Below are 121,896 nucleotides of genomic sequence, written 5' to 3'. Positions count from 1 at the left end.
TACATCTGTAAAGATCTTAAGCAGACATTGTATCTTCAATAATGTATTCTTGCTATTGCACATATGCTCATATGACAGTAATACTCAGGTCCATATTCAATTTCAACTATTTACACATGCTAAAATAATGTATCTGCTTATAATTTTGGAAAAGAAAAAATGCAGCCTTTTTTGACCAACACGCATCGCTCCAAAATTTATACCAAAAAAATTAATGAAATCACAGAGTATCAGGATGGAAGGAACCTCAAGGGCTATCTGTGGACACAAAGCTGTGCGGTGCCGTTGATAGCAGAGGGAAGGAAAGCCATCCAGAAGGACCTGGACAGGCTTGTGAGATGCATGATGTGCAAAGCGAGATGTGCAAAGCAAGGGCAAGGTATTATACCTGGGTCATTGCAATCCCAGGCACAGCTTACACATTGGGCATGACCAGCCCCAGAGCAGCCCTGCCCAGAAGGGCTTGGGGGTGCTGTGGGTGAGAGGCTGCACATGGCCCAGCCATGGCACTCACAGCCCAGAGAGCCAAACGTGCCCTGGGCTGCATCCAGAGCCTGTGGGCAGCAGGGCAGGGAGGGGATTCTGCCCCTCTGCTCTGCTCTGCTGAGACCCACCTGGAGCACTGCATCCAGCCCTGGGCTCCCAGCACAGGAGGGACAGGGACCTGCTGGAGTCACCGCAGAGGGGACCACCAGGTTGGTGAGAGGACTAGAGCACCTCCCTCAATGAAGATCAGCTGAAAAAGTTGGGGCTTTTCAGCCTGGTGAAGAGAACGTTGTGTGGAGACCTCACAGGAAAAACCCTCCACGGTCTGAAGGTGCCTAAAGGGAAGCTGGAGAGGGACTCTATATCAGGAAGTGTGGTGACAGGACAAGGGGAAATGGCTGAAAATTTGAAGAAGACAGATTTAGATGAGATATCTAAAGAAACTCTTTACTGTATGGGTGGTGAGGCACTGGCACAGGTTGCCACACAGAACTTGTGGATGCCCTATCCCTGGGTGTGTTCAAGGCCAGGCTGGATGGAGGGCTGAGCAACACTAGAAGGTCCCTGCCCATGGCAGAGGCGCTTGAAATTAGATGATCTTTAAGGTTCCTTCCAACCCAAACCATTCTGTGACTATGATTTTACAGTCCAACCTTTCTCAGCAAAAGCACAGTTGATATAACTGCACTTTGGATACATCAATATGCTCTCACAGCATTGGTTAAAATACAAAATAAAAAATTCCAGAAAATCTCTTCCCCAAACTTAGACTGTTACAGTTCAAGTTGAGCCCTAGGTATATTTGTGAGTTTATCATCTATTAACTTTAAATAGTTTTCTCCTTTTGGTCATGACACAAAAGCCCACACTGATGCACAACATGATCTACAACAGCAGAAGCATATTCCTATCACTAGTGGTGAAGTTATCATACACGTGCATTCCCAAAAGAGTTGTTCCTTCATGTTTTTTTTAAAGAGTCTTTGATGGTTCAGTGATATATTGCAAATAGAGTATTTTCCAAGCAATGAGTAGGAGCTAGATTTCCACTGAATTTTCTTTAGCTTTGATGAGCTTAGACATCATCAAATATTTTGCTTCGAGACATTGACAGGTATCTTCCACCAGGCTGGTACCTGCAGAATCAATTTTAGAAGTGAAAAAGTGTCACAGGAAATAGAAAAATAAAGAACCATTAAATCATCTAACTCTCACTGCAATCTTTCTCCTTAACTCTAGTGGATGATGAATTTGATGTTCTACTGAATTAGTTTTCATGAGAATGTGAAAGACAGCCATTAAATTAAACCTCATGTGACCAAGAGAAACAGTTATATGAATACTGGGAGTCTTAAAGAACTGTTTCCTAAAACAAAGGAAAGGGAAGAAGTTGGATGTTTTGGTTGAACAGGACTTTTTTTAAAAATCCCAACGACACCAACAACTAAACAAACAAACAAAAATCCAAAGCACAATAAACCCAAACAAACAAGGGCACCCATAAAGTAGCTGCGAGTGCTTAACAGTACATCTCATGAGGTATTAGAAAAAAAACAGTATCAAAGATAATGCCTGCATCAAACAAATGCTTGCATGCTTACTGGTAAAACAGAAACTTCACAAATTGTTGATCAAATATATTTTAAAAACACTTTAAAAGCACAAAGACCAACACAGGCACAATGAAGCTACTTGCTGCAGTATTTAGTAAAATCTGAATGAACACAAAGCCAGAACCTGGTATCCTAACTGCCCTTACAGTCCAAAAGCGGTCTATTTATTGCAGGAGCTCTAGATTTGAAAACTAATGTTACATAAGCTACTTCTAAATTAACTGAAATTCCATATGCAATTACTCTTTACTTACTACCTCCATGAAATGAAACGAAGGTTACTAGGCAAAGCCCAACTAAGCTTTGAAGCTCCTGATTTTCTTTTTAAAGAAGAAGTTTAGAATGTTCCACTTTGCAAAGCATGTATAGATTCCTGGAGACTTGTGACACTGTGCTTGAAAAGTATTTGCTCCAGAATAATTACATATGCATACTCCTGTTTATAGCAGACAATCCCTTTGACACTGCAGGGAAGCCAACCGCTGACAGAAATTCCAGGGTAGCTCCTCTTTTAAACTCTTGTGTTTAGAAAGCCCCAAGTGCTCAAATGTGGTGACATGAGACTAAACCAGTTGTCTGAATCAACCTGTGAAACCTGGCAGTGCCATTTCACAGCATTCTTTACATGTTTCTGAGCTGGCATTTGTTAATAACATTATAGATAGAAGTCCACTGAAACAATGACTTTCTGTGACTCTTTGTGATGGGGTAAAATAGTTTTAGCTGAAAAACAATGAATTATAAGTTTTTATATGTGAATTTTGTATTATTTGTCATTTCTACACTATATCCACCCCCCTCCCAAAAGAAAAAAGCACCCATACAATGTATTGCTTGTTTCTTAAATAAAGCAGAGCTTAGCAGTTACATAAGGTACTCTGAGGAAATTTGGTGTTGCAGTCACAACCACAGAATCACAAAATTGTCTACTACAGACAGAGCTACACAGTGCAGTCTGGTACTCTCTGTTCAGGAAGTTCAGATTTTAATTTACTTTAGTAGCTCAGCTGTATTCCTGCAGCGGATCCTGTAACATTCAGTTTTATTTCCTGCAGCCTTTTCATAATGGATTTTTTACTGGGAAATCAAGTGAGCTTTCTCCAGCTGAGCTTTGTAGGAAATCAGGGAAAACCTTACACTGTACCTCTGCCTGTTGAGGCATACACCAAGACCTGATAGCTCAGTGTGCAGCTGCAGGTTGTGCCCCGGATGTCAGGAAATGGGAGCCCCAGGCAAGGTGCCAAGAACAACTAACAAAGGGCACAGGGACCTTTGGCCCACTCAGTGGACTGGACACTGAGACCATGCAGGAGCCAAGAGTACAGCTGGAAGAGCCTGGAATACAGTGCACATGGGCTGTGAGGGTGTAAAAGCTAAGGGATTCTTTTGTTTGGGGTTCCTCCCTAGAGGCACCAATTCAAGCTGTTATGCTGTCACTGCACCATGATTAAAGGAACCAGGCATCTGGGACTCTGCTATGGGAAACCTACGGTTGAGCTGGAAAGCGAAAATTTTCTGACTGTGAGAGTGGGGTGAGTAGGGACGGAAAGGGGGACTTGGTCTGCCTGGTCCTTGGGTCACTGGAGCTGCCTGTGGTGAAGGGGCTTCAGTCCCAGCAGTGAAAGTCTGGGGTGGCACAACTGTGATCCCCAGACTGCACCAGGAATGGCCACAGATGGTCACACCAAGAATGTTTCCTTAACATGCACATCATTCACGAGTTTTACATGCAGTGGTTTTCAAATTATTCCATATGTAACGTTATATCCAGCTCAAATCTTATTCTGACATTTCTAAAAAACCTGGAACACCTTCAGGTTTTAATAGGTTTTAAAATTATTTCCTAATTATAGGGGAAAAGGAAGAAAGGAAAAAAGTTAGATGAAATTATAAACTTCATTTACAAAACTGTTATTATGAAACATTTAATACAGCTGTCATAGGTCAGAAAACAGAAGACAATAGAAACTTTTAACTGGAAATTACAGAATATTCCTCACCTTCCTGAGTCCGATTCAAGGGGGTCGTCATTAACAGAGTCTGCATTAAAATCCAAAGGTTCTGCATCCTGGAGGAGTTCTATTCTATCTCTTTCAGTCCTACCATTTGAACGGGTATACTTTGATAGTGCTGAATAAGTAAAAGGAGTGAAAGACACTTATTTGCTTTGTAAACAGCCTGAAGGGTATGAAGACATTAAATTTAAAAAAACACTAAGAATAACAAAGCAACCTCATCCAAAGCAAAAGTGCAATGATTTGGGAGTAGATTTAATATTAAACCAAACTTGCTCAGACTTCTAGTATTTCCATTTTGTATCTCCACAGAAACGCAACTACAACTTTTGCCCCTCCAATAGGTTGAGATCTACCTTGCAAAGAATCATGGAAAATAAGAACCTACTGGCAAGCATTACTTTTAAATCATCCATTCATCCTCCCAGCTCCATGCTTTAACTAAGCTGCTCAGACCGGTTTTTTGTTTGCTTTTGTTTATTTTTAAAAAAATCAATCTCATGAGTTGTTTTGCAGTTCATTCTGCGACCTTCACTAGGTCAGTACCTTTGTCTTGTTTTAGAGCTGGAATGCTACATAGTCACATGATGAACATTAGAATGCAATTTCAGTTACTCTACCACTAAAAATCTGGGTTTGCAACTTTGTACAGAGGAGAGGGAAATCTATCAGTATTTTCTTAAAAGCATATTCAAAGCTTCCCTCCTCCTCCTCCCCTCTTTCCTCCTTTTTCTTCATTTCATTTCCTCCTTTTTTTCATTTGACTTATTGTTAGCTTACAAGTGCACAAAAATACAGAAAAAAACATTCACATTCTGACAAACTTTTCTGGAAGTTTAAAGCATCCACAAAAAAAAGTATTTTGTGAATACACATAATTAAATGAAGGTATATACACTTATGTGATGTCACATTTGTTGGTCATCTGATTGCTCCATTATTCCAGTCTGAGACAGCACACTTGCAAGCAGAAGAGGTGAATTTTAAGATTTACAACACCCTACTTCAAGATGCATCATGAAGTTTCTTTGTTGGCAACTGCTAATCTAATGGCAATCATTATATATCCCATAAGACCAAGGAATTGGTCTGAAGAATAGTAAGAACGTCCAATCCCAACTAGTTGGAGATGGAAAGAAATACAGTACTCTTTTGAGTGCCTTAAATGGCAAGGTGATACCGAGCTGCAGAAGTGAACATTATCAGCACAGCATCTAAGACAAAAAGAAGAATATTTGAAACTATTTTCACAGCCAGTGTTGTGAAGAAAATGTACTGAAACAAAACAAAACTAACGTCCCCTCCAACCCACAGAGCTTACGTCTATTGGCATTGGTCTCTGAGAAGCTGGATTCTTTCTGGTCTGTGTGGACAGCTCTGCTTCTGGTGGAATCTTCTCTATTTCCATACCGCTCCTTCCATTCCTGGAAAAAAGACCACCAAGAAAAATCTAAGTTGGGAGGAAAAAGTAACACAATAACTAACAGTTCAGTATCTAAATACGGGAAGAATTTGTTTCATTTTAAACTAAAAATGTGTTCCTTCACTGAACCAGTTATCATAATTGTTCTTAAGAAAAAGACTTCTATAAAAGAAATTGCATCTCGAATCTGCTCTCGAAGTTCAGCCAACTGGTCTAAGTTATGGTGGGAACTGCTGCTTTTATTGATCACTATTTCCACCTAGTGGCAGAATGGAAAAATAACCAGATGCACATAGCACAGAAAAATTCGCAGCTTAGTGTCAGGTCATTTCACTGTATATTAAACATATCATGTATTTGCTCTTTTGCTTCCCAACAAGTTCAAGTTTTAAAACTACAAGATGGAGGGAAAGGATCTATCTTAGAGTGACATTATGATACTTGTATCCCAGTCATATGTTCTGTTTATGCTGGATATTATATTCTGTGCCTTCAAGACTGGTTCTGAGTGAACGTAGGAAGTGAAAAAGAAGCATGGAGTTTGTTATCAGGGACTGCACTCACTGCTCCACATTGGATGGATCAGAACAGAGCCCTCCTTTGCTTTTTAGTTAGTTTAGCTAGCTGAGGCAGAGAAGTTTTCTCCGGACTAGTTTTCTTTCCTTTTTCTTGGAACTGTTCGAGCCTGCTCTGGACTGGGACCTGGGGAAACACTGAGAGCTCACACTTTGTGGCCACCTGGGCCTGCTCTGGGCAGCAGCCTTTCCCAGTGCCGGAGAGATTGGTTACAGAGCGAGCACCCACAGGAGAGATTTTCTGAATTTGTCATCTGTTCAGAGCTGCGAGTGAGTTTTGTCATCTGGTATTGTTCATTTTGTGTGCTGGGGAGTGCTTTGCCTGTTAAATAAACAGGTTCTTTCCAATTTCCTCTGAGGAAATTTTTCCTGATCCAGCTGGGGGAGGGGCCATGTGGATTTGCTTGCAGGGGGGGTCCCTGTTGGAGATTTTCTCCCAAATTTGCCCTAAACCAGGACAGGATCAAAAGAAAGGTCTATGCAGTACTGGCTGTCATCAGGGATTAAACTATACCTAATCTTGGAAAGCCAAGAGATTTTAGTCCCAGTACTGTCTTGCATGCATCCTTTCTCTCATCTACCTTTTATTGTGACTTTCTATACTATATTTTGTTATAAACTAGTGAAAAACTAAAGCTTCACAAATCTTTCAATACAATATGCGCAGAAAACATGACTTGAATCACATTCTGTTTGTTATTCAGCAGAAATTATTAATTCTGTCTTAAATGCAATTCCCTCCTCTGGCAAAAAATAAAATAGAACCTGTGCCTATGACTTTCTGATGAGCACACAAACCAATAAATTTGGGGGGAGTCCACATTTCAGTATGACAACTCTACAACTGCAGTTATTTCAAGCAGAGCAGTATCAGTATAAGAGACTGGTAATATGCCATTTTAGATTATTCTGTATCCTAGTAATCAGGACCCTTTTTAATGCTTGTTGTACCTACTGGCATACACCACAGCACAATGAGTAACAACAGTGTCCAAGTAGTGTCATTAAAATTGTCCTCTAACCTCCTATAAATAACCCCCAGTCAAGACTATTCAGCAAGATTAAACTAATTCCATCAATTATTTGGGACTCTTATTTTTGTGAAATATATAATTCTGAACTAAATATCCATGATAAATCTTATCAGATATTGCAGTATAATGTTATAATTAGCCAAACAAATCTCATACCCTTCTTCTGTTTTCACCTTCTTCCTGCCTCTGTCGTTTTCTTTTCTCTAAAAATAAAAAAAAAAAACTTTGTCTGAGCTCCATATATGGAAAATCATTAGCATTTTTTGAAAACAAAAATGAAAATCTGAAGTTAACTAATGAAGATTCTTACTGAAATACATTACTTTAACAATTAAACAAAAACAAAACAAAAAGCTGCTTGTCTATCATTATGGGATTTCCCATCAAAATTATTTTGTCATGATGGTATTTGGATCACAGCATAACATTTGGATACCAGCTAGCAAAGAAAAAAAAATGTCAAACAAACCCTTAGAAATAACTGGGAAAGTAAGGTATTAAGAAATGAAGAAAAAACTTCAGCATTTTAGAATCAAGATGCATATTATAACATTACAGTATCAATGTCATCATCACCTTTTATTTAAGCGAATGAAATTTTGGTCTTTTACCAAAAAAACCCATACTACTACTCTAAGTAAACCCAGGTTTTTCATCAACTGTTGGAATAAAGGTATTCCATAATATAACACTGTCTCCAGAAATTTTAATTTCTAAACATTTACTCAAAAATTACAATGGCTTTTTGCAACTTTTAAGAAATACTTTCAATAAAAATTAATGCAAAATAAAAAGCTTTCCATACCAGCAGATAATTCCAGTTCTACACAAAAACCATGCTTTCTCTAATTAAACACAGCTAGATGACATAACAAAAAAGACTCAAGAAATGACTGAATTTGTGCAGCTCAATCAACACACACAAAAAAAGAACAGCTTGTTGATGATAAAGATAGTGTAAATGTTAACCATCCTTTATGAAAGATTACACAAGCACCTGCTAAGGTATTATTTGTTCAGTAACACACTGGCAAATATTTAGAAATATCTAAAATTCAGATACTGGATGAGTAAAACTGGTACTTCACTTAAGATGTCAATGAAGTCCATCAGTGGACTCTACACAGTGACCACAGTGCTCCTGCAGTTTGTGCAAGTTTACTGCAGTTTGTGCTGTGCCCTTCCTCAGTACAGCTTTCAAAATACTGACAGATGGTATGCTTTTTTTTTTCTGCAACATTTCAGACAAATGTAAACCAAAAACATACTATATGATGAGGAAAAGACTGAGGTACTTAATGCATTCTTTGCCTCAGTCTTTAAGACTGAGACCAGTTGTTGTCTGAGTACCAGGTTCCCTGAGCTGGAAGGCAGGGATGAGGAACAGAATAAAGTCCTCAGAATCCAAGGGGATATGATCAGTGACCTGCTACACTGCATGGACAGACACAGATCTGTGGGGCCAGATGGGATCAACCCAAAAGGACAGAGGAGCTGCTCAAAATGCTCACCAAACCACTCTCCTTAAAATTTTCAATTGGGTCACAACAACCCCACACAATGCTAAAGGATTGGGGCAGAGCAGTTGGAAAGCAGCTTCTTGGAAAAGGACTTGGGAGTGCTGGCTGAGAGTGGCTGAGCATGAGCCACGGTGTGCCCAGGTGGCTAAGAAAGCCAAAGGCACCTGGCCTGGATCAGCAATGGTGTGGCCAGCAGGGCCAGGGCAGGGACTGTCCCTCTGTGCTGGGTACTGGAGAGGCCACATTTCAAATCCTGTGTCCAGTTCTGGGCCTGGGTCCAGTTCTCAGCCCAGAGAAGGGCAATGGAGCTGGGGAAGTGTCTGAAGCATGAGTTTGATGAGGAGCAGCTGAAGGAGGTGGGGGTGTTGAGCCTGGAAAAGAGCAGGCTCAGGGGAGACCTTATCACTTAACAACTCCCTGACAAGAGGGTGTAGTGAGGTAGGGGTTGGTCTCCTAAGTAACAAACAACAAGACAAGAGGAAATGGCCTGAAGTTGTGCTATGGAAGTTTGGATATTAGGAAAAATTCTTCACTGAAAGGGTTGTCAGACATTGGAATAGGCTTCTCAGGGAAGTCTGGAGTCACCATCCCTGGAGATATTTGAAAGATGTGCACGTGTGGCATTTGCAGACATGGTTCAGTGGTAAACTTGTCAGGGCTGGATTAAGGGCTGGACTCTATCTTAGAGGTCTTTTCCAGCCGTGATGATTCTACAGTAGTATGATTTTACAGCGAGACTATGACAGAAGACCTAGTTTACCTCTTCTGATTAGCTCTTTTCCTTCATCAATCAAGTCAGAGGTCATTTCACTATCACCCATGAACTGCTGGAACCCCAAAAGATTCAAACAACGAGTTCCTAAACTGGTAAAAGAAGAAGCAATTTCCTTTGTTAATTTACAATTAGTAATTTAGATACATTACAGAACAAAATGTAAAACAATCTATTCAGAACTGTATGAACAATCCATGTAAAAAGGAAAAACAAAGAAGAAAAGATGGACTATAACACCAGCTGAGAAAACAGAAAATTCAGAACTCAGAACAATAAGCAGTGACCCAGAACAGTAGGGTGACCTAGGTGACCCAGAACAGTAACACATTCCTAAATATAACTAGAAGTGATAGAATAACCCTACTCAAACAGAGATTAAAATGCATATAATCTGAGAGTAGTGCAAATGACACTGGCTTTAAAGACGTCTAACATGAGACATTCGCTTTAAATGTTCTGATATAACAGAATTTGTACCTATAATATGTCATCAACTTTTCTTTGCCAGAAGACAATTACTATAAAAATTCTCCTTATTCTAATTTCTCTATTTTTGAAACAGTAACAACATAGGAAATCCACTGTCACCCCAGGGTTTCACTCAGGAGAATATGAACTGCATACTTTTAAGCTGTAGGGATGCTGGCTGCCCATTCAGATAGCCATTGGCAGCAGTCAGGTAGCAAGCTTGCTCCACCTTTTTTAAGCCAGTCCTGGAGCTACATAGCATGAAATCACTTTCATCTTTTCAACTTCACACCAGAAAACAAAACTGCTGGTTTTGTGCTGTTTTCCTTCCTCCAAACTGGAGTATTGATATATTTTTTCCTGATACTACCTTAAGACGGCTAGATTAAGCACTGGAAAATCAGCTTTCCTCAACAGATTTTAATTCAACCTTAGTTTTTGCATGTATCTTTATTAGCAGAGGTCATTAAAGCAACCCTCTCTCCTTTAATTTTTATTCTTCCTTTTCATTTCGGCATTCAAGGCCCAGGATGATCATCATGGACAAGAGTCCAAAGTTCTCTTTCCTTGTCATTTGCTTTCCTGTTTGTTTGTTTTGTTTTGTTTGTTTTTTTAGCTCCACCACCACTTCTGTCACTTAACTTTAAGGTAAGCAGGGAAAACTCACAACTAGATACTTGTTACTTACTAACTATAGATACACATACAATATTAATGGATATCCAAGGCATTTCACTACAATGTACTTGACTAAGATTGCTTCTGACTGAATGGTAATGCAGAATTGAAGATATTAACATAAATTTGTATTTCAGCAAGATCAGACTAAAAGTAACGAATCCCTTACAGTGATTAAAAGCAGATATTTTGAAATTATAAAGCAAGAATGTAACAATGTTTTCTGCAGTTACCCTTCCAGCCTCCAACAAACTGTGCTTTAGGGAAACAAGATCAAATTACTTAATCCAGCATGTGTTACCAGAAGTTTAGTAACACATCAGAAACTTGATATGAAACTTTACAAAGTTCAATACCTAAAATTGCTGCTAGTGGTCCTTAATTTATTAGAAAACTTTGCTGAAAACAGCTTTTTCATGATAATTTTAATCTCTAAAGCACAATCTAAATGTCCCCAGGCTCCAAAGTTTGAACAGATCACCCCTTAAAACCTAGGAATGAAGTTTAAATAAACTCAGTTATGAGTTAATACAATCTGTATTTTTAAAATGTACACATTTCCCCTATACAAATAGCAATATATGCATTTAGGTTTTGCATTTTTATTAGAATGACACAACTCAACTGCTGGAAAAGGAGTACTGAATCTCTTCCTGAATTAGATGAAATTAGTTTTATTAATGTAAAGAAGCATGGAGGATCTATATTGCAAATCACTCACCTGAAGTACGTAGCAATACAAAGAATGACAACAAGCATTGGGTAGTAGATATAGAATCCATCTGCAATGAAGGACAGCACTCTCATGGATCCCATTATCTAGGAAAAAAAATTCCCAAGAACAAGCTCTAATTAGCTATATTCTAAACAAACCCATGAAGATCGTGCCTTCTCATAAATACAGAATCCTTTACAGTAACTGAAACAAAGGCAATATTATCACAGGTCTGCTTGAGAATAAGCAGATGTAAAGGTCACCTCCAGCACTCTGAGATTTCTAAAATGCTAGATTTTGTAGTCTCACTCACTCTAGAACAAGGGCAAATCTGGTGGATTGTTTTCATCTGCTGTGAAAAGAGTCTCTAAACAAAACAAATAATCTAGTTACTAACAACAAAGACATGAGATATAATCTGCCACAGAAACCAGGTCTTCAACAAAACCAAACTCACTAGTTTTCAGTAGGAAGTTAGGATTGCTCCTGATCTATAGGGATGGTCTACGTGCTAAAGCCACTGAAAGCTAAAACTAACACGAATTGGTACTAGGAAAGGAAGAACACCCTGCACTCTAAAGTACAATACTTTACTTTCTTAAGATAAAGAGGGGGGGAAAAAAAGCTATTGATGACTTCTAGAAATCATTACCAACCTTCTCGCCTATAACCAAGTATTTTTTACCATGTTGGAAAGATTGAAAAGATTTGAATAGCTGTATTTTACAATAAGATGTATTTAAAAATACTGCATCTATTCTCCGAACCATATTGAAAACTCAAACCCCTATTTTCTTACTTACAGATGTATAAGCAGTTGGCTGAGTGTTTTTGTGAGAGATTGTTGCATCCATATGGGTCAAGCCCAGAAAGTTCAAGCACAGTGGTGGAGTAAGACGGCAAAATAACCTGCACAAATGCAAGAGGTGACAGCATTTAAAAGAGTTTCTTACATAACCTACAGAATCATAAGTGTATCTATCATAGAACAACAGTGTAGAGCTCATTAGGAATTATACCCATAAATTACAAATTGAAGAATGTAAATGGAAGTTTCATGGACATTTTCAATTCAGTATTTGATAGAACACCTGTAAAACATATACCAAATACTCACATGCCACTGAAAAGGAGACTGTATGCATCTGTCTGATGATGTGAAGCTAAGTAATAATAGTTAAATACACGGATCCTGAAGACAGTAGAGTAAACACAGATACTTAAGAAAAAGATGGTAAGAAAACAGGCCATCTAGGGGGAAAAAAAAGTGTTGTTAAGTTGCTTAAATGTAGGTTTTAATGTGTTTAGCAGATAGCCTGTCACATGCAGAGAACGTCTCCAGCCTTTAATTTTCATTTTGAGATTTGAGAACACCACCAGCTCTGAGAAGAGTTTTGGGAGTTTTTCAGAGCAATTTAAACTGGAAATTATAACATTTTACACATAAGCTAACATAGCTGACCCTAGAAACATTCTACTAGTTCTTGTTAATGTAAATAAAATTGCTGCAATTGCCTCAATAATTACCATGACTAATCTGGCATTTATTCCCACAAAAAAAGGCATAAACCAAGTGTTTTCGTATCACCATTTGCTAAGTATACTGGATTTTTTCAGCTCGGTATTTTACTGATAAATTTGTGCACACATATGTTAGCCACACCTTTGATTGGATTCCTAGTCATTCACAAATTCCTGTTTAGGAAACTGAGGTCACACACATGACTGTTTAGACAGAAAGTCTAATTCACAGCTATGTTCCAACCTACTGTTTCAGAAATTACTCTACACATGATATTCAGGCCAGCTAGGTCATGCCTTCACCAGGTATTTCAGAGTTTTAACAAGTTGCAAAAGGCAGACTTCCTCCACACAAAGAAAGTTTAGTACCATATATTTAGAGACCTTCTGAAAGTTGACAGATTATTTACAGATTTATTTAAAAATCTATTTTATCTACTGCTGTTATCATAACCATTGATGCGAAAATATTTTTTTCCAAGTGACTAATCTCCAACTTACCTCTATGTATATATAATTGTATGTCTTTTCTGCCAGCTGTATGAAAACCGCAAATAGCGACAGAACTGGTTTTGTGCTGAAGAATGTGCACTCCGACCACACAACAATTACAGAGAATGTGGCCAGCACAACTGCAAGCACTCTGTAAAACCATGGTCGGAGAAGGCACTCCCAGTACCACTCTGGAAAAACAAACACACAGATATATCCGAAACAGGTTAATGAAAATTACACAACCAGAAACAGAACTCGCTCTCAAAAGGTTTCAAAGTTTGCTGTTCCTTTATTGCTTTATAACATAACTGCTACCAAATTTGTAAATAAAATTGAGGCTTGTGGCCAAGAGCATAAATTAGTATCTGATAGCTCTTCCATTACATAAATACATTAATATTCCAGACATGCTTCCCTCTGCTGCAGCTGAACTTTTTACATAAAACAACTGGTTCTTGTTACAGAATGGTATCAGTTATGCTTTAACATACCTAAAACCTGCATGACAGCACTTACCAACCGTTGGTGTGTAGAAGTACTGAATTATTTTGTTTTCTGGTTCCTGGGAATGAAAGGTATGAACAAACTGTCGAGTTGCACTGCTTTCATTTTTTGCCACATCTTCCAGGTAAAATGCTTGCTCTAAAAGAATTTGCCACTGGACCTGTGTACGACGATGTCTCTGCACTGAATAGATGACCTACAATAAATTGCAAGAAATTAGGGTTTCAGGGCACTTGTTTCAAAAATGGCAGAAAATCCTTGCAAAATCCCTTGAAAATGCATGCATTGCAGAACTGCAAAGACTGTGTCTTCAAAAAAGCAGGTAGGCAATTCTCTAAAACACATAAATCATGGAAGTACTATATACAGGATTACTGAGTTTTGCAGCTCTTTCATCACAAACCACCCGTAGCAAACCACCTACTTTTCCCAACCTACCACTTTATTTTTGCATCTCAGTAAATATCAAGCTTTTACTATAATTTCTTTTTCAGAATGCACTGTCAGTCAACCATTATAAGGCTTATTCACAGATAGCTATAACACTATCAAGATACAACACAAGAACACCTTTTACACATCCAGAACTTTATCACTTGGCATACTAATTGTCTGTGCATTCTCTCACCAAGAAAAGTTTCTGTTAAGTAAATTAAACCCACTGTACTCAACAGTCCAGATGAAGTGCATTCAAAATCTTTGACTAGCATTTACTCTCACTACAACAGCCTAAATGAGGCATTCTCCCATCTATTAATATACCTGCTTGTGAAGTTTGGCCAAACTTTTTTCACTGGGATAACTGTTCTGTCTTTCATCAAAATCTTCATAATCATCCATATTTCTACCCATTCTTTCCTGGTACTCAGTAGGGCACTGGAAGGAAAAGGGAAAATTAACTGGGAGACAAATGAGTAGCAAGCAGCTTTGGCTAATTATTTGTAAAAGTTTCATGCAACTGAAAAGCTCACTCTAAGCATACATTTTTCTCTCTTTCTAGAACGCTATGTCAAAATACATCTGATAATTCCATATGTCATAAGAAAATACTTCACAAAGAATTTCAACTCAGTCTCAACAGAAACTCAGAAGAAGTCAACTAGAGATTTTATATTAAGAGCAAAAGAAAGTAATGTACAAGTATTCTGTATGTGCAGGAAATACCTCCTCCCAACTGAATAATTATGGTTGAAGATGAGCAATTGGTTACCTTTTTCAGTATAGTATCAACACATTTCCTCAAGGGGTGGTTATATTTGATACTCTCACTTACTTTACGGACTTCCTGTTGAGAGAAAAAAATAACAGAGTAGTTTACCTATGCTATATTAAAACATCAATTAAAAAAAAATTTCATTAACTATAAATTTTTACTGGTCAATTAGAGTTGCAGCCCTCCCAACAGTCAGCCATCAAAGCTTAAAAAAATACAGCTTCCTAAAAGCCACAGTTTTACTAAATATCTCATAAAAGGTAAGTGAAGTATTTGTAAAAAACACAACGTATTTTTTTTTTAAAAGAACAGCAGTGTACAAATATGCAACTATATAAATACATGGAGGATTGGTTTCTATGCATGAAGGCTGAAATGGAAAAGACTTTCTTGTTTAAGTTACAGATAAAAAGGACATAAAGAATAAGTCCCACTGACTGACTCAGGGCACTGACCACCACTTTAGGAAGCCAGTTCCAGTGTGAGACCAACCACCACCCCTGTGGTAAGGAACTGCTTCCTAATGTCCAGTCTGGACCTCTCTGGACACAGCTCTGAACCACCCCCATGCATCCTGTCACTGGCTGCCAGGGAAAAGAGATCGGCATCTCCCTCTCCAGGCATCTGAACAATGTTCTTAGTAATTTGCTTCAACTTTTGGTCAGCTCTGAAGTGCTCAGACAGCTGCATCAGATGACTGTTGTTGGTGCCCTCCAGTGGAAATATTCTATCTGTTTTAAGTGCTATCCTGGTAAAAAAGGGTTGTCATTGTTCATTTTCCAGTAAGTTTTGTAGTTATGTCCCACTTAAGATGTTTTACCTGTTTGAGCAGTTTCTTCAAAATGCTGTTACGGATGAATGAAGATTCTATTACTGTTATGTGATTAAAAGTCTATTTGTGTTATGTGTCAGTACAAGCAACACATAACATGAATTTCCACCCTATCCTACAACAGTTCACACATTTTATTCCAAGCCATGGTATCTCAGCAGAAGACCCAGGAATAGCTAATTCAAAGGGCTACATTTCCATTCTGTTCTTGAACTACATTAGAGCCTATTGCTCACTGATACTCTATTAACAATAGAGTCTCAAAACAAACTTTGAAAGATACAATTATCTCTAAGTTCTCTTCTTAAAGAGCATGTAATTGTGGCCCCACAATTTGGAAACTCTTCTTGAGATTCCAGAAATACACTGTGAGCAAAGCATAGAAGAAGTACACAATTTTAACACTAGTGAAACATCTATACGCTGCCTATTCCAGCTCACTCTGAAATGTTATTTGTTAGTGACCAGTATTTCTCCAAAACTGTCAATAAAAGAATAGACTCATCAAATAATGGTTATCAAGTTGCTATTACTTTTAAGTTTCTCACAGCAAGGACTATTTCTGTTTCACCTTTTGCATAGGACTGAGTGCTATCAAGGGGTACACTATGATAATTTTCTTAGTTTGCAGATATTTTACAGTAAGCTCACACTACAAGTGTCCAACACCAATGAATTCAGACACAACTAACAGCAGCCTTCACTTTTTTCCACAGAGAAAGCTAGTTACTTACCTCCATAATATCCTCTAAATTCTCCTCTGCATCTGCTTTTTCAGTCATCAGTTTGGCAGCTTTGAAGTAAGTCTTCATGAGTAGATAACCCCTCTTGGCCCCATTCCAGTGAGAACGAGGGATTTCCACCAAACCATAACCCAAAAGCAACACAAGAAGGAACAGACCCCATGTGTTTGCAGCAGCTATTCCAATAGTCTGAAGCTGGTTCCTAAAGAAACAAAGCAGTATAAAAAACCCAAACAAACAACATCCTTCTATCCTGGCTGCAAGAAACCAGCCTTGAGGTATCAATATGTACCAATAGGGCTTTCAAGTTTACAGGAACAGACTCTGGTATCACCTAGATTTTTGCCTGGAGCCAGTCTGCTGTCTGGCCATATTTAAAGCTGCCACAATTTTCCTGTATCTCCTGTTCTGCCGACTATGGATGACAGATAAGAATTGGTTTGTTTGTTCTCAAAGAAACTGTTCTCCTAAAGGAATACGTTCACTTAGGAAACAACATGAACTTACCAAACCTACTGACAGTGAGGTCAAAATAGCATAATGGCAGTCACTGTAAGAAACAAATTCAGAACCCAAGATTTGTATTCAGAATATTGTGCTCAGGAATTTTATTCACATGGAATTTCTATTCCATCTGGTATGAAAGACTATAAGCAATTTATCGATGTCAATTATTTTAACTTTCCTTTTCACCTTTAAAGTCTACAGTATTTAGAAGCACTACATAGGAAATACTGATTTTTTGAAATATGTTGTTCTGAAAAGACTGGAAGTTTCTGCACTAACTTTGCAAATGTGTTTGCATGGAGAAAAAAGCACCACTGTAAATACAAGAGGACTCCTCTGCTGTACATACCAAAATCAGAGTAACAAACTCCAAATTTCTACAAATATTCAAAAAAGCCCCTTTCATACAAAAAGTTAACAAAATTTTCTAACTGACTAGCAAAATATTATGACTAAAACTAGTTTTTTCAGAAAGACCAATTTCATGAACACAAGAAATTATCCATGACAATTGTGTAAGAACTCATGGGAGAGTTTACAGCCTTATTCTTACCATTGTAAATTGAAGTTTGGGTTTACAGCCACATATATTAGAAATGCTCCAAAAATTAGCAAGTAAGTGCCATAATAGATGGCATTCTCAATCAGAGCAGTTTTAATCTTTCCAGTGATGGAGAACCCTCCTGATCTAGCATATGACTGCATAAAAGGTAGCAGAATCCTAGGAGAAAATGAAACAAAACAAAACCACATCAGCCAATTAAAAAAAAAACAAATAAACAAAATAAAAAACCCACCAACCCCCACCAAAAAAATCTCCCAAACACCCAAACCACCAACCTCCCCAAAAAAGAACTTTAGCAGTGTCAGGTTACCGAGGCAGGGGTGTTAAGATTTTTAAGACTCCCAAGCTTCTAAGAAATTAGCTACTTAGATGTTTTTATTCTAGATGTACCTGTCTGATGGCAAACCTTACACAAGCTGCAGATAAAAACAATACAGTTAGCTTTGCTATTAAAAATCTGTGATAAGTAAGAATGAACTACCAACCCTGATATCCCTTGAAACTATTGAAAAATAATTATCTGATAACAGGTGGATCAGAAACTGCACAAAGCACAGACAACCCAAAACCCCATACACAGATCTTTTTTCTGTAGTTCTATCTAAAGCTTTGTGCAATATATCTGATAAAACCAATTAATTTACAATATTACTTTAAAATCACCCAAGTTATTAATAGAATTATTTTGGTATCTGGCTGCCTAAAACCCCTTTTATTTCAGACAATCTATCCATAAAGACCTACACATGTAAATTGCTTAGTTTTAACTACAAAAGGGAACCAAGGATAAATGGCTGCCACCTGAAAGTTGCTTCCATAGAAGCAAGAAAAAAAAAGTATGACTAAATTAGTATAGTAATTATTATCAAAATTTCACTACTAGCAAATACTAGGCAATTTAAAAGTTCTTTTCCATACTGATATACATTTTAAAAGAATGCTAAGACTGTTAAGATGGTCCGTTTAAGAACTGTATCATACTCCTTGCCGTATTCTTTTGCCTTACTTACCATGTTAAAAACTGAGATGTCCAATACACAACACGCCAGAAAATTGGCATAATTCCATCAGGAATATAACTCCAGGGTTTGAAACATTTTTGCTTGCTGCTACAATGTAAAGAGGACTATTGTTAGTTGTAGAGCCCTGAGTATAAAAAGCAACTTCTATAAATTCCTATCTAGGAAGTTCTTTGAAAAGAACATAGAAGTAGTACAATATTATTCAAGCACACAGTCAACAATCAACTGTCTCCCAAATAAATAAACTGAATAATCACTAGAAATATTTATCATTTTCCTAACCACAAATAATGTATTTGGACATGACATCATTCTTAGAGAAAAAAAACCCAGAAGCTCCAAGACTGAAGAGGACTATTCAATAAAGCATTTTAAGGTTACAGTTCTTGGTTTTCAGTAGTAATTATTTCATGCACAGAAAGAACACTTGTTTAAACAGAGAAGCATTAAATTTTAGTCAGTGCAGGTTTTTAAAAAATATCTAGGCACATCATCATCATCATCTAGAGCACTGAGTCATATAAAGAACATAATAGTTGTTTCTTCTGCCACCCAGCTGGATCAAGTCAGTCGTATATAAATTTTGATTCAATAAGCCAATACTCTTCTGACAGGTAGTGTTCACTACAGAAGACAGAAAAGTCCTATGAGCCCTTTTAAGAAAAAGAAAAGATAAAAAAAAGAACAAAGGAAAAGGTGTCCATCTAAACTAAGGCAGTTTATTTTTTTTCCACACACTTGGCTGGGTAATGAAGCAAGGGTGAGTCAAGGGGCAATAAAGTCAACTTAGATGAGATTACCTAATGAGAAATAATTGGTATTTTCCAGGGTCAAACTAGTTAAGCCTGAGTTGTAAGTTTTTATGCGTACAGCCTAAATATTTTCAAAATTATCAACTTAAGATAGAATGACAGACAGTATGACTAAAGGTTTCAGCACCTCTCCTATGAGAGCTGCTGAAACCTCTATGACAGGCTGAGAGAGCAGGGGTTGCTCAGCTTGGAGAAGAGAAGGTGCCAGGAGACCTCACAGCACCTTCCAGTACCTGAAGGGGGATTATAAAAAGGCAGAAAAGGGACTTTTTATATAGGCAAAGTGACAGGACAAGGGGCAATGGTTTTCAACTGACAGAGGGCAGGTTTAAATCAGAGACTTGGAAGAAATTCTTTACTGTGATGGTGGTGAGGCACTGGCACAGGTTGCCAGAGAAGTTGTGGATGCCCCATCCCTGACAGTGTTCAAGGCCAGGTTGGATGAAGCAACCTGGCCTAGTGGAAGGTGTCTCTGTTCCTGGAAGATGATAGGAACTGGGTGACATTTAAGGTTCCTTCCAGCCCAAACCATTCTGTGATTCTAAGAAAAAAGTTTGTCTGAAGCTGTAGATAAATTGAAAGGTTACTGAATAGTTTTCAAATTGTGTTTATAATTAAATAGGTTTAATTAACATCCACTGGGTGGTCTTAAGTATAGGGTGCAATATTGCGTGACTGTCATTTCACCATTGTTCCAGGCCCCTCTTTGGGGCAGCAAGACTGGCAAGACTTCGCACAGACATATCAGCGGATATCTTAAAGGCTCAGATCATCTTACAGATAACTACACTGCCCACATCAGTAACACAGGGAAAAAGCCAGTGCAGGCTAACGGGTGAGCAGCCACGGAAAGACCACACATTAGTCCACTTCTCCGTGGTTAGGGATTACTTTCTTCCTGCCAGGACACCCCTGGCAGGCTACCATTACTTTGGTGGAATACAGCACATTTCAGATAACTGCAATTACCATACATATGTAATCATAAGAAGCAATTAGATATGTCCCTGACATATAAGACAAGCAGCTGATTTCATTCATATGGTATAAATTAAAGGTATAAAATTAGATTTTCAGGTTTAGCGTCTTTAAAATTGTAAAGGATAAGCATTCATCAAAGCCCCTCCTCATAACCAGGATTGCTCAAAAAGCTTAGTCCTATTGCTTTAACAAAAAAAGGAAATCTAGTGACGTTAAAAAAGAATAGTTGAGTAACCACCTAGAACTACTAAATAATTACTATGTAATTACTCTCAGCAGATAAAGATCCACCTTTCATCACCTTTTCCCTGACTGTCCTGTGTATTTACAAACTTCAAAATTTGCATCACACAGATAATACTTATTCATCAGTGTTAAAAACACAATATGCTATCAATTAAAAAAAGAAAATCATAAAATACAGTCTAAGGAAAAAAACATGTAGTTCATACCTTGGAGCAAGAGTAACGTAAGAGCCATTACTTTCTGCAGGACTAGAGTTAACCGCAAGCTTGCATCGATTATAAATAGTCTAAAAGACAATTTATTTTATATCAGTGACCAAAGAGGTATAATACTTATTTAAAAGTAATAAGTCTTATTATAAAGACATTTCCTGTACTCCAGGTTTACGTTTGGAATTAATGACACCAATAAACATTCAAATCAACATTCAATCACCATCAATAAGTAAAACACTGGAAGTGTCCTTATGTTGCCTAAACAGATGAAAAAATTGTTACAAACAAATGATGAAATTTTAAAATGTTTGAAATAGATTTGTTATCTCATAAGACCAACAAAAAGTAAAATTAATTATGAACACAAGGCATTCCCATGTTTAATTTGTTAAAATACTACATGGAAGACTTCTTCGGTATTTCTAAGAGATGGTCTCCTGCAGCCACTAGTTCAGAGAAATACCATAAACATTTACTGCAATTAAGCAGGAAGTCCTGCACATTTCTTACCGTACTGACATCCAAAGGCAGTATGAATACAATCAGGAAGCAGAGATACCAAGCCAATAATGTTGCTATGATCACCAGCCTGTGCTGTTTCTTGAAGTCTCCATACCGGTGAAGTAGGAATAAGGCCAAGAAAAAGACAAACACTATCTCGAGGCCCAGGGCTGCACCACTCATTGTTAAATGCTGGCCCCAGCCACACCACAAGCACTTGGGAAAGCAGATCAAAACTGCAAGACAAAAAGACATTTAGTTACATTAAAATCTCTGCAAGATATTTACACAGAAGAGTTGTTCAATGGACACTTTGAACATACTAACAAACTTTTCATACTTCACATGATCAGGATTCTTATCAGACAAAACCAAAGACTTTCAGCAAGGTGCCCTGAAGTCCTCTGAAGAAATCAAAACACGTCATTCCAATGCTGTAGTTTCCAGCAACGTATTAGGAAAACTCCTGTTCATCATCTTGATACAATCCAGGAGGCAAATCTCTGTCCTTAATTAGACTACTAGCCCAACTTTAGGTCCAGGACAAATTTCAAGATGAAAATCTAGTCTGCTCTTTTTCTCTCCTTTTAGAAGCAATCAACTAATTTATACAAAGGGTTAAATATTTAAATCAACTATTTCTGGATAGCTAATGAACAACATTTTAATGGAGTGTACCTCAAATACATATTTAAAATCTATACATAATAGTTAATAGAGCATAAAAACGCAGCAAAGAATGTGTTAGTCTACTTGTAATGCACCTCTTGGAGGTTTGAAATTTCAAGAATTTCAATTCACCTTCCTACTCCTCTGGTGCTATTCAGGGAAACAAGGGTCTCAATTAATTTGGTATAGTTTGCCATGATGTATTTTTCCTCTGCTTGTCCTTCTGTGTTTAATTACTCTGTTACAGTCAGGACTACTCTAAGAAAGTTCATATAGCTTCATACAGACAAGCTATGATACAAAGGGACAGTGAGCTGCACAAATCCACTACAGAAAATTTCACTGACTTGCTACATTTTTATTTAAACTTCTTCAGACCTTTTGAATAAGCACCATTTTACCACAGGCATTTTATGCATTATTAAAAAAAAAAAGTTTATTACTCTGGCCAGTCTGACTTGTCTCTCCACCAAGATTAACATTTCACTGATTTGATTTAAGTGAAATAGTTTTTGCTACAGCTTTGCTGTTAAGACTTCCAGTACTTTCACTTTCCTGGAGATTTAAAAGAAATGCTATTACTGAAATTCCCCTCTACTTACTTTTAAATCTCTTTAGAACTTGGTAAAGTGAACCATTTCTTTTACTAATTTCTCAGTAAACTGCTTAAGCACATCTATTAAGCTTCAGGGCACTATGCAGGGAAAACTCTCTTATTTACATTAAAAAACTTCTAAAGTTTGTGATGCCATTACTACCTTGAGAACAAAAAGGAACAATTATTCTGTGACTCTTTTTTTCTCCCCAGCGAGTTACCCTCCTGCTTCTAGTCAAAGATTCACACACTTTTTCTTTTCTGCCTTTCATCAAACATGTTTATCAAACACTTCCATTAGGACAAATCACCATCTTACTATCTTTCTGTACTCTACTTTAGCTGAATAATTTGTACATTAAAACCTCAGGATATCTCACCTATTTCTCAATCACTTACTCAAAGCAAGTCCTTGACTGTTCAATTGTACCATTATTGCTTCCTCAGAAAAGCCTTTTCAATTTACAGTATAGCAGCCAATTCCAGAGAAGCAAAAGTAACAAAACAATTACAAATCAGCTTCATTAAGGCACTGCTATCTGGCATGCAGCTTTTTGGGCCCATTACAGCCACACCTCTTGCTACATAAACAAAAAAATTATACAGCATACACTTAATTAGTCACAAAGTTTTATTACAGTCACACCCAAAAAGCTTCTACAAAAACACAAGGTAAAAAGTTTTTGTGCAAGATGCTGCACTCAGCTACTAGCATAAGGGTACTTGCAGAAGTAGTATAAAAACGTACTGAATATGCTAAAATAAAGAGGGAATTGATTCCGACCACAACTTAATTCACTTTCAAAGACAGAAGTGACTTTGCAGTTATCAGTAAATTACATCTTTATGCTCTTCTCTGGTTCCTATTTTAATCTCAAAACACAAAAAGAAAGGCCTGTTTTTTCAAAAGACTGAGACTAATAACAGAGTTGTTTCGAATTATTGTATACACATTTTCAAAATAACAGTTTAAAATTTTTAGATATAAACCGTTTAAAACCAGCTCTCCACATAGAAAGATACACGGAAGAAAATCCACAAAGTGAGAAATGCAGTGCTTGAGAGAAGCTCTTCTGATGAACTAAGTCCAACCCAACAGTGCAGACATATCTAGGACCTGTGCTACTAGAATCAGGCCTTAAAACACATTACTGCAGGCTATAAAGCCATGCCTTCTTGTGGAAAGCAGCACTTGCCACTGAACCTGGTTGTTAGCTCAAAGAAAGGTAAGCTTCTTACCTATCATCCTGTTTCATCACTTTATTTAGACAGCCATCTCACTACTGGCATACAGCTACCTAGTATCAGCTGACTGAAATTCCAGAATCACTAAAAAAATGTTGTCCTGAAATAACCACTTCAGGAGGGTTCTCTAGTACTGTACAACCGTCAATGGCTTAGAGGATGCTCCTATTGAAGCAACGACAAAGTAACAAGAGCCCTCACCGTGAATGGAGAAGTATTTATGGGCATATTCAGTTTCTGAACAACCAGGCAACTACAGATTAATACAAATAAGATTAAAAGCTGAAACACTGGCACAAGAAGTACAACTTAACCAATAAAACATAAGGACGTGCTCTTGTGTAGGCTTAGGATTTTCCTGCTTCTTTTCAGACACAGACAAAATCAGCTAAGGTTTTAATTTTACCCAGCTACTAACACTACATGCATCATAAAGGGCTCAGTTCAGGCTTAATTCCCTTTATATGACAGACTCCCTACTATCAAAAGTATTAAATTACCCTGCCAACCTAAGAGTAACTGCACTCACGATATCTACATTACAAATGAACTACTCTGCCTGGTACAGAAATCTCAAGTTACTAAATGAAACAACAGAGAATGAAAAACCCCATACTTTCCTAGAGCTTTAATGCAGCACCAAATTTAACAAAGACATCCCAGTACTATATTCCTAAAGAAGGGCTAGGAAGAGTAAAGCATATCTGTGAAGGATTCTGCCAGTCTCCCAGCAAATGCCTGAGGTCTGAAGAGATGTTAAACACTGCTTCACATGCCTTACTAAAAAGTATAAATAGGAATAGTATAAATAGGAAATTTCCTTCACAAAAAGTATAAATAGGAAATTTCCTTCACAAATTCAGCTTTCTTAAGGCCTCCAAATTCTTTCCCCCCAGGAAACATAGCACTGCTTCTCTGTCCTGTGTTTCTGTGGTTGATGGCTCCTGCTTAACACAGGAACAAAACTCCGCTCAGCTGTACCTGTTTCCCCCCCTTGGAAGTTTCCAAATCTTTAAGGTATTTTGATTTACACTACCACTTTCAGAAAGACCTGAAATCTCCAGTAGTTTTGTGCCTTCTATAGTTTTAATTACCATACTCTTTCATTAGGGGAACTCTGAAAACCATTAAAAGTATTTGACAAGGGAATGGCCTCCTCAGCCACAACAGTGGCTCTTCCCAGCTTTCCTTCCCAAGAAAAAACATCCTAAGGAACAATCAAAGTCCTACTAAGCAATATATAAGATTATAAACCGATCCTCTTGTATACAGTAGGTCTATCAGTCATTACTTAAATAGATTAGATTACTTCAACTATTTGTCCTTGACAAACTGATGCTGTCTTTTACTCACCTATTATATTCTATGTACTTACAAATAGCTTTAGCACCAGAATTTTTTTCAGGAATTCAAGAAGAGGAATCTGCCAATCTGTAGCTCTGCCTGTCCTTCAGATATTACTAATAAAGCCACCATGCTTCTGGTTTTCCTGTCTGGTACCCCAGACATTTCTAGATTACTAAAGACTTTTTTTTTATTGTTCTTCAAGCATTCTCAGGTAGATATCAAATTAATTTGAAAAAGCTGCATTTCTAGACATTTTGGATATTTCAGCTGAAACACCTGAAAAACCAAACACTTACTTTGTATTTTTAAAGATCATAACTACATCTGTCTGAAGAAAACCTCTCACAAAAAGCTGCCAAACTATGAAAGGGATTATCAGAGACAGTCAGCAACAGAACTGAGAGCCTTAACATAGAAAAATTATATATCTGGGCAACAGCATCTGCCATCTCAAGCTGAATTCCCAGCTCACCTGCAAGTACAAAAGCTGCCATCTCCAGCAATATATCAATGGCCAGCTAAATGATGACTTTCTGCCTTTCTGTCAGAGAATAACCTGCTAGTTCTTATTATATATTCTTATTACCAGCACACTTCACTTGGCAAAAAACCCAGTGTTTGGTTTCTGAAGCCTGCCCTGTTCAGCAGAATTATGCTGCTAAGAGTCATAAAGAAAGACTTCACTCTACAGACATGCAGTAATAGACTACAGCCTTTAGTACTGATAGAACTGGCTCACACTTGATCCTTGATACTTCCTTCTTAAAATAACAAAATGGGCTAACTTACATTTCAGAACTGATAATGAGAGAACAACAAGAGGCAAAGAAACAACACAAGTAGACCCTTCAGCTATTTCAGTACTCAGGTCTGCATAGTGTGTTGTAGGGATTTCCTTTAGGTTGGTTTCAGGTTTAGGGGAGGGGCAGCATCGTGGGTTTTGTTTGGTTTTTTTTCTTTGGTTGGTTTGGGTTTTTCTGTTTACTTTATTACTACACACTGGCCCTTGCAGCTTGGGGGAAATAGTAAGTATTTATAAAAAGACAACAAAGAGCTGCTTTATCTCTGTACAGCTATCTAAAGAAATAAAATAGCCACAAACTGCCCAAGAAAACCAGAGAAATTATCTGATTGCATTATTTGAGAGAAACAACCTCTGAGATTAATGAAGAAAGCAATTTGCACGGCCTTCCTCTTCGAGGACACACTAGCCAGTCTATGTACTGACAGATACTTTATTAGTACCTGTCAGTACAACGATTTTGTAATGAAGAAAAATTTTAAACTGGCTAAATATTTAATTGATACAGAACGATCTATATTTAATTAATAATAGTTCAATGTTTAGGGAAACAAGTTTTCTATCTTCTAACTGAAAAAAAATTAAATGCTGTGCTGATACCACCCAGAATAGCAGTACTCTCTGATTTTGCAGGAGACTAGGTTCTACACAGTAGTACTAAATGCAAGACAAATGCTTGACCAAGGAACATTAAGATTTTTGCGTTCAAATGCAAGCAAGCTCATTTGCTTTACATGGTGCTGCCTTGTCCTCTATTAAAGGATCACAGAATCTTTAAGGTTGCAAAAGATCTCCAAGATCATCAAGTCCAATTTTTAATGTATTAAGTACCACAGAGGCTGAAGCTTTCAAACAGTTTAGGGAAGTATGCTGAAAATAACACCTAGAAGAAAATAACTCACTTATCAGAGGAACTGAAATAGAATCAAATACAAGCACTGTACAGTTGCATGTAGAATCTAAAAAAAGAACAGAAATCACTATCTGGGCTACCAGATTAATGCACTCACACAAAGCAGGTGTCAGCAAGGCACTCACATGACTACTGCCCCAACGCTGCGTTCAGGCAAGCACGCTATTTGTTAATTTCCAGACTGTAAAAAACACTGGCATTTTCCACAAAACTATCTTTTGATTTCCCATGCATTAATGAAGAAGAGTGACATGATTCACAAAGAAAAAAGGGGCTGCAGAAAAGGTGAAATAAACTCAGATTTTTTTTTAAACCAAAACTCCACCTCTTTTTCATCTGATTATCTGCTTAAATAATCTTTGAACAACTGTTCCGTGACTTAAGTTAAAACCGGAAACGTTTAAAAGATATCTTTTTAAAGATCACATGGATGTTAATTTGAGTCACCTCATTCTCTGTATGTGACTGAAAGCTGTGTACGCTTTGCTACGGGCTCCATTACCACCCTCAATTTTACAGGCGCGTCCCTCCGTCGTTATGCAGTAAACAAAGGACAGCATTTGCAAGCAAGTGGTTGACTAATAGCGGGGCTGTAGGTGTGTTCGGACCTAGTTCTCCATCCCCAACAATTTCAAAACAAGCAGTTTGGGGGGAAAAAAGCGCAGGAAGAGCTGCATTGCTGAAAGTCCCGCGGGCGGTGAAACACGGTGTGAAAACACGGTGGGGTTGGAATAAGCACGGTGAGGGTCAGGACCAGCCACACACGGGCAGTTTCAGGCGCTCCCAGAGAAAACCTTCCACGCTGGAATGTGCCAGAGCTCCCCGGCGCCAGGCCTGTGCGGCACAGCACCGAGCAGCTCCAGGGACACGGAGCCAGCACCGCCCCGCGCTACGTGCCCGGGGTTCCTGACGGGCGGGCAGTGCCCGGGATAAGAGCCTGGAAACGAACGCGCCCTCACCCAGCACTGCCCCGCGACCATCCTTCCCCCCGCGCCCTTGTCACCGGGGACGCGCCTGGGGGCAGCCGCTTCCCACCCGGCTCCCGTCTCCGCTCAGGAGAACGGCCCGGCCGTGACTCGGCACTGCGGCCCCGCTCCGCCCGGCCCCGCGTCCCGCCCGCCGCCGTCTCACCACAGCCGAGCCGCCGCTCAGCGTCGCGTCCCCCGAGGGGCTCCGCCGCCCGCCATCCCGGCCAGCCCCGGGCTCAGAGCGTGGCGCAAGGAGCAACAGCCGCTCCCGGCTCCTTCCGCGTTGGAGCCGCCGCCATTCGCCGCCCGCCGGCCCGGCACGGCCCCGCCTCCGGGCGGGCACAAGACTGCGAACTACAGCTCCCGGCAGCCTCTGCGCTCCTCCCCCCGCCGGCGCCGGGATGGCGCGGTGCTGAAAGGCGCGGGGCGCGCGGCGGCGCGCGGCGGCGCGCGTGGGCCTCCCAGCGCCATGTACAGGTACGGGAGCGCCGGGACGCGGGAACACCGGGGCACGGGAACACCAGGGCACAGGAACACCGAGGCACGGGAACACCGGGGCACGGGATGCGGGGATGCGCCGGGACGCGGGCATATGAGTCCCGCTGCTGGGCTGCGCGGGAGCCGCGTGGCGCCCGGGCTGCGCGTGAGCCGCTCGCGGATCCCCTCGGGCGGCCCGGCTGCGCGGGGATGGCTGAGGGGCTGCGCGGGGGAGCCCCGGGAGCGGCTGTGGGACCCCGGGGAGCGGGAGGGAGCTCCTGGCCGTGGGAGCGGTGCCGGGATGAGAGATGTGTGTGCGGCCCCGCGGGTGGTCCCGGGTGAGCGGGAAGTTCTGCCCTTGGGGCTGGCGGGGGTGCAGGATCCGCGGGATCCCGCCTCGGGAAGAGCTTCCCCCGCCTGCCCGGGCATCCCGTCCCGCTGCCCGCGCTGCCGCCCCGCCGTGCGCGGGTCCTGCCCGGTGCTGTCGCGGCTGTGTCTGGGCTCGGTGGTTTTGGGAGGCTGCCGTGTCCCGCCGCCTCCATTGGCCCCGCTCCCCGGCCCCTCGCCCGCCCCATCCGGGAGCGGGGCGCGCTCGATCCCTGGCGGGCTCTTCCCCAAAGCCTGCCAGAGCGAGCACACGCCTGCGCTGTGGCCGCTGCTTGTGCTTCCAGCGCCCGCAGATCCCACACTTAGTTGCCCTGTGTACGGATGTGGAGTGCGAGTGACTGAAATGCTTCAAGGATCCCCATCCTGTGTTTGCTGTCAGTCTGGCAGTACCCTTAGAGCCTCTGGGTTTTGCTGTGTCTGCAGAAAGCACCTCCAGGAGATCCCATCCTCTAGCACTAATGTTTCCACCAGCTTGGAATGGGACCCCGGCAAGACCTCGGAGCTTCTCTCGGGTATGGGAGTGTCGGCCCTTAAGAAAGACAAGCTGGGCAATGAGAACACACCACAGGACCTGTTGGTGTCGTCGCCCTGTCTTCCTCCAAAAAGGCAGAAGGTGAAGGACAATGAAAAGGACTTTGTTATCGTGCGCCGGCCATGGCTGCTTCGAGAGGCAGAGTCAGGTACTGTCCCTCTGGTCCAGGTTCTGCTTGCCCTTTGGTAGAGATGGAGAGTGGGCATCACAAGTCCACCCTGCTTTATTGTTTAGTTATTTTGCTCTTACCCAGCAGAATGTCACTTTTAGATCTAGTGGCTTTCAGGCTTGGGGTAATAAATCCTCTTTTATGTGTGCCTTTAAGCAGGGGTGGTGTGTCTGGCTCTAGAATTGTGGGCTATGGAAGGCATGGTTCTCTGCCGCCTAACCCCATGAGCACCTCTGTGTGTGTGTGTGTGTGTGTGTGTGTGTGCGCGCGCTGGGGGCTTGTGCTGCATGCCCCTCTGCCTGTTTGCTCGTGTCTGTGGGACATAGGTGGCACTTTGGACCAGCAGGGCTGTGTTGTGAATCAGTGTTTTAAGGTCGCTCAAAGAATCAGCAGCAAAAGTAGGTTTAATATAAAAGCAAAAGTGTGACAAAGTTTGTTGGCAACATTCACTCTAGTTACCAGATGGTTAAAGCACACAGAGAAAAAATAAGCTAAAATCAATCAGTTTAAAACCAAAGTCAATACAAAAATTACCTGTTTGGAGGCAGGAGGAGAAGGGTAGGTAAAGAGTGCAGGCTGAGGTGTGCCAGCAGTGTTCCAGCTCCTGATGGAAACAGACAACGTAAGGGACTGTGCCAGAGAGCTGCAGGGAAAGCACATCAAAGGCTGGAAGCCTGCAGGGCTGGAAAGGGAAAGAGCAGCGCTCTTGGACTCTTGGAAGGGGTGTCATAGGATACTGGGTTCCTTTCCTGGTGTCAAAATGTGGTTTTAGTCTGGGTAAGTATGGGATGCAAAATAAATAAGCAACTCTCTCCAGACATTATGCTGTCATACAGAAGGTGGAAACACCTTCAGACATTCCTGTTTTTATATAAGATGCCGTGCTGGATCAAAGGCAGCTGTTACTGAGCTCCACCATCCAGAAATCTCCCACGTGCATCATGACACCTTCTGGAGCCCTGAGAGAAGCTGTGATTTGTACCACATTGCTTCACATAATTCTTGGAATGGTAGCATGTGTGTTTTAGGAAGCAGTTTGTAGTACCTGATTTTTTTCTGTGTATCACACAGAAACGTAGCTTACCTTGAGCTCCCTTCTGGGACCCTTGTGTGCATAGGAAGAGTGGCAGAGGGGGAAGAAAAACCCAGAGAATCATACAAGCGTTAGATTACAAAGGCAGTAACTAAGATGCTCATGTTCCCCAAGTGAGTATGTGAGTAGTGTCCCTGGCCTTACTATGTGTACAGAGTGACTATTACAGGAACATTTGCATTTACCAGTTGGGCCTGGGCAAAGATGGTAAAAATGTCATCCTGCAATGATGAGCTGCAAGGGAGATGAATAGTGGGGCTGATGCTTGATGTAGGCTGATGTGCAGCCTACAGAGAAACTGCAGAGGGGCTTTTAACAACCAGACCCAACAAGGCATCTGACCAGCCGGCAAAAATGAACCAGCTTTAACTAGAATGTGCTTTGCTCTTTCCCTAAAGGTATTTCTTTGGATGCACTTCCAGATGAATTGCTTCTGGCAATCTTTGCTTATTTGCCCCTAAAGGATTTACTGAAAGTTTCTATGATTTGCAAGAGATGGCATCGACTTTCGTAAGTATTATTTCTCTTCACTTGTACTAAGGAAAATCTTTGTTTACATAGACCATCAAATGGTCTGGTTCTCATCTTATTTTACATATATAATTCAATTTAGACCATATGTGGGTATGTATAACCAAAAGATGCCTCACATGTTTTAACATTATTGTAGTCTATTAAATAGTTTTCCCTTCTCTGCCTGTTTTTGCCACCAGAAACTTTCTGTGGTTCTACTCACAGCTTTGACCTGTTACCCATATTTGAACTCACTAACAAGTAAAATTCTGTGTCCCAGATTTGATGAATCTCTCTGGCAGACTCTTGATTTGACTGGTGGGAATCTGCTGCCAGGAGTGCTTGGACAGTTGTTGCCCGCAGGTGTTACTGTGTTCCGCTGCCCGAGGTCTTGCATTGGGGATCCATTGTTTAAAACAAGCAAGTAAGGCTTTTTCTGCATGTTCTGAATCCTGAAACTGTCTCAAATATTCAGTCTGTGTGGTTTTGGTTTTAAGGTAATAGCAACCAGCAGCAGTGTTTGTGCTGTGTCTGGAGTGTGGAAGAGCTGATCAATGGTTAGGCATGTGTTGAAACAGGAGGATCTGCACTCACCTGTCAGTTATTTAAAACCAAGTTGATGTGATTTTTTTTTAAATATCAAGCACCATAACGTCCTTGCAGTTTCTATCTTGTAGAGGCCTGAATTATCATCATCTGCAGCATTTTTACATTGTACACTCAAAAAATCATTAAACTCCAGCAGGATAGACTTTCAGATGTTGTGAGGAATCAGTAGAAATATTTTCTGCAAGTTGTGCATGCTTTTAGTGTATGGGGTAAATTTGTGATGTGGGGAATTTATGGAGCACATTTTAATGCAATTTTAGTAACCTTTCTCCTTCTCTTTTTTTGTTAGTTTTCTTAAAATTCAGCACCTGGATTTGTCAAACTGCACAGTGTCTGCTGCAGATCTCCACAGTATTCTTTGTCTTTGTGAAAAGCTGCAGAACCTCAGCTTGGAGGGTCTAGTGCTTTCTGACAACATCATCAAGTGAGTGACATGTTTGGGAATATTCAGTAAAACCTTCTGTTTGGTGCCATCATTTTGTGCAGGCTAATGAAAGAATGCAGCGGAAAGTTCATTGTGGGTGTATTTTGAAATGACGATTTTAAGGTGGCCATTTAGTTTTGTTTTTTTTTTTCCTCCCAATTCCCCAGAGTAGCAAGAGGTTGGAGAAACTGCTCACCTCTCTGTGGTTTATGGATCCATATTTCCACAGTTAAGCTGTACAGCAGAGCTACTTTTATTTTTCCATTTTTTTGCTCCCAAGAGAACTTTCTGTTTGGTGTGCTGGCTTTCAGTAGCTTTCCCACCAGGTCCCCATTGTGCTTCTGCACTGTTGCTCACTTTTTTATTGAACTTATGAAGTCCTAGAAGATTACAGATTCTGTCAAGCAGATGAAGTGTTTTTTGGTTCAGCTGCAAAGACACTAATGGGTGTGTAGTCAACCTCCTGTTCTGTCACACCAGGGGATTGTGGAGGTGCCACAGACCATAGGTTAGATGACAGAGACCCTGGCTTTCTGATACTTTCCTCACTCTACAGAGGGGGAATCAGAATACAAATAAACCATTATAGTTTGGCTTTGTATACTGTTAGTAGTAACAGTTAAAACTTACCAGAAAATTGGGTACTAATCAGGGAGTAATTATGGGATTTTATCACCTTCTGAACAAATGTGCATACTAAGTGTTCCAGGTTTTGCTAACTGCATATGTGCTCTAGTCTTGCAAACAAATGCATTCAGGGGATGCTATTTTGACATAGGTTTTGTCCTGGAATAACCTCCATCTTGCAGAGGCTGACATCAGAAAAATGGGATGGTTGCTTTGTCTTTTGTAGAGCTGTAGTAATCTGTGATAAGCTGTGATGTATGTTTATTGGCATACAATAGGAGAAGGTGAAAAGAAACCATTTCCTTGTAAACTTGGTTGTTTATGAATATGCAGACTTGTCAGCAGTGTCAAGTACATAGACAAGTGTCCCTTTTAATGTTGTGCTTTGATGCAGCAAGTACAGAGTTTAGGCCCTTAGTGACGCAGGTTAGTCAGCTGATTAAATATGCAGTACTTCATGTTTAATGAACAATTCCCTGTCCAGAAAATTAGATGTTAAAAATAGTCACATCCTAGCAAAGCAAGCAATGTTCCAACATTGAAATTTTATCAGATTTTTCTTTTTTCTTCTCTCTACAGAAGCCTTGCTAGAAATCCCAGTTTGATACGACTAAATCTCTGTGGGTGCTCAGGGTTTTCTGCAGAAGCCTTGGAGCTGATGTTGAGCAGTTGTTCTATGTAAGACAAAACCAGGTTTTGCTATTCCTGAAACAAATTATTTAATTTTTTCCTTGTGCATCCCAGTTATTCTTGTATCTTTTTTTTTAATATGCCTGTTTTTGGTCCTAAATGTGTAACAGTTGATTATTAGCTGAATAGTCAGGTAATTTCTTTCCATCAAGCTATTTTCTTTAATACAAAGATGTACTTTTGTAGTTTTTCATGGGTTTTCTGAATCATCTTCTTGGCTGGGTACACCCCATTTATGTTCCTTTGATATCATGTTAATTTGATTTTCTTTATGAAAATAGTATGTGATTCTCACAAAGACCAAGTGTGTCTTCTGGAACTGCAATGTTCCCTCTGCAATCAGAGTACAGGATGAGTAGCAGAGAACACTGTGCCTTTCCATGGTAGAATAATCCTTCAGTAACCTTGTAGTTTATGAAGGGCTGTGTTCAGATCAACAGCTCCAGTGATTAAACCATCTGCTGGCAGAACGTCACTGAACTGGGCCCCAGTGAATTTGGGATTTATGTCCCAATCTTTCTGCTGACTTCCTGTGACCTGCAGGACAATGTACATAATCATTCCTTCTGCAAAAGCATGTTTTTTAATCAAATTGCGAGTTAGTGGGCAGCCAAAGCCTTAATCTTTCTGTTGCTTGGTCTGATTACTCAGATCATGAGCTCTTTAGGGGATGGCAGTCTGTGCAGTGCGCAGTGAATACCAGATGGCAAATCTGATCCTAGGAATGCTAGTGGCAATTTAACTTTTTTCATTTTATGTAGAGAGTGCCAGCTAAATGCTCTAGTTGTGCATTCACTGTGTCTTTGTCCCTTGGTTACAGCTACAACACCTGCATAAAGAACAATACTTTGTCCCAGCCCCATGGTGACAAGCTATAGGTAATCAAGCACATAGAGAGAGTTGAGCTCACAGCATGACCAATGTTTATATAAAACTATGGATTATTTTATGCTAATTAGGATTAATTGGTCCTCTGACCAATGCTAATAATGGATGGTAGTTTTTCCTTTCAATGTGACCATCTGTTCATTTGTAACAGATTCAGGTCACAAACCTGATGAAAAGACAGTGTCTCCTTGTGGCAGTTCCTGGAGAGAGCCTTTACTTCCTAAGCCATTACTGAATCATTCCAGTTGAAAGTGGCTTTGGGAAGTCACTTTAACCCCTTTCCCAGACCAGGGTCTAAAATTAGCACTGTCCACGTGGATGAGGATGTTCTCTGGTTGGATCTTGAAAATCTCCAGAGACAGATTTGGCTGGGTAACCTGGTCCGTTCATTAGTGCTTAATTATTGTCATACTAGAATTTCTAGGCATGAATTCAGTAAGTTGGCAGTTGGTATGTTACAAGTATTTGCTTTAAAAATATCAACTGTAATAGAAAATAGCAGAACTTGAACTGCATTTCAGCCATTCTTGTTAACAACCCTGTCTCTCTGTAGGCTGGAGGAGCTGAACTTGTCCTGGTGTGAATTCACAGCCACTCACGTCAAAGCAGCAGTCAGTCATGTTACTTCAAAGATCACCCAGTTAAATTTAAGTGGATACAGAGAGAATCTACAAATAGCAGGTAAACAGCAATGTGACAAACCTTTATCCCACTATGGGATGAAGCAGTAGGCTTTACGTTTTCTTCTGCTTGGCATTCACCCTCTGTATAGAAGAGTCATGTACTAACAGTAACTTTTGTGCTCTGTATAGTTTGAAGTTCTTGCTGTCAGAGACTTACTCATAGTTCTAGCTCCAGCATGAAGGATGAGATGATTTGTCTTCTGCATTTAGGAGCAGTCAAGTGAAAACTAATTTTTTCTTCAGCTGAAAGCTTCTTCACTTTACTTGTGAAGTAAGTCCTGGAAGCAGGACTTTGTGTGCTATGAATTAGCTCCAGGAACAGTATCTGGAAGGCTTTCTTAAGGCTTCTGCTGTTGTGTCTGCTCAAAACATCTTCTAAAAGAGAACAGTCATAGTACGTGCTTGAGTTTCAGGCTGACATCCAAATATGAGTAAATTTGGAAGGCAATCTTAGCAATCAACATTTAACCACTTACTTGCTACTAGCTCTAGGAAGAAAAGTTTCATTAAGTTGGAGAAAATGCAGGTAAGTCAAGATTTGGGGGAGGGTACATCAAAATGAAAAAGAGCATAGCTAAAGGGTGAGAGTCCTTTTGTAGTAAAGAGAATTTAATTTTTGCAATGAGTGAATATGACAGTAGGGCATTGAATGACATGCAGGAGGTGACCTCTCATTTCTGTTTAAATATCACACAGACCCCCTCATGCATTCTCTTTGTGGGAAAATAGGCAAATCTTATCTCAACCCCAAGCTCATAAACAAATATGCTACATAATCTTCTCCACATCAGGAATTTGAACCTTGGTCCCTCTAATTGAACCATTAGAGACCATGTGCTGACCTCTTCCATTTGTCAGACACTTTCTCTAAGTGTCTTTACTATGTTTCAGTGCAATTTATCAGGCATAAGACTTGAATAGTACATAATCAAGGTATTGTTTTGTTTAGTTTCTGCACATGAATTCTGAAATACCAAAATTCTATTGCACATTGTTGAGCACCTTGCAATGGCTTTTAGGTAATATCTGAACTACAGCTGATCTGTGTGACTTGCAGACAATGAAAGAAAGTCAAAAATTTAGTTTAAATCAGAAAAAACCATAATTTTTTGTCATGAGAACTTTTTGTGGGCTAAAAGTGGCGATGCCTGAAGGATTTGGTGCTCTGAAAGGATATTTGATATGTAGAAACTTTTCATTACTTTTCCACTACATGTAAGTATTTCAGGCAGCTCACCATTACTATGTTTCCAGTAGATTTTACAAAAATATCATTTGAATTACTGCCTTCCTAAGTTGATGGTTGGTGCAACTGACTTCTAGGGATAATTTGCTGAACGAAATACATCTGTTTTGCTGAGGGTTAAAAGAAGTCCATGTAAGGTATCTTCATAAGATCTAACTCTTAAGCATTTATTTTTTATTTTAAAAATTGTGCTTGGGTTGTGGAGTTCCAGTAGAAAACATGTAAATGAACATGTGTGGACATCAGCAGGCTGTATAAAGCATATCCATCTTGCTGCTGAAAGAGGGACTGACTCTTTGTGATCTCTTTTCAGATGTGAAAACGCTGGTGGAGAGATGTCCTTTGCTTGTCCATTTAGATCTCAGGTAAGAAGACCTGTGCAGCCAGTCCTTAAATAATTGTGGTGCAGGGGATTAGCTAGGTTGTGTAGGTCCAGAAATACATCCAGAAAATACTATTCAAGCTAAACCTACAAAAGATTTGCTATCTGGCATGACCTAATCTGGAGCAGGTAAGTAATTGAAGATGTCTTGTTACCCCAGCATAAATGTCAGGTACCTACAGGGTTTGTTAACTAACAAGAGATGGTAATTGATAGGTAGAATGGAAGGAAGTATTTAGATGCCTACAGTTCATTAGGCTAGCATCCTTGAGAGGGTTTAAGTCATCTCTAATACTAATTTGGTACTTGGCCATATAACTGTAAAAAAAGGTATGTTTTGGTTTTGACTTCGTCACTTTCAGTATTCTGAAATCTCTGGATTTCATGCCTGTTCATGGCATAAATTCTGCTGCAGAGTATCTGTGTGATGAGAAACTTCTGCTTCACCTGCCCCTTTGCATGCAGAGCACATACACGAGAGATGGGTTGCTTCCATAGTCAGCGAAAACATACTTTGGTGGTAGAAAAAGTAGATATTCAGTGAATTCCTCTGACTGAATTTTCAAAATAGCAAATTTACTGCTGCTGTGTACTTAAAACTTTATTTAATATGTTCTCTGTACAGTGACAGCATGATGTTAAAGCCTGAATGTTTCCAGTATTTTAAACAACTTGTATTCCTACAACACCTGTGCCTTAGCCGATGTTACCAGATATCACCTGCTGCCTTAGTGTAAGTAACCTCTAATTAGCTTTAGTTTGCTGTTCATGCAGAGGGTGAATTAATTTAAATTTGCTTTATTTTGGGTTTAGAATTGCAAATACTGTTTCAAAAAAGTTAATAGTACGAGGAATCGGTAATAAAACTAAGATAAAATAACCCAACTGCTAGAACCTGTTATCCTCTGAGAATCCAGACTGGAAGGAAGCTTTCAGTGGAAGATTATCTTTCAGTGGTGTCAGTCTGTACTCATGGACCTGGCTGCTCCATGCATGGGTTGTGTCTTGTGTTAGTGGCATTATACCAGTGGTACCCACTGCTGGCATGGGAGGTTGCAGTCCTGCCAGTGACCAGTACTGTCGTCAGTAGCAGACTGAGTGTGGAGGAAGGTTTGGAAGAGCTGGCAGAGTAGACAGTACTGGCTGGACTAGTAAGCTGTGTATATTTGCTTTTGTGTGCACCTTTATCAGTTATTGATTGTGATTCAAATATGGCTTAGAGTGACTTGCTCATGAGGTCCTTCTGCCTTTTATTAGTATGGAAGCTTTCAAGCCCAATACTTTCAGGAAAGATGTCGACACAAAGGAAATTGCCAACAACAAGAAAAAAGGTTGAGAGAAACAGGACTATTGAAAATGAGGATCTGAAGAACCTTTGCTGTGGCAGCACATGCCTCAGCCTTTTGATTTTGTCCAGTACTTGCTTGTAAGATACTCAGTTCAGATAATGACTGAGAAAATAAAGCAATCAAGAAGCTGAGTCTGGCTACTCACCAAAATACTGCTCCAAACTGGGGACTGATTGATGGTACTCAGCGGCTTGTATCCCCTGAGCCACATCCTGGAACTTCCATCTGTGCAATTTACTTCACTTGTTCCAGATTTTTAAGTCCAAGGATATGAAAATGGAAGAATAAGTTTGTTTTCAGTCTGTGAGAGGGACTAGCAAAAAAGTAATTTATTCAGCCAGTTTGCTGAAGTATCAGTGTTGAGTACTAGTTTCATTAAATTTGTGCTTAAGTAGTTTACCCTCTTCTAAAAAATTAGTAAAAATGGCATTATGTAGCTTGGGTACAGGCTGAAAAACCCCAAAAAATGTTTTCAGTTTCATTATTAATTTCCCATCTCTCTCTTTCTAGAGAGCTTGGTGAAATTCGAACACTGAAGACTCTTCAGGTATTTGGAATAGTGACTGATAGCTCCCTGCAGCTCCTCGAGGAAGCACTACCCGACATGAAGATCAATGGTTCACACTTTACCAGCATTGCAAGGCCAACTGTTGGCAGTAAAAAGAACCATGAGATTTGGGGCATCAAATGCAGATTGACACTGAGAAATCCTAGTTGCTTGTGACCATGTACAATGCACTTGATGCCATGGACACACTGTGCGTTGAAGCTCCTTAGGGAAAAAAAGTGCTGGAGCACCTTTGATCATAGTACTGTTACTGTCTAACTTGGTATTACACCCTAATGTTGTTTCATAATATTTTGTATCAGTTTTTTGTACTTAAAGCCTTTAGAAATTGAGGATCTGTGAGCAATAACAGAATATTTCTTTCAGCCTTTCTTTTTTATAGGGGATCTTTGAAAAAAAAATATGAAACAAATCACCGTCAAGTGATTTGATAAGTACAAATCAATTACTTACATTGGTAGGTAATGCCAGTGTCTAGGAACGGTCTGCAGCTTCTGGAACAGCTTGCAGAGGTGCCAGATGTCTTTGTAAGGTTTATTAAGGAGTTTGCAGAATTCAAAATGAATACTTCTATATAGTAAATCTATTCAACTATGTGACTGAAGAAAAGGTACCGCAGGATGAATGAATTAAGCTTGAAAACAGTAAATTGGGGATATCTACACAGAAGCAGCTAAGAGTTCAATACCTTACAAGTGAAGCAGCATAAAGGAGCTATAGTGAAGTTTTTTATTTAGGAGGCCACAAATGAAACTTTTGTCTTTAGTAGCTTTCATTTTTAGCCAAATACAGTCTGAGAAGCCTGTTCAGAATTAGCATCTGTAAAAGTAGATGCTAGTTATCCATTATTTCATTGTGGTCCTGGGTTTTCTGATTATGTATTACAGAAACTTAATGTAGCTTTTTGAGCCTGATCATAGATCTTAGAGAAAGTTTTATCTTTTCTAAGTGCAACTGATACATTGGTAGAAGTTTAGCAGGAGGAGGGCTCAAGGAGTTCTAGATATGACCAAAAACCAGAACCTGGGACTGCTGTGTAAGAATGCTTAAAGGGAGAGATGCTTTGGTGCTATCAAGAGACATAAATTTCTTTCTTATATTAGTTTGTTTGTAGTAGCACTTCACTTCTTGTATTTGTATCACTAACCACTATAATCTAGTGTTGATTTTTATTTTAAAGTTATAGGAGAAGCTGAGTAACTGTCCAAAAAGAAAAAGAAACCAAATAAAAGATAGGGACAGGTAATGATTATAAATAAACCTTTCATTTGCATCTGTTACCAGTGTCCTTCCTCATGCATAAGCCTAGAATGTTCCAGCAGGTGTTTTAGCGATAATTCCTTGGGCAAAACTTGGACCCTCTGTAGGACATAAACATGGCTGCTGTTTTTCCCACGAATGCAGTAAGCAAGCAGCTGAATTTATTCATGGATGTTTTTAAGAGTAGCCAACATATTACTGTAGGCGTTTACATAGATACACGTTGTGGTGTGTGTTTTAGAGTTTTATTGTTAGATTTCACAAGTTTAATGTTTGATTTTATAAGTTGTAGAGTTAGTTTAAGATGGTGCTGTTAGGGGATTTCCCGGGTTCCCTCCCCAATCCAAGTACAGTTAACTGCCACTCATCCATGACCATGTCAACCCTCCCCCTTTCTTTTTCAATTTTTGATGTCCATCTTGATGTTCCCACCTATGTTTCCCTGGCAACCCCCCTGCCCATCACCCTCTCTCCACTCCCCAAGTCCAGAAAGTTCTCCCGGGGATGAGGGGTGATTGGGTTAGGGTGGGGGGCCACTCCCTTGTTGTGTTTCTATTTGCTAGCCGGTTGCCACTCTTGTTATGTTCTGTATTATGATTGGTCTTGTATGAGTTTTCCCTCCCCTCGGGCTCTGTATAACTGCCCCAACCGAGGGGAGGGCTTGGGGCAGTCTTCTGTACCCTCCGCACCCTTAACTACCTTTCCCTTCCCAATAAACCCTTCCCTGCTACAGAAGACTGTCTGGCTCCTGGATCTTCTTTCCTCCGTTGCTCCCCCGATTGCTGCTGCGCTCAAGTCTCTAGTCTCTCTGGGACGCCTTCCTTGGCCATCGACGCCAGGAGGTCCCAGGCAGCCGGCGGGTTGCACTGCCCTGGGCTGCTGCTGAACCCGCTGGCCCAACCAGGCTGCCGGCTTGCTCGCATCTCTTTGCTCTCAGCTCTGCTGTGGAGCGTGCCGGGCTTGAACAGCGAGCGACCGCAGATACAGCTTTTCCCATTGCAGTCTTGAGAGAAAGCATTCAGAAATTAATACCTGGTAGTGCAGTACAGATTGCTTACTATGGAAAGATTGTATGAGTACTAGAATTTGATATTTAACTTGTCTTTCTAGAATATAGTAAATAAAGCATTATCTTTTTAACCTAAGGTGGTATTGTTTTTATTAAATTTAACAGTGTAAATAACAGGTGTTAATAATGGGCTTGTATCCCCTGTGAAGGAGTAAATGGGCAGCACACCTTGTGGAAATTGGAGGATACAGAATATTCTACCACCTCAGTTTGCTGCCTTAGAATTATACCTTAAATTACTTCAAGAAGAAAAAGTAAATCTTTGCAGCACAGCATTACTGTAAATTCTTCTCCTTATGCATAATGTAACTCCATGAAACTTCTCTTGCATTTAATAAAGATCTAAGAAATTGCTTTATTTTACTGAATGACTGATGGAAGGGAAAGTGGTTTCCCTGGCTTGCCACCACCTTTGTGTCATGGGTCAAAAAGAAATTTCTCCAAGCAGTGGTGGTTTAAAGGACGGGGTGTTATCAAAAGTACTTTCAGCATTTATTAGAGTATGCTTTAAAACCCTGTGCAGAATTGGAACAGCAGTAGGCCTTTAACTAGGAGGAAAAATTTTACATACCAGGTTCAGTGTTGGAAAGGGATCACCATCACTGTTGCCTGTCTATTTAATAGTTTTGATGACAGCTTTGGTAGGCATGAAAGCCCTTTGGGTAAGGTGCTCAACTGACCCTTCCTAAGAGAAATAGTAAGTAGCTCTAAACACTCCATAACAAAACCTACCTGCTACATTGATTTGTCTCTGTACTACATGTAAATGCATGAAGGATCACAAACCATAAAAACAACTTGAAACAGTGAGAAGAAACTGAGCACATGAAACACTTCTGAAGGTTGAAATCAGGCACAGGATAGCTTAATTTATCAATTAACCTTTTAATTTGTATTACATAATGTATAAACACTTGGAAAAAAAAAGCAAAGAATAACAGGTCTAGTTTAGCAGAACACAGTGTAGACTAGCATTAAATGAAAATACCATGGACTTGACTCAGCAGGTAGAGGAAGTGCAAAAATCACTGCCAGTCCACGCAGATTAAATCAGTGTTAAACCAAGACTCAGTCCTGTCCTGGAATAGTGTCTACCAACTAAGTTGTCTGTACTGCAATCCTTCGTCACAAAGAATCCTTAAAAAGGGTCCTACAGTTGTTTAATAAAAAAAAAAGTAGCTGCTTACTATTAAAAATAGATTTCTGAATCATCCTAGTCAATTTTAAGCATTCACCAGTAAATGCTTCAACAGAACTGTAATTTAATACAGACAAAACCAGTAGAGGCCACTCATGAGTAGGTCAGGCTTCCATTTTGCTAAATTAGGATTTGACTGAAAATTTACTAAGTCCTAATCTAGATCATACTTTGGGGCTGTAGGGCCTGAGAAGATTACCTTTTCGTTTTGATGTTCATAATAAGGAATGACAGGCATGTTTAAGAGGTATGTCTACCGATCTGACTAACCAGTCTCCATTAAAACTTCACAGCACACAAATGTCTAAATAAGCAGTTGTTGGGATTTCTGCCATAGATTTGCTGTGCACATGTTCAATACCTAAAGCTAATCTAAGAGTGGTAAGAGTCCTAGGAAGGAATAAATTAGTGTTAATGGCATTGGTGGGCTTGAGGATTTTTTTAATCCTAACAGCATAGTGACTAGTGTACATGACAGAGGCACATAATAAACAATACCTAACTGGTTACAGATGGATTGAGAATAACTGGAACATCCTAGTCTGTGTGCACATAACTTCTAGAAAGATTAGTCTTTTGTGTCTGTACTTTTAGACAAGCTTTGCACATTATTTTAGACACTGAGAGCTTTATTCTGGTAGTTCCTGAACTTACCAACTTTTGAAAGCTTATTTGGCTACTTTGCTTTTCCCCTCTGGGTCAACAGTCACAGCAACCAGAGAGTGTAAATAACTCTGCAGCACACTTAGAAGATGAAATGTACACAGTGATAGCTTATTCAGACTTCTCCATCAATTTCACGTTTCCCTAGAACTGAATGGTCTGGTCAAATCAATATCCTCTAAATTATGTTTTAAGTTCTATTCACTCTAAGTCTAGAAGGAAAAAACCCTTTGTCCATTTCCTCCACCAATAAAGAGCAGTTTACATTTTGCAAGTGGCAATAAATACACTGATTAATTGGCCACATTGGAGAACATTTCCATTAGACCTGAGAACATCTATTACAGAAGTCTCTTCATTCAAAAGTCATTTTAAGAAAACTCACTCTTGGAAACCAATCTGTAGTAGACAAAACATACTATTTTCAAGTCATGTAGCAGAAGAGTTCCTGCTGTAGGAATATTTGTTTTCCCAAATTCTGCCTCACCTATGCAGTTATAAGCACAGATTTCAAAAGGCAGTCACAGTTCACAGATTCTCTAAAAGATTTAAAAGGTCATTTGCTCTTCTTTAATCAGAGCTTTTTTTTCCTTTTATCTACTTGATTACCTAACATGAGCAGAGACATGTGAAATTAATTTGTTGTCATCTACATTTCACTAGAATTCAGCACAGGATTGGAAATGTAGATTTTCTGGAGAAGGTAAAAACATGCTGGGAAAACTGGAAGACATAGGTATCAGCTTGTGCTCCAACTCCTAATACCCAGCATGTCTCATTCTTCTTTATAAGAAATTCAAAATCTAAAATTCCAAACATTCAACTTAATAAGGCCAAATATAAGTCTTAAGATAGCCACTTACATACACTAGTGTTCTGATAATCTGCTTGCCAGTTAATCCATTCAGTGAAGAAATATATCCTACTACAACATGATTTCTATAATTTGTAAATTCTTCATGAAGGACTTAAGAAAACCTTTGGGTTTCAAGTCCCTATTGAGCCAAACAGAAAAACTAAAAGAAACTCAGTCAAGATGTATTAAACCAGACTTATACCCTTGATGTAAGTCTACAAAATAGAAAAAATACTGGAAGAACAAAAAAAAATTGCCACAAGTTGTATGAAACTACAAAGTTGTACAATTCTTGAAAAGCATACAAAAGATTTGTATTTTCATTTCTTTTACATCAACATAATGGTTTACCAAAATCTATATATCCTTGCATCAAATTGCTAGTTTGACAGTCAACTTTTCTACAAAAGTGTATGTATTAAGTAGTTTTATCAGTCCCAGACTGTTACTATAAAACTGTACATCTGAATATTTAATGCTACAGACTTCATACTTGAACCCATTTACCTGTGTTTACAAAGCTTTCATGTTTGCCATACAAGTTAAAATGTCAATTTTTACTGAAGTTAGAGGTAACGCTTCAGACATTTACACTAGATGCAAAAAAAGCTTAAATACCAGGCTAATGATTCCCCAACCCAAAGGAATGAAAAGCATTTCAAGCTTCCTCCAAATGCTCTTGCATCCGAAAAGGCCAACTTCCAATATAATGCAGCATTGTGATATCCCCATGGTTTCCCTCTATGGATCCATAAATGTTTCAGCAAAAGACATCAGGGTCCTTCATTCTTCCAGCAGAACAGTGCACAGTGAATCCTCTGTGTCAATCAATATTGAAGCTATTGCCCCATCATTGAACTCAAAAGATGTTCCTCCATCTACAACCATACAAGCATCCCAACAACGGGAACGGACACAGACTCTGCAAAAACCCAACAAGTAAGTTATCACAAAACAGGTAAAAAAATTAAGTATTTCACACAAGCACTTAACAATAAAACTGGGACATTCTTTTGCTTGAGTCAGTAAATGCTTAACCTCCACTTAGCATGGCACTAAGCACTAGAACCTCCCAAGTTATCAGTGCTTTGTATGGGCTTGGCAATGAGTCCAGAGAGGACTGAAGGACTTGGTCAATGCTCCCACAGTCTGAGAACAGCCTATAAGATAACACTTGGTGCTGAAGCTGAAGCTTAGCTGCAATTTTCAAAGAAAGCTACTGATGATCCCATTTATGTAAACTTCACAACTAATTTAAGATTCTAGTATGTGGTCTTCATGTTATGTGAAATATGTATTTTCAAGTAGCAATGCTTGAGGTTCAAATAATTTGGACATTAATGTAATCTTTTGTTACAATAATCATTCAGAGAGAAGAAAAGTAACTACAAACACAAAGCTGAAGGTCAGGATGCTTGCCAGGCAACTTCAAGAACTGGAGCATATTATTGTCATCATCATCATCATTACTATTATTATTATTATTATTATTATTATTATTATTATTATTAGAGTCTGACATATTGAAGTTAATAAGTTTAAATCCAATCTTATAAAATTTAAGGCATCTCTTGCAGAGCTGGTCAAGACAGAAAAAAGAATTTGGCTCAGAGCTCCTTTAGACATTTGTTTTGATATAAAAAGTTGAACTGACAGTTAATTACAATTGAAATACTGTACTGCTTTCAATAGTTTTTATGTTATTGTTTGTATGTTCAGTTATTCTGGTCATATAACTAATGGCTGTACACATTTATATTTAATTATGGCAAGCTCCACATATCATAAAATCATATAGATTGGGAAAGACAAGTAAGATCATTGAGCTCAACCATTAAACAAGCACTACCAAGCCTACCACTATGTCCCTAAGTGCCATGCCTACATGTCTTTTAAATACCTCTTGGGATGACAATTCCTCCACTTCCACAGGCAGCCTGTTCCACTGCTTTACAACCCCTTCCATTATGATAATTTTCCTAATATTCAATCTAAACCTCCACTGGCACAAGTGCCCTAAGTTAAAATGATTAATTAGCAAATAATTCAGTTTGGAAATGCATTTAGTGCCACCTTCTGCTCAAAGCAGGCCTTACTTTAAAGATGGGTTAGGTTGCTTAATGCCTTGCCCAGGGAAATTTTGAGTATCTCCAAGAACAGTGATAAGACAATCTATAGACACAATCTTCCTATAAAATTCTTCCTATAAAATCTTAGCTGTTGCATTATACTCTGCTCTGAAAAGAGTTTAACTCAAGCCTCCTCTGTAACCACATTTTGGTAGCTGAAGACAGCAACTGAATTCCCCCTTAGTCTTGGCTCCTCCAGGCTAAAGGAAAGCACTGTCTGAGTCTTTCCCTTATACACCACTTGTTCCGGCCCCGTTATCCTCCCAGTGGCCCTTTCCTGAATTCACTTTGGTCTGTCACTGTGTCTCGTACTGAGGGAAATGGCACATACCCAAAACTGGGCACAGTGAGATTCTTTTATTCTGTAAGATTGTGCAGGGATCAAACATTAAAAAGCCATAACACAACTAGGAAACATTTTCATCCTGCTGTTACAAGAACAATACTCAAGTCATTCAAAGCACAAACTGGATGTTGAAACACTTCAAGGGAAAGTCCTGGATTGCTCAGACTTTAACAGATACACTGAACTAAGTAACTCTTTGCTATCGCAGTCAACACTTACTTTGAAGAGAAGCCACGCTGACGGCTACTTGAGAAAACTCTGTTTACAATAGGCTCTCGAACACTGAAAAACATCTTTGGTTCCTCTGGACTGTAGAGCAGAGAGTCATTGTAATCATTTGTTACTGTAAGCAGAGGAGTCAGCCATTAGTTTTTCCAGAGAAAGCTATTTACTCTCAGAAACACACATTCCTCCAGGGAAGAGTGGCTTCTCTATCAAGAGGGACCATCAAGTCTTGACAGATGTTTAATAGTCTTTACATGCAAAAAATTACTTTTAGGGAAAATTCCTTTCAGTTCTACTGCATGATGAACACTCAATATCTCTCTTCTGATTAAATATTAACCGTTTCAAATTTTAGGAGAACTGAAATTCTCCTGAAGAGGATAATTTAGACAGAAGTCTAAATAAGTGCTTTTATTTCAAGTAAGACATTGTTTGCCAACTGTGCCTAATAAATGTCTGTAAGAAAGACTACTATTGCAAGAGTGCGAAAACACTGAAAGGTGAGTAGTACAGAATGCAAACAAAATGCACTGGCCAAAGATATTTTTTTAAAAATCTTGCCTTTTTCACTAACCTTTCTGTACCAGTTCTGTGTTCAATGGCATGTTCAAGCTTCCATGCTTTTTCGCTGTTGAGCCGAGAGAAAGAGCCCCAGTTAGACAGATATATCTACACAGACCTTGGCTAGTAATGCCACACTGCTCACTCACCTATCTTAAGGATCTCTTCAATAGCTTGATGTGCAACCTTGTTAATATTATAGGACCTAGACAGAGAAGAAGTCTTGTTTGCTAAGCAGTACAACTAAGGAAAAAACCGAGCAAAAGCAAAAAACCATTCACACTGATGAAAAACTAAATTCAACATTTGGGGAGGAAAAAGAATGCTGTTAAGTGTGAGCTGATAACAGTTAATTTTAAAAAAATACGTCTTAAATCAACTCTTGCTTTGGCATCTACCTGTGGCCTTGTAAACCTTAAAAATCCATTAAGTGAAGTCTTCAGAAAAGAAGAGCATGAGATGTAGTCTGCTTGTCAATAATCTCCCTGCCTTAAAACCCCAATAACTGCTGCATTAAGTCTCCATTAAAAAACTGAAGCTCTAGAGATTGTGTTCTTACCCTGTCTATCCAACGCTTCCTAATTGATTTATTCTCTTAGTTCTCATTTATGAACCCAACACTTCTTTACAAATATTCTACCTCTTTATTTATACCCTAAGGTGTGGTCTTGAATCTCACAAGAACTGGTGTTTATAGAAAATAAATAGTCAGATCAGACACTTATGCATTCAACACATTTGGCTGAACAAGTCAACATAGCCTCAGTCTGAACTAAGGCAAAACTCCTAAAAAAGTCTCCCTCCTCTGCCCAGACTCAAAATGGAGTAGGTGCTAACCACAGCCACTGTGCAGGAGTACCATGAAGATGCCCAGGTCTCAATACAGCTTAAAATCCTCAGTCCAGCAGTTCTGTCATGGCAGTAAAACACCTCAGACTGCAATACAGATCCACTACACACCTATCTGACCCCAGAGCTGCTGAGGGTGTGCCCAAGGCTCCCTCTCTTACACTTACTGCCTACCTGCAAGCCTGAGCAGATGCTATCAAGATATCCTTTTACTCAAGTTTTGGCAGCTACAGAAAACACCTAGACATTTAAATGTCTCTCAGTCCCAGGAAGTCTGAGATTCCAGGAAAGCCCCTAGACAACAGGCTAAGGGGGGCCACTCTACTGAGGCTTGGCTTCACTTTACAGAAGTCCAGCAGCACATACAGATTACAGCAATGGAGAGGGGCAATCCTGGAGCTTGGTGCCTGGTTCTGGGTTTGCTCAGCACAGAGTGTATAAGCAAAAGAAATACGTAAGAACAGCACTGAATTAAGACTGTACTTTCCCAAGGTACCGAACACTAGGAAAGTTTCCCTAGCAGTCTGCCAATTTCATCCTTGGCAGGCTCCAGAACTAAGCTACGCTGCCTGAATACAAAATTTTGAATTACAATGAAGAGTAAAACCCAGTAACTATGGTTACAGCATGAATACTTATTTCTGAATTTCATTAAAAGCTTGTGTTTTAGTTCATCTTAGTCTACCCCACAAATCCAGCGACTTTTGTACAACTCTAAATTATGAGCACAAACACATCTCTCACATCTCAAAACTAAACTGATTAGACTTACATGCAGTACTGCAGCACATTTAAACTGAAGTTTAAATATTTTATCCCCCTGACTAAGCTAGCACAGTTCTGTGTAGATATGGCCATCTTTTTTTAAGGGGAGTATTTTGGCAAAGAGATTGTCCCCTGTCAATTAAATATGAAAGAAACAAGAGGCTTGTTTCTTTCTCTTTCAAAGGAGAATGGACAGTAGATGAGCCAGACCACATTTAACACTGCATTTAATTCATGTTTTCCCATTCTTTTTAGAGCTTAGATTTTTGTAAGTTTACTGGGCTACATCATCTAAGCATTTTAATTTTAGACAAGAAGAATAGTTCATAGATCACCTCAGTAGGCTCTCTGCAAGTCACAGCAGAATCTCTTTCCCTCACCACTCCCAACCACTCATCCTCACATGTGGCATGCCACATTTTTCACTGAAATTACACCTAAGGCAAACTTCTGTCTCAGTGCCACAGCTCCTCACCCTTTCAAGGCTTCCCTCCATACCCACAAGTAATGAGTGCCCTGCTCATCTCATACATCTGGAACAGCTCTGAGCCATATTGACAGTGAAAATATCAGACTGACTAACCCATAGCCCAACAGAGTCTCAGTAAGGAGAAAATGCATAGGCAAAATAGGTTCATCTAGCTTATCTGAAATGGTATTTTCTGTCAAAGCAGCAACATGTACTCACCATGCTTTTGATCCTGTTCCAGTACACACATTAAGCCCTGAACTCTTCTGTTTCTCCCAAGGACCATCATCAACTGATATTTCATAATAGGAGGCCCTATGAAGCGAGAATTTAAAACTGGGTTTGCAGGACTTAAAGTTCTCCCTGAATAAGACAGAACACACAGCCTTATCAGGCACATTACAATTCAGAAGGGCTACTTTCAAATCTGGATCACAATTTCACAGACTTTGTACAGTGTTTCCCATTTGACAGCAACTTCTGATTCACTATTTTACAGAAGTTTTTATAATGGACTAAAATGATTTCTAGCATGAACTTTTAGGCACTTTTTCTGCAGTCACTTCTCCGTTAATTTATGCACAAAACTACCTCTGTGGTTCATCTGCAGGGCTTGCTGGACTTACAAATAAAACTGTAAATAATTACCTTCCTTGCATACCTGTTGCACAAAACCTGTGTTTATGCTGCAATTGGGTCTCATTAAATTATTACTAAACATTTCAACATCAGTAAGTAATAGCATGATTGAACCTCAATTCTTGATCACTTCAGTAATTGAAAATCCAGTGATTCTTCATTAATAGGTTTACACAAACAGGCTTACACTTCTCTCCAGGGCAAATTATTCCTAAAACTCAAAAGTACTATGTCTTGATGTACAATCATCTTCTGCATGTTATGGTTCATCCGTCAGGGCATTCCTAGTGTTAGGACTAGAGACCAAAGTTTCTCTCTACAAGCTTCAGAATATCCAAGAGTGTATTTATGAACTTAACTTGTTGATATTCCCAGCTCTCTTCAAACTGTGATACAGGCTTCAGATTAATAGATATCCTCTCAGAAATACCACATTTGCTGTTTCATGCATGACTGAGTTTCACCTTTCTTAGTAAACAGAACTTACTGAGCTATTATTTCAGTCTAGAAACACAGCTCTTAGCTGCTTGGTGCCAAACAGTTTATACTCTCAGTAACTAAGGGCATGTTTTGTAACTCTTGAAAAGATGGGGAGATTAGAGAACTGAAAGTAAATTAAGAACACAGGTGCACCACTTGATTTAGTTGAATGTAATTTTACAAGCTGGGTATGACAGGTTTTCTGGGGGGTTTTTTCTTTAATTTACTTGTTTTCATCACTGACATGCAGAATTAAGACCTGACAAGAAGCTCCTAAAGTTATTTTTTCTAAATAAATAGCAGACCTGTGTATTTGAAACTAACAGAAGATTCGTCTTTATGACATTTAAATCTTCAAGTGTAAGGTCCCAGTAACACACTTATTTCTAGAGGTTAGTTTCTAGAGGTATTGTTTTCCTCAGTGGTTCTCAAATACACAGGAACCGACAGAACAATGTACTTGTGACACTTATAGCACTGGAAAACAGCTTTGTGTTCCTGTATCACTGCACATTAAAGAAACTTCTTAGAATCTTGATAAAATTAGACTTGATTTAGTAGAAAGCAGGATTTGTATCTCTTTGAGATTAATTCCTTCTGCCAGTCTGAGGCTGAAGTCCAGACAAAAAAATAAAGCTCACAGAACATTCATATTGTTTGCAGCAGCAATCAGTGTCCCAGGCACTGTACAAACACAAGCTGTTAAACTCTGAACTGGCTTTCCTGTTGTTGTTTTTGTTGGAGTTTTTAAAGATAAACAATAAATCTCCTTTTACTGCAGCCCCGGTCATATTCCCAATGTCCTTCTTACTGTTTGGCTGCCAAAAATGCATTGATCTTCAGGACAGAAAGGACAGTCAAATGTATCCTGGAGAAGGCAGTACCATGATTTGATACAAACACAGGTCTTAAACAAAGGAAATAACTATATTCCATCAATAACAAGGTTTCTGCCAAAAGCAGGCTGATACCTTTGCATCTAATGACAGAAAGGCAGAAAAAGAAGTCATGATAAAAGCCATTTCTGCTTGATCATGCTAAAAGCTTATGAAAAGATATTTAAGAAGATGTGGAGGAGATAAGGCAGTTCAAGGACTGATATTTAAGTCATCAATAAAAGGCAGTTCAAGGACTGATATTTAAGTCATCAATAAAAGGGAAAGAAAAAAATCAGGAAAAATTAAAGAATAACCAGAGAGGAGGCAGAAAACCAGAAATCAACATTACTGCACTTACATCTTTGAAAATACACTTTGTAATCAGCAATAATACAATCAGTGTTAAATATTTATAGAATAGAAGCAAAATTTGACAGTAAAATCTCATCACTGATTGTCCATTGCAATGTCATAAAAAGAAATTAAGTCAATTGTGCCTTGCTGTAACAACAAACAATTATACATACCTGGATGAAAGAGATTCCCCAATGAAGACTTCATTGAGTGCTCTCACTGGTAAAAGATGCGGTCCAGAAATATCAGATCCTGCAGATATCAAATGTGTAAGAGTTTTGCATCATGGGTTTAAAACACAAGTTTTCAAAAACCATTCACAATTCATTGGAAGACAAATTCTGCTGCCTGGGTTTGTTTTCTAGACCTAATGCTCCATTTTTTTCAAGCATTCATTTTTTCACTGATTTGCTCTGTGGCCAGTCACTGTCCTTTACTGAAGACAATAAATATTTAAACCAGGGTCAGCAATGACGCTTAAGTTCAGACACTTGTCCTTGAAAAGTCACAGGCAACTAGGCAGAATGAAGTCTTCTGTCAGTCACACTTCCAGCCAAGTTAAATTCACTGGCAGTGACTTAACAGACATTTGTGATGAAGTTCAGAAATTAGACTTCATACTACAAGGTAATTAAAGAGGATTAACAAGTTGTTTATGTTGACAAGGACTTCTTAGTGAGCAAATGCAGTACTGGACACAGGTTAGGCACAGAACCATGCATCTTTCAACCCACCATACAGAAAAGAGTTGAAGGTATTTAAGAATAATCTACAGACAGACTCTCACATCTAATATCTTATTTGCGGGTCCAAGACCAGCTTTTACAACTCTCAATTAACCTAACTTAAAAGTTAGCATGTGTACACAGACACACACACATGCTTAAGTAGTTACAGCAACTCTTAGAGACAGCCTTTTAAAAAAGATCAGGTATTTTGACAGCAGGTATTTCAAACACTAAAACTTTTACAAATCCTTATCTTCTGTTCCAAGTTATCATAGCAAAGTGGCTATATTCTTGTCAGATTTAAACCTACTTTGATCCTGGAACCTTTCATTTATGTGAGCCCTGCTGTGTTGCTCTTGGCTTAGCTGCTGTTCATGTAAATCCACTGGAGTTGTGTTAATCCCAGTTCCTTCAAGATACAGTCGGATTCTTTGCCGCCACTGCCACCTAAGAGAGGAGAGAGAAGTCAGTACGAAATATTAATTACAAAATTAGATAGGACCTGAGAGTCTCCACTCTCAAAGCAGAACATTTTAAGAGAAGGAGCAAACTAAATTGAAAGTCTTATTTCAAGCTTTATAGCTTCTACTATAACTTCTAAATTAAAAAAAGTTAATAATACACAATTGTAAATTCTTTACATTTACCAATTTGCTACCTAATATTTTTTGCATGTGTAAAACAAGAGGCCAATGGCCAAAAGTAGCTTACAACAATTGTACGTAACAAACTCTCCTCTTGAGGCATGTGATTCTAGTATGTGAATGAATACTGATAGAATGCTTTTAAGAATAAAGAGCTGTCAAGAATTTACACAGAAATACATGCTGTATTTTTGACATCTTTTGTTTGTATTTGACATGTCCAGAAAAGTAGCCCTATGCATCCCTTTATATACCAGGTCCCAAGTATCCTCTCATTTTAACAATCCCTCCTGGCCTAGGAATTTACGATGCTTAAGAGGAATTCATTTGAAGCAAGAGAAGGATATAAAAGCCATGTTCCAATATTCTGATTTTTTATTCTTCCCTAGAGAAATAAATTCCTTTTCCTCTTACAACCTAAGATATTTCATAAAACAAAATAGCAACAATTTTGACTAAGAAAGCAAATCACAAGAGAGTTTTATAAGCAAATCTTTTCCCTGTTCATACTGTTGATATCCAGGTGACATTAACCAGTTTTTCCTGAAATTACAAGAGACTTATGCTTTTTATGACTACACTGCTAACTTCTCCTCTAGTCATCCTTATAGATTTACATTTATACATCCTATCTGCCCTTAGATTCCAAGTATTTTAGGTAGTCACGCAGAAAGCATGCAGTTAATATCACTGTGGTCCTGGCTAGAACATATCACATCCCCCACAAAATTATAAAATGGGACTGTACCCCTATTAATACCCCTATTCTGAGAACCTGCTACAGCACTGACCACCAAGATAAAAGAAGTGGGTAGTCTGATATAGTCTGTCCTTTACAAATCAATAATGTTGGTTTTCTCAAGGATTACAAGGTCCATGTTCACACAGATTGTTGCACTGACTGATACATCATGGATAAGGGCAAAAAGCCTGTTGCCCTTTTCCAGTTTCTGGCAACTCACCACCCACCAAAACTCCAAAATACCAGAAGCCCTTCCAGACAAGGATTCAGTTACCCACCTATTCCAAAGTTTGCTTAGGGCCAAACAAGAACTCTCGAATAAAACACTTGCTCACATCCTTGCTTAAGAATATATTATTTATTAATTTATCATTAATTAATTAATTATATTTTTATTTTATTTATTATTTTTTATTTAGTTATTTATTATCTCCTATTATTTCTGAAAAATAATTGGAGAAATCCTTTCTGTTCTGCTCTGGTGAGGTTTCAGCTCCATAATGAGCAGTAACAGGAATGTCAACAACAAAAATATAGCTTTGTTTCCAACAAAACATCAAAATTGCAAAATGTCAAGAGAGGTTATCTGAATAAGCACTATGAGTTTTACTTAAGCAAATTAGAATGACGGAGACTAAAAATCTTCTGTTTTCTAAACCTTAGAATATGTGAGTAGAAAGTATCTGTTCCTTTAGCAATACATATTGAAATTCTTCAGTTATTTATCCTGGCAATTCTATTAATTTAATTTCAGAACTATTCTATGGCACAAATACAGTTACACTTCAACTTACAGATTTAATATGGTTGAAATATAAACAAAAATGAATTGCTATATACTTTCACATGAGTGACTGATTTCTGTTTGATAGTCTGTCATTACAAAAATATTCTGCGAAGTATTTATACTACAGAACAGTGTCTCTTCTTAAGTAATTAAAAACTCTTCTCTAGTCTGTCCTTTAAAATTCAGCTTGTTTCTTTTTAAATCAAGTGAGATTACTCTGTTTTAAGAATATCCAGTACTGGAAACATCAAACTATATTCAGCATGAATAAATGTTTGCCTTACACTAGTTTAAGTCACTTTATCTCAATCACCAAAACCCTAGATGCAACACACTGACCATTTCCTAACTATATGTGTTTCACTAGCTTCTATTCTTACAGCCATCACTGTGCTATATGTTTTTGAGTCCTTGTCCTAGAGTGACTTTATGATGCTTGTATCCCCAGTTGTCTCTTCAGTTTATGCTGGATATTAAGTTCTGCACCTCTAAGGTTCCAAGAGCGAAGAGAAGGAGAAGAAGCGCAGAGTTAGTTATCAGACACTGCACTCACTCTCCTGCATTCCTGCTCACGGACTGCATTGTCTGCAGCACGGACAGACAGCAGGACTGAGCTCTCCTTTGCCTTTAGTCAGTTTTCTGCTGGCTTAGGTAGAGAAGTTCCCTGGACTGTGGCTTTTCCTTTTCTTGGAACTGATCAGCCCTGCTCAGGACTGAACACCCAGAATGGCACCAGGAGCTCATACCGGGGCCGGGACGCTGCATTCCAGCGCCAGAGGGACGGATAAGAGACTGAGCTACAGCTCAGCAGAGCTACAGGCCATGACAAGCACTCCCTCTGAATTTGCCATCTCCTCAGAACAGTGAGAGGTTCCATTGTTTAACGCTGCTCATTTTTTTCATGTTTGTGAGTACTTCGCTTGTTAAATAATTTTTTTTTCCATTTTTCTTGAAAGATATTTTATTTCCAAACTGGCTGGGGGAGGGGCAGCTTGAGTTTGCTTTCTAGAGTGCTTTCACTTCAAAAGTTTCCTCCAAAATTTGCTCTAAACCAGGACAGTCCTAAAAAACATAAACCAATATACCCCTTACAAAAATGCAGTTCCTCATTTATGAATTTGCTAAGTCAGAAGTGAAAATAAATTACTGCAGGTCATCCCAGAAGACTTTTTTCTGGAGCTGGCAGTTTTAGTCTTATTCTTCACCAAAAACCTCATTTTTCAACATTATAAACATCTACACAGAATTCACAATTTGAGCCATTAAGATTTTACTAAGCTTCAGCTGCTTCTTAGGAATTGCACATGATTAGGTGTTTCCCAATCCCTCTATGTTTTTGAAAACCAAAGATCAGTGAATCCTACCTGAACTCACCACGATAAAGCTTCTGTAGTGCTTCAGGAAATGAGTATGTGTATCTCACAGGCAAGCACAGGTGGCCTTCTGATCTGGTAGCAAAAAATGACAATGAAAATTATAGTATTACTGTTCAGATTTGGTACCTTTGGAAAACAAAACAAAACAAATCTCCCTATGTGTTACATCTAGCAAAGTTACACTTCTTAGACCTTTAGGAATCTCTACTGTTCTTGCACAGTACCACATCAGCAACAATATACTGCTCTCAGCTCCTGGAGTCTGTGTGTCTGAGACAAGGTATTTCTCCCACATTTCCCCTAAAAACTGTTCAGCTAATAATCCTGCAGGAGTATGTAAGCGCTAATGTAGTTCCTGTCATCATTCTAAGCAATTTAAGCTTAATAAACCTGGCAGGTGGATAAAAAAAAATCTTTCTCCACTTACACCCAAGTTAGCAACATGAACAGCTAAGCAACACACCTAAGAACAAAAGAATCTCATGTCAAAACTAGAAGACTAAACAGTGCTCCATTCCATGAGTAATATGTGACAATTTGAAGGCACTTGTTATTTGAACCCTACTAGTCAGGCTTGATAATGCAGAATAGCTACTCAGAGCATTTGAAAAGTTTTGGAATAGAAGGTATTAAAGGAATTAAACATTTTGACCACCACTATATGTACTAGGAATAAATTAACTGTCAATATCAAAAAAAGCAGAAATATCACAAGCAGAAATCTAAATCTGGACTTCTCAGCAGGCAGAACCTTGGTGAATTCTGAGTTTCACTTGCCATCCATTTGACGGTTATACCAACCAAGCAATACTAACACACTGTACCTACTGAGCTGTAAGATTGATGTGGGCAGGTGGGTGCAGCTTGTGCAGAGTTTATAATAGGACATCTAAGTGCCAACAATTGGTTCCGGAGTTTTCTGAGGTATCTTATTGTTTACATTAAGAAACAACAGCAAACTTTTTCATCTGAGCCTCTACTGAATCCACCTTCTTCACAAAAAAATTAAGGTTTTTTGTGTTCAGACACCACACTCAACTGTTTTTACCAAGTCTTTCTTCCTAAGTTCTGTACTTCCATTCTAGCCTCAAACTTCTGGTTAGTAATACAAGTTAACTAGCTGCAAGTGCTGTTACACTGGTGTAGAGAACATCTGTGGCACTGTAACACAGGCATGCTTGTCCAATACTACTTAACATCCTCTCAGATGAGACAGGATAATTCCCTGGGCAAACTTCTCTAAAAAAACCAGAAGATTCCCTTGGTATCTACAGCCCACTAAAACAGACATTTATGCTGCCAAAATGCTACAGGTATGCCTCACATACCACGAAAACAGATGCATGGTGTGCCTAATATTAAATAAAGCATTGCTTTCCCAATATGTTTTTACCTTTCAGGATCAGTATTTATTCCGATGACTGGTTTAAATTTATCAAAGACCTTACTGGCTGCCAACAACATTGTACCATCACCTACAAGGAAAACAGATCAAAAGTTAGCTTCACATTCTAGTATCCCAAACAGAATGTACTCCAGCATTAGCATTATGTGCGTTTATATCAACAACAAATCAGGCAAGCTGGACAAAATACAATGGGACAAAACTACTGACATCTTATCAAATAAGAGTAGTGACAACTGAATTTGAGATAGCAAACATGACTGGAAAAAGTACAACTTATCTGACAGCTATACATGCTCAGGCAACTGAACGTGGCAAAAGCAAGCTTTAAAGAGATTTATGGGAATTTCTGTACATTTATCAGCAGGTAAGAGAAATTCTTTAGCAAAAGTAAATTTAGAAAGTATTGCTAAACAAAGCCACAGGAGACAGGAAACAAAACCAAATGTTACTGTGAGTCACATAAAAACAATGACTTTAGCTTCACCCCAGTTGTCCTCCTAAAAGGCAATTTAAAGGTCATATTTGGCCCCAGACAGGCACACTTGGAAAAGATGTCTTGGGTGAGTAGATAGCTCAGAATTAGAAATCTTTAAATGTACTGTTTTTTGCAGATATTGGCATTTTTTCCTGTCTGTTAAACATGTTAAACAGAAAGAAAACTATAACCTCATTCAGTCTTTGCAAGAAGATATAAGCTCTGAACAGCACAAAGACATAAAGCTCTGAAAACTTCAGATGATGTATTATTACTTCCCAGCTGCCTGCCTCAACCATGAAGATTTTTACCAAAGACAAACTGGCACTTTGGGGAAGTTCTTTGAAATCCACAAGAGTGTGATAGGATGCTTCAGGAATAAACTTTTCTACCCATTCTTCATGGTGATCAGTACCTAAGGGCGAACTGGACTAGTGGGAAGAGAGAAAGCTGTGGTCAAGCCTATTTGCCACAGATGAGTGAACACTACGTCAGAGCCCAGCAACACAAGGCTGTATTTGCAGCATATCCCAAAAAAATAACACTGAATGAACTGCTGCAATCCAATATTCAAGATAAACAATCAGGTTAATTGCTCTGTTGGTTCATCTGGAAAACACTGATCAGTGGCACAAGATGCTCAGAAGCTGCAGACTTTTTACCTGTACCATCCAACTTGATACGCCAGTCACTGGATTAAGTGTGAAAGCAAGAAAGACAGTTTGAGCAAGGGGACCATGAGGTAGTATGTTAGTCTACACCTCACATCCCAAAAAAACAACAAGTAGATTTTAGGGCTACATAAAGTTACATGACATCAAGAATTTTATCCTCTTTAGTTGAAAACTATAGTAAATTCCACAGTTTATATTGTTTCACACATAAAAAACTTTTCGAGTGGCCATGCACTGGGGTTCACTTCCATGGGCTACAATTTTAGGTACTAGAGGTAGACAAGATGGTCATAACCACTGCTTTTTGTCAGATTTTCTGACAATCAGATTAGTAATTTGTTTTCAGAATGTGCATTATTTCCAGTTGCTTCAAACACTGCCAAGTATTTTTGAGAAACATATAAATGAAAACATACTGAAACAAATACTTCCCTTCCGTAAAGTCATACCTCCTGCTGATATAACAGCATCTGCCCACCGAACTGTCTCTTCATTATACTCTCGACGCTTAACGAGACGAACTTCTATCCTTTCATTCCTGTAAAGTTCAGAGAAAGTCTGAATTCCAATACATAATGTTTCTTGTCACAGCCTTCCTGAAAGTTGTCATGCAGCTAAGGAGTAACTGCAATCATATTTGGCTTAAAAACACTTGACACACAAATCCTGTACTACCTTTTATTTTCAAGACAGTAATCTAACATGCTAGTCAACTGAACGGAGCCAGTTCACATGACGATTCTTTCAGTAATGACTGCTCATCTGCACCCCTCTCTTTTCAGTACTCCTATTTTATTGGCATTTGTAACATGAGGCTTCCTTTTGTTTCACAGGATCCATGGATATTTGCACTGTGTCTGAAATCCTGACACCCACACACTCTTACCGTAAGCTGTCCACAACATGCTCCACGTTTTTTGTATGAATGCGATGCCGTTCCAGCAGACCAGCATAGTTAGATCCCTTCAAGGCAAGCTGTAATACACAAATGGTATTGGTAGAAGTACAGTAAGTGCTCTTGAGCAAAGTAAATAGAACCTATAAAAAACAGCACGTTATTTTCTCTCAGCAGAGATATGTTCTTATAAACCTTCCATTAATTACATTTCTATATACACAAGAATCAGGTTATATTGACTAGTTCATTAAGTGAATTAAATGGCCACAGCAGTCGAGAATCACAGATATGCAAACAAGCATACTACATTGACTTCCATGCAACTTCAGATACTTTGCTCTTCCTGAATCTGCCAACTGATATAAAGACTGCATGAATCCATACAGTTACACTAAGTATACTTCTGCCAGTATACTTCTGGGTGCTGAAACACCCAGTTAGCTCAAAGTTGTGCTGTAGAGCAGACAGACAAAAAAAGCAACAGGAATGACAATTAAGGAAAGAGAGCCTGAAACACCTCCAGCATTACCCTTCAAATTGTATTTGAGCTAAAATGGAAGACTGCCAAGTGCTGACAAAGGTGACATTTTCTCTGGATCAAAAAAAAGCTTAAGGACAATCTACCTAATACATTTGATACTGTTCCCTGGATTTTACACCACATTTGCTAAACAAGTTGATAACAAGACGAACTCTGTAGGTGCATTCTAGTCTCATCCTTCCTGGAAAATTGAGAATTTGAATACTTAATTAATCTCAACACACTCTTCAGACCACAGAAACATTTTGCAGTTTATACAGATACAGTCATAAGCAGGCATGTGAGATTACTGACTTGTTGCAGATTAGTTTTGCAACAAGTTTTTGTGCAAGTAATTCAGTCACCATATGTTCCTTATCTTATTTAGCAGGGGGGGCCTCATCTGGGGCTGATACTGCCAAACATGTGTGTGCATAGAGATAAAGAAAGTGAAAGAAAGAGGGTGCAAAGGATGTTAAGCAAAAGTACTCTATAAATACATTCACAGTGAAAGTGATCCTGCTTTGAGCAGCAGGCTCCTGATGCTTCTAGCCTGAATTATTCTACAATTATAGCGTCACTGCTTCCTTTTCCCTGAACAGTTAAAACCAATTTATCAGCAGAGAAACAGAACTTCTCCTAGAGTTTGTCCAGAGGAATTCGTCTGTGCCAGAAGTTCTAAACAGCTACTTCCAGCAATTTATTCAAGTGCCTTTATTCAAAGTTTCATACTATTCCAAGAGAAAGTGGTGCCAGACAGCCTTGTCTAATCCCATTTTCATAGACTTCTCAACTCCATAGAGAAGGGGAGAGGACTGTCAGGATATGACAGTTGAAGTCAACCACAATCCAATACTCAGGAAATGAAATCTTTATTCATCTGACACCCATTTGTGTCAAGAAATCCAACCATGAGCTAAGCACATAAGATAGACTCAGCACCAAAGTAGTTACAGACAAGGATGTAATTGGCTGCTCTGGAACTGCACTGCTGTGTATTTACAATTAGCAATTAACTTGCAGGAACAAAATCTTTAGGTGGTCTTAGAGCTGGGATCATGAAACCACTTCCAACAGAGACTCATAGGCTGCCTGGATGTATCAACAGCACTAAAGGAAGAAGACAGTGGGAGGAGCTGCCTGCCAGCTATGCATGATCACACACAGACACAGGTATGTGGATGATCAGAAAACATCCAAATAAATATTGCAGGTTTTTCCAACACTTGTTCACATCGATTTACTGGGATACAGGGTGTTATGTCCCATTAATTGCCTCACACACTTAAATCCTTTGTTTCTACTCCTGAGCTACAATGCCTTTGCACCCCAGACATCTCTTAATCTTGCAGAGTCCATGGTGTTGCACTGGGAACTTGAACAATGCCCCTGCGGGCTCTGGGGAGTGAAAGATTACTCAGGGCTATGCTAGTTACAGCACAGCCCATTGCCAGCCTGCTGTCAGCCTCCCATCATCCACATGGAGGGGAAAGGGAAAGGCAGAAAGGAAAAAAGGAGGTATTTGCCTCCCATAGACACCTGCTGCTGAGCAGCACAGGTGTAATTTGCTAGAAGAACTTTCAATTACATATTCAAAGCACAAATTCATCTTGCCTTACCACAAGAACAAGAAATCCACAATCAGTTTCCAAAAAACACCATTACTAAAATCAGGCTCCTCTAGAAGTATCTGCAGCAAATGAAACAAGCACCTGACAAGCAGACTGCTGTGACAGCACACTTTTTTCAGGCTGCTGCTAGTTCCACACAAAATAGAAACCACAAACTCCATCTTGCAATTCTATGTACCTCATTTATTTGGCTAATTTATCAGCATGCTATCTTTCAAATTGATGGAAGAGAGCTTTTATCTCTGAACAATAACAATGTCATATTCTCTGTGTGATCATTTGCAGGTTTATAAGCCATCAACATCAGTGGCAAGCCAACAGCTAGCATTACCCTGGCATCACCAGGAAGGAGAGGTATGAGTAGCGCCATTGCCATGGAACAGAGTCTGTTCTGTAACTTACATTTGCCACAGCTGAGTTAAATTATTTCATCAACAGCTTCAGAAAACAGAAGAGGTTGCTCAGCAAATAAACTATTAGTATTCTGACAACTGGATGAACCATTTCAGCAGCACTGTAGAACAGGCACTGAATGTGTAATCTCCTCTTTGAATTTAGCTCTAGAACAAGTAAGCACACATTATTAAGCAAGAAAAATGAAAAGTTAGGGCCCTTAGTTTAAATGGCTGTGCTACATTTATGGAGTTATTAAATTGTCCTGATTTGCAAAAGGCTCCAGAGATTACAACAGTCTGCTCCTCTCCAGCCTCATTCTCTGTGTTCAGAGATAACTTGCAAGTTCATTCATCTAAGAACTGACAAAGGGGAAGCCCAACTGAGCCTGACCACAGTCAAGTATATCCAACTGGAACACTAATCAGCAGCTGCTCTCACTCGACTACTCCAAAGAACCAGAGAAGTGCCTACAGTCCTTGTGGTCAGAAGCATAGATTCACAAAGTGCCTGAGCTAGAACAGACCTCTGGTCCAACCCCAAGCTCGAGCAGGGCCATCTGTCCAGATCTGGATGGCTTTAAAGATCTTCACAGATGCAGCCTCTACCACATCTCTGGGCAAACACGCCAGTGTCCAGTCACCCTCACAGTGAAAAGGGTGTTCAGACAATGTTCAGACAGATGTACCTGTATTTCACTGCCTCTGCTCCTGCCTCATATCCAGCACCTGAGTGCCATTCTAAAACTATGACAAATGCTGCTACTGGAGAGGGGTTTGCACTTAAGGCAAAGTGTAAGACCAAACTGAGACCAGCACCTGCTTTTTATTTCAAAAGAGCTGAAGACAAAGATCAGGCAGTCCAGTTCCTGTGTGCATGATCACCTCCTTAAAGAGCCTTGAAGATACTTGGGATGTACAGACAGCACAAGGACAGCCTGGCTCCCAAGCCCGATCATAAAGCAGGCCCCTTAACCTATGCCAGGTTTGGCTTTTGTCAACTGACTCCTCAAAAAGGCACAGAGCTATTAGATTCTGCATGAAGACAACTTTCAAGCTCTTCTTCCTTTGGAGGAACCTTTGATTTACAATAAGGCCTGTTAATCTGATCTTAATAATACACAAAATAAAATGCAAGAATATATACATACAAGAGCTATTCTAGCAAAAAGTGCATTAGCATACGAAAACAAAGACAAAATGGACAAAAATACATTCAGAAACAACTTCAGTAGTAGTCTTAAACCTCACAGCAGAAATGCAATGCAAAGTAGGTTTCCAGAAGAGCTTGTAGTGGAAAACACACTCAGGGAAACAGAACATTTCCTATGAATGGAGCTGCATTTCCTTAGACTCAAGGAGAAAAGGTCTAAATCAAATATCTAAGAATAGCTCTTGAATATCCTGGCCTGATCCTTCTTTAAGGAAAGGATTTTTCACAAAGCGCCTCTAGCAGCCACTTATTCAAGGGACTTTTGCTTGACTGCCTTCCTTCTGTAGTCTAAGCCTGCACCGCTGGCAAGTCCCAACTCATTTGGTTAAAACTGTGGGCCTGCTATCTTTACTAATGTTTGCCCTGCAGGAACAATGCTGCACAACAAGGACAAGGCTTCCAGACACAAATACAGAAGCCAACACAAAGCCAAGTAACATCAGAATACCCATTGTTGTCTACATACGTGAATTATAACTCTTGATTTAGAAAATGGGAAAAGAAAAGCCATAGCTGAGACCTACTGGCATTGCTTATTAAGCATTAGGATAAAAGAGTATGTTCTCTCAATACAGTAACATGGATATTGTTGGGAGTGAATTTGTCAACTGAGCACCTTCTGCATCTCATCCTAGCAGAATCACAGAGCGATTTGGGTTGGAAGGGACCTTAAAGATCATCTAGACCCAACCACCCTGTTCTAGAAAAGGATATCGTTCAGCAGACCAGCTTTCTTAGAGCTCCATCCAATCTGAACTTGGACACTTTGACGGATGGTGCATTCACAAGTTCTCTGGGCAACCTGTGCCTGAGCCTCACTACCTTCACAGTAAAGAACTTCTTCCTAACAGCTAAGCTGCTAATCTTCCCTCTTTCAGCTTAAAGCCTTCCCTTCATCCTATCAATACACTCACTGACAAAAGGTCCGTCTTCAGCCTTCCTGTGGAGTCCCTTCAGGTACCAGGAGGTGCTCTAAGCTCTCCTCAGAGCCTTCTCTTCTTGAGGCTGAACAGCTCAAACTGTCTTGTCTTCACAGGAGAGGTGCTCCAGCCTCGTGACCATCTTTGTGGTCCTCCTCTGGACTTATCCAGTAAGGTTAAATGGAACTTTTCCAATGTACTTTGGCCTTATGTGTATGCATATATATTCTCATTACTAGGCTTATGCCTAATTTACAGCACTAACCTTCATGCAGTCTTAAACTGCACCAGGGTGGAGTTAATACCAATCACTTGTTTTACAACTGCTGGTCATTGAGGACTAAATGTCTGACTATCTGACTAGAAAGAAGAAGAAAAAAAAAACAAAAATAAAACCAAAAAACTCCTAAACCCTAACAACAAAAAGCATAGATCTAGAAACAATTACTCTCTCAAATTTCCACAATGAACTTGCCCACACATGCACCCCAGCTGGAAAACAAGAACAGATCACTGCCTTACAATCTACCTGATTTTTACAGAAAGAACCACAAAATAATACAAACAGATTTAGAGATCAACAGCTGAATAGCAAAAATTTGTATTTTAAACTCAAGACAAAAATACAATGACCACTAACATAACAATCTGTTTCTAAGCAGAGTATGGCACTTTAAGTCCTTTATTTTCAGAAATCGTCCCTTGAGATTTAACCATGTGTCCCAAGTATAAACAAAGTTGGTGTTCAGTTTTTGCTCGGCTTAAAAGAAACAAGATTTTGACAGATTTATAGAAAAAAATATTTTTCTCAATACATTATGGTTAGAACTAGAACAGCTTTGAATATAGGACATGTTTCAAGCCATACACTTCCCTTAGCATTCCTGACTAAACTTGACTTTCAATCAAAAATTCCTTCATTATCAAAGTCAGACTGTCAATCTACAGGCAAGTAATTATCCTGTTCTAGTGCTAACTAGTTAAGACAAAGCTTGATCTGTCATGCTAAAAGCAAATGCAATTTTCCTAACAGGTCAGGCACACACTAAACTTCTGGATTTCTTAGGAGCTCTAATGAAATGTTAAGCTTCTCTATTTCAAAATGTAAAAATAATCCACATGGAATTAAAGCATGGTTCAGCTTCTGTATCTTGGATAATAAAATGCCAGCAACAAAACATATAAACAAACTGAGCAGCTAGCCTTAGCAGAACTTGCCCAACAGGAATCTGTACCTTGGCAACACATTTCAAGCATCCCACAGAAAAGGGTCTCCTAGGGCAGGCAGAGCAAGCTTGAACCACAATGCTGAATGGTTAAATGTTTTTACCAGCCATCAGCTGAACTGATGGGGAGATGACTTTGGTGGTTGTACACAACAGATACCCCAGTTTGGACCTGACACTCATGGTAAGCACAGACCAGCACACCTACCCTCGATTTATAGCAGAAAGCAAGTACCATTTGCGAGCTTCAATTGCTGTATTCACACCAGTGACAGCATGTTTGCTGACAACACCAAGACGTGGTGCAGTTGATACGCTGGAGGGTAGAGGCATCATCCATGGGACCTTGACAGGCTTGAGGGCTGGGTCTGTATAAACCTCATAAAATTCAACAAGGTCAAATGCAAGGGGCTGCACACGGGCTGGGGCAATACCAAGGCTGGCTCTGGGAGGAAGGGATTGAGCCCAGCCATGGAGAAGGACTAGAAGGTGCTGGTGAATGGACAGCTGGACATGGCTCAGCAATGTGAGTTCACCTCCCAGAAAGACACCCCAGGCTGCATCCAGAGCCCCGTGGGCAGCAGGGGAGGGACGGGATTCTGCTCCTCTGCTCTGCTCTGCTGAGACCCACCTGGAGCACTGCATCCAGAGCGGGGCTCCCAGCACAGGAAGGGCATGGACCTGTCAAGAGTGAATACAGAGGAGAGACACAAAGATGATCAGAGGGCTGGAGAACCTATTCTGTGAAGACAGTCTGAGAGAGATCCTTAATATTACTCCTTTCACAGAAGTTGCCTGACTTCTTAAAAGGGGAAATGTGGTCTAATTGTTCTTGCACTAGAAATAATAAATGCATTATCAGATCTCATATAGTTTGGCTATAAATGAAGACTCGAGACAGTAAGGCAATTGTATTTAGAAAAAAAAACCTGGTCAAATTTAAATATTTACTGAAAAAATCCAGACTTATTGAATAACATTTGCTAAGTCACTGACTTAATGTAGCACATTGACCCTGACTGGCTGGATGCCAGGTGCTCACCAAAGCTGCTCTTATCACACCACTTCACAATGAGATAGGAAAGAGAAAATGTAAGGAAAGGCTCACAAGTTAAGATAATGACAGGAAGAGAATACTAACCAGTTACCATCACAGACTAAACACACTCAGCTTTTGGAAATGAACTGAATTTATTATGAATCAAAATCTGGGCAGGATAATGAGAAGTAAAACAAATCTTGAAAACACCTTCCCTCCATCCCTCCAATTGTCCCAGCTCTTCCTCCTCCCCCCTCAACAGAACAGGGACATGAGCATGGGGGATACAGTCAGTCTCAAGTCGTTTTGGTCTCTGCTCAACTAGAGGAGCTCCTTCCCCTGCTCCAGCCTGGGGGCTGGAGATATACATAGGAGACTTTTCAAAAACTTCTCTAGCATAATTCTTTTCCATAGGCTGCAGTTCTCCACAAACTGCTCCAGTCTGGGTCCTCCACAGGGTGCAGTCCCCCAGGAACAGGCTGCTCCACTGTGGGCCCACAGCTCCTGCCAGGGAACCTGCCCCAGTGAGGGCTGCTCTCCCCACAGGCCACAGCTCCTGCCAGGGAACCTGCCCCAGTGAGGGCTGCTCTCCCCACAGGCCACAGCTCCTGTCAGGAACCTGCCCCAGTGAGGGCTGCTCTCCCCACAGGCCACAGCTCCTGTCAGGAACCTGCCCCAGTGAGGGCTGCTCTCCCCACAGGCCATAGCTCCTGCCAGGAACCTGCTCCAGTGAGGGCTGCTCTCCCCACAGGCCACAGCTCCTGCCAGGAACCTGCTCCAGTGAGGGCTGCTCTCCCCACAGGCCACAGCTCCTGCCAGGAACCTGCCCCAGTGAGGGCTGCTCTCCCCACAGGCCACAGCTCCTGCCAGGGAACCTGCCCCAGTGAGGGCTGCTCTCCCCACAGGCCACAGCTCCCGCCAGGAACCTGCCCCAGTGAGGGCTGCTCTCCCCACAGGCCACAGCTCCTGTCAGGAACCTGCTCCAGTGAGGGCTGCTCTCCCCACAGGCCACAGCTCCTGCCAGGAACCTGCTCGAGTGAGGGCTGCTCTCCCCACAGGCCACAGCTCCTGCCAGGAACCTGCCCCAGCACGGGCTTCCCATGGGCTCACAGCCTCCTTCAGGCACATCCACCTGCTCTGCTGTGGCTCCTCCAGGGGCTGCAGGTGGATCTCTGCTCCCCCCTGGGCCTGCAGGGGCGCAGCTGCCTCACCAAGGGCTGCACCAGGGGCTGCAGGGGAAGCTCTGCTCTGGGGCCTGGAGCAGCTCCTGCCCCTCCTCCTTCACTGACCCTGTGTCTGCAGAGCTGTTCCTCTCATACATCCTCACTCCTCTCCTCTCTGAGGGCAATTACATTTGCACAGGAAATTTTTCCCCCTCTTAAATATGTTACCAACTGAGATGACATTACCACTTCTAAATTACTTGACCCGTGCTGGTGAGGGTCCATCTTGGATCCATCTGGCATCAGCTGTCAGACAGGGAGGAAGCTTCTGGCAGCTTCTTACAGGAGCCACAGCTGCAGTCCTCCCCACTACCAAAGCATGGCCACACAAACTCAATACACTCAACCTTTCGCTATCAACAGGGCCAGTTTCAGTAGAATTATGCTGGCAGTACAGTTTGCAATTACAGTGTACAGTAATACAGTGGATTAACCCATTTTGGGACACCCAACTCCTTTAAGGGCCTGCAGTCTAGCTCATTCAGACTTGCATAAGTGCTCTGAAACCCTCTCTAAAGTGAACCTCACAACCAGATTCAGTGAGCAGCTGCAGGTTCTGAGTGAACTTCAAATGCACTGGCATCTGATCATTTATTAGCTAAAAAAAATCTAATCCATAAAGGCATAAAGGCATTGTTTACAGAAAGGCTTTAATAATGAGTATGCATCAGAGAAACCAATCAGGTTCCTGAAACAAACTCCTTCTGTGGATCAGAAGTACCAAGGCTCAGGTTTAAGACTCCCATAAGGCCTTGAACACAAATCAAGTTTTCCAATACAAACTGCTGTTGAGCTGCAAGTCATAGCATTAAATCCAATTCCTCCCCCCCTTCCCAGGATTATTACATATTATACAGGCTCTGGCCACTTGCTTCTAAAAAAATGTGCTAAGTTAACCAATGCAGTAAGTCAGTTCTTACCACACAAGAAAGGCCAGGAGGCTGACTAGGACTACTGACTGATTTACTAGCTTGCTGTCAATTGCTCAGTATTTTTCCCAATATTGTTCCTGGCTGTTTGCTATGTTTCTACCAGTTTGCTGTACCACCCCCCACACTGCAGAAGTCCAGACAACTACTTCAGCTAGGAATATTTTTTCCTCATATTTTCCTCACTTTCTTCTTCAGTAATTTAGACCTCTCACTTTCATTACACCATCACGGCAAGCCTTCAAATGCTGCTCTACACTAATGTATCTTCTGTAGAATAATGACTACGAAGTGCAGATATTGTAGCATTTTATAAACCATTACTTCTGTAATAGCTGATTTAACTGCAACATTACATTCCTGAAGTTTTACAGAAATGCTGCTTTAGGACAAGAGTTTGATGCATACATGAATAAAAGTTAAAATGCCATGAACTGTTTTCTAATTGTTCATCCACCACATTAAAGCATTATTGTCATTTTAACCACATGTGAGGAATACACATAGTGGTTTGCAATTCAAAGGCTAAGGCAGAGCAAATTGTTGTGTTAACTATAAACAGTGGTAACTGCTTTCTTCACTAAAAGATTTCTAGAAAACCTGTGTAATCCAGGCAATTCAATCATTCTCATTAATACAGCACAACCCCAACATGATGCTGTAAATTACAACTAATGAAGTACTTAAAGCCAGCATTAAAGTCACTTCCAAGAAGTAGCCTTCTTCAGCTGTATAAAGCATAGTATGATTGGTGATACAGTCCCAAAAGTTTAATTTAGGTGAATTACACTGAAATGCCCTACTTTTATATCTATTTGCTATTTGTGACTGAGTATACTTGAATGGTGTACTGGAAAAACAATTCTTATGGAAAAAATAATTACTACCTCGCATTTAATTGTTTCCATCATTTTCCAGACCCCTCTTAGAGGGGTCTGGAAGAGCCCTCTAAGAGAGGAGGAACAACTCAATAAAGCAGATGCCAGTACAGTGACTTAACACTGATGCAAATATATCAAATTTCAAAGGTAACGATAAAAAAATGAACACCATGTTTGTGTAACCTGAAAAGCATGTACACACATCTCAGTTTCCAGTGGATAAGTTCAAAAATTTTATTTCTGAAAAAAAAAAAGTCTTTAGCTTTATATAATCCTAGTGGAAAATAACCTGTGTCTTGAATTCTGTATGCTTCAATTCACTAAAGGGAGTTAGTACTTCTCCCTCTTTTCAGGATAAGACAGAGAACAGTAGAGTCCTAATAGCTTTAAAACACTTTATGTGCTCTGTAAAAGAACATTCACTGAAAAAATTCACATTAGAAGGTAAGAAGAGATGGGCAGTCTGAATTCAACAGAATAAAGAAAAACTTCACAGTATCACCTCATTCATTAAGGAAGTTTCTACTTAAAAATACTATCTTCAAATATACCCTGTACATCTAGATCCACATGAGGACACAGGGTTAACTGCCCTCATACTTACTGATTTTCAGAAAAGCAACTTTACTTTTTAGTTGTCTGCTAAATTACCAGATTTTATTTTAAAATTAGAATTCAGTTGAACTTTGAAGTTTGCATATTGCTTTTTCATTCTGCTGCCTTCTTTGCATTTGCAAAAATCTCAGTATTCTGAAAATATTTGAGCACTTTCTAAATAAGTGTTTGAGGGGATCACCGGCATCAGTATTGAAGCACAGTCTTCTAATCCAGAAATCTAAGAACTAAATACCTGGATATTTTCCAAAACTGTATCTTCAGGTGGTGGTATGAGAGTTACAAGCCTGTAACACTAGTACCCAGGAGAAGTAATTCAGAAGTGATACTGAAAGGGTATCTTTCACTGCTTAATATAAAAAATAGCAGAGATTTTTTTCTGTAATTAAAACCAAAAATCCATCACCTATCAAGTCACAGGTAAAACAGTACATTTCCCTCAAGAAGGAATTTTCTAAGAGGCATGAAAACTTTACTGCATGAGCTAGCAACAACTGGTGCTGTACAGATCTAAATTAGGAGCAGGAGGGTGGGAGGATAGTGTCCTGCTGCACACACCCCCCACACCCCACCCACAGCTCTGCGGGGTTGTTTTGGCACACAACATAGGAGCCCAGCTGAAGCTCACCTACCCAGGCAACACTCCTTCCTTCCTTCCTGGCCAGCCCTGCTCAGGATGTTGCTGCTGCCCTATGCATCACCTGTGCAAGTTCATATTGACCTCATTCAGGGGAGGCAATATCCTGACAACAGGTTACCTCTTCCCTACCCAGACACCAGTTTTCTATAAAGCTGTATGAAGATCACATCACTGAGATTACCACCCCTAGCAATTAGTTGCAGTGGTCCAAAAGAGCCAAAACTTGTTCCAAACCTCCAACTTGCTCTCCCTTCCTGCTCCAAATAAACTCATAAACCAGACACAACAGAATATTAACTCTAGTCCACACTGAATGACTTCCTTCCAACTAAGACCAAGACAAATACAACTTTTCATATGACAAGACATTTTCAAAGATAATTAGAATTGTGTACGAAATGTATTTGGACAGGTAAATTTTTCATCTTCCCTAAATACCTTACAGCTGTGAGAAGTCAGCAACTTATCACATCTGCACTATCAAACAAAACAAAACCCAGAAGTCAGGAAACAAGCTCTATTACTGGGGCATTATATTCTCTTAGTTTACTTAAGGACAACAGCAGTGGTTCCTCTGCAGGGATTTAATGAGAGTGAAATACACACAACATGAAACTGCCTTCAGTACTAGTTGACTGGATCATTCATTTTTGTAACTAGTCATATTTAGATGCCAATCCCAGTAAGCTAGCTCACAAGAAATGCAAATTGCTGTCACTTCTGGTAAGCAAACTGTTTGTAGGGACTTGGGAGAAAGATTAGTATAACTTAGAGTTGGTAACTGCAAGTTTTAGAAATCCAACAGCCCCTTAAATTTCATAAAGCAAAGACAGTGTTTAGTAGATCTGTAAAAGTAGGCCTTGCTTTCCATCTTTCCACTATTAGTTTTGCTCTTCTGCTATCTGGACTGCTTCATTACCTCTCCTATCTCTGTCTGCACAGAGAAAGAATGTTTGAGTTCTGGAATTGTGACCCTGCAGCTTTGACTTTGCAACATTTCATAGTATTTCTATAATACAACTCACTTAGCATCCACAAGTAAGGCCACAGAAGGGTTTAAGTGACAGGTGCCCAGGGCCTTTATGGCTTATTAGAAATGTCAGCCAGTCACGTCCATTACTGGTATTTTGCTTCTTGGAGGATACTGTAATTTATACTGTGTATATCATAGATAAAGACATATACTATGACCTGTATAATATTTTAGTACATATTGGTGTATGCCAATGGTTCATCTTCAGCCTCCTAAAACATGGAACAAACCTCATTTCATTAGGGTGAGTGCCCAAAGGCACCACCATTTCTGCATTAAGTCACTTCCTGCATATTCAGCCTCAATACATAAACACACTGATTGAAACAGCTATGTTCAGGACTGCTCTCTGTCTTGGTGATCAGGCAGAACTGATTAAGTCTCCAATTTTCATTAATTCTGCTATACTGATATTTGAAGTTTCCAAGTACAGACATCAGTTATCTTCTAGAAACATGCAAACATCTCTTTTACTCACAACAGGCAGGCAACAAGCCCCGGTATGACTCCCCAAATCTAAACCTCCAACACTGGCTTGAAGCTGAATTTTTGTACTTCAGATAGCCAGTGTCTGCACATCTGAAGGTCCATGACAGAGGATGACAGCACCATGCTCTTCCTTTGGTGCTGGCTCCCTTACACCACAAGCCTCCTCCAGGATCACCCAACCCTGAGCCCCTCCAATGCAACCCCCACCACCAACAGGTCTGGGTCCGCCAGCAGCTCTGAGCATCACAGCCAAACCTCTCCTGTGCTCTTTTGCTTACACTCTTTGCCTGTATCCCAGCCTGAGGCTCTCATATGCACTCAACTCTCACCCTGCCTTTCGTGTGGCCCTTCAACACAACTGAGCTGCAAACCCAAAGACTATGCCTGGGCTCATTTCTGAGATCAGCTGCCTTGGAGCAGCTTCCAAAGTCCCCCCAGGAGAAAGAGAGACACAGGGAACATGGATTGCAGCTAACACCAGGGAGCAAAATGCATCGTGTTCCCAAGGTGCCCGCAATGGCACTGTGGGGGAAGGACACTTCACAGCAATCACTCTGCTACAAAGTGATCCCCCCAACAGTGAGGATAAGAGTCTTCTGAACCTCCACATAACATATTCAGTGAGGCTGCCATTAATTCAGTCTGAGGAAAAAAGATCTGAGACCAGAGTCACAGCAGAATGCAAATACCGAAATTTTTACAGGTTAGCTAAAAAAATTAAGAAATGGGCAGGAAGGATAATTCCTTTGCTCTCCTTTTTCAAAAAATTCTGCAAGACCTTTTCAATGTGCTCTTGCACAAATCTTTGTATTCCCGCCCATACAGCAGGAGCTTAACTCAGTATTGCTACACACATAGTTAGGCAAGTTGGGCTTTGTCTACCTGGCGACACCAACTTTTATTGCTGCAATTCCTCACAAAGCAGTATTTTAAGGGGAAAGGTAGATATTAAAAAAGCACCAGTCCCAGAAAAGAAATTCTAGAACTGTCACAAATACCTAGAGTTATTGTGTACCTGTAAGTTTCTCCAAAAGGACCAACTTTAAGGTGTTTCTGCAACTATTACAATCACCCCCTGAGGTCACAGTTACTTCTTTAAAAATGTATATTGAGGGCAATACACGTTACCAATCATGCAAAATATGCATTCTCAAAAAAAAAGAAACTGCAGCTACCACTACATCCAGTCATGAGCACCTTAAGGGATGTGCAATGCTGCTCACTGATTCAGTGTCCCAGTCCTGCCTGTAAAGAAGCAGTTAGGGAAAGGTGACCAAACAAACGCAGTCTGCTTCTCCTGGGCTTAACTGCACACTGAGGACAACCTCTGTACTCAACAACAAGAAATAATTTCTCAAAAAAGCTAAATGAAAAGAAAAAGTCTTACAGTTGAGCTGTAAGAGACATTTTTTCCCCCCAAACCAGTGTATGAAAGGAAGTACTGGGACACCTCAGCAACAGGAAGCTACATGAGAATTAACACAGACTGACATTCAACTTGTTGAACTGTAACTACACAGCTATACAAAATGTAAAAAATGTCTGGACAGGAATTCCATAGGAGGTGGAAGACCAACTGAAGCACATAGACATTCCTGTAGATACTGTACATTTTATCCCCGATTCTTTACAAAGCAAGCCATTTGTCCTTGCCACATAAGCACATGCACCAGTTTAGTCCAAACATTGCAAAGTAACAGAGATCTAAAATATTTCCAGTTGTAAGAGACCAAAGTCTTGACAGACACAAACGAATCTGTGAACAAATTAATGTAATAGACTTATCCAAAATAAAGGCATAAAAATATGATCTCATGACATGGACTTCACAGACTGCTGGCAGCCAAAGTAACTCCTGCAGGTACCATCCTTCAGCCCACCGGCGGCAGGTGAACACTGGAAGACAGCCACCGGGTAAAGAGAAAAATGGGTGAGGTCACTGAGCATGATGGAGATGAAGACAAGACACTGGGTGCACATATCAACTCTCAGAGACACCTGCTTTCCTCAGTATACCTTCAGTAATGGACCTTCACATTAAAAGTTTCTCAGAGACTAAAGAAAAATGCTTTTCTAAAAACTGTAACAAGAAGGGTGGATCGCAGAGAGATGTGGCTGTCTGAATAGAGGAAAATACATAAGGATGGAGCGAGAATGGGAGGAAAGAAAACGGAGGAAATGCGAAACAGTTCATGCTAAGGCATAGAGAAGATTTTTTGCAACATTGTGCTTTTCACAGCATGCACTTCTCTAATCTTTATACTGCATACAGAAAGAAAAAGACTGCAGTTTGCTGAGGGCTACTGGAATCTCTCCGAGGGTAAAACCCAAACACGCTTACTGCACAAGTCTCTCGGCAGCCTGCAAGCCATGAATGCCCAGCGGCGCCACACGTGCCCCTCTCCAGGCCGTGCCGCTCGGCGGCTCCATCGGGATCGGGGGCCGGGGAGGGAAGCGGCGGGAGGGCAGAGCCGCCAGCAGCAGGGGCAGAGCCCGGGGACAGGGGCCGCGACCCCGCTCACCTCCACGGCCGCCAGCTCCGCCCCACCAAGGCCCGGGGAAGCACCAGGGACACTCGGACACAGCGGCCCGGCGGCGTCCCTGGAGCCGGGTATTACCCCGGAAACCCCTCCGAAGTCGGGCATCATCCCAGCCATCCCTCGCCGGAGCCGGGCATCAACCTGGGTACCCCCCCGACCCTGCTGCAGCCCCGCGGCAACGCCCTCGGTGTCCGGGACCGCCGGCCCCTCCCGCCGCTCACCAGCTGCTTCAGGTCCTCCTCAGAGAGCCCGGCGTAGCGGTACCGCTGCTGCTCGAACTCGTACCGCGTCGTCTTCACCACCACCGCCACCCGCGACGGCCGGAACCCGCCCCCCGCCGCCCCCGACCCGCATGGCGCGGCCCCCGCCGAACCCCGCCCGGCCGCCGCCGCCGCTGCGGAGGGGCTCAGCCCGCCCAGCGCGAGTAGGGGCCGGTGGGCGCCGCCGAGCAGCGGCAGCCACGGCGACGCGGAGGAAGCCGCCCTCCGCTGGCAGAGCAGCGCGGAGCGGCGAGCTGCCGCCCGGCCGGCGAGGCGGAGGCGGCCGCAGGGGAACCCCAAGAGAAGAACATCTCCCGGGCTCTGCGCCGCTCCCCGGGGCGGGTGCGGCGCTGCCGGCGGCGGCGGCGGCGGCTGCAGCCGCTCTGCGACGGCGCCCGGCACATGGCCCGGCCGCGCCCGCCGCCCCGCCCTCCCCGCGCGCAGCCGCCGGCCCCGCCAATAGCGAGCTGCGCCGCCGGGTACCCGCCCCGCCTGGGGGCGGGGCCTGAGCGCTATCCCCGGCGCGTGCGCCCTCCCCGGCCAACCGGGGCACAGCGCGCAGTGCCAGCATGCCCCGCCCCGCGCCCCAGGGAGCGCTGCCAGCGCAAGCGTAGAGGAGACCTCTCTCTCTCCCCCCCCCCCTCCCCGCCCCCCCCCGCTTGGCCCCGCCCCGGCTCCTGGTGTCGAGCGGGACGGGGCGCGAGGCACGTAGGCGGCGCGTGGTGGATGTTTCCGCGCCCGGTCCCTGGGCGCTGTGAGGGGTGCGGGACCGACCCCCGCCGTGAGGGGACAGTGACGGTGTCCCTAGCGCTTCCCGCTGTTCCCCAGTGCTCCCCCGTGTCCCAGGGCTCAGCAGCAGCACCCCCGGTGCTTCACGTGCCCCGGAGTGCTCCCAGTACCCGCTCCTCCAGTGCTCCCGTGTCCCAGCGACAATGCCATCAGTTCCCCGCTAGTACTCCTAGTGTCCCGGGAGGCAGCGATAGTGTTAAAGAGATAAAGAGGGAGAAATTACTTGGTCTTAGATTGCGTGTGTGGAAATCTCACGTGTTGCTGCTCCTGTCCTCGGCCTTTGTGATAGCTTTACAGCGCCGCAAAAGGCAAATACGAACTGATAATAGTGCATTAGCGAAGCTTCAGATAGCTTGGGGGAATAGACGGGAATTCTGAAACCAAGCAGGATTCTGAGACTAAACAGTGTTCCTAAACAGTGTCCCCACACCCCGGGGGACCACGCTCTCATTACTGGTGACATGTCACCCCGTTGGAGCAGCGGGGTGCGGGGCCGGCACCACGCAGGCGGTGGAAGGAAGTCAGGTGGGATCGCCCCAGTGGGCGCCAGCGTGCTTCCCTCGGAGACTGTGGAGTGGAAAAACTTTAGGAAAATAACTCAGAAAGGTGGGAAAACACAGCACGTGCTGTGTTTTAGAAGGACTAAAAGCTGCATCTGGTGCGGAGAGCTGGTGAGATGCATGTAGCTTAAAAGCTGTTTTTGTTATCCATGTCTGCTCTGGTCTTTGTGACATTTACGAGTGTCAGGAAGGGCAGAAAGGACTTGGCCGCAGCTTTGCGAGACAGCGTCTGGCGAGTCCAGGTAAAAAAAAAAAATTATCGATCCTGGGTTACTTTTTAATATTGTAAGCAAGCTGTCCAGAAATTATGTGGGGGTTTGCATGATTATCAATAACTGCATGTGCAGGCATCGACTGCCACAGACAGTCCTTCTGCACTGAAGGCTTCACTTAGACAGGCATTTCTCATTACTCACCTTGTTTCTTATCTTCCCTGGGGGAAGGGATAGAAGCAGCAACTCCTGCCTGTCAATGCAGCACTCCTCTACAGTGCTTTGCCAGGAGTCTTAGGAAATAAGCATAGCTGCAGCCATTCTGCTCTTCCCACAAACAAAGGTTCTCTCCAGTCTTTGCTGGTGGCTAGGAGGATTTTTTTGTCTACTGATTAGCTTAGCCTTGAAGGAAAATATCACAAAAGCGATTACCAGGAAACCAGGAAAAATTAAACATTACTAATTCCCTTGCTGACCAGAAAATGCCTCGTTCTGTATAACCATTAACTTTAAGGTTGTACAAAGCAGTAGGTAATAAAACATCCTTGAGACCTAAGAGATATAAGAGGTTTTGAAAATTTATGACTCTGTTTTGAATGGTATCGATTTTATAACTTAATTGACCATTTAGCTGCTCCTCTAAGATTTTTGTGCTTTGTGTATTGTCTATTTATATTGAATTGTTTTGGTTTTTGAAAATCGAATCCGCTTCAACCATTAAGTTTGAATATGGAATAGTATTTTATTCTGAAATCATGCAATTATCATGTTATGGTCTTTTGAATTAATTCCCACAGCAAGCTTATAATAATAAAATATGAAATAAGTATTTTAAAATGTAAATTCAAATCAGTAAATTATTAAAGTTCTGGAAACAATGCTGAAGCATGGGCTATGAAGTGATTAATCCATAGTTCCCAGAAGTCTCTGACAGGCTAGCTCTTTGTCAGAGTACACAGATTGTCTGATACCCCATTGTCTTTGAGGAAAAGGATTTAAACTTTCTATAACATATGAAATACAGTTTGTTGAATATTACGTACCGTTTGCATCTTACTTTATAAATGGACCTATTGACAAAATGTTCATTAGACACTAAGCCCTCCCTCACTACAATCCTTTAATTGAGCATACACCTGATATAAAGCAAGAAGACACAAATATTGTCAAATGACCCTTTACCAATTTTGAGATATATTCAGTTTGTGACATATGACATGTCTCTTCATGCTCCATTTTCAATTACTTTAAAACAATATACCCAGTAGATTAGGGTACAGATTAATTCATGCAAAATTAAACAAATAAATATAGGGATTAAAACCTGGTATCCTTGTAGAACACAAATATGGACTAGGAGTGAATTTCTGCTGTAACAACTTTTTGAACCCCTTGCTGACCAAAACCAACTTTGGTTTGGGCATACAGTACTTAAAAATTCTTCATGGAAACAGATGCCTCAATACTGCCTGAAGTTAAAAAAATGCTTCAGAGAAATGCCCATTTTAGACACCAAGGAGTTATAATAATACATGATGTAAATTTCAAGACACAAATTCATAGAAAACCAGGCATCCTTAGCTCTATATGGTTGAAGTTATATTGTGAACTTTAAAAAATACCTATGCAATACACAAAATATTCTGTGTAACAAAGTAACTGGAAAAATTCCTACATAAACAATAAATTATTCCCTAAACTATTTCACTAGCTGTAAAACTGGCAATGCACAACTGTGCCAGCTGTTTTATATAAGATAATCTCCATATGTAGCTTATTTCCAGCCAAAAGAATGTATATGTTGGTTGTAGTGCAGTTACAATCTGGGACAACTATTCATTTCTACTCTTTCTTGAAGTCTTTGACTAATGCCTTCTTGTGATAGTTTCTTTAATAACCAGTATATAATTAACTTATCCAATTATTTGTATTGTCTAGACTTACTCTATGTGACCCTCAGTGCTACTGGTAACAGAAAAGGATTGTGGTTTGTTTGTGTTTAAAATGGTGATGCTGTCAGTGTTAGGTGCATGCACAGGGGACGAGGTAAACACACTTATCACTGCAACATGTCATAAATCCAAGTCCTCAGATTTTGAGACCAGCTGACTGCAGCTGTTAATTCTGATAATCCAGAAGAAAACTCCAGAGTAACGCTTAGAGAGCATCACTCATGCAACACATATGAGTCCTACAAGGCTTGTAGATGAACATATTAGCAAGTGTAGTCTGATAGAATTTCTGATCCCAGATCCTCTCCGTGTGCTTGCACTTTGCTTGCAACATGTGTACCCTCATCACTGATTGCATAGTTGAGTCATGTAATTTAGTCATGTAATTCGTTTCAGAAATTCCAAATTACAAAATCAAGGAAGAAGCTTAAGGAAAAGCATAGTAAGTGTAGCTATTCTTCAATGCAAATTACTGATTTTTTTTTACACAAAACCAATGAGAAGAGCAAGCTTTCTTGTCCACACTTCCATTAGAACATATTTTAATTATCAGAGATTTACTTTTCTACTTTTCTTCCCACTCTTTGCTTATGCAAAGCAAACTACACCGTCCATCAAGTGGTCTAATACAATTGACTTCAACATTTCAGAAGCAATTTGAATATGCTCAAATAGCTGCAGACACATTATTTGGTATTAATAACTTCAGTGTTTGTGAAACACAAACTGTTCTGAAGTCCAGTTTTTAGACAGAGAACTGCTGTAGAATGGGCCATGCATGCTTTTTCTAAGTTTTCCTGCCAGCATGGCCCCGTGGTAAGGCCTCTAAAATCCATCTAAGGGAAATGAAGATGCGCTTTCCCTCCCTGTCCATGTCACACTGACTGTCACTGGCAGTGAAAGCAGATGTGCTAGAAGTTTTTCCTGTATTTATTTATTCAATAGAGATATTACCTAACTCTTAACTTCATACAGTCTGCCAAAAATATTTCAGAGAGCATGATATAAAAACCTGAGGGACAAGATTTATGAAGAAATATAAATACCTCCAGAATGTAAAGTAGGACATTCAGTTTGTCCCATCCACGTGGATTCTGCTAGAAATTCCTAATCTTAGTAGAATATATTATTACAAGCTGTTAGTTTTCCCTCCTTGGGAAAATTACTACTATATGAATATATAAGATCTTCCACCTCTACATCCCTTATGTTTATAAATTAGTCACTGGGGTTTCTCATAAATAGATTTTTTATCTGGAAAAAAAAAATCATGTCTAGTTTCACATAGGCTCATACGGGTTTCATACTGAGTCATGTCTCTACACCTCTCTTCAGGTCACGGGGACCCATCCTTCCATGCTCTGTTTCTCCTCCCTCCCAGAAAGTGCAGCTTGTACAGAAGCAGAAAAACACCACTTAGGCCCACCAGCACCACAGAAAATACCAATCTTACCTTGAAAATTTTTCCTCAAAGGATGCTTTTCTCTGATTTCTGTCATTCAGCAACTGCCAATTTTCATGAAGAATTTAAATTGTCTTAGAGCATTCTAACACCTGTGCAATTCTTTGAAACTGAACAGTGGACTCCGTTTGGGTCTGACAGATAGGTGGATGGCATGCATAACCACTTGCACATTGTTTCCTTAGGAAAGCAGGCTTGAGATTCTGCAGCATGGAACTCTTAACTAATGGAAGCTCTAACTGGAACGCAAAATAAGACTCCTAGTTACACAGAAATTTAAGTGGTAAGGAAATTGTTTATTGTTGAGGTGCAGAAATTGCTCTCCAGGTGTCATAAAATGACAAACTACATTTTAAAAACCAATTTAATACATTACATAATGGTGTGCCTTCAGGCTTGAGGAACAGTGAACTTTAGTGCCATGAGACTAAAGAGAACACATAATTACATTTTTAAGAGCAAAAATTTTTTCCTCTATTACCAAAGTATCCAATGTCTTTAAAATAAACATCTCTTCTCCTTCTCAGGTTTTGGGAGATGAAGCTTCATGTTTGAGTGTCTGTGTACATGAGTGTATGTGTTTATATGTATATTGTGTATACATGTAAGGATCTTGGGAAGAGGCAGATCAAAACAGCTTTTATTTATAAACCTTGTTCTGTATGCTGTGGGAGCAAATTACAAAGTTTAAGTCCTGTGTCTGAAAAAGTTCTGTTGTCCCTGCCCTGGAAACCTCCCTTATTTACCAAGGATTTTACAGCTGTAGTAGAATTTAGAGGGGTATCATGTCACTAAGGTGCTTAAATCCTGTTCCACAGAAAGCTTTGATTATCAGGACAGACTTTGAAATCAAACTCTGCATTCAGTGCATAGCCAGCTGAACTCCAGGGCAAACATATCACCATGACCTGTTGCTAAATACATAGGGCTGCTGTGTTTTACAACTGCCTGAGTTTTTATAACATGGAGCTTTGTCCCTGAGGATGAGTTGCAGCAATGAAATATGAAGGCCAGTGATGTAAATATTGTTGTGGTCAGGAGAGAGGCTGATAACAAAGGACACTATGTACAGCTCATTATGGAAACAATATTTTTGTTACTGGCAGACTGGAATCAAAGAGAATCCCCATGCTTCACTGTTTGACACAGATGCTCTGTTGGGAAGCAGTTCCTTTTTCCTGAAGGCAGAAATCAAGTTCCACTTAAATTTACTGTCATCCAAATGCTAAATCAATGTCAGACAAGTGCTAATTTTGGTAGGCCATTACTTCAGTGTAATCCAGACAACTATTTCAGCTTCATCTGGATACTAATCTTGGCAGTGCAATGAGAATTCAGGAAGAAAGTAGTATTATTCCAACTTCATACCATGTTCAAATGGGAAAACTAAATTGTAACTTGACTGATCAGATGTGTTGCAGCTTTTTAGATTGAGAAATCATTACAATTTCCTTAATTAAAAGGACTTGAGATATTTCAGAACATTGTTTCAGCTCTGAGGATGACAACCAATGTGCCGCACATCAGGGAAGTAGCAGTGGAGAGATTGCAGACAAATTCTAATTTTGACAGAATGAAAATATGGAACATAAGTAGTGTGTCTTACTTTGCATGGGCTTATGAATGACCCTGCAAGTCTTGATTCACAGGTGAATTGGAGTTTTTTTCTCACAAAAATGTTTAGGTAGAAGGCATTAATTTGTGGCATGACTTCTACAGAGCAACTGTGTCTTGGCCACTGTTGGGATTATTGTGCACATGAGAATCTGTAACATACTTATGAATGATGCTGTTAGGAATAGCAACAGCTAAGGCAGAAATAATCTCAGATAATCTCACACATTTAATGTAGATTTCCTGTTTGTGCATGCATTTATTTGTGTATATCAAATGGACAATTAATATACACAAGTGCGGGTGTTTGTTTTGTTCAGCTGGAAAGGTGTTCATGAGCAAGCAGACACACTTTAAATTTTAAAGCTGATATAGCCCTTAGAACAGGCTTTTACTTCTTCATGGTGAATTCTTTTTGCGCATACAGCTGAAAGATGCAGATCATGGTTCTTTTCCCTTAAACGAAATTCTGTAGCAAGTATACCACTCCAGATATTTTCAAAATAAACATTAAATAAACATTGTATAGGGGGTGTTTCTATCAATAAACATTGTATAGGGGCTAGTTTCTACAGGCCTTGGTCATGCTAAACTGCCACCCCAGGTTTTGCTTGCATGTACTTACAAACAGGATGCTGAATGTTACCACACAATTTTAAATAAATGTTTTCAGTGAAGCAAAATTTAAAGCTTTCCAAATGTATCTTTTAAATAATAGATTAAAAGTAAGAAATATCTGTTCACATATATTATTAGTTCATGCTTATGTGGTATTATCCATCAATATGATGAACAAGTACTTATTCCCTATAAAATTCCTCACTCTAATAATGTATCTAAATATATTTAATTCTAAAATTGAAAGACTTTGCAACAATTCTTGACTATTGGAAGCCATGGTGTTATTTACAGCTCAGGCTGCCTGGAATCCTCAGTAGTGCATCTGAAGTTCTTTCTCAATGAATTAAACTTAAGCTGTCTCTAAAATTAATCTCTACTTAAAAGTAATAAAGTAATATGCATCTGATTTCCTCCCTCCAGGGGCTGATGAGTCAGCTTAGACATTTTGGGAAGATGAGTTCCCAGCTGAGCTGTTGTAACTTCTTGCAGATATCATGAGCAGACAACAGACCGCCTGCGGTTCCATCTAAAATGATCTGGAAAACAATTTATTGACAAAAATCTCACTTATTTGAGCATATTCATGTTTTGAAACAATCCAGCATTTCATAATACCAAAGCAGTAGGTTAAAGTTTGGATATGATCAGTTCCTGGTTTAGGTAAATAGGTAACTAGATAACAGAGGATTATTCACAAATATTTGAGCATGTGAATCATGAATGAAGCCTATGACCCTCCAAGTCAATAAAGACAAGCACAAAAAGCACTAAGGAATCTCATGTCTAGTAGGGCAATGTACCTGGGATGCAAATTATCTCACTCTATGGAGGGTACACTGCTTTAAGACTTCATTACAGATGTTCAGAAAACTGTGAGAAATCCAACATACCTTCAAACAGCTCATTGGTTATGAGAAAGTGGTTTTGGTGCATAATCTCTGTGACTTTGACTCATCTGCAGAAAGTAGGTAGAACTGACTAATAATGTCAGACACATAATACCACTACCACAGTATCTGCTTAAAAATTGCTACTAACATCTGGCCGCCCCTAAATACTTAACAAGAGTTTAAAATCTTTTACAAGTGAAAGGAAAGCTTGTGTTTGTCAGAATATTAAAACTGATCTTCTCTCTTCTCTTTCCTGATACGGGAGCATTTAAAACCAATCATAGTGTCTTTTTTCTCTGCTTTAGGTATTACTGGTGCCTGCTGAAAAGAATAGAGAAACTCCAACAAAGAAGTTAATTCTTAACTTTTCCTTCTTCCTCAGTTTTAATCACTACCAGGTATGTATGTGTTAGCTTTATAGTTTGGAATCCTTAACAACTGAGAAGAATTTAAAGTAAATTGACAAGAAATGCCAAACAAAGCAGTTTTTCACGAGTATCTGTGGTGTTGCTGAAGGGCCAGTTCCTTTAAGAAGTTTAAAAGTACTTTACTGCAAAACAGAAAGAAAGCTCTTGTAACATTTTAAATCTTGATAAACTCCAGCATAAGAGAGAGTCCCCATGAAACTGAGATGGGAAGTATATGTAGAGTGGACCAGAAAAGGTCCGTAAAACATTCTTCAGTTCTGCAAATGCACGTGCTTTTGCATTTCCATATTATGATACTGTCTGGCTCTCGGACCAACACACTACTGGAGATTGTGTTTGGAGACTACGGGCTCTCAATACCAGTAGTCTTGAAAACCCATGCAATTCTTTGTGGATCCATAGGGGATACAGTCTTATGTCTTTGCATACTGTGATTTTTCTTGTAAGGTCTATGGCTGGGTATGGAGAGACTTCTTGGGACTTACCCAGTCCTAGATTCCAGAGCTTTGTATTCATTCTAATAGCTTCTAAGATAAAATTACGGAGAGGACACCTCAGTCAAAAGAGATGATTCCTCAGTCAGGATGAAATTAGGAGAAGATTTCAGATCGGTGAGGTGGAGTATAAGGACTAAGGCATAAAACTTTTCTTTGCCTAGTGACAGTGCTGTCCTTGTACCTCCCATGTACTTTATTTGTTTGACTTTGTTCAGCCAAGAAGTTTACTGTTTAGTCTAAATTCACTTCCTCAGTTCAATTTATAGGCAGAGGGAAAAGATAAATACTTTCCAAAGACTTACTGGTCCCATCCACTCTCAAAATCTATTTAAAGATTAATTGTTCTTTTTCTCTCCACTTAGATTTAGAGAGCATTTTGTTGGTAAAAATATTTAGGCTGTAACTGGTAAAATATGATCTGATAAAAATATCAGGCACAGCAAATTTCTCTTTATGGACTTTATGAAAAGTAAAGCAAATCAACTAGGAATTTTAAAAAATATTGGAATAAATGTCTATACTGAACTCATAAAATCATACAAAAATCTCTACTACCTTATACATCGTCTGTATATAGCATTAACATACTGTAAATTAAGAATTTTCTGTAAGAAATGCCTACAATGGTCTTGCAAATATACAGAATCACTTCAACATCCATAATTCATTTACTAAGTATATCATATTTGCTTTCTTCTTCAGTCTCAAGCATTAAAGACAAGTATTATAAAGATACTATGAAGATAATAAAGATCTAATTTTTCATGTCTTTTACAGTGTCATGAAATACATCATCTAGGCAACTGCATGAGTTCATTTTAACAAGAAGGAAATTGCTATATTAAGGAAAGCAAACCACGGGGTGAGGGGGGGTTGAGAAAAACAAATAGAATGGAATTACATAAAATGCAGGCATATTTTGTGAATTCTCATATCTCTTGTAAAGAAACAGTCCCTGAGGACTTAGGCTTCTTAACATTTATATTTTCTTAAGGAGAGGTAATCTCCGAAACTGAGTTACATCAATATAAAGGAGATTACTTATTCACATACATCCTTCAATGAAAATGAAAGAATAAAAATTAAGATGTTAAAACTAATGCTCTTAAAAAACCAGGATCTGTTCTCTTGTATCTAAATGGACATTTCTGTGCTGATATTTAAAACTGACCTCTTCCTGTTCAAAACCCATAAGGCCTATTATTCTTCCATTTTTGTAAAAGGAAGCTCCAGGGACGGTCATGAGTGAGATTGAATGTCTGAAGGTGGAGAGTGACTTGTATACCAGTAACTGAAATCGGTGCAAATTAAAACCTTGTGGCTCTGAGAAGAGATTAAAATAAGCAGAAGAGCTAGAAGCCATTTAAAAAGTGCTTGAAAAAGGATTGTTAAAACTGTTGTTACAAACTGCAATAAATGAGGCACAGATGCTTAGACTGAAAGGACAAGAAACAACAACACGTCACACATTTAAGAATCTGTTTGCTGGCTGCAATCTGAATATTTGTATCAGAAGTTTCTGCATATCAAAATAAGTATTTAACTTGTATATCTGTTTGGTATTGCAGTCTATCAGGAGGATAACAAGATGGTGAAGGGCATTACGGGAAGCTGTATGTGGTGCAGCTGGGGTCACTTGGCTTGTTGTCCCTGGAGAAGAAAAGACTGAGGGGACACCTCACAGGGGTCTTCAGCTTCCTTATGAGGAGAAGAGAAAGAGCAGAAACTGATCTTCTCTCTGTAGTGACCAGTGACAGCACCCAAGGGAGTGGCCTGAAGTTGTGTCAGGGGAGGTTTAGGCTGGATATTAGGAAAATATTTTTCCCCAGAGGATGATTGGGTGCTGGAACAGCTCCCCAGGGCAGTGGTCACAGCATTATCCAGCTCAAGAAGCATTTGGATAATGCTCTCAGACACATGGTATGACTTTTGGGGTGTGCTGTGCAGGGCCAGGAGTTGGACTGAATGATCCTTAAGGGTCCATTCCAATTCAGAATATTCTATGATTCTATGATAAAGGGGATTTTTTTTCCTTAGGGGAACAGTACTTATAGCTGTTACTGTTCATTTCTTGATTCTTGATGAATAGTTGTTGAAATGAATGTTTATAATATAAGGACAGTATGTTACCTAGCTGCAGAGGGAAACAAATCCTGTGAGCAACAACTCAAAGTTGCCTGATGTAGTCCATCTGTTGAAAAATCACACCTAATTAGAAGCTCCTGTATCCCCTGTGGCAGTTTGACACAAGCAGTGAATTTGCTCCAGAAATATGACTTGTCTTTTGCTGAGATAGAAGAGCTTTTAGATCTAACAGCTATTTCTGTCTTACTGTCTGCAAATGTGACTGTATCCCTGTTGTGAGTTGCATTAAAATAAGTGTTAAGGCATTAATATCCTATTTTAGTGGCATTTTTCTCTCTGAGAAACCTAGATTTTTGTTATGGTGAAGAAAGCTGGCAGAACTGGTGTGTAAATGTCCTGCAGATTTCCTAGTTGAGCTAGTTGTTACAATCAAGGAACATGTTTTAAATAAAGTTAACCATGACATAATAAATATCTTCATAAAGATGATGTGCTTCAGGCTTTTAGTAACAAGCTAGTCACTGATGTGAATGGACTCATTCTTCACTTACTCAAGGTAAAATCAGTATGCTAACATCCCTAGTAATTTCTACTGAAATATACTGAAAAAGCACTTAGATAATGATTGATAACAAAAAAATTTCTTAAACCTGAAGCTTTTGTCAAGAGTATTCCATGGCTATAAATATGTGTTGATACTTTAGCTGGCAAAATCTTACATTTTAACAGTAATAAATCAAAATACTAAAAGGAATTACCTGACTTCTACTTGAAAAAGGGGTATCTTATCAGATAAAAGTTATAGTCGACATAAAAAAAAAGGTCCAATTTTCATTACTTTAAGCAAATACCCTGAAAGGATTACACATTTCCAGCAAAACCTCCACTTACCAGATCCAGTGCTGCTCACTTGAGTTAGTTCTTCATCATCTTCATCATCACTATCACAGTTTAATGGCTGAAAAGCTGTTTCTGACTCTGTGTCTCCTTGATGAGCATCTGGCTTTTGCTCAGCAAAGCTTCGCAAGGCCACAAGGCGATGATGTATTGCTGCATACAGGTGTTCCGTGTCTTTTGAGCTTGCCTGCACAACATAAAATGTATACAGTGCAAAACAACTGAGAAAAAACTCTATTTTTAAAAATTAATTTAAAAATATTGAAGGAGTTGTATTTTGTCCTTTCTAATCAAAACAATCAGCTTAAGATCCACACTTAATAATTAACATCCAAATATTAAATACAAATAATGTGAAGTTCTTTTGTGTGGTCTGAGCCTTATATGCAGCTGTTGATTATTTTCTCTATAGTTACAAGAAACATAAGCTTAAAAATTACTTTCTCTGAAGAACAGATCAGTTTTTATGGAGTATTTGATATTTTGGATGATTCCTGAGCTTGATTCTAGAAGTAGGAAAGCCCTGACATGTTAAAATACACAGTTGCCAGGTGGATACTGTAGGGATGGATACCAGCCTCCTCAGTGTCTGCAGAAGCAGCTTCCTGCAACCCTTGCCACACACATACAGCTGTCATATATTGTGACTTCCTCATACATGTCTATTTTTACTGCCCAGTAGTGCCAAGACAAATTTACGGAATGTAAACTACACGCTCTATGAAAACAGTGCAGTACACCTGGAAATCAGGACATTTGTAATTCTCACATGCAGACCAGCAGTCCAGCACAGCCATAGTTAAGTCAATCCCTGTTAGGAAGTGACAGATTTACAGTGCTTGCATATACAGTGCATGGTGCTTTGCTTGTGTATGATATGTGACACTTCCTGGAAATGATGATTTATTTGTCTTTCCCAGCCAGCTGAATCCTTCCTAGAAAGATCTTCTGGGGAAACCATAAACATCCTTAGACTCATGTGGATGTTCTCACTTTCCAGCTTGGGACATATGTGCTATCTATCTTGCAAATAAGTCCAGCACATTTCCTTCTCCAATTTAGCCCTTGCTGGAGAAAATCAGGGTTCCCAAGACACCCTTGGGTCTTACACAAGGTGATATTGGAACTCTGTATTCTTCTCAACTGAGAAATGGAAGTCTTGCCCTGGTTGGATTTATTGCAAGTGCTGTGTTGAGAACCATGGCAGAAAGCTGCTGCCTTTTACCAGAGTAATTTACAAAATTTTAACTACCTGTGAAGAAATTGTCAGTGTATTGCTTTCATTACAAAAGAGCCATTTCTGCATATTATTGGAATGATATCCATTCCATTGGTGGAACCAGAGTCTGGAAACATCTGTCTTAAGGCCAGATCATATCATCACTCCTGTTTTTTTTAATTGTAATGCATTCCATAATAAAAGTAATGTAACATCTAAGCTGAGCACAGTCTGATAGAGCATGAAAGCCATTTGCTAAAACCAACCTTCAGCAACCCTTCAGAATTCTACATGAAGTGGGGTTTTGGGTGCAGCTGTTGTCTCCTACTCACCTGAGTTAGAAATACTTGAACAGAATGGTCCTCTTGATCTGTTGCAGTGAAGCACAGGCTCTTTCTGTTTGCTCTTTTTATAACCATTTGTTCCCAGAGTTGGGTGTTGAGAATCAGTCTCAAGCTACCTTGATTCCGCATAACTAAAATAAGAAGGTTAATATGATAAGATATGCCGCAGCTGTTTTCTCCAGCACTTGTATACAACTAATATTTTCATAAATTATTCATTTTATTTTGGTATAAAACCCTGATATAGTGAGATTTTTATTCTTTCTTATATCCAAATATATTAGTTTGTTTCAATATGTCTGGCACACAAAGCAAGTAATCTGCTGAAACTGTGCAATACAGTACAAAAAAGTGACAGCACAGTAAAAACAACATTCCAGAAGAGTCTTGAAACAGTGCTGCTGAAAAAGCAGAACCAACAAAGAGCAAACTGTTAGCCTGGTGACTGGGCTGAAGACACAGTACATCAGAGAAATACACAGACAAGTACATCAGAGAACCTAACAATATACGTGAGTCCAGTTCCTCAGTCTGTAACACACAGAACTTTATCAGTTAAAAAGATTCTCAGCAACTTGACTTAAATATAATGATCTTCTCAGATTTAAATGTTCTAAAATAAACTCTGGCCAACAATAATACAAGTTATTTGTTGTTTTCTGTATGGGATATTTCTTTAACTCGTACTTAGCCTTGACTGTAACATTCCATGCTTATTGCTAGAAGTGTCATTAAGCCTCAGGGATCCTCTGCCTCTTTCAGTCCAGCTTAAAGAAAGCTTATTAAATACAAAGAGCTTGCAGTTAATCTGAAAGAGAAATACATAATGAAAACTGCCAGCTAATGCTAGTTTTATTGGCTCTAAAATAACAACTTTACTTTTACAGCTTTATGGTTGTAAAACTTTTTATATGGCTTCTAATACATCCATGTATTACATGGCATTTGCAGAAAGGTACATAGATATATCTATACATAGATATATATGTATATATGTATATATGTAGACCTTTATTACTTAAAATGAAAGGGCTCTTAGATCTGTGAACTCTTTTCTCATCATAGAAAACATTCAGCATGAGTCCCAGTTTACTTTTTCAATTATTTCATCTTCATTAACTCTTTGTCTGTTGAGAAAGTTGCTGAGGCCCTTCAGTTTTGCTGCTGCTGTGTTTTTAAGGTAGCAGCAGTCTGTGATATCCACCAGCATAGCTAAATTTGTTGCAAAAGTTGTACAACCTTACTTCCTCACTATTCACAAATGTTATGCAACAGGATACCAGTACTACTCCAAATATAGTAAAACTTTCATGTTCTCCTAAGACAGAAAAATTAATAAAAAATAAAATAATGTTAAGATTTTTTAAATAATAATTGCTATTTTCTGAGAAAATAATATTTTGAAGACAAAAAATAACAAGATATGCTCAGCCAGATGGGAAAGATAATTGCTCTTTTAGCTGAACTATAAAACAAATTACTTTTGCAACACATTGCTTTTTTTGCCCAAATTTTTTTTTTCATAAACCCCATCTTTACTCAAATCACTTCCAGTTCTAAGGTTGTGGTTACAGCTAGTATACTATGTAGATGCTTATAAAATACCACTGAAATAGGCACTTAGTAAAAGAGACTACAAAATGAACAAATATAGTATGAAAAAGAACATACCAACTTACAGAAAAATGGGTTAGCTGAGGCACAGCTTAAAAAAAGGCAAAAATTTAAAATATAAATTGAAGTTATTTTCAGATTGCTGCATCTGCAACTGATCTAGATGTTTTTTTCAACAACTAAACGACTCACCATCAAGATTTTATGAAATACACACCTGCAATACATTTTGTTCTGCTTCTTCTCCAGTTATAACTTCAACTTTATCTAACAGGATTTTCTCCACTGGCTTGGAAACACAAGCAGCTGCTGATTCAATTAGTGTTGCATTCCTCAACAAAGGTCTTTCTGTAGAAAAAAAAAAAAAAGAAGAAATTCTTTCTGTACAAGGAATATTTTGGGAATATTTTTAGGATAACAAAACTACAGGTCACACAGGATGTGACCTCAGTAATACCTGTGGTATCCGACATTATTTTGTGTTATTAATAAGTTTTTGGCCAAAGAAACAAACATTAGAGGAAAAGGCAGGAATACAAAATACCTCACTAAAAAGGCTCATACAGAATTGAACAGGGCTGTTTATAGTTGCAGAGGTTTGTCACACGGGACAAACAGGAACAATCAGAAACAAGGCCTAAATATTTAGAAGCTGATTTTCCAAATTAAACTCATCTAACTGATCTATTGTTATGCTGAGTATACATATCCCAAAATTCAGAATAATAATATGTATATCATGAATATTTAACAGGAACAGAGATATAATATTTGAAAGGAACAACATTGTTTCAAAGCTCTGTATCTTTGCATAATCTATACACATGTTCTGAGGGCTTTATATTTAGAATTTTTTACTTATAAGAATGCTTACACAAATCATAGGATCTAATACATCTGTTAGTAAAGAGGAGTGCAGAATTTATCAAGAATTGTCACAACAGGGGCCTGTTGGGGACTCCCTCACAGCCTAAGTTTACATGGCTTGCTTAGTAGAAAATCTCACACCAGAGTCACAAACAAACTCTGAAGTCTGTGTAGAACTTTCAGTCCCACAATTATGATCCAAAATAACGAAGTAATTGATATGAGAATTTGAAAAATGCAAGCAGCAGACAGCCTAAAATTTTAATTCAACAGTGTCCACAAGGCATTCATAAAGGTTGCTGCATTTTTCTTCAAACAATAAATAATAATCTGTACTAAATAATAATATTCTGTAATATTTTCTTGTGTAATTCAGATCATGCTTTCTGAAGCCAGTCCAGTTCACATGTCATAAAACAAACTCTGCCTGCTTTCTGAATATAGATTTTGGCACATACTCTAAGCATACTCATGACTGGATATCTTGAGAATAGATGAAAATTATTGACCACCACTTATTTGACATCCTCTAAAATACAGTGAGATATAATAATAAAGCTGACTTTGCTTGTTTGCTGAGTATGCTTACTTGTTTGTGTCCTGACATGAGAAGATCCTGTGGACATGGATGTTATTTCTCCTTTGTGTAAATCAGCTTCTGTGCACAGCTTCGGATGCTTCTCAGGACTCTAGAAAAACACAGGGGAAATAAGAATTCCTATTTTAAGAAAGGGCTATGTTAATTTATATCAAATAGAACACTGAATAATGATAGCATGCTAGGCTGAAGATAAGCAATTTTAATAGCTTCAGAGTAAAACTAGATACAATTTCAGTCTCTAGAGGAAGTAGTATTACTATCATAGAATCAGTACATCTTTCTTCCTCCGAGAAGAATGACTGCTTCGTGTGGTTCCTGGACTAGTATTTAAATCCACTGAAGAATTTAGGTGTTAAGGTACTGGTTCAAGCCCATAAGTTCCCAGAAGAGTAGTTTAAAACACTCAGACACCACAAACTGAACTTCAGAGGACTTAAAAATTTCTATCGCCGTCAGTTTTGCAGATAAATTTTCTTAGTCATGTCTAAATAAATGCTTGTGGCTCCTGACAATGCTCAGTGTCTCAACTCCTACCTTATAAACAAATCTTGGCCAGAAGACATACCCCAAACCTATGGTTGCCAAGCTTTTTAACTGGCAGATAAGCATACAGTTTTCATCCTATTTCAATTGAAAACTGAATTTCAAATCTGTGTTCAATGGTGCGGTCCTCAGCTTAGGAACCACTTTTTTGTCCTAGAGTCCTTCAGGGCATAAGCTGCCTCACAAGCATGCACAATATGCTTTAACATGGACACTCTCTCAGGTGTCCACTTTTTCCCTCATACTTATTTATCACAGAATCACAGGATGGTTTAGGTTGAAAGGGACCTTAAAGAGTATCTGGTTCCAGCTTCTCTGCCATGGGAAGGAACACCTTTAATTAGACCAGGTTGCTCAGAGCCCCATCCAGCTCGGCCTTGGGTGGTCATGCTGGATGACCTCCAGGAATGGGGCATCCACAGCATTTCTAGGCAAATGCTTTACAGTGGTCTCACCCCTCTCAAAGATAAGAATTTCTTCCTAATAGCGAACCCAAACCTACTGTCCTTCAGTTTGAAGCCCTTTCCCCTTGTCCTGTCACTCCTGTAAACAGTCTCTCTTCAGCTTTCTTTTAGGCTTCCCTTCAGGTATCCAAACTCTTTACAGTTACAATGGAAGTTATTAGAGCAGTAGAAACCACATTGTTTTATCTTACGTTGTGGGTGTTCCACTTTACATGGAAGAGATAAAAAACTCTTTTTCAAGTAAAAAAACAGATGTGTATTGGTAAGCGTTAGTAATTAAAGAATCTATCTAGGATGGTAAAGATAGGAATGCCTACCCCTCCAGCAGCACATCCTTAGATATTTTCTCCTCAAGAGACATTGGAACCATATTTACTCACATCTTTACAAGAAGGAGGACCTAAAAAGAACCAATATCTGAAAAAGTAATTGTACTCTTAAGTACACTGACCTTGATAAAAAGTCTGCCAGTATGTGCAGGTCCAACCAAAACTCTTTCAACCATGTTTTCCCCAAACACAAAATCTGAATTGCTGCTGTTTTGTACGCTTCTTTCTTGTCCCCTGTGGGGACAAAATAACATAAGAATGCGATTTAGAACTATTTAAAGCACTTTAAAGATTCACATTAAAGAAAAACAAAAGAGTAATAACCTAAGTAATCAGATAAATTCTTTAAGATAATTTGAGAATATTCTCTATGGAAAATTTCCCAAAAGGAACAGAGTATCACAGTGAGTTTCATTAAGATTATTGAGGCCATTCCTTAAGACCAAAGAATTAGCAGCAAAACAGCATGCCACTTCTCCTCAGGGAAGTGTCTTACTCCAGAAATTTTAATGAGTTGCTTTAGTTTCCATTTGCCCCTCCAAAAGGACTACCAACAATTAACAGCTATCCTTTCAAGTTCTCCACCACTCTGCAGAATAATGTACACCCTGGTGCCTTACAGGCATTCCTTCATCATCCTCCTTATGTTTTGGAAGAGCAGGAAGGCAGTGTATTCACATACACACACAAATACTGAAAAAATGTATAGATTTGATGGCAGATTGCTTAAGATGAGGTGTGAGTAAAACAGGAGAGAAAAGTGTTTCCATTTTTCAATAACCTGTTCCAGAGATATACGTAACATGAGAAGAGAACTCAAAACTTGGAATCATTTGGTACTGGCCAACTATATTTTAGAGATTACATTCAAGAATATTCTATACAAGTAGAATTGTGATTGGACCTGCTAATTACATAGCCACTTTAAATTAACAGGGTTCATTTTTTGTAAAAGTCACTAGAAAAGTCCTTGTAAATTCCTTTATGTGGAAGTTGTTCCTGCTGCTGGTTTGGTTTTGATTTGTTTGGTTTTGGTTTTTTATGATGGGGTTGTACATTGTTTGTGCTTTCTGTAGAGCTTAATCCTGCACGTCTTGCTGGCATAGGCAAAATCATGCAAGTTCTTTTCACTTTCTGTTCCAGAAGGATGACTTGGCAGGAAGGCAGCCTGATACTGTGTCACAAACTGCATTCTTCAGCACCACTTACTTCTGTTTCACAGTATTTATCATCCTGGGGAGGGCTTAACATAACATAACATAACATATGTCATGTACAGGATATTCCTGTTAATTAGCTGGGTTTGTTGGCAGAACTTTGATTATTTCCTCTAAAACAGTTTCTCTGTTCACAACTACAGTGTGCTTAAAACCTCTTCAAGGATGAAGGGCTTACCGTGTACTACCTCTCTCAATCTTTTTCAATGAGAAAAATACTCCTTAGCATTCTCATGCTTGATGTGTTCCTAAGACAACACATTTGCTAGGAGCAAAACAGAGAAATCAGAAAAAACTTGTCTTTTCAGCCTTTAAAGCTTCTATACATGTTCTGGGCCCTGAACAGGAAATCTGAAGTGTGTTAATAAGCTTTTTATCCTTAAACACACCCCTTGCTAAAATTCACTGGAATGTGACAAATTTCCATACTGACATTTCAGCTGCTACTTCTAGGCTGTTCCAATAGCAGCTTAAGGACAGCACCCCAAAAGAGCTAAAAAAACAAGAATTAGAGGCTTATTTCTAAGAAAAATTGTGGGAAATGGTTTTGATTATTTTCAGAAATGTAAGAAAAATTAATCAGTGCAATCAGTTCTCTTTGAAGAGAAAGTTAACTAGAAGTGCCAGCCTTAAAATGTTATTAAAACCTCAGTAGCCTTATGTTGCTGTATGGCAAGAACAAAGTGTTCTTGCCAGGGATGCATTGTCAGGGATGCAAAGTGTTCTTGGCCCAGGCATGGCATTGTCACGGGGATACAAAACACAGTCACTGATATCAGGGAATGATCACTAAGAAGGAACAATGGGAAGAGAAATATGGATAAAGTACTCAAATGGGATTATGAGGGGAATGATTCAGGTACTGGCCTTCTCAGAGTGTCCAAAAAGGTGAGAAGCTGCCAGTTCCAGTGCTTAAGCCCTTTCTGTTTTCTAAGCAAATCCTTGTGCAAAGTTGAGTTCATGTGACTGCAAGCCTGTATTTTCCCACTGCTGTATTTCTGTCACTTATGACACAAGCTTTCCAAGCTTTTCATCAGAATCAACAAACTGGAATTTTTTCCTTTTCTGTTTATTATTATAGTCAGCCCTGGAAATGAAAATTAGTGGTTTCATGGAACATGGACAGCTGCAGCAATTGTGGAGGGATAACAAGGTATTTTCACTCACCTCTCCACAGAATCATATAATGGATAGATGAAGATATGGAAGAGGAGCAAAAGTGAGAAAGATGTCTGCAGGCAAAGCAATCTCTGCATTTTATTTTATAAATAAATGTCAACAGTTATGCCTTGACTTGAAATTAAAAGCAAACCTAAAGAGTTGTTTCCTTAGCAATGAGGTCTGGCTCCAATGTTCACTTACTGTTCAGCATGTATACAGAGTTTAATCAAGTAATTTGTTTCTTATTGATGAGAAAACAGCGATGCCAGAAAGATTTTACCTAAGTATTTTACAGCATCAGTCACTTAATATGGATTAGAAGAATGGCACTTACATCCTTCTGCAATCTCAGAATAGCAGTAGGGACCTGGTAGTATTTAAATTAGTTTTCAACTGTCAAAGGAACCAACATTTACCATGATTATGATAGAACTAGTATTGTGATATTCTAGAATTCATGAGGCACAAACACCCCAAGCAGGGTGTTTGTGAAAAAAAAAAAGACAAGGGAAAGAAATACCACAAGTACCTTTAAGTTAACTTGTTGGCACTCAATCACTGTGTTGCATTTCTCTACTTCACAAGAGAAAGTCACTCACCAATCTTTTCCTAGATATTGTGCAGCTGACAGAAGGTAAATAAATTTAAAGTACCAACAGCAGTGGATTTAGCTTTTCTTACATGCATTACCATCATTCAGATTCTCCTAAAAACCCAGTGTGCTCTGTGGCTACATGTTGTCGTCAGAGAGCACCACAACAGCATTAAATATAATGGAAAAGGTTAGTTCTTCCAAAATCACAGCAAGCATCTGCCCTCTAATGATTCTAGCGGTTCTTTTTGTTGATAGGAATTAAGAATCTAAGTTTTTGTGCATCTAAACTCCCTTGCCTCCTCAGAACCTTGGCATTGTGCATCACAACCTTTATCTGCTGTCCATCTAGCCCTGGCACAGACTCCTTTGCAATTTACATATTCTATGCCCTCCTTGGGTAGGAGAGGGAATTAGGCAACATTAGAAGTCTATTATCCATGGCCCTAGCAATTTTGAAAAGTCATTCTCTCATCAAAAGTGATACCAGGTGTATTCCTGATGCTCACAACTTCCAGGTAAAAAACCATCATCAACATCAGCAAGCAGTATTAATACCACAAGACAACTACAGATGTAGAGTTCTCATGAGTCAGTCCCCAGAGAGAGGTAATAGCCCACTTTTGCACCAGTATGACTTCTTCTCAGTGCTGGCCTTGAACGCTTTCTGTTTCCCAAGCAAAACCTTGTGCAAGTTGAACACGTGACCAGAAGCCGGTGTTTTCCCAGCATTGCATTTCTGTCATGTATGACACAAGTTTTCCAAGCTTTTAGTTAGAATCTGATTAATCTCCAAGAATGAGGCTCTTTCCATCACATACAGTGTCAAGAGGATGGGGAAACATCCTACTCCAAGGACATCAGCTTCCTCACAGAAATTCTGAAATCTGTGCTGCACAAAAATGCCAGCCTATCCCAGTCACCACAGATAGCTTCTCGTGACAGAAATTCTGCTTTGTGAATGGAAGTAGAGCATCAATTTCAGCATTCACCCGGTATTCCAAATCAGTCCTGTTTTTTTTCTTTATGCTTCTTGTGTCCAATATACTGAAATATCTTGGTTATTCCTCAAAAGAATTATATTTCCTGAGTTTCTATGTACCTTTTTTATGAGATGCAGCAGACATGCAGTCAGAAGAGAGATGGCAAACCAGAATAGTTTCTGGCTTGGTTGATAGTGAGAAACCACCTGTCCCACAAAGATTAATTGCAGTTAGGAGTCCATTTTTTATGGCATATGAAGCTCATGTGAATAGATACAAATCCTGGCACCACACACAAACAGCACAGAGTCCTGTGTGGGTGCAGATAGCATGGGCTTAGTACCATGTTAGACATAGATGATGAAAGGGCATGCCACCAGCCAAGTGACAAGATGGTGTAGAAATATAATAAACAAAATCTTACTGTGTTTTCTGAGAGCTGGAAAGACTCATGGTAATAGATGACCCCATTGCTGTTTTGGAATTTACTGAATTCTCAGTGGATGAATAAGAGCTGTCTTCAGATAGCTAGGAATAATAAAATCAATTTGGTTAATTAGAGCTAGTATGTTTTCTGCTATTAACAGATCTGCTAGAATCCAGAGTCACTAAGGTATAAAGATAGACAGATACAGATACGGATAATAGATGTTGTAGTTGGCATAGCTTCCTCCAACTGAGTACTAAACCAGTGCCCTCAATTAAAATACTAAAATCTCACTTTCTAAATAAACAGAATCCAAAACACCCAAAGCTGATTTTCCCACAGAACCCTGATATCAGAAAGGTAAGACAGCCTGCAGAGAAGAGATAATTTTTCAAACACAGTCAGCATGAGTTTAACATTTCATATCATGTTAGTGATACAGTAATTCTACTGAAACTTACATGGGAACTTTCTTGAAAATAATGCATTTTTAATGCAATGTTAATTAACTGCAGAATTAAGTAATTAATTGCTTTAAAACAGCACTGGTTTGTTTGGTGTTTGGTTTTGATTGTTTTGAGTGTTTATGTTTGGTTGGTTTTTTTCCTTAATTTGAGTTCCAGTAAAATTATTTTTCTTTTTACCTGAACACACGCTTCTTTCTTAGTCATTAGAGATACTACAGGAATTTCAGGACAGGTCAGGGCTTGTGGGGGCTGTAAAGTGGCAGGTCTAATGACATTCCACAATTGACTTGGTGACAAGGATCCTTGCAAAATACAAAGACAAAATATTTAAACATATACTTTTTCTTCACATCTAATTCATATCTATATGTCTTGCCTCTTAACTGAAATGTTCAAAACATTTTTAAATAATATTTACTGTTGTTTATTTGCTCCATATTCTGAACAATTGTAATGTTTTCTAAAATACACAACCCCAAAGTGAAACCAATGTGTTATCCTATCAGGATAAAAAAAGTAATGTGTTATATACATAAACATTCTATTTGAACTTACAAAATACATTTTTATTTATATATTTAAGTATATCTTTATACTTATATTTATTGCTTTGTTTTAGATATGTCTTCTGGCATTTCAGATTTAATTCTGCATCCTCAGATGCCAGGAAGTTTCTTCATTGCCTTCTCCAGGAGCAGAGGTATTCAGTTAGAAATGCGAAATTTCACTATATCCAGTCCACTCAGGAAATAAATAATCAGAGCAGATGGTCAAACCAGAGTTCATAGGACATTTACCCTGTCAAACAGGTAAGTTATGAACTGCATAAAGATACCTAGCCTATCATTCAGTATGGAAAAGAGGTGTTCTGTTTTTGTCTTCCGTATCTCTAAAGGATGTTTTTGTGGAGCTACAGTGAAAAAATATCACAATGACAGTTACCTTCTCTTGTACTTTTGATGATGTCAGGATTTCTTTGAAGAAGAGCTGAGGTCATGAATATGTTATTCTTCTTCACTACAAAAAAGGAATTTAAAATTAAATAATGAGTACATCCAAATTTTAACACAAAATAGTGTGTTTTGCTGCTATCAAAATGCTGTGCACTCTTAACATTGTTTAGCAATCCTCTATGCCAGTATCTGTCAAGAACATGTCTAGTAACAGACATAGGCTAGGATTTGAGACCACTCCATCTTTCCTGTTAGTGCTAAGAGAGTGAGGATATTCCCTGGATACCTGGTTAGGTGGGAGACAGGCTCCTAGGACAGAAAATCATATTTCTGTAGTATATATCACCATCATATTGCAAGCAAACTATTCATGTAATTACTGTAATTTCATTTTGGTTTTTTAAGTATAATTTGTATCAAACTCTATAAATGCATGCTTTTAAATTATTCAAAGATTTCACCCCTGCCCCAGAGGATTCCCCAACTATTAAAAAAATTTATCTTCTATTGAAATACCAGTCCTCCTTATAAAACAATCCTTTCTCCCATCTAAATATCAGATTAGTCCAACACACTTCAGCTTTGTCTTGCAGGAAAAGCATTTCTACACACATCTTTACTTTGGCTAATACTTGCTTTTCTATGTAAATATTTATTTTTATTTACCTGGCTGGGAGGGAGGGAAAGTAGGAAGGATGTTAAATGAAGATGACCTCCCTCTTTGCTGTGTGAGAGCTGTATCTAAAAGAATAAGAGATTAAATTATCACTTGTTTGGAGAATAAAAAGGACAAGTGTTAGGGTTAGCCAGGCTGATGTCATGCTTTCATTGACAGTAGAATAAATTATTGTCTGCTACCCACCATCTTTCTGAAGCAGACTGTTAGGTTATGTCTATGCTGCTGACCCCAGGATGTCTCTGAGGCCAAGGAGCACAGCCTGGCTCAGGCTCACAGCTAACCCTCTCTGTATCAGCTCTGTCCTGGAGACTGCCAGGTGGAAAGTTCAAAACAGAACCAGACAGTGACCTATCCCTTCAACAGTATGGGCAGTCAAGAGGGAAATCACTCCAGCTTCCTCCTGCACTCTGCTTTATTTTTTGGTACAGGCATGCCCTAAAATTTCTCACATATCTATCCCAGTTTAAGTTTCAGAGTAAACCAAACTTAGCTTAAGTCCTCTTGGGTACATTTAGATGTGATTAAAAAAAATACACTGTACATATATTAGTGCCTGAATTCAGAAGTACCTTTTTGGTACCATCCATATGTTAAATAAAGATTGTGAAAAACAGGAGTCCTTCTGCACAGTAGCCTCAGGGACTGGTGTTCATTTCCATGGAAACAATGCACAGTCCTTAATGAGCCTTCCCAGTCAGCTCATGGCTGGATGGCAGGAGGGCCCTTCTGGAAACTGTTACATCTTAAAGGATTGCCCAGGGAACTGTGATCTCTTCCAGAAGCCAGGGATATAATTCATTTCCTGACCTCATCCTCCCTTGACTGTGTGAGCAATTCAGAAAAATTATATTAAATTTATGGATTTTTCACTACTTTATGTAATATTATGTAAGTATGGAAAAAATAATGTATTTTTAATTAAAAACATGCTCATTGGAAACTACCAGCAAGTATCAATGTTTAAGTTTTCATGACTTGCAGCATGCTTACAATGCAGAAACATTTCTTAGGTGGGAGAATTCATTCTTTTCACTGCCAGATGAGAATACAGAACTCCAATCAAAACATGACTGAAGGTGAATGTCATACCAGTGTCAGACTGCGAGTCAGACTTCTGGAAAGTCAAAGATGATGATCTTGCACGTTTTCTGGAGCAACTAATGAAATCTAGAGAAAAGAAAATATAATGTGATTGGCAGAAGGCATCAGCACCATGTTATAATACTGAATTAAAACCTGAACAAAATAAATTCTAGGAGGGACTTAGAGAACAGCTTTAAGGCAGTGCCTGAGAGCAGGAGGGCTTTGGAATCTAACTCAACACCTGTCACAAATCTTTATTTCTATTACGTTCAGGGAACCCAAAGAAAGCACTTCGAATCAGTTCATAGCCCATGGGCTCAGAAAACATTAAGAATGAGGAGCTACATTATAACATTACCCAAGCAAATAGAAAAAGGCAGTTCGGAGTTCATACAGCTGATGAATACACTTGGTCAATTTTCAGGGCTTCTGGATCTTGTCTTTCTGGTAAATATGAGTGGTAAGATGGAAGAACTTGAGGGAAGACAGGGACATGTATATTAGGACAGAGTAGGTGGCTCTACAACCCACAAAATCTTAGTCTGGTAACTGGTATTTGCCCTTGCTCGTAGAAAGAGTCCAAACGCTGTTTTCACGGGAAAAAGGCAGACCTATGAATAACTCGGTTATATTATGCTGCTTCAGTGGGGTGGTGATTACCATTTTCAGCTTTGCAAACTGGGTCTTCTGCAGGCCGCTGGAAAAAAAAAGCATGGAAAGGTCAAGGAAATCAAACAATCATTTCTAGACAGAGACACAAAGTATAACAGTCCAGCATATACACATTAAGTCTTGTTTCTGTTTTCTATTCTTCCTTGTTCTGTTTTTAGACCATTTATTACAAGTGTTAACCAGGGCTAAAATCTTATACCACTGCTAGGATAATTGTCTACAGAATCCCTATTTCTCACCAAGTTTTATCAATAATGAAAAAGGGAAAAAAAAAAAAAGGCTTTTTACCTTCAAAGAACGGTCCTTCTTCTCAAAAACAAATGTTGGCTGGGCAAGCAGTGATTTCTCTGGAAAAAAGAAGAGATACTTTTCAATAGCAATTCCATAATAGTATTTATAAATCAGAGCTGTGCAATAACAAAGAGAAGTTTATCCTTTTGTTACAAAGGAAAAAACTAAAGAGATGCAGCAATGTACAGTACAGTACATTAGGAAAAGAAAAGCTAAAATCCCCAAATCTGAGTATGAGTTTTGCCTCACTAGATGCCATGGGATTTGGCCTCATATTTTTAATGTTTATCTTTAAGAAAAAAAAAAGCTTTAACCTTCAAAGAAACATCTGCCAATCTTTAAGAACGAGGGTGAACTGCATCTCTGCATAGCAGAAGGATGTGAAATGTACAATATCCTAAAGGAAGGAAAGCAAGAGAATGTGTTACACTTTCAGCTACATTCATACATTTTGCTCTTTAAGCTTTAGGTAGGTGGATGTCTAGGGTCAGTTTTAATGTGTGTGTATGCTAAATAAACATATGGAGCTCTGAAGAGCAAATTTTAGTCTCAGCATACCTCTGCATCTCTTAGGCATAACTAAAAATATCTTGGATCTATACCCTTTTATTCTATGAAATATTTTTCTGCTTACATTTGCCTCACATCAGAGTTTATGTTGATTTAGGGTTCACTACTTCTACATCTCATACAACTTGTTCAGGCTGTTTACTTTGTTAGGCTTGTGACCTTCGCAGCCTGTGCAACTCTAATGGACTAAATTTGGTTGTCAGTGTAAAAGAAAAAGCTGTTTTCACCAGCACCACTGATTAATGACACATTTATTATATGAATTAAGGGCCCAATTAATGGGCAAAAAAGCAGACACAAACAGATCTTTTTTTAAAGACCACCCCATACAGGATTCATCTCATTCTAGCTTGATACATCTGTCATGTGCAGTAAATAGAAACAATCAGCTTCTGGCTATGAGCATATTTTAGCTGTGTACTTTAGATGACAAATGGAAAGCTAAATGCATGTATTTCTCTCCATGGCTGATAAGTACAGAGTTCAGACTAGCGTGACTGCTGAGCTATTTGACTGGCCTCTGGCCAGAGAAATCTCACACTTGGTGCCTTGTTAGCTGACATTTGACAGAATATTTATCACATACACAACATTTTTGTAAAACTCTTTTCCTCTGTTACCTCTTCAACAAAAACATCCAAGTGAAAATATCTGGATAGGTATTTTTATCTAGAACTACACACCTATCTGTGACCAAACAACTCAAGCTTTGGTATCAATTACTCAAAGGTTTAATAATGCAAACATCAACCTATCATGGAAGAGTTAAGATTACTACACCAAAAATGTATTCAACCATCAAGGAAAAAGTAAACATTGTTAAAATAAATGCTTCATGTATGCAAAGAGGGGCAAGGAGCATGAAACTTTCACTCAAACGCAGGGATATACAGACAGAGGAAGAACTACTACAGTTTTGGTGTTGTTAAAGTTAATTTTATTTTTACTTGGGCATTGTGTGTGTGCAAAGGACAGGATTTAACAAATTTAGCATGCTTTGCAATGAAAGCCTATTTCTTCCTTAATAGAAAAAGCAGAAAAAAGTTCACATTGTTCCACTGAAATAAAGATAACTCTCTGTCATTGAAAGTTGAAGAAAAATTCCACAATCTGGTTGCAGCTAGGGGGTCAATGGCATGGCACAACACGAAGCAATTCCACTTCTATTCACTAGAGGGGAGTGGCACACATGAACAATAGTATTTCACTTAAATATGATTTGTTGAAGAGAATAGGCTTTTTTCTGTCCCCTTAAAAACAAACAAAAAACCCAAAACTGGCATTCTTATTGAATGAAGGAAAAATACAAAAAGTAAAGAGTAACTGCAGAAACCTTCATGTTCTTCTCAGTAATCCTCAATCTCAGAAGCTTGCACTATTTTTAAAGGTACATTTTCTACTCCAAAGAATAGAATTAGCAAAGACTGAACTGCTGTGAAGAAGGAATTTACTTTCTCTGACAGAGTTAACTTTTCCTAGACCTAAAAGGCTGTAGGGGATTTGAAGGAATCAAGAAAGCCCACTACATTTGAAACAGTGAGAAGATTCCAATAATATTTTAAAATCCAAAAGTTCCTGAAGAAAAAAAACAAACATAACTGCTTAATTACCAACACATGAAGCTACAGCATAATGGTACTCTTCAAAGATAAATATCTATATTTTAATATCGCAGTAAATATAAAGAATATATCCCACCTACTGCTTTTGAGCCAAAGAGCTGCCTGTAGATTAAGTCAGAGGTTGCTGAGGCTGCCACAGTTATTTATAGTTTGTACACTTCTATAATGCTTCTACTCCAATCAAGAAAACCTTTTTGTAATTCCTGAAGCATACTCCACAAAGCTCATCAGTAAGATCTTCACTCCTCAATCAGGCTGTTGTGTTAGCTATATATGTATCCTAAGCATAAATTTCCATTTACATTTTCAGCTTCTCAGATATTCAGGTACAACATATCTGCAGCTGATCTCCACAGAAAAAGACGCCCAGAACTTCTTGTGGATATAAGACAAGGCCATCAAGGAGTTACCACAGTCGTGTTGATGTGGTAATTTTAACACTGGCCAGTCCTTTTGCATTTCTCCCCTTCATTCCCTGCTCTAAGTCTGCCTCTGGCAGGGTGGCTGTGCTGGCTGCAAGAGAAATGCACCCAGCCACGCAGTGCCAGACTCAGCCACAGGAATAGGCAGCAGCAGCCAAGGCCAGGCACAGGCAAATGCAGACAGGGGAACAGGAATGGGTGGGCTGGAGCCATTCTCCCTCATCAGCACCACCAGGACACAGAAAGACATGGGCTGGCTAGTGCCTGGTTCAGACCGGGCCACTCCAGTCCTCAGCAGCTTGGCACTTGTGAATAAAAGAGGCTGTTGGAAAAGGTACCAGAAAATAATGCCAAATGAGCTGCCTCTGGCTGCAAGGACTGGAATAATCCACCAACCTCAGCCAAGAGTCCAGACACAGAACCTGTCTGTCTGCACATGAATAATCGCCACAGATTGGGCTCCCTCTCCTTTGCTACAGTTCCCCTGAAGCTGCTGAATCAGAAATCTAATGTTTGCTGTATTCAAAGACCAAAACAGGCCCTTGCCTGGAAAATGCATTAGAAACATTTCTTGGTCTGAGATCTCACCTGGATGGTGTCCCACCTCCAGCCTCCTGTCCTGCACAGAAGCACTATCAAATGTGCTCGCACCTGAGCTACCTGACATGGAAGGTGCCCAGGTTGCAGGATGGAGACTGCATTCCATTTGAAAGAGCATTTTGGAAAAAAGTAAATGCTGGCTGATACCTTAGGAGCACTAGCCAGAATAACATACAAGAAATAATGTAAAATTCCTTTTACCAGATTTGCTTGTATCTTAAAAGCCAGCATTGTCCATGAGATGTAAGAGTCTCTCTGTCTTTGCTGTGACATTCCACTCTTCACTTCCATTGCTATTGCCTTTTCTAAAGCTATTGAGACTTCACAAAATACATACATTAAAATTAAGTGGGACCCTGATGATCTTGAAAATTTTAGAGTTGTTGTTATTACTGTTGTTCTAAGCTACCCTAAACACAGATAAATTATCCATAACCTTTGAGGGCTAAGGACACAGTGGAGAGAATATAAGCACTTACCTGTTTCTAATTTTCAGGCAGTCCTATGTCTGAAATAATGCCAAAAGTGGTGACAGTACTGTTTCTCTGTTCCTCTCAAAGAGATGCAAAAAAATGCCCTCAAATCTTTCAGAAGATAAGACAGGAGTTGTGATCTCGGTAGAAGTTTTTTATTTCTGATGTTGAAACAATTAATTTTTATGCTTTCAGTTTTTAAAAATTAAATCTGTTGCATCTTCATCATTAACAAACTGGCCAGAAGACTGAAAATTCTTTAATTCATATCCATAGCAAAAACTTACACATTTTTTAAAGTAAAGATTGACCAGTTGCTTGGCAAGGCTGAGCCCAGCAGTGGCAGCACCTCTGGGATAATGAATTTAAGAAGGGCAAAAAAGTACTGCACAAGGACAATTGCTGCTGTGAGAGGAGTGAGAATATGAGAGAGGAACAGCTCTGCACACACCAAGGTCAGTGAAGGAGGAGAGAGAGAATGTGGATAGTAAGGCAGCTGTGCCCCTACAGGCCCAGGGGGAGCAGAGATCCACCTGCAGCCCCTGGAGGAGCCACAGCAGAGCAGGTGGATGTGCCTGAAGGAGGCTGTGAGCCCATGGGAAGCCCGTGCTGGAGCAGGTTCCTGGCAGGAGCTGTGGCCTGTGGGGAGAGCAGCCCTCACTGGGGCAGGTTCCTGGCAGGAGCTGTGGCCTGTGGGGAGAGCAGTCCTCACTGGGGCAGGTTCCTGGCAGGAGCTGTGGCCTGTGGGGAGAGCAGCCCTCACTGGGGCAGGCTCCTGGCAGGAGCTCTGACCTCACTGTGGACCCACATGGGATGAATTCATGGAAAATGACAGCCTGTGGAAGGGACTCAAGTTGTAGAAGTTCATGGAATACTGTCTCCTGTGGGAATGATCCTGGAGCAGAGGAAAAGTGCAAAGTCCCTCCTGTGAGGAGGAAGAAGTGGCAGAGACAATGTGTGACAGAGCTGACCATAACCCCCATTGCCCATGCACCTGCCCGATGAGAGGAGGCAGAGAAAGGGAGGAGTGAAGTTAGGGCTGTGAAGGATGGGAAGACTTTTTTTTTTTAAGAATTGGGTTTAGTTCTCACTAACATATTCTAATTTTAATTTGACTGGTATTAAACTAAATTGACTTGCCCTCTTTTTCCTGTATTGGTAATTGCTGAGTGTTCTCTCCCTGTCCTTATCTCAACTCATGAGCCTTCCATAATTTTCTCTCCCCAGTCCAGCTGAGGGAAGTGAAAGAGTGGTTTTGGTAAACACCTAACATCGAGCCAGGGTCAACATACCACAACATTAAATAAATAAAACAAACAAAAAGGAAAAAAATGGCACAGACCAAAACCAAACAGAAACCTCCTTCTTAATCAGAAAAAAAAACTTTCCCAAATAGAATATGATACTTGAAAATTGCATAATGTCCAAATAATTTCACTGACTTAAAAAACCTTTAACTGCGTCCAACTTTTGCTTTACAACATCGTAGTAAGCACTGCACAACACACAAAGGCTACATGACAATTTATAATTAGCTTATCATTTTATCCTATCAAATGATAAAGCTATGACATTGAATTATCAAGTTTCTGTGCTCTGATATGCTACAGCATATTTTGGAAGCTTTGTATGTTATCGCTATAATTTGCAAAAACAGAAGCAGAGACCCTGCTGTATTTTGATGTTACAGCTTAGATTGCTGGTTCCCACAGAACTCTAACCAAATGAAGTTAATCTATTGATTAGTGAATCTATTGATTATTATTATTATAACAAATTCTGGCACATAAGATTGCCATTTTGATTGTTTCACATCTAAACTACCTCAATGAAAACATGTAATTTGGTAAGATGTTGAGAAGAAAAGTAGATTTAATGTCACTTCAGTTGCTACATCCCCAGAAGTACTTTTATGTCACCTAAGTAATAAGGGAAAAAAACCACATGGAAAAACTTTCACTCTGTCACTAATGAATATGGGCTATGTGCAGCTATTACTTGAAAAAACACTAAGTCAAAATTTTGTGGCAATATACATGAAAGAAAAGAAGCAACAATGGACTAGCATTTAAGTGGGAGATATGGATTGAGAAATTTACATTGATAAATAAAATTAATAAAATAATTTAATAAAATTAATTATTTTCACTATGCTAGATGATGGTCTGTACATTAGTGACTTCAAGGAGCACCAGAGTTAAACTATGTAAAAATATGACCAATTTTTATTCAAAATGCTGCAAAAGCATAGAAAACTATCAATACTTCAGACAGCAAAACTGCAACAGGCAGAAGAAAAATACATATAGTGAAAAAAGAAACAAGATAAATTAAGAAAATATTTTGCTCTCTAAGCTTGGCCTCATGTCTAAATATTGTTTCTGGCTTTTGATGCAAAAGACATCTGTCAGTATTTCCAGTCATGGACTATTTTCATCTAAAATTAGATGGAAGTTAAGAAAAACCTTTTGGCTTCTTTTAAGGAGAAATCAAGAACAGGATTTGCCAAACCCACAAGAGAACCATAGTTTCTGGTTTTAAAATACTCATGGAAGTTCACAACATCAAACAGAGTCAGTTCACAGCCAAGAGAAAGTGCCACAATGCTGCCAGCCATCATCTTGGGTCCTTCAGTGGCCCCACCACGTAAGCCAGGCTTTCCTCTGCCAAAACTTAAACATTTAAGATAGATGACATGAGGCAAAATGGGGGTGTCCTCGAACTTCATGCAACCAACTTTATAAAATGGATCAACTTAAAAGAACTATGAGAAAGGGCTTATGAAATTTCCCATTGCTGACCCCGAGTCACAGGTGTGTTCCCAGAAGAGCTGGGCAGGTGAGCATTCCTATGGAATTCACACACACAGCTGGCAGCACCTTTGAAAAAACAGGTCACTAAGTAAAGCTCTAAATGTGGACCTGGAAACCTTGGAAACCTACTTTCAGATTCTCATCTATTAGTCTTCATACTTTTGATTCTTCTTATCAAGCATATTTAATCCTTTCTAAGACAACTGTCTTAAAAAATAAGATCAGTTTTAATACCATGACGGGATTTTCCAAGCAAGCTTACATAATTTTTTTTTTGCTAGAGACATTATAATACAAGATTGATTGCTTCAATTTCCATCTACATCTATTATATGTACATAAGGGGTTTTATTTAATCTGTAAACACTAAGAGTAAAATAAGAAATAAAAATAAGGTAATAAATCAAATTAAATTCTAATCAGAAGAGTTTCCCATAGACAAAGGGGAATAAGGTTATAAATCAAACAAAATTCTAATCAGGAGTTTCCCATACACAATGGTATCAGAGATGCATGTTGCTATAGAGCAACATGCAGCTTCAGTATCTTGGTCATAGTTCCAGCCCTGTGTGCTAATGAAATTTTTCATTTTATAATACTCTTCTGAATGTCAGTGAATCAATAAATTTCCAACAATTCCTCATGAACCCTGATTTTCCAAATACGTTCAATAGAAATTGTTCTAAATAGTGAAAAAATATTTTGAGTATGGTTAAAATAAAGTACTTCAAAACTCTTGAGATGAAATCTTTGACAAAGTTTTTTATTATTTGAAAAAAATGGAACTACCCATTGTTGTGAATTTTATTTCTAGAGAATTTAAACATATATCACTGATATTTGGCCACTGGCTGCACTTGCTGCAGGAGCAATTGTACTTCAGTGGCCCATGAAGAGACTGCTGGACACAGCACTGTGCTCTGTTCAAACACCCTGTACTAAATATGAAGGGCGCATTGCTTATCTTGGGTTCACACAGCATCCTGTAAATACAGTTTGGGGAAACCAATAAATAACTTCACACCTCCCTGTTTGGATCAGCAGAGAGTACATCATCGAAGAAGGGAGTTTCTGTTTCATTGCACTCAGAAAGAATACAGTTCATCTAATTGACAATTTGTGAAATAAAACTTCTGAAGGAATTTTTCCTAGGACAGCTTTACTACATTTTTGGGACTCCAGTATTGCACACTCTTTGTTATACAAATAGTTCATAACCCACATAAATAATTTCCCTGTCATCAGTGGCAGCAGTTATGAGAGCAAGGATTCTTCATGAGGGCACAGTCATATTCATCCTCTCCTAAGTCACTCTTCTCAATGCTACAGATTCTAAGCACAGATAGGGATTAGGGTGGAAAGGGTTCTTCTATCAAAAAAATTCCATCTAATGCCCCTAGCTGCCACTGTGGTTTATTACATGCCATGCAAGAGATGAGATTTAAAATTTAAAATACTTCTCTTCAGCCATGGAAATTCAGGTGACAGCCTGTGGAAGTGTTTGTAGATACAGCATATGTCACACCCACTCACCTCTGTAGAGCACACTTCTCATCTTTATCTGGGTATAACATAAACAGGCATTAAAACAGCAATAAAAACTACCCTATCTCAGCAACATTGTAACATAATTTCTGAGAGAAATGTAACCCAGTTGGCTTTATTTCAAACATTAGAGTGAAGAAAGTATTTTTGACAGTCTCATCACTAGAGGGTAATTTTAGCAGTGCTGTAAGCCCAGAAGTAACTGTGTCAGTAGACCAGCAGGACTGTGCCAAAAAGCGTAACCAAAAATTATTTTAGAAACACTGAAACATCCCACTGCTCAGAATTTTTAATCTATTGTAAAAGCCAGTAAAATACCCAATGCAAGGGTAATAAAATTTGTAGGCATAAAAAGTGTTACCCTTTTCAGGGTATTGTACCAAATTTAAATTTCATAAATCCCTACGAGATAACATAGAAGTAACCCTCAGGGGGTTTGTGCAGAAACTGAACTGTACAGGTAATAAGGTCATGATCCACCAACACTCACACATCCATAAATTTCAGTGAGTAGGCTGGACTGTGTGCTCAATATTAAGCAAAAACTGAAAGGCTGGTCAACTGACAAATTAGCCCAACTTCTCCTAAATGTATCAGTCATAACAATAGGCTTAGCCCTTGAAAGTCCTCTTGGTAATTTCAGTTCATTCATCAACCCCTGCAGTAAACAATGGTTGGTGGCATTATCTGTAAAAAGTCCTTAATATTAGCACTTGTTTTTGTTACGCATCCTCATCGGTTTTTAATGATACTGATAAATCACTCTTAATTCTGATAAATCACTCTTAATTAGTGGCTCTCCTCACTACCTAAATAAGGGATTTTGCTGTCCACCTCTGCAGACAGGCATCACTGTGGAACTACAGCAGGACAGTTTTGCTCTCAAGGTGCAGGGCACATCAGGGCATCAATGTCCAGGAAAAAGAGTGTTGCTTCCAGGTATGGCCAGGAATGCAAGTGCTATTCCCACCCATTGTCAGGCCCAGCATTTAGGAGAGCTGCAGAAAACTCGAATAGCGGGGGAGTTAACACTGTCAGAAACATAGAGAGTCCACATACACACATCTGGTAGTGTCCTTTCCTCGAGTAAAATACGAATTGGAGTTTTCCGACAGATTACCAGTAAAAACTATGTAACAAAAAAAACACAGCCAGCCAAGCTCTTGTTTTGCATGACACACTACACTGTTACCAACCAGCAAGCACATTCTTCGTCTTTATCCCATTCCCAAAAAACCCCCGGGGGAACACGAGAGACATGCAAAAGACAATAGCTAACAAACCTACCTGTAAAGCATTCCTCCTTGGGATCTAGCGTGCTGCCGCGGGAGCCTCGGCAGGGCCTGGGCATGGTCTGTTCCTGCAGGTGAGCAGCTCGGTGCAGAGCCCGGGGACCACCGGGCCAGTCTCTTCTCTTGGGGAGGTCGGGCACCTTCGCACCCCGCCGGGCTCTGTCACAGCCAGCGCAGGAGCACCGCGTGCCTGCACATAAAACATTCCCTTTGCAAGCAGGAATTGGCTCGTTTCTCATTATGAGGTCAGCATGAGTACCCTTTTATATACATCTCTCCCTATAGGTAATCAGACATGTTATATACGCCGGAGCCGGCTCTGTAAACCTGCCCCCCGAGCCGCTCGGGGGCCTCGGGGCACCGGTGCGGGCGGGCGGCGCTTCCCGCAGCGAGACACGGAGGGAGCGGCGCCGGCGGCCGGCGGGGACAGCCCGGGGATGGAGCCCGGGGCCGGCTCCTCGCCCGCGGGGCGGGCCATGGGAGGGGACTCGGGAAGAAAGCCGGGCACGGGAACGGGGGGAGGGAGAGAGGGTGGGTGTGGGCGCTGCGCTGCCCGGCCGCTGAGCTCCCGTGAGTACTGTGCCTGCTGTGGGGTTTGCTTTTTTTTTTGGCGTTTTTGTTTTCAAAAAGAAGATGAGATATCAAGCAGGGTAGGCGAGCACCGCGGTTGTTCCCAGGCTGACGTGAACCAAGTGCAGCGTCAGCGCAAAAAGGTGTTGCGGTCCCTCCTTCCAGATGCGCTGTGCTGCGAGGTCTAAAGCCTCGCTCTGCGTCCTGCTGCTCTCTTAAATGGCAACAGCCCCAAATAGTTCAAGTGGGAGCGATTTCAGGCCATAATGTATTGCAGGCCTGGTGTCAAACTGCCTGTAATCATAACAGTTCAAGACAAAAAGGCAGGAACAGAATCATGTGTCTTGACTAATCTGGTGCCTTTGCGCAGCCAATATCAGATGTTCCGCAGAAAAAAGATACAAGAAGTCCAAGAGCACACAGATGCTCCGTGGTTTTTCCTCATTAGAGACTCAGTGTGTGTTGGCATAACTTCTAAAGTGTGCTATTTAACCCTTCTGCAGTAGAATCAGATAAGCTTTTAGACTGGAAAATACCTCTAAGATCAAAGTCCAGCCTTAACCCAGCATTGACAAGTTCCTCATTAAACCATGTCTCCAAGTACCACGTCTACACCTTTTTTAAATACCATCAGGGATGATGACTCTACTGCTTCCTTTGGCAGCCTGTTCCAGTACCTGACAACCCTTTGGTGAAGGAAATTTTCCTAATACACAATCTAAATCTCTCCTGGAGCAACTTGAGGCCATTTCCTCTTGTCCTGTTGCTTGTGGTCTGGAAGATGAGGCCGAGCTCCACCTGGCTACAACCTCCTTCTCTGGACATGCTCCAGCACCTCATTGTCCTGTGGTGAGAGTCCCAAAACTGAACGCACTTGGGGTGCAGAAACCTGAGCCTTAACTGTTAGAACTTGGTATTTTTGTGAATTGTATGTGCCACCTCTGTATAAACATTAATAAGTCCTTGACTTGTGGTGTGCACTTCATCGTCACATTCCACAGCAGTCACAGTATTGCATGAGGTTTGTAATTTTTGTTTTGCAAGTTTTCAGTTTAAGTTGAATACTGCCTAGTTACTGTTATGTGCAACAGTCCTATTCCAGCTTCTGAATAACATTTCATTGTTTTATACTTTTGTCATATATTCTGGTTATCTTCTGAGATACACTGTTCAAAAATTTTCAGTCATTATTTCTTTTGAATTCACAAACACCCCGCTCCAGATGGAGGTGGCCATTAGGCAGTTGCAGAAAAGGTAATGGCACAGAGCTATGTCTAATTTGTCCTGTGAAACCAGCTGCACTGCCTGACAACAGATATAGATATTTGAAATTAATGCCTTTAACTCCCTATAACAGTCTTTATAGAGTTGTGTGGGATCAATAGATATCCATAAGGATAACTGCTGGAGAAGGAGAAAGTATTCTGTGGAAACATCACATCATCTTCTCCTGTTCTCAGCCTCAGTATCCATTGCTAACCCCTGCTCAAGAAAGGATTCTGTGGTACCACCCAGCATCACCATTCTTATATCCTTTCTTAATACTATATTAATTTTCTTTGTCAAACTCCTTTAAATAATAAAATCTTTAATACATTGTGACAGCCAAGCTGGTACACAACATCATCTGAAATTGGCAACTAAAAGTAAAAAGAAAGGTAAAATAATTTGGAAATCATAAAGCACACATATCTATTTTTTGACATTTCAACTATGAATATGGAAGTTAATCAACAATTAGCTTCTCCGTAAGTAGTTTTTCATTGCATCAAGATGAAATTAATTTTGTATTAAGAGAGACAAAAGTAAAAAGCAGAGTAGTTATCTGGGTCTACTCTTGGCTATGTCACAATAAAATTCCTTATTAGTTCAAGCTCCAAGTGGTGCAATGTTCTTTGATAGGCAAAGTAACTATGAATCCTAAATCAAAGTCATTATAATTTAATTATTAGTCTAACACTTTTGTGAACACTCAATTATAATAAACAAAACCAAGCATTTGCAACTAGTGTTCAGACAAAATCCTGAAAATGCCTGCATATGTCCTGCTGTATTGATTTCTCTGGCACTCTTCTCTGCAGACCTGCTCTATCAACAGAACCTCCAAGGACAGCACAGGCTCTGGGCATGCCAGCATGATGCACTCACATTACTCCTACTTATCCAAAGATAACATTTGAAAATTCCTTATTTAACATGAATAAAATAAGCAAAATACTTTCATTTTAATTTACAGACACATTAATCACTCAACCGACCCTCATTCTCCACTTATTAAAATTTTAGGAGGAAATATAATTAATATCAAACGTGTAACAGTGCTGTTGAGGTTTAACCCCAGCCAGCAGCCGAGCCCCAAGCAGCCACTCACTCTGTCCCTCATTTTCCAGTACCAGGGAGAGAATTGGAAGGGTAAAAGCTGGAAAACTCATGGGTTGAGATAAAGAGAGTGTAATAGGGAAAGCAAAAGCAGAGGAAGACAAGGAATTAAGTCACCACTTCCCATGGGCAGGCAGATGTTCAGCCATCTCCAGAAGAGTAGAGTCCCATCAAATGTAAAGTGACTTGGGAAAACAAATGCCATCAATCCAAATGTTCCCCTCCTCTTCTTCCCCGCAGTTTATATCCTGTGCATGATGTCACATGGTCTGGAATATCCCTTTGGTCTGTTTGGGTCACCTGTTCTGGCTTTGTCTCCTCCCCACCTCCCAGGCACCCCCCCGCTTCGCTGCCAGCATCGCTGTTCAAAAGCAGAAAGCACCTTGGCTCTGTGTAAGCTGTGCTCAGCAGTAACAAAAACATCTCTGTATTATCAGCCCTGTGTTCAGAACAAATCCAAAAACATAGCCCTGTACTAGCCACTGTGAAGAAAATTAGCTGTACCCCAGCTGAAACCAGCGCAGGTGCATTCACCTCCTGCCTGCAGAGCACTGATGAGTACATCAAACAGAACTGACCCTAGATTTGATCTCTGAGGAACACACTGAGAAATGGTCACCAGTCAGTGTAGTCCCTTTTGAGCCCTGCCGTCCAACCTGTTCTTCACCTAGCACACCATGAGCCTGCTCATCCCACCAGTGGACAGCTTTCCCAGGAGGATGCTATGAAAGACAAAAGTATCAAAAGCCTTACTAAAACCCAGAAAACATCCACTTCCTTCCCTTCACCCACTACACAGGTGACCTTCTTGTAGAAAGATAGCAGATGAGATGAACATAAATTTCCTTCTGTGGACTCATGTTGCCTGTGCCTGATGGTTATATTGCTCTTTAAATTCCTTTCTTCACACTCTCTACCCCCCCCACAGGTTCTTTTTTTGATGGCACGAATATCGAAGCAGACACAAGCTGTATTTGCCCCCAGCACATCCTCTGATCGTGCAGTGCAGGAGCAGGGCTGCTGTAACACCACACACGAGTGCACACATAGTCCTCCCAGAGTCAGAGCTGCTCCCAGTGCATTTCTCCACTCTCAGCAGAACCACACACTCCCACTGCTAGACTTTTAACATTGTATTTTTTCTTATTAAAGCATTTATTCTTTAAATAAGCCTGAGTCACAAAGCCAGCTAGACAACCCCCTCCTAAATCATTATGCCATCTGTAGACTGTTGATGTAAGTGTAGAACAGCTGCAGGCTTCCAATGTCTAGAAAACCCACACATATTCCCTGGTGATTTCCCCAAAGACAGCTACTTTTTGAGCAACACCAGCCAATTTTTGACTCATTCTACATGAGCTTTGTAGAATGTAGAGTATACAAATTTTTCAGCAGGACTTGATGCAGTACTAAATCAAAAGACTAGAAAAACTTTATCTGAACATATGTAAGGGCAGTATCATTAATCCAAACACACGTGTACAGAGCAACTTTTACTCCAGAGCCTAATTTTATGATTAAATTTGAAATATTTGGACCATTATTTTAAATCACTCATGGCATTTAGCAAGACAATAATACTTAATTTGATCCAACATTTTGGAGTACATCATGAGTGAGTACTCAACAAGTCATCCAACACTGTAAAAACTAAGCAAAATACTTCTGACATTTCTGGATTTCAGACAGGAATCAAGAAAAGAATTGTCAACAAGTACTGTAAGAGATGTTAAGGCCTCCAGGAAAACACATTCCTGTTTTCTGTATCCAAATCCCTGTTTTCTTAAATTACAATTACTTTCTAATTTCAAGCACTCAAGTAATACATCTAGATTAAGAGCCCCATTGCTCTGCTTGTACTGTGTACCTCAGAGAGGGCAGTTGCTGGGATCTGCCCCTGAGGCAGGGCAACCAGGTTCCTTGTTAGCAAGGCCTTGTTTTAAAAGATTAAAGCAAAACAGTGCTAAATAACTTATATAACAATGAACAATTCTATTGAAACCGTAACTGGAAGAAAATGAAAAGGGGTATATAGCTGTTCTGGAGGATGTGAACACCCTAAGAGAGGAAATACGGAAACAGAAAAATGGGGAAAGAGAGATAAGATAACAGAAGAGATAGAAAGATATGACCACCCATGGCTCCAGCCCTGTGTGGGTGATTGTTGCCTGTGGCTGGGATATGGAGCCCTGATCTGTTGCGGGTGGGGACCCACATTAGAGCATCAGAAACTGGAGTTTTATAACCCTGGTTCTCCCCATAAATGCCCCAGAACCTCCACCAGATGTTCTGGCCATGGTCAGTCTGATTTCTGGAAGATTCTGGAGGTGTGATGGCAGCAAGAGGAGGTGGTCAGTGTGACTGTCTGTGTATCTGTCTGTGCCAGGACAAAGTTCCTGAGGAAACTTCCGGAGTTGTGTGTTGGCGCAGTGGTGGATTGCGGTGTGAGAAAGATACCAGCAGAGAAAAAACCTCTACACTGCCTCTGCAGGATCTGTTGCATAAGGACAGCTTGTCTTTTAGTTCGAAACTAGCTTTTTTAAGGCAAAACTTGCCTGCAAGGTGCAGCTGTTTTGCTACAGTGATTTATTCCAGTGATCTGAGCTGTCTCTGGACAGACACTGTCCCTTTAGTGACTGCAGAAGGAGCATGGATTCTCAAGGATTCCCTTCAGACAACTTCCAAGTGAGAGAGATGAATAATTTCTTGTATAGTCCACACTGAGGCAACTATCCTTCTGAACTCTGTGGAATACTTTCCAGTAGCTTGTGCATAAAAACAAATACTTTAAAAACCACAAGATTTAAGTACTTGTAGAATCATTACCTGCTTTTTGTATGCATTAAAATGCTTACTGCCATTTATTGTAAAACACAACAGACAGGCCTTCTTCTTAGGCTTACTTTTTTATGGCAGTCATTTGTAGTCATATCTTTGTCTTCAAATATAAGATATAAAGAATATTTTCTTGTTTTTCTTTGTCTACCTCTCTTATCCATCTGATGTATTTCGCAGGGTGTTATCAGCAACATGGCATTGCAAAATGTAAAATCTGATGCTGTGCTGCATTGTTGCTATGACAATACTGCCTGTTCTGCTGTAAGTTACTCAGTAAATTAACTCTGTGCAACATCCTGACAACTTTCCAGTGGTTCTGTAATAGATATGCCAGGACATCATTGGTATCACAAAAGGCTGGGTTTTAATTAACCTGCCTCCAGTAATTAGTGAAAGAAAATTGAAGGAGGACGTAAAACTCCTGCTGTGCTCAGGTTGACAGGATCAGAGCATGCACTGTCTTGTTTGCTCTTCAAGAGGAGAGGCCTGGAAAATGTTCTCTGTCTGCTCTATCAGCTGACCTCAAGCCATGTTAACAACCACCTCAAAGAATTCTCTAAGAGCTAGTCCAGAGATGGAACTGAAAGAATGAGAAGGAATGAAGAGGATATGTCTAGGAAAGCAAGATAATACTGATTAAAACAAAAGATGAATGAATATGGCATGAGGTCTAGTGGTGCACACATGGCTTGACAATTATAGTGAAAACCTGCTTTTGCTAAGGAATAACTAGAGATTTTGCCTTGCTGTTAACGAGGACTGTATTCTCTTTTGGTGTCTGTTTTAATATACCCCTTTTTCATTGAGTTTCCACTCTTTCTTCTGTTGACGTTGAACTCTCATTCCTCCTGGGATAGGAAACGGACTCATTACCATCAGACCTGTAATCAAATACAGAAGCACAAGAAGCTGCAAGACTTACATATAAACCTCATTTTTATGCTTTAATTTATATATGTATAATATTTCAAACATCTGTAAAGTTTTGATTGTACTGCAGAACTGCATTTAAGTGGCAGAAAATTCACTGATTAACAGGCCGCTTATGTTTAATGATGCATATGCTGAGGAATGTGTCTTAAATTGAAACCATTACACTCTTTGCAGTAGGTTTGCATCTTCTTTAGCTGTGGTTTGTGTTTTACCTTCATTTACCAGCCCTGTTTAACATCTTTGTTAGCAGCATGAGCAGTGGTGTTGAGGGCACCCTCAGCAAGTTTTCTGAGGACATCAAGCTGTGTGTAGCTGTCCTAGGGTACAGTGGCATTTGAGTAAATGCTAAATAGCAAGGAAATGTAGTTTAGCATCACAAAAAATAACACTGGTTAATAATGGATGAAGTTATGGTACTAACACCATTATGCATTGAAGGTGCATAAATTTTAAGGACAAGAATATAGAGAAAAGGATTGTTATTGCTTCAGTCATCTGACAGGACAAGAGCAAATGGATGAATATGATAGAAAAATTGTTTTCTATTTCACTCTTTTGTTATGTCAGAGGAGCAATTTCCCAAAATATTCCCACCCATCAGATGGAAGACAATTACACTGTTCATATTTGTTGAAAAAAAATAGGCTGGAGCTCTTTGTGCTCCTGGAAGGGTTTCCATTTGGCGACTCAGTTACCAAGAGCCATCAGCAGATTATTGTGCAGTAGAACAGACACTTTTGATGATTACTTCAGACTTCAGGCAAAACTAGATTTTATTATCCATTGGGTTATCTTTCAACCATTTGCAAATTAGATGACTGAATTGTAAGAATTCAGTTCCTTATGGTCCCATAGTACTACATTTTTGTGTCTTCATTTGGTTCTTTGCAAGTACAAAGTGACTTCCTGGAGCAAAGAATAAATGAAATTCTTTGCTGCATTATGCAGGAGGTCATGAAATGTTCAGAATTACCCCTTTTAACAATAATCTTTATTAATCTGTAAATCAATGAGTAGCAAAAGCTGCTTCAGCTGTTAGAACTCATTAGTGTTTCAGCACATGCAGAACAATTCCTTCTCACTTCTTTTGCTTCTGGAGACATGCAGAGGAAATTCCTTAGTAATTTTCTGGGTGCAAAAGTTGTATCACTATAACTATTCAGATTGCTAAAAGTAGGGGTGTTTTTTCCCTGGTGAGGAAAGAAATCACATTCGTCAACTCAATTCTCATTTACCTAAGAATTGGGAGAGGAATAAAACCATGAAGTCTCTTCCTACTGCTGTATTTAACTCAAACTTGATCAAACCAAAAATATATAGTGCCTTTGGACAAATCTGATGTTATATTACCAAACCTGAGTAAAAAACAAAGCCTTAATTATACAATGCAACTAAATGAAATGGTATTTCTCTAAGAGTGTTGGCAAAACCTATCCCCACTTCAAAGGTGATTAATTAGTAGTTTCTTTAAAGCACAAGAATTGCCTGTCACTAACACGGTACATGAAATCAGTTAGATAGCCATAGTCAACATGTTTCACAGAATTTTTTACTAGAACCTGAGGCATCGAAAGACCAGAACCACATGAACTTTATGGAAGTCTGGGAAATATTTTTGATTTCAACAAGAGACTGTTCAAACCCTTAATAAATCCTATTAAACTTACTAAGCTCTAATTCCTTTAAGCAGGCAACCAGACAGATTTGTGATATGAAACATGAAGCATTATTTATGTTGCTCTTTCACCTTGCTTAAATAGAGGTTGTCTAGTCCTTTTTGTATAAAACATACACACACACACACACACCCACACCCACACCCACACACACACACAATGCAGTCACTGGGTTTTTTATTGCTTCCTGTGTCATTAAATTACCTAGGCTTATCCTGTGGACTAGATTTCCTTATATAGAATTCATATTTTAGTGGGTTTGGACTCTGAATCCTTTAGAGTTCATTTGAAGCTGATACTCAAAGCAAACCTTGGGTTGTTAAAGCCTACATTTAGTGAAATTGTAAAAAAAAGCCTGAACAAACCCTGTGGAATGCAAGTGTCATATTTCACACATCTCTGATAAGCAGTGATATCTCCCTGATTTGCCTCCTGTTTAGGCTCAGTTTCAAGAGTTTGGTACTGTAGTTTGTAGGGTGAGCAAAAGGGCAGGTCCCAGTGGAAGAAAATGGAATTTCAGCCACTGCCATACCATGCTGGCAGACACCAGGTACAAGAAGGGTTCCTTCCCTGGCAGACCCTGTCATGCAGCTGCCAGGGGTACTGCAGGACTGCCAGGTTTTAGGCCCAGCTCCTCTACCTGTCTGTGAATGATTTCTCAGTGTTTGGCACAAAGGAGAGAAAGGAGGTCAGTTGCCACATCCTTAAAGAGGCGGTTGGACCTTGCTGACACAGACATGGCAAGGCTGCATTTTGCTGCCCTGAACTTCTTCCCAATTAAACTAACTTAGTGGGCAGAGAAACTTCAAGCCTCATGAAAGCTACTGTGCTGATATAATCTCCCTATAAGTGAATAATTTGTTTTGGTTTTGTTTGCAGTGTCAATATTGTTATATTACTTTACCTTTGTGTGTGCATGTACATTGCTGATCAAGTACCTACTACTCACAGCTGCAACTCATGGTATTTTAGAGTAAATAAGAGCTAAAGGAAGCATCTCTGCATGAATAGGTTTTTATGTGATAGCTGTGATACAGTGTATTAAAATTACTATAATTGATGTTGCTACTGTGGAAACTATTATCATACTATCAGTTGAGTTTTTTGTCATTAGACAAACACAAACAGGAACAAAGCTACGCATGCTGTATTTTTGTTATCCTTTATTCCAATAATATCAGAGCAGGCTAATACACAAAGTTAGCTGCAATCAAAAGCTATTGCTCAACATTAGAGCGAAAAGCCTGATTTGAGTCACTGGGACTATGGCAAATGTGAAGATTGACAGATTGGGCTTTTGTGTAAGAGATCAGCAAGTAAAAAGAAAATCAAGGAGAAAGAGAAGTACTTATGTTCTTTTAAGAGAAAACTAGACAGAGAAAATCAGGAGGTAAACTCAAGTAGTTTTGTCTCTCCTAATCACAGATGCTTTGTCAGTTTCCTCTTTAATTACATGAAGATTATCATAACAAGAATAGTGGATAATGACAGATTTCAATATAATCCAGAAAAACTTTCATTCTTTAATAGTTTTCACAGAGTTCCTCAGTATGACTAGACATAAATTGCCAGGGAAAAGACAGTGATAAAACACACAGCTACTGCGGTTAAGTAATAGAAGTTAAAATGGAGCATTGAAAAATACATTCTTGTGGGTTTTTCCTGAGGAAATATGATGACAGATATCTCCCTTTTTGTCTTTCCTATAAAATAAAATGTTTCCATACTCTTAAAATAACTACTTACCTTTGTTTCTCCATAACTGTACTTAACTTCATTGAAAATGAAGTTTGAGATACTTTACATGTGTAAAACTAGTGAGAAATGAGAGCTAGCCAGTATTATATACTATTGCACAACTCTATTAAGCCTTTCAACAAACCAATTTACTGTTCAACACATGTCCTGAGAATAACTACATCTGTGTATAATAGCTGAGTGTTCTTGCACCAAGCCCCAGATAACAGCTGCTTATCCTGAAACTGCCCCATAAAACCCCTAAAACTGAGCAAAAACATTATTAGCACAATTGACAAAGTGAAGTTGGAACACTGCTACAAGACAAACTTTCAGCAAGACAGCAGTAAGTGTGTAAAAATGCTATATATTGGTATTACAATGATATAGAGAGTCATAAATGAGTAAGGGATGAATTCTTATAAACCACCAATGCATTTTCTAGAGGTGGGAAGAAATACCCAGCTGAGCTATTGTGGATTTGCACATTCCTCTGAAGTTCACTCAAGCTACTTTCATGGACGGAATGGCAAATCCTTTATCTTGTATGTGTCTAAAACTAAAGTCTTAAAGCAGGATCTGGCTTTTTTTAAGAGCTCCATTTAGTTTTGTGTGAAACCTTTTGGGAATCATTGGACATCTTTTGATTTAGAAAACTGTGTCACTTCCCTATATGATAAGAAATGTAATGTATTAGTCACACAATCTCTTTCAGCAAGGAAACTGTTTCTGCTTCCTACTGAAACACAAGTTTTCTGATTCTGTGATTTTGTTAATAGATATTTTGTGACTTCATCTGTCCGGTTACGTTTACTAAAGACCTGAGCATGTTCTGATAATAGCTCGGTAAAAGAATAAAATAACAAGGTAGATTGGGAAGAGATGGAGGAAGCCAATCATCTGCACGAATATTCCTCCTCAAATTGATTTGCACATAAGGGTATGGGAAAAGGTAGAAAGTGCTGAAATACATAAAAGATTTGGAGGAAGAGAACCAGCAGTTCAAGGCATAACAGGTTAATGAAAACTAGAGGCTTTCAAGGCAAAGGATCCAGGTCAAGGGAGGGATAGAAATCCTGCTACTGGGATACCACTTCTGCTTTGCTACACTGTACAACAGTGCTTCATAAGTAAAAGCCTTGAGTAAGTATTCTGTCAACTGGCAAGATTTACATGGAAATAAATGGGACTTTATGATTTCCAAAGGTTTCTCTGGCAGTCTAGCCCTTTGAAAAGAGTACATAGAGAGCCCTA

At 39.7% G+C, this 121,896-nt stretch overlaps 4 protein-coding genes across 10 annotated transcripts; 1 reads left to right on the top strand and 3 right to left on the bottom strand.

Annotated features, from left to right (window-relative positions):
• Nucleotides 1-573: 573 nt before the first annotated feature.
• Nucleotides 574-28,422, bottom strand: LMBRD2 (LMBR1 domain containing 2). 2 transcript variants are annotated; one of them, XM_030968493.1, is made up of 18 exons: nucleotides 28,162-28,422; nucleotides 21,469-21,695; nucleotides 20,950-21,029; nucleotides 18,693-18,791; nucleotides 17,671-17,838; nucleotides 16,602-16,812; nucleotides 15,033-15,107; nucleotides 14,585-14,698; nucleotides 13,835-14,018; nucleotides 13,325-13,506; nucleotides 12,420-12,553; nucleotides 12,106-12,211; nucleotides 11,309-11,406; nucleotides 9,427-9,530; nucleotides 7,303-7,349; nucleotides 5,436-5,538; nucleotides 4,100-4,229; nucleotides 574-1,622 (listed from the first exon to the last, which is right to left on the bottom strand). In XM_030968493.1, exons 2-18 carry the CDS (start codon nucleotides 21,640-21,642, stop codon nucleotides 1,562-1,564), a joined length of 2,070 nt encoding a protein of 689 aa, XP_030824353.1. In that variant the 5' UTR covers nucleotides 21,643-21,695; nucleotides 28,162-28,422; the 3' UTR covers nucleotides 574-1,561. The 2 variants fall into 2 exon arrangements, with proteins under 2 accessions (XP_030824353.1, XP_030824354.1); XM_030968494.1 differs by lacking the exon at nucleotides 28,162-28,422 and having other exon boundaries at nucleotides 1,562-1,622; nucleotides 18,693-18,788; nucleotides 21,469-21,661.
• On the top strand, nucleotides 28,390-41,536 carry SKP2 (S-phase kinase associated protein 2). Of its 3 annotated transcripts, none has more exons than XM_030968496.1 (10): nucleotides 28,390-28,475; nucleotides 29,286-29,542; nucleotides 31,055-31,166; nucleotides 31,450-31,593; nucleotides 32,068-32,202; nucleotides 33,409-33,507; nucleotides 34,961-35,088; nucleotides 36,650-36,701; nucleotides 37,344-37,451; nucleotides 38,578-41,535. In XM_030968496.1, exons 1-10 carry the CDS (start codon nucleotides 28,468-28,470, stop codon nucleotides 38,789-38,791), a joined length of 1,257 nt encoding a protein of 418 aa, XP_030824356.1. In that variant the 5' UTR covers nucleotides 28,390-28,467; the 3' UTR covers nucleotides 38,792-41,535. The 3 variants fall into 3 exon arrangements, with proteins under 3 accessions (XP_030824356.1, XP_030824357.1, XP_030824355.1); XM_030968497.1 differs by having other exon boundaries at nucleotides 28,465-28,539; XM_030968495.1 differs by lacking the exon at nucleotides 28,390-28,475 and having other exon boundaries at nucleotides 29,206-29,542; nucleotides 38,578-41,536.
• Nucleotides 41,537-41,833: 297 nt separating this feature from the next.
• On the bottom strand, nucleotides 41,834-79,671 carry NADK2 (NAD kinase 2, mitochondrial). The gene is made up of 14 exons (XM_030969463.1): nucleotides 79,626-79,671; nucleotides 75,917-76,015; nucleotides 74,621-75,255; nucleotides 59,097-59,185; nucleotides 58,660-58,748; nucleotides 57,047-57,128; nucleotides 55,642-55,725; nucleotides 52,415-52,551; nucleotides 51,550-51,628; nucleotides 49,245-49,388; nucleotides 47,092-47,147; nucleotides 46,956-47,009; nucleotides 46,376-46,499; nucleotides 41,834-44,603 (listed from the first exon to the last, which is right to left on the bottom strand). Exons 1-14 carry the CDS (start codon nucleotides 79,669-79,671, stop codon nucleotides 44,465-44,467), a joined length of 1,857 nt encoding a protein of 618 aa, XP_030825323.1. The 3' UTR covers nucleotides 41,834-44,464.
• Nucleotides 79,672-79,920: 249 nt separating this feature from the next.
• RANBP3L (RAN binding protein 3 like) lies at nucleotides 79,921-110,929 on the bottom strand. Of its 4 annotated transcripts, none has more exons than XM_030969083.1 (15): nucleotides 110,505-110,929; nucleotides 101,170-101,228; nucleotides 100,870-100,906; nucleotides 100,216-100,293; nucleotides 99,114-99,188; nucleotides 98,437-98,511; nucleotides 97,672-97,796; nucleotides 97,025-97,128; nucleotides 92,770-92,881; nucleotides 91,300-91,399; nucleotides 90,061-90,191; nucleotides 88,917-89,037; nucleotides 88,218-88,360; nucleotides 86,661-86,853; nucleotides 79,921-82,405 (listed from the first exon to the last, which is right to left on the bottom strand). In XM_030969083.1, the coding sequence occupies exons 1-15, from the start codon at nucleotides 110,746-110,748 to the stop codon at nucleotides 82,362-82,364; spliced, it is 1,641 nt and encodes a 546-aa protein (XP_030824943.1). In that variant the 5' UTR covers nucleotides 110,749-110,929; the 3' UTR covers nucleotides 79,921-82,361. The 4 variants fall into 4 exon arrangements, with proteins under 4 accessions (XP_030824943.1, XP_030824945.1, XP_030824944.1 ...); XM_030969085.1 differs by having other exon boundaries at nucleotides 88,917-89,007; XM_030969084.1 differs by having other exon boundaries at nucleotides 99,114-99,182.
• Nucleotides 110,930-121,896: the final 10,967 nt, after the last annotated feature.

Source organism: Camarhynchus parvulus, chromosome Z (assembly GCF_901933205.1).
Source record: "Camarhynchus parvulus chromosome Z, STF_HiC, whole genome shotgun sequence".
NCBI classification, from domain to species: domain Eukaryota; kingdom Metazoa; phylum Chordata; class Aves; order Passeriformes; family Thraupidae; genus Camarhynchus; species Camarhynchus parvulus.
This window is presented reverse-complemented; position numbering and strand designations above follow the sequence as displayed.

Bases quoted from the DNA above. Each gene is read 5' to 3' on its own strand.
- LMBRD2 (XM_030968493.1), bottom strand. From the start codon at position 21,642: ATGAGTGGTGCAGCCCTGGGCCTCGAGATAGTGTTTGTCTTTTTCTTG. The intron at 18,792-20,949 runs GTATGAACTACA...TTTACATTGTAG, and splicing joins TACGTTACTCTTGCTCCAAG to CAGCAAGCAAAAATGTTTCA. The intron at 1,623-4,099 runs GTGAGGAATATT...TTGATTCTGCAG, and splicing joins CTTGAATCGGACTCAGGAAG to GTACCAGCCTGGTGGAAGAT.
- SKP2 (XM_030968495.1), top strand. From the start codon at position 29,206: ATGCTTCAAGGATCCCCATCCTGTGTTTGCTGTCAGTCTGGCAGTACC. The intron at 31,594-32,067 runs GTAAGGCTTTTT...TTTTTTTGTTAG, and splicing joins CCATTGTTTAAAACAAGCAA to TTTTCTTAAAATTCAGCACC. The intron at 36,702-37,343 runs GTAAGAAGACCT...TTCTCTGTACAG, and splicing joins CTTGTCCATTTAGATCTCAG to TGACAGCATGATGTTAAAGC.
- NADK2 (XM_030969463.1), bottom strand. From the start codon at position 79,671: ATGACAGAAATCAGAGAAAAGCATCCTTTGAGGAAAAATTTTCAAG. The intron at 57,129-58,659 runs GTATGACTTTAC...TTTTCCTTGTAG, and splicing joins TGCTGTTATATCAGCAGGAG to GTGATGGTACAATGTTGTTG. The intron at 47,010-47,091 runs GTGAGTGAGCAG...TCGGCTCAACAG, and splicing joins TGAAGAGATCCTTAAGATAG to CGAAAAAGCATGGAAGCTTG.
- RANBP3L (XM_030969083.1), bottom strand. From the start codon at position 110,748: ATGAGAAACGAGCCAATTCCTGCTTGCAAAGGGAATGTTTTATGTGCA. The intron at 92,882-97,024 runs GTAAGATTTTGT...TTGTCCCCACAG, and splicing joins TCCAGCTCTCAGAAAACACA to GGGACAAGAAAGAAGCGTAC. The intron at 91,400-92,769 runs GTCAGTGTACTT...GTGTTTTTCTAG, and splicing joins CTGGCAGACTTTTTATCAAG to AGTCCTGAGAAGCATCCGAA.